Here is a 144179-nt window from a genome sequence, read left to right as displayed (position 1 = left end):
AATTCGCTCTTGCAACTTGCTCTCTGCTGTGACAGCAAAAAATAAATAGTACAACCAGTCATCGCTTCGTCTCATCGCTAGCTGAGGACAAAGTATCGGCGCTCTCTTGTCGTTATTTATTGAAATCGGTTGTTTTGACGCTGTTAGGCCTGAAACGTCACCGAGAGCCGAGAAAGTGTTTTATGTTTTACTCCCCAGATGGCGCCACTGCATTTTACGCGGGTGGAATGGGACGTATTCCCACTGGGGATGATAGCATATTTTAGCTAGATCTAGATAAAACGCTGACCTTTTGATAAGTTTGAGATTTCTTTACGCGCACACGATAACATTTATTCGCGCAACAATGTCAATCCATCGCTACTCTTTTTCGCGATGTAGCGTTCATGTGGTTGCTCCACGCCGCGACATGACAGCGTGACAGGGTGTGCCTGTCGCGTCGCTCGTCGCTGTCGCTTGAATATCGCGTGCGTGCGGTTGGGCCTTAACCACAGAAGCGCAGGCCGCGTGTACAATCGGCTCCATTCCTGTCCAATCGTATTGTCTACATTTCTGTCCACGATGCGGACGCAAGCAGCCCCGGATAACCCGCTGGTAGCGCATGCGGGGAATACATACGCGGGCTAGAGGTCAACAGCTTCGCTGTTATAACGAGTGTGGCCCAACAAGGGCACCCGGACCTCAACATGCGGCTTCAAAAAATTGAGCGACGATTAGGATATTCCCTAATGCGAAATTAGAGCATAGCTGTATGCGTATTTTCATTTCGCAGTATATTGACTGCGCGGACAATCCGTCTCATGCGGCACTTTGCAAATGGTGCGAAGTGTGGGGCGACGGCCTCGCTAATCGGGAGTTCGCGAGAGCCAGCGCGTGGGTGACGCTTGGACGCGATTCACAGCAGCCGCCGCCGTCAAATCTTCCCGACGACGCGCGCTACTCTGGCGCCATCTCGTAGCCATTGTCGCTGCACCCTCCTCTCCACTTTCCTCCTCACGTCTTTCATCCCCCGCTGCGATCGGCGTTCGCTTTCGTCTTTCGCTGTGCTCGTTCGCTCAGTTACGCCGCCGCCGCTTGCCGTAAGAGCTGCACTCTAAAAAGGGCGTAGTATTATTTAGAGCGCAGCTTTTAGGCGCCCGTTGCTGGGTTGAGCGTAGGCGACCCTCGGCGTAACTGCGCGAACGCGCTCGTGCGACTGCTAGCGCGTTCATTGTCGTCTTCTTCTACAGCTGACTTCGATGCAATTCATGCCAGCGTTCCCATACAGCCCTTCCCTCTGCGGAGGCACTGACGGCACTGGCCCACTGCCAGTGCCGTCAGTGCCAGTGCGGTGATTTTGGTCTCAAATTATTTGCCTCAACCTATCGCGAAATCAAAGCCACGTATACAGCTTCCCTTAAATTTCGCATTAGAAAGCATCGTAATCGTCGGATATTGGATCCCGTTCCTTCGGCGAGCGTCCGCGTTATCGCTCGTAACCGAGCGAACGAGCGCAACGAAAGATGAAAGCAAACGCGAAGCGCAGTGGATGATGAAAGACGGCGATAGCGAAGAGAGCGCGAGGCGGAAAGCGGAGGCGGAGGGTTTGTCGGAAGGCTGAGAAAAAAAGCGTAGTGTAGCACAAGATGGGCTCTCCCAGCCCCCTCTCGAATATCTACTCTGCGGCGACGATGGCTACGAGATGGCGCCAGAGTAGCGCGCGTCGTCTTGGGGGTCTGCCTGCTTCGGCTGCTGTGAATCGCGCCCACGTGTCATGGACGCGCTGGCTCTCGCGATCTCCTGATTAGCGAGGCAATCGCGTCACACTTTATTTATTTATTATACCTTCGAGGTACATTTGTACATTGCAGAGGGGAGGGGCAAGGTAAATACATGGTGAAATAAAGCGAACACTCGCCAGTGGAAATACGTGTATTGGAAAATAAAACGAAGTTTCGAGTCTCGTACAGGACCCTTGATCACAATGAAAGCAAACGTGGTGGCTCTTGTTTAAATATAGGATAGATGGCGTAGTGCGCGTGTGTAGATTTCTGGCAGATTCCCACATGTCCTGTTTATCGCATGCTGCGTCGTCTGAATGTGCAGCGACTCAAGCATTCGTCTTGCAGGCATGCAGTTTCTTCTCTGTGGCGATTATGGATGCCGATTCCCAGTCTATGCAGTGACCTGTGTTTTCGTGGTGTTCTGATAAAGCGTTTGAAGATGAGTTGCCCTTGGCGACTTCGTACTGATGCTGTTTTATGCATTTTTTGAAGTTACCGGTCTCGCAGACTGAGGTTGCGTCACAATCTCTGCACGGTTTTTTATACACAACACTGGGGTACCTAGATGGTTCCAAGGGGTCTTTTACGCGCACCATTTGATCACGTAATTTGCTTGACGGGACATGCGCAACCCAAACGTCGTACTCACTGAAAACTCTTGCCAAAGCTTCGCTTACCCCGCGCTTATACGGAATGGCTGCGCGTTTACACTTCTTTGTAACCGCTTGGCGGTTGGGCGCTGAGGCAGATGTTCCTGATCTCTGAGCATTTCAGGCGGATATCTGTTATTCGACAAGTCGCTGCGTACCGTGTCCAGTTCTGCTTTGCGTCTTTTAAGGGTCGAACAGAGATGGACGGCGCGATCGAACAAGGATGACACGACCGGCACTTATGGCCCTTTGGGTGTACGGAAAGGAAATCGAGGTATTTTCCCGTGTGCGTGGGTGCCGCAGCGCCCGACCGCCAAGCTGTTACAAAGAAGCGTAAACGCGCAGCCATTCCGTATGCGCCCGGAGTAAGCGAGGCTTTGGCAAGGGTTTTCAATGTGTACGACGTTTGGGTTACGCATGTCCCGTCAAGCAAGTTACGTGGTCAAATGATGCGCGTAAAAGACCCCTTGGAACGATCGAGGTACCCCGGTGTTGTTTATAAAATACCATGCAGAGATTGGCACGCAACCTCAGTCGGCGAGACCGGTAACTTCAAAAAAGGCTTAAAACAGCATCAGTAGGAAGTCGCCAAGGGCAACTCATCTTCAAACGCTTTATCAGAACACCACGAAAAAACACAGGTCACTGCATAGACTGGGAATCGGCCACCATAATCGCCACAGCGAAGAAACTGCATGCCTGCAAGACTAATGCTTAAGTCGCTGCACATGCAGACGACGCAATATGCGATAAACAGGACACGTGGGAATCTGCCAGAAATCTACACACGCGCACTAAGCCATCTATCCCATATTTAAACACGAGCCACCGCGTTTACTTTCATTGTGATCGAGTGTCCCGTACGGGACTCGAAACGTCAACTTTTATTTTCCAATGCATGTATTTCCATTGGCGAGTGTTCGTGCTATTTCCTCGCCAGACGTGTTTCCGTCGAACTCTTGATTAAGGCAAATACAGAGGTAAAACAGACATAGTTGATTATAGAAAAAAAAATACAAGTACAAATAAGCAGAAACTTTTGAAGAAAACGTCAAATCTAAACACTTGGAAGTCAATAATTAATAAAAATAACCAGGAAAACAGTGGTTGCTTAGTTGCTATGGTGTTGGGCTACTAAGCACAAGGTCGCGGGATGGAATCCCGGCTACGGCGGCCGAATTTCTATAGGGTCAAATGATAAAACACCCGTGTAGATTTTTGGTGCGCGTTAAAAAACCCCAGGTGGTCCAAATTATTCTGGAGTCCCCCACTACGGTGTGCCTCATAATCAGATCGTGGTTTTGGCACGTAAAACCTCATAATTTAACCAGAAAAATAAGAAGGAAGACACCAAAGAATAAGAAAAAACAAGTATTGACCTGGAAGTGCTAGATAATTACCTCATACAATAAATGGCAAAAAACATCGCAAAACATGGCATACAATTTGATAAGAATGGTAAATAGAAACTTGGAAAGCGTAGCAAAAATACATGGCGTAACATAAAAAAGAAAGGAAAAAAACATACCATATAAAAATACAAGGCATAACTTAAATTTATGGCATAAGAGCAGTTACTATGCCGAACAATATTTCAATCGCAACATTAATTTATAAACTGAAACTCTGAAGTGTGGTTTTAAAGTTTCCGGTGTCGGTTATGCTTGTAAGTCATGCGGGTAAGTTATTCCAATCTTTGCTCGCTTGGAGAACAAATGAACATGAAAAGCCGACGGTGTTGCAGCGCGGAATGTTTACCTTTTGGCGGTGGTTAATGCGAGATGAAATGTATGGTGGCGGTTGAGCACAAATAGAACCTAACTATGAGTTGTGATAGTAGATTTTATGGAAAAGACATAGGCGAGATATTTTTCTGCGGGTTGATGACAGCGGAAGGTGTAGGAGAGCTTTCATGTTAGTGACACCCGCAGTTCTTTGGTAGTTGGTGAGGATGAAACGGGCTGAGCAATCCTGTATTGCCTCTAGAGACTGTATGAGGGTCTCATGACCAGGGTCCCATACTGATGATGCGTACTCAAACTGTGGACGAATATAAGTTGTGTACAATAAGAGTTTTAGCGATGATTGTGCTAGGGAAAATGTCCAACGAAAGCATCCCAGTGTACGAGTGGCCTCAGAGGTTATGTGGTCAATATGAGTTTTCCAGGATAGGTTGTTGACAATTTGAACCCCCAAGTATCTGTATGACGCTACACATTCTAGTCGGATGTTATTTAGCGTATAAGTTGGGCAGATCACGTTACTAACAGAAATCCTCATAGTCTTACATTTTTAAGGCTTAATTCCATGCGCCACGTACGACACCACTCATTTATGTTATTTAGATCCTCCTGAATTGCTAGAATATCTGAGAAATTAATTATTTTACGATACAAGACACAGTCACCCGCACATAGACAAATGTTCGAGGAAACGTGAGTGGGCAAGTGATTAATGTAAATTAAGAATAATAAAGGACCGAGCACGGACCCTTGCGGGACACCGGAGTCAACTGGAGCTAAAGGCGAGTTAGCGTCATTAGTGGTTACAAATTGAACAAGTGATGTCATAAAGGCGTGAATCCAATTAATTACGGCAAGGCCTATGTTTAGAACGTTTTATTTATGAAGAAGCAATGCATGGCTCACTTTGTCAAACGCTTTAGGAAAGTCAAGAAATATGCAGTCTGTTAAAAAACCTGAATCTAAATTGGCATGTAGGCGATTAGTGAAGAGGATGAGCTGAGTGTCACAGGAGAAGTTTTTACGGAATCCGTGCTGCATAACTGTGAAGAAGTTGCTATTTTCAAAAAAAGTAACTAGATGCGTGTAACTTTACATGGTACTGATGTAAGTGAAATATGTCTGTAGTTCTGTGGATCATGGGTTGGCCCAGTTTTGTAAATGGGGATTACTTGCCAGTTTTACAGCGTAACCTGTTATGGGCTCATTCTAATAGCCGTTTCAGTTTGCGTTGTTGTCCGCCACCGCCGCCGCGTAATTGCTATCGCCCAAAATGCGAAAAAAGGTACCCGGTCTGCGCCGGTATCAAACCCAGGTCCGCTGCGTGGGAGTCGGATACTTTACCACTGAGCCACGCAAGCGCTTGCTATCAGCGTCAGAAAAAGGCGCAGACGACCCGAAATTCCGCCAGTGTGTTGGCGCCATCTAGTGAAGGCACCTGAAAAATCCGCATGCACAGGCGCAGACGACGAGATTCTATTCAGACGAGGCGTGCAATCAACGCGATCCCGATGTGAGATGTGGGCCACGTATTCTCGGTACCTCTTCGGTACACGTTATGTCGTCTCCTCGTAAGGTACGAACCGCTGCTGAAGAAGCGAATTGTAGAGCTACGTGCGCGGCTACAACCAAGCATCATCGGGCTCAGCAGACTGCTGTGCAGAGAGCATTACAAACTGCAGCTCGCCGTCGACGCCGGGCGCACAGTTGAGATCGCTCTCGTCAAAACAAGGCGAAGAGTTTTTGCCGCGAAGACCCGGTTGTGCGTAGTGCAGAAATTCCTACTCTAAAGCCGCTCCACCAGCTCACGCTGTGGGAGTCGCAGTAAGCTGCGTGTGCCGCGCAGGCCTGTGACTTTTTTCAATCATACGGTGAGGTGCCAGAGTTGTAAGATTGCGATTAAATACACTATAGTATGACTGAGCAGTATTCCACAGTGTTTTATAAGAATGTAGTATTGATTTCGTCTACCCCACATATGCTTTAGGTTTTAATTTCTGTATTGTGGATTTGATACCGGTTGAGTCGAAAACGATGGGATCCATGAAGTGATAGTTAGTCGAATTTATCATAGGCATCAGATAAGTGATCTGAATTGGTGCGAATGACTTGCAAATTTAAGGGTCGCAGGTAATTACCACAGTCATGATGATACTTGGCTCCGTTTGTAACGTGCCGTGCCAGACAGATTGTCAGCGCCAGCCAATATATCGCAAAATGAAAACACATATAGAGCTGCGCTCAAATTTCGCATTAGGGACTATCGTAATCACCGGTTAATTTTTTCCATCCATCAGCATCATCAAAAGCAAGTGCGCAAGGTTGGACTTGAACAATAGAAAGCTTTAGCAGAGCTTTGCTTACGCTCCGCTCCGTTCAAATTTCACGCACCATGGTGACTGCATAAACTGCATGGATTTCGTTTATCTAACAGCACGTCTTCCACAGACGGCAGCGACGTGCTTTCAGCTTGGCTGTAAAACAATAAACAAACTAAATGGACCCACCTTAAGCTCCACTTAATCGGTTTCATAGCGGAACGTTGGCAGTGCTCCACGTTCCGCTGCCGGTATGATCGTTGTGCGCACGCGCATTAGTGCTCCCGGTATAGCGTTCTGTCGAGCGGTTGTGTGCAAATTGTTAGGATACATTGATCTGAACGAAGCAACTCTTAATCGCTCTGCTAAAAATGCCGAGCACTTCTATGCGCTAATGCGTTACGGGAGAACTTGGAAACCCAGTTTGAGCGTCGTTATATTTACACTGTACGGTAGCAGTCGTCAAGTGTACAATTTAAGTCGTCCTCATGCGAGAGAGGCACCGAGACAAATTAGATGCGCACACAGTAAGGAAAACAACGATAACTTTTTGCAATCTTTAGTCATTGAACGAAGACCGTGTTCACAATGGCTAGATTCCAGTGACCGCAATGTCACCGCGTACAGACAGTATAGTGTAACTCTGAAAGGAACATTTTAGATCGTCCTTATGGACGTCGTAAAACATAAGATAAGAATTCGCAGAAGAAGGCCCTGAGAGAACAAAAAATAAAACCTGCAAGTTTCAAGGTCGCGGGTAATTACAACAGTCATGATGATACCTAAAAATTGATTAATTCAAGGCCAAGTCATACCCCAGTCACACGGGGCACTTTCGACAATTTGAGCCCAATGGGATGGTATTTCTTGATCCCGATTGGTTGCCTTTGACATGTTGCAATAAGGAGTCAATCACGACTGAGAATCTTCATCCCCATCGGGCTCGATTGGGATCGGAAGCGTCTTGTATGTCTGTGGTATAAAGCATGGTCATTTTTAACGCGCCTTTTAGCGCCGCACAAACACTTGGTGTTTCCCTGGCAAAGACAGCATCTTCTTGCCTATTGATTTCAGTCAAGGGAGTGCTGTCGTTGTGTCGTCAACATATCGCCCTCGTCCTCACTGTCATAGCTTCGTTGTCCTCGTGGTGTTTGCGCTATTCAAGGACGTCAATGGTGTCTAATCCTGTCGTTTGTTGTTGTTGTTGCATGTCCAGGTACAAGAGGGCGGGATTCGGACAGCAGCCGTACCCTCAGTTGAGCACCGGCCAGCTCCTTCTTGATCTGGACATGTTCTTCAAGAGATTTCTAGCCATTAAAGGGCGATATCCAAGACCCATTGAAAGCAACTTCCTTGTTCAGGCTATGTGGGTCCACGAGAAGTGCAAGGCTGCACATGTCACGGGTGACACTTTGTCGGCCTGGACAAAAATTCTAGACTCTCTCGAACTGAGCGGATGGCCGTACGTCAAATTCTCTGGTGACCTAGTGAAGCTTGTGTCCACCGGAGATCGATACTTGATGCTCGAGACGTTGTTCAGGGTCAACGTCCTTCGAACAGTTAGCGGTCAAAGCATGTCGCAGATTGTTCTCAAGGCGCCGGTGACGTACCTAAGGCGCTACATTTCCCTCTCGAAACCGAATGCAACGAAACTGTACCTAGAAACAATCGTACAAGCTTTGAGCCTGTACCGGAATGGAACTATGGGTGAAATGGCAGGCAAAGAAATATCGAGACTAGAAATCGCGCTGGAAAACCTGACATCTGTGGACACCATGCCAGCCGAATATGCAGTGAAGGACCTGTGGTCCATCGATATGCTGCCCAAGAACGACAATTGGGACTGGCTGAGGTACATGAGACTGCTATTCAAGACAGAGACGCGGGTCATAGGAACAACATTTATGTACGTGGAGGATCCCTCGTTTTTTTCTCGCGTGAACACCATCTTCGACATGGACGACTACAAGACCGCGATCGCCAACTACGTCGGATTTAAAGCCATGGTCACGTTTTCGCCGTTCATGCCATCTGATTACAGACTTCTGTATGAATTCAGCCACGGCTACGACACCAGGCGCATAGACGCACAGCTCGCGACTTGCAGCTTCCTTCTCGAGAAGATGTACCGCTATGGTGTCGGTGTGGCCGCTAAGCTCACTTCGAGCAAGGAATTCGCAAGCGTCTACAGGACGCACAATGACGACCAGTTCGCCGCGTTGTTCAACGATACGCGGACGGTCGTGCGCGATCTCCTGCAGTCGGGCCGCTCCTGGTTCTCGCGAGAGGACTTGAAGACGGCTCAGAGGAAGCTGGATGCGATGACGCTCGTCTTCGGCACGCAGGCCAACTTCGTCCAGTACGAGGGTTATCGCCAGACTCCTGCGTTGGCTCTGGAATCTAAGAACAGCGTTCTGGACACTGTGTTCGCCATCTTCTCATACGCATCTTCCATATACTGGGACGCGTTCGTCAGCGGTGGCGTCGTCCGGACGGCGGCAGCATACGACAACGTCTATGCGACGTCCATCTTCGACTGGGGCAGCGAGTACCAGGCTACCAATAACTTGGTCTTCGTCCCGAACGGTGTCGTTGGCTTCCTCGGCACCATATCGAACAAAATTCCTTTCCAGCTCTACCCAGTCGTCCTGGCGCACGTCGTCAGACCTGCGCTGCGAGCGCTTGTGCGCAGTAACTCGCTCTTCGACGACCGCATGGTGCCGCGGAAGTGGTGGAGCGCCGAGTCAGTCGGCGCGTACGAGAACGTCACCCAGTGCCTGCGGCGGCGGTACGAGATGGCAGCGCGCGCTGACGAAGGAACTGGCGTCTACTCAGGGGCTCCCGGCAGGTTCAGTACGGCGCGTCTCGAGAACGACTTCTTAGACAACGCCGTGCTGCGACCGTTGTACGAATTGTACGAGAAAGCCCTGGAGAGATACAACGCGACGCGGATGTACTACCAGTTGCCCGAGTTGCGTGTTACGTCCAGAGAGCTGTTCTTTTACAACTACGCGTCCGCTTTCTGCGACGGTGCCGACAAAGCGACCCGGAAGCTCCAGCGCAGCATGGCCATCACACCGGCCAAGCTGCGCGTTAATGTTCCTCTCAGTAACTTTGCGCCATTCCTCAGAACGTTTTCGTGCCCAAACAAGAACGGTCAGTTACCGCGATGCGAAGTGTGGCAGGGCTTCGACTGATGGTGCAGTGCTGAGCATGTGGATGGACTTGTTCTTCGCCACCTTACGTTTCCGCAGCGATGATTTTTGGCCTAAATTAGATGCTTGCCTGTCTCGTAAAACTGAAATTTATGAGCATGTCTGCATAAGGAAAGAAAATATTTCATTTCATTTCCCATAGTGGGTCTATTTTCTTAAACCCGCCGTACAAAAAAGAAAAATAATACTTTAGCGGACGTAATACAGCGGTAGCGTCCCTCATAAAACAGGCAGTCCTTCCATTATGACATATCGGGACGAAATACACGTAAACTGCAGCTTTGCCCCGTCGTACGTTACGCTGAGGTTTCCTCCGTTATTAGGTAAAAAGGAAGAAAATTGTGTTGCATTTCTAACACGGGCATACGCTGGAATAACTGAAACCAAAATCGATGCCCGTTTCGCGAAAACATGTATGGAATATGTATGGAATATCAGCGAATAACTAAAGGTGGAGTAATGTAGGTGCACGTAGATTTGTTATTGTCGAGGTAATAGAAGTCCTAGAATGTGAAGCATTGCCGGCAAACAGAAGTCAGAAACGGTAGTCCCAATGCTAACATGCAAAAGAGGTGTACCCGTAAAAAAAAGAAAAAAAAAGAAAATCCAGATTCCAATTTTTACTATAGAAATATTATTTAAACAGAAAGCATACAGACATTCTTGACTTTTGACTTTTTTTCTGTTTACGCTGAAATGCACCTTGTTTTAGCAGTCATCGATGCAAACGAAATTGGTTTTGTGTCTTTACAATCATCAGTAACAGATGGCCGCAGCCTGACTATGCACTTAAATGAAGGAATACAAGTCTCATATGCAGGGAATTAAACACGAAATAAACAGCAGTAATTTGATTTGTGCTGGAATCTCGGCATTGTTTTGGAAGGGCATTCCTCCCCCTCCCCCCATTTTTTTTTAAATTTATGACTGCGCAGCCTGAAAGAGTTTCGTGTGAGGAAGGGAAACAGCTCTTCAACTTCAATCGAGAAAAGTATGTCACAAGACAATTTTCCTCAAGGAATGCAATTACGTCACAGGGATGCTTACCAAGGAACGGGTCATCAAATACAGGGTGTCATCCAATACAGAGGTCCCACTCCGGCGGCGCGCGCTCCGCATTTGAGAAAATGTTCGCGTACGCCCTGGCCATTCTGCAAGCACTATGGAGATATGAGCTATGTTGCATTAGAAAGCATACTTAATCAGCGTTCGAATGGCACCTAATAGTATCGCCTAGCATGAAGGAACTCGCGTGGTTGTTTAGTGGTATGGGCGCTGTGCTGTTATCCTTGGACACAATCGTTTACTAACTGAATCCGCCTTTTCCATTGCGCTGTGGCGCCACCTTAGCGGGCTCCGCGAGAAACAGTATGTACGGCGTCGGGGCCCCGCGGTACGCACGAGACACGCTGCAAGAAGCGAGCTGAAATGGGTTTGTGCATTTGTCAGTCGTAATTTTCGTTTTGTATGTGTGGCCGCTTGTTGGACAGGATGCCTAGGCCGGCAATGACTCTGGTGCGACTTACAACCGCAAGTCGTCGAAATATTATGACGGGATTTCGTGCAGCTACGCCGACAATACCGGTCACCGTGCGATGTGCCTCTCAACGAAACGCGATTGACACAGCGCCTACGCTTGTATTCCTATTATTCATATTTATTCGTACCGAATATGAGTCCAAACATGCTTCGGAAGTTGAAATGCACGAAGGTGAGCACTCGCCAGCCGCCCACATCAAGTTTAAGCTGGGGTCGATTCCGCTCAGCGAAGGTTAGCCATATCGTATACAGCAGCCGAGTTCATGCATTTGCCACTGTTACACCTGCACTGAACGTACGCTAATAGGATAAAAACTGCTTTTATTGCTGAGTCTTGACCACAGTGACCATAGCTCTTTGAAGGGGCGACACTGCGCCCAGAGTATTTATGCAACGAAAAAACGGCGCATTTGTTTACATCGGCACGCGTACGGCCACCGCTCTCTGTTCGCTTCAAGCACAGCAGAAACCGTGCACCGCTCACACGAAATAATGCGGAAATGTTCAAAGCATATATGAATACTTATCTTGCACATATCAGAAGCGATCACACTGAGACGAGAAGGCATGAACGTCCCAGGGCACATCGAAAACGGCGACAACGACCACCTAGCCACACTGGCACGCAAAAATGCCGATGCCTGCCGTACTAGCGTCCATGGCAGCGAGCGGTGTTGTTGCTTACGATACAGTATCGAAAGGGCCATCACGTGTTGCCTCTTTAGCATAAGAGGCCAACTGTGTTTTCGGTAACTACTAAATCTGGCAGCATACAACTACACTCTCCGTAGTTGCACTTCGTTCATGGAAGCGCCGGCGACTGCGACCGACACCCAAGCAAAATTGGCCGAGGGCCGACCATCGGGTGGTGCTCGGCAGATCGCTGGGAGCCGATCATGCCGGCTTGAAGAGCTTGGACCGTAAAAAGGTCGACTTATGTTGCCGAACCCGTCGGCGCTACCTTGGCCCCGGATGCTGGCCCGGATGCGTAGGGCTGCATAATGCCGAGCACGAAAGTTTTGACTGGCCAGAGACGTCGGCTTCACGCTGGCCTGACGCTGCTGGCCGATCATATAGGATGCCCCCGGCCGCCGCCTAGTTGGCGCCCGAATAGAAGTCGCCGCCTCGTCGGCGGCGACTTCCGACTTGAGGGGACGGGATTGGGGAGCGAAAGAATAGGTAAGGAGGTCGCCTCAACCGTCTGTGGCAGTCGGTTCAGGCAGCATTCACGGGGAGGAACCGGCAAGAGGCAGGCGCGTAGACGGTGGCTGTTCGGGGGAGCTTTTCGGCGGGAAGAGACGTTCAGTGCATGGCTGCTTGGTCGGCGCAATTCGCATGGTTTCTATGGCGCTGCCCTTCTTGTTCGCGAAAAATGGACATTTCCCGCCTGCGGATTTTCATCTACTACGGACGTCCACATTTACTCGTAAGTTGCACGTATTATTTATGCTATTCGAGGCTATCTTTTGTAGCGTTAATTTGGAAGGAGAGAGCGTAAGGGGGCTGCGTTTCTTTGTTTCGAGAGCTCGTCTGCGCTTTTCGATCTGTTGAAAGCGACATTATAATAGCGCGGCCAAAATGTCATGTCTTGTGGTTTATGGAGCTGCACTCAATGTGCGAGAGCTTGTCGAAGCATGGCAAAGCTTGTCGTGTAAGCGAATTAAGAGAGTGGGTGCGTCATGATATGCATGAAGCACCGATGTGTGCATGCAGTGCCTGTAACGTATACGGTACGGGGAGTCCCAACTATCATGCACCAAGATTTTAAAATATGCAAATGCCATGTAGTTGGACAGAACCAAGGTAATGTTGTTTACCATCCCTTGGAGATGCTCAGATTATTTTTTTGCATTCTATCTTATTACCTAAGTAGTCCTAATTAAAAATTAAACTTATCAAATATTATAAAAGTGTCAATGAGAAAATTGTAGAGAAGCATGAAAATCCCGTTACAGCTTTCTGTTGCAATTAATACGTGGTGCATAAAAGTGTTTTCCGAGTGTGAAAGAAGCCTGCGAATACACTCAAAGTGCCTCGAGCGGCGAGTTGCGCTGCAATTTTGCGTGCATTCGCGGGCTTCTTTCACGCGCGGAAAAACGCTTTTATGTAACACGTATTAATTGCAACAGAAAGCTGTATCGGGAGTTTTTCATGTTGCTGTACAATTTTCTCGTTGGCACTTTTCGTCTAATTATAATATTTGAGAAGTTGATTAATTAGGACTAAATATGTAATCAGGTGGAATGCAAAAAATAATCTGAGTATCTACAAGCGATGACAAACAATATTACCTTGGTTCTGTCCAGCTACGTGGCATTTGCATATTTTTAAATCTTGGTGCACGATAGTTGGGGGACACCCTATACTAGCAATACTAGTATATATGCCGCGCTCACGATGTATGTACTGGGTTGCAGTCGCGGTGAAGCTAATTTGAAAAAAGGAAAATTTCGCCCCGCTACGTATCGTTGCGCTGCATGCGATGTAGAAACAGGCCGTCATGTGATGAGCGAAAAGGGACGCCTTTATTTGAGGCTCGATTATATAGGTAGGCCAACACGTGTGGCCAAGAAAAGAGAAAGGGCGTATCTTGCGCGGAGTAACTAAAATACAGAAGACTTCCGCGCATGTCTTATCACATGGCGATACAGCTAGCGTCAGATTTTCGCGACGCTTGTTTTGAGGCTAAATAATGTGAGACTGCGTTTCATGTGCGATGCGTATTTAGGGTTTGTCATGAAAAAACATGAATCTTTCAGAACCTGTTCATAATTAAGTACAATGCATAAAGAGTTATTGAGCTATGCTTATTATATAAGCATCTGGTCCAATATTCAGCACCCAAACAATAGTTATACATGTCCCATTTCTGAAACTTACGTAGCACATGCCTGCATTTCAGATACTGCAGAGCAGCACCATAGCAGAATCAGTCAAGTGGCCTGGCTGCATTTTTGACTTCAGTACACATGTTGCAATGGTGGAAATGAGCCCGTCAACATACAGGGCCTATTCAGTTGGAACCAATTTTGTAACTAGTACCAGTTTCAAGGTATATGTCGAAGTATGGGGCAAAAATGCCTTGGTGTCATCTGTATTTTCTTTCTGCTCCGTGAATATATGCAATGCTCTAGGGTAGTATTCAGGACACCAACTCATTTTGCTGACTTTGACTTCGTATATCTCGAAATTGGTGCTAGTTACAAAATTGGTTCTGATTGAATAGGCCCTACGCGCTTATGGCCTCTAATTCCGCCATTACGACATGTACCCTAAAGCGATTAATGAAAAATATAGTTAGCGCGACTCTTTCAATTAAATGCTGCTGCACTTGCAAGTTATCCAGAATGTAATGTATGCGGTTAAGGTAACTCTGCTGAACAAGCGAAATATTTGGTATCTGCAGCAGGGGCCTTATCCCACCACATAACCACATAACAAAAAAAAAAACACACAGTGCATGTGAGCAAGAAAAAAAGCCTACATATAAATACCGGCAATAGAATGCTACCGGCAATAGATAAGCCACGTTGTGACCGTCGTGCGGAAGTCGTTGGCCCGTACGGCGGCCAACTACGGCCACAATGAAGTAACCGCCGGCCATGACGTCGGCCCGATGCCGACTGCCGACCACCTGCCGGTGGTCGGCAAAGAGATTGGGCCATCGTCTCTTTAACTGGCCATGGACAGCCGCCCTATTTCCTGCCGAGCTCATTTTTTGCTTGGGCAGCCTTCGTTCAGGAATGGTGCCTGTACCGCGGTATTAGCACTGCGCCGTGTCGCTGCTTCCCACTCTGTGTGTGCATCGTACTATGCTAAGAGTGGTTCACTTCAAGTCGGTAAGGTCAGGACCGAACTATATAAGCAGTTTCCTTCGTCGTACTTGCTTATCCAATATTTCAGGTCCGCCGGTAGCGGACGAACTCGTAGGCTGTGTTAGCCCTAATGAAGCTGCCTGAACGAGATCGACACCGCCTCAAACTTGATGTGGGCTGGAAATCGTGCATATCAGCATCGGAAGCACGTTTCAACTCAATTTGAGCGTCAATAAATACATACACGAGCGCATTTGCGGCGATATTCACGTTGTCGGTGCGATGTTCTCACTCGGCGGCCGCTCGCACGGCAATCAGCACACTGGTTTTGTCGGCGTCGTCGGCACGAAAGCTTATCACCCTACGATCACTCGCTATCGCCGGTCGCGTCGTCGGTCGCTTCTTCGTCATATACTTGTATGACAATATAGGTCTGCCACTGGCACAGTATCACAACTACATCCGGCCGAGCATTGGCGCTGGCATGAGGTCGACTTCTGACCGACATCGGTGTCGTGTAGGCATATATTGTGGTGTACCGGACATTAACCGAATATCGCTGTGAACAGCTGAAGTTTCTGCCGAAACACAGCGCAAATACCGCGTCGTCGACCGGCACAGCGCCGACAATAAAGAGTTCGCGTGCTCTACGGCTATGCTGCATACGCGTGCGTCGTCAGCTGCGCGAGCCACCGACGCCGTACAAAACGTTTTCGGCGCTCGCCGCTAGGGTACAGCGCACGCGCACTCGGGACATGCAAAAGGCGGATTAACAAGCATGGTGTCAGCGCCCACAAGCAAACATGAATAGATCACACTCGATGACCGCAGACAACCACTGTCAAAACGCTGGCGTGAGAATGTGCGGCGGCAGCGAGCGAAGTTTCGTGCAGTCTATCGCTTCAACGGAAACTGAGCGGCGAAAGCACAGCGCATAAAAAGGTAAGAACCGTGTGGAGATCCCTTTCAAGATACGGTGCGCGCGACAGCCCGCAGCGGCGCAGTGTACAAGTACGCAGTCGCTGGCAGAGAAGCCGCACCACTTCCCTTCCGCGCTGCCTTCCCGCTTTCCTCCTTTCGCTTTTTTGAGTCGCCAGTTCGCCTTGCGCCCGGTCGCAATATACGCATTTGGTGCCGCAGCTAAACGTCGCCTCCCCTCCCTCCCTTCCTTCCAACCCCCCACGGCCTTTCGTACGACGGAATACGTCGGGTTTGCTCTCCGCCGTGCGTTCGCTCTCCGTGAACGCGCGCTTTCACTCGCACATAGAACATACGGCATTTTATCACCCTTGGACTTTATACGGAACCTCACGGCGACGCCCACGGCAGAAATCCGCTTGGAGTGTCCATATAGCTCCTATCGCAATAAAACTCGGGGGATATCGGTTCTTCGTCCTTCATAACACTCGATGAGGTCTGAACTTCAAGGTCGGCACGTTGCTTTATGGCAAAGCTTGAAGTGGTGACTACACCTAGGAAATTCTGGTCATCGTTTTCGTTCGACAAAGGTCGCACGGGTGCACGGGATAGAGGGCCCGCCTCGGAATACGTTCTACCATTTTCATGTATAACGGATATATCAGACTTCTGTAGGCGTAAACTACATGTAAGGAGGCGCCCGGCCGGGTCTCTGATATTTGTTAGCCAACACAGAGAGTGATGGTCAGTAGCAACTTTGAAAGGTCTACCATACACGTAGTAAGGTCCGGGCTAGTTGTAAGACCGGGCTAGTTGGTGTTATGTATTAGCTGTGCACATTACCATACACGTACGGCTGTGATTTACATATGACCAGCACTATCGCAACGCATTCCTTCTGCGCAGTAGAATAGTTTGCTTCCGCTTTCGATAAGAAAAGCCTGGCATATGCGATCACTCGTTTTCGGCCGTCCTGTTTTTGCGCAAGGACAGCGCCGGGACCGATACTGTTACCGTCAGTGTGGATCCCTGCGTCGGCGCTGTCGTCAAAGTGCGCCAGAATATGCTTTCATTGCAGACGGCTCTGCAGCTCTTCAAATTGTTTCTCTGGCGATTCTTCCCATTTAAACGGGATATCTTTCGTAAGGCGCGTCAGCGAGTCGGCGATCTGAGAAAATGTTTTTACGAAACGACTGTAATAAGCGCAAAGCCCCAAGAAACTGAGGACGCCTATACTGTGGCGGGGTTGCAGGAAGTTGCCAAAAGCCACCCTCTTGTCCGCGTCTAGAAGAACGACTGCACTACTGACGACGTGGCCGAGGAACTTCAGTTCTTAGGCGCATCGTCATTTTTCATTCTTCAGCGTAAACACAGAATATGTTATAGCATCGAGTACTGCCTCCAGTTGCCGAAGATGTTTGCAAAGTTGGGCGCTAACACAACGACATCGTCGAGGTTCACCAGACAAGTCTGCCATTTCAATCCCGTCTACGCCGTTCCATGGCTCGTTGGAACATGGCGGGCGCGGAGCAGAGGCCAAATGGCATCAGCTTGGACTGGTATAGTCCGTCAGGCGTAATTAATGCAGTATTCTCGCGATCTCGTTCACGCACCTCAATTTGCCAGTTTATGGTTTTTAAATCCATAGAAGGAAATTATTTTGAATGGCATAGGTGGTCCAGAGCATCGTCAATTCGAGGCAGCGCATAAATTTCTTTCTTTTTTACTCGGTTGAGTCAGCGATAGTCGATGCGGAATCTTTACCTTCCATCATGTTTCTGCACTAGTACGACAGGTGAAGGCCATGGGCTTTGAGACGGCTCGATGACGTCAGCTTCGAGCATTTCTTCGACTTGCTTGCTGATACGTCGCGTTCTTTCATGGACACAGGGTATGGAGACTGTCCGATCGACCGCACTGCTTCACCCGTTATAATCCGGTGCGTTGTGAGCGCTGTGTGATGGACCTTGAAAGACGAAGTGAAATTATTCTGGTAGGTGGATAATAATGACCGAAGGTATTCCTGTTGTTCTTGTGGTAGCTAGAGCTTGACATCGAAAGAAAAAGTGGCTGCTCGAGGTTGCAGCCCTTCTTCGAGCGTGATGACGTTGAAGATGTCAGGAATGGTCTGGAATGACGCGGTGGTAGTATCCATGTTAAGGGGACGATACTCGGCCCCGATGTTTATGACAACCACGTTGGCCTTTCCATAGGCGAGAAGAATGATGCCTATTGATGCCTCAACTAACTTTGGTTTTATTTATTTATTTATTTATTTATTTATTTATTTATTTATTTATTTATTTATTTAAGTACTGCCGGCCTGTAGTTCAGGCCTTAGGCAGGAGTGGGTATCAAATACATTTCAGAGTAGTGTAACAAAAGAAAGAAAAAGATTGCGTGACAGAACATACGTGAAAATCCAATACAAGCATAAGAACACAAGAATTTGCTGTCACATATACTTTGAGGAATATACACGTTAAATACAAGAAAGAAAGAGCAGCACAAGTTTTGAAACACAATCTTTGAAAAACACTAATGACACATTTGAGTATATGAGTTCTACAACACAAATCCTCACAAAAAAAAAGAAAGAAAAAACACGCCAATCGCGGTTTAAGATTGAATAAACCATGTAGGTAAAATAAAAATGCAGGTAGGAACAACACGAGTATTACATATAGGAATGATCAAATGGAGTGACGCAAGAACATGTGCAAGAACACGAGGCTATGCAGTAATAGATTTACTGAATACCCTGTGAAGCAGTATTAATAGAAAGTTTACATTTCAAAACCTCTAAGTACACTCAAAAATACATCAATTGTTGGACTCGTGACCACATCTGCAGGCAGTGCATTCCAGTCGGAGATAGTGCGAGGAAAGAATGAGTTTTTAAAGGTTTTTGTTTTGCATGAGTATTCAGCGATTTTTCTGGGGTGGTAAGAACCTGTAGTGCGAAAGGTTAGACGTTCGATGAGCGTGTTTTGGTCAACTTGTAAAATGTCATTGTATAATAGGTAGAGAAGTTTGAGCCTCTCGTGATACCGCCGCGTTTTGAGTTGCTCTAGCTGGGCATCCTGCAGAAGCGCGGATAGTGATATTTGCCAACTGTAGCGATTGAAAATAAACCTGGCTGACTTCCTTTGTACACTCTCCAACTGCACAATGTTAGTGTCTGTCCAAGGGTCCCATACAGATGCCGCATATTCTAATATTGGTCGGATAAATGCTTTGTATGCTATAAGTCGTATCTCAGGCGTAGAATTGCCCAATGATCGTCTAAGAAAACCCAACTGTTTCAGTGCCCTTTTTTCTACATACGCTACGTGCTCATTCCACAGCAGGTCAGACGTAATGATTACTCCTAAGTATTTATAGCTATGGACGATACTCAAGGGGTGCCCGGCTAGGTCGTGTGTGAAATTTAAGGGTTGTTTTTTGGGGGTTACTGTCATCGCCACAGTCTTTTGGTTATTCAGAGACATTTGCAACGTGGAGCACCACTCGTCTAGTTTTGTCAGTGTATCGTTCAATAAAGCCTGATCTTTTTCGCAAGAAATTTCTTGATACAGTACGCAGTCATCTGCGAAAAGTCGAATTGTAACAGGGATGTTCTCGGCAATGTCGTTTATGAAGAGCAAAAACAAGAGGGCCCAAAACAGACCCTTGAGGAATACCGGACTTCACCGGAGTGGAAGTGGAACTAGTGCCGCGGATATTTACACTCTGGCATCTGCACGAAAGGTACGATTCAATCCTTGCAAGCAAGAACTCATTTTGTAGTATTGGACGTAGCTTAATCAATAGTTTTTTGTGAGATACCCGGTCGAACGCTTTTTCGAAGTCAAGAAAAATAATATCAACTTGATTATTTCTATCTAAGGCTGCGGCGAGATCATGCATTGTTAGAAGGAGTTGCGTTACTGTAGATTTACCATGACGGAAACCGTGTTGCAGGTTGTTAATTAAACTGTGTTTTTCCACGAACTTTGTGATATGCTTGCGTACGATGTGCTCTAGCATTTTTACGGATCCGCTGAGAATTGATATCGGTCTGTAAGACGATGGAGCTGAACGGTTATCTGCTTTAGGTATTGGTGTAATTATTGCATATTTCCAATCGCTCGGGAGCTCGGCGTGAGACAGTGACTTAGTAAATAGTAAACTCAGATATTTTGCAAACCATAATGCGTACCGTACTAAAAAAGTATTTGGTATTTTATCAATTCCCGGTGACTTCTTTACATCAAGGTTTAGAAGAAGTGCTAGTACACCTTCTTCATGAACACGTATATCGTCAATGGGCGGCAATTCTTCGAAAGAGGCAAAACCAGGGGTGGTTCTTGTGTAAACACCGAGCTAAAATACTCGTTTAGCGCCTGCGCAACTTCGAAGTTGTCATCTATGAGTGAATCGTTTATGCAAAGACGAGGCCCTGATTTTTGCTGTGGTGTTAGATAACGCCAAGATTTGCCTGGTGATGACATCAAGAAGTTTTTCATGCGCACATTTTGAAAGTGGTCTTTTGCTTCTTTTATACGTTTTTTTAGTAAAACGCGCAACTCGTAAATCTTGCCTGCATTTGTCCGCGAAGGGTGCGGCTTCTGATTTGGCGAGCTTTCTTAAGTTTACGTCCAATACGCGCGATATCTTTTGTCATCCATGGCTTCAAGTTCCGCACTATCCTCCGTTTTTTCGGAACAAAGTTATTTATGCATCGCAACACCAAGTTTTTTAAAAAAACACCATAGCTGTTCAACGGAGGTATTGCCGGTGTCGCAGAGTTGTGAAAGTGGAAAATCAACTGTCTAGAGCATCTAATATTTCAATGTCGTTAGCGCTCGCAAACATAGGAATTATTGTTTCCTTTTTCACGAGTTTTGAATTGAAACACACTTCCATTGTTAAACTTACTATCTTATGATCTGATATACCTTCAAACACCTGCACAGAAGGATTTCGACAAAGCAAGTTGTTACTAACGGTAAAAAGATCCAAAATAGATTGACTATCATTATGAATACGGGTAGGTTCCTTAACGAGTTGCGTTAGATTGTGCAAGAGCAGCACATCAACAAACAATTGGGAATTGCTAGCCAGAGCCTCAGGAAAATCAGACCAATTTATTGATGGAAAGTTAAAGTCACCTGTTAGTAATAAATTACAAGAACGAAAATGTATTGAACACAAAAATTCATTGAGCTTTCTACAAATGCATTGTCGCAATTCGGGGGGCGGTAAAATCCCACGACAACTAAGTGAAATTTAGTTGGCCACGGCTATCCCTTCAGCGTCGGTACAATCACTGCTACCCACAAAAACGAAGTTGTCACAAGGTTGCCACAAGGTTGTCACCCTACCACCGAGAACGGTCGTAGGGTGACGTGGTCATCAAGCGCTGCCAGTGAAATGCTTGCGGGAGAAGTCTGACCTTGACCGATGGCGTTTTCGGTTTAGAGGCTAATGGTTTTTGTTTCCACTTCGACGACGGCTTTGTTCGCTAGTAGAAAATATACCCCAAGAATGACTTCACAGGAGTCCCGATCTAGTACGACAAAGGCAACAGGATAAACGTGGTCTTGAACTGTGACTCTGACTGTGTAGCTTCCCTTTGGTTTCACGAGGTTGGCAACCGCAATTCTGATTTGCAGGACCATCCCAGGCACAAGAAGTTTAATAAGCTTATCTGCGAACTCTGCACTTACGACGGACAAATTGGTGCCAGCGCCAACGAGTTCAGATACGTTATGGTTGTCAATCAACACTTGTAGATCCGAAGGATTTGACCTCGCATTACAGGTAGGATGTGGTCTGGGGTCGCGGCTTTGTCGTAGTTCGGTCTTTATACGTCTCGTGACGATATCGCGTCTCATCGGTACGTTATGGTGAAATCTGCTACAAAAAACCGGCCTGTCACTTGCAGGTGCGGTAGTTAGTTTCTTTTAACAGGTGAGGCTCTTCAGCAATCCGACGGGCAGCTACCCCACCTCCATCAGTTGCCGTTTTCAGTTTCCTGAGACCTGCTACGTGTCGCTCCTACATAACCAAGTCCAAGAGAATTATAACGACGAAATGAAGGTGACGGTGACCTGTGGCATACATTCGGCGTAATTTCGCTGTTATACAGGTATTCCCCAACATCACGAGGCCTTTGGCCATGCCGTGGTCGTAGAGCTTCGACAGGAAAACCAAGAAGGTTACGGTAGAAACAGCTAGGTACACGTGGCCTGCCTCGCCAACAAAGGGAACGGCTGTCAGAGGTCATCCAGACGTCACACTAACTCGTCAACGGTCGCTGAAATCCAGTTGTGCCGGTGGGCGGAGGTGAACGTGGTGGCATTGCGTGTGGTGGCCTAGGCGCTTGTGCTTGGTTATGCAGAGCCGAGCAGAGGCGGGGGACATCACTTGCGGCGCTTGCGATGTGCAACTGGGCTCAGGATGCATGGGCGAAGATGCGCCAAGTAGTTGCTGAACTTCTTACCTGGTGGCATTGTTGAGCGCTGAGACTTGGGGGTGCGACGTCGGGAAATTTGAAGCTCCTCTTGCACCATAGCACGGACGGTGTCCCGAAGGCTGTTGGTGTCTAGTGTGGTGAATTCGGTGACCGAAGTTGTGCAGACTTGTGCAGGACGTCTGTACTGTCTTATCCGAAGCTCGGGCGTCTTATCGATGTTAGTGGCCTCGGTGACGAAGTCTCGAGCGTTTCCAGGCGGGTTTTGCGTCAGCCTTACGAAACTTTCTTCCTTAACGCGTCTGAGCAGGTAGTACAGCTTTTTTCCTCCGTCATTGTGCCATCGGCCGGACTAAAGATACGTTCCATCTATTCTGCACATGTTGCTACGATCTTGTTCGGATGTTGGAGCATTGTTTGCAGCAGCACATCGGCTCACTCTTTGCTGACAACGCTAGTGAACATCTGAAGGAGGCTGCTTTTGAAGGCGTCCCATGATGCGAGCATGGCCTCTTGGTTTGAAACCAAGGGCAAGCAGACCCTGCCAGGGTGAAGTATGCGTGTCGCAGCTTGGCTTCGTCATTCCTCTGGTTGTGTGCCGCTACACGTTCGAACAGTTCAAGTCAGCCCACCGGGTGGTCACGCGGTGCACCATCAAATGCTGTGGGCTCGCGAGGCTGCCGCAGTAAGACAGTTGCTGTCGAAGGCTGGTTCATTGTGGTCGTGTCAGCGTCTGGTGTCCGTCGGCTCTCCTCCTGCGACAGCCCGTACTCTGGCAGCATTCCCTTGTTTCGACGGCATCTCTGCTTTCCTTCTTCCTCACGGCTCGGACTTTAATGGCGGCTTCCCGAAGCAGACTTGGACATACCCAGCGCCTCCAACAGTTATGAAACGCACAGCACGTAAGCAGAAGTCAGCGTACGAAAAAAACCGAAAATACTTTTTTGTGAACTTGGGCCATACAAAAGAAACAAAACGCGTCTATTGCGGACAGCTGTCAGCGTGAGATAAATTACCTTCAAGAACAAGCAGCTAGCTTTTAAATGGTGCAATCGGACACGTTAACGCCACCTATAGACAACCGCAAAAGCTTGATGAGACGTAAGCGTAATTCTTTACCTGTCAGTCGCAGTTTACCGCTACGCAAGAAAAAATATGCGCTGCCATCCCACCCTGCCAACGTGAATGTCTAGCGAAGCTGTATCAAACACCACACATGATCGAGAATTGTATTCACGCTGTTCTTCTGGTGTCTAACTTTCGTGGTCTACCCATGGCAGTCTTAGAATGAACTGGATGAGTTCCTAGACGGGTCTGCCTTTTATATATGAAAGCGTGGTCACTTTAATAAATAAATAAATAATAATATATAATATATATATATATATATATATATGCTGTATGCCTGATTTTCAAGAAAGAGATGCCGTTTGCCTTCAATTGTTAACGTGGAGTTTTATGTTTACACCAAGAAACTTTCCGACCACCGAGAGGTATACAGCTTTGCTGTAAAATACAACAGTTTCAAACAATGCAGCATACGGCATGAAGGAATGCACGTGCCAATATTGCAATAAACCCGCGGTGACAATATCAAAGAGCTTGTTGGTGGCAGGATATGTACTACCAGCTTCTTGACTGATATACCGTTCTGCATGTGCACTAGTACCGAAATCATTATCACCATCATCCTAATGAAAATGCCGACACGCTTCCTTGCCGATCCTCAGTCGTGGATATCTGGTATAGCGTGGAAAACTCTCCATAATCCATACACAGACGAGCTTCTTGGCCAAGCGACCGTTGCGGGTATTTGCCGTAGTCTGCAAAATATATTCATGTTAGCATGATGTTATCTTCCCAAAGAGCTAGGTGGTAGGTCGACATGTACCACCCGCGTCTTGTTCCTTGGGGGTATGTGCCATATAGTGCGGAAATCATCAACACAATCATCACGTGGCGACCACCTGAAAGTAAGATTCTTAGCCCGAAAGAGAGTCTTGGCCCGAGAGGTCTCGGCTTAAATGAAGCATGTGTGCGTTTATTTATTTATTTATTTATTTATTTATTTATTTATTTATTTATTTATTTATTTATTTATTTATTTATTTATTTATTTATTTCGATCCAGGCGACGCCATGGGATGGTAGGCGAAGAAAGCTTCGCTGTGAGTGTCGCTAACTGTGTGCCCCAAAAAACACCTGCGCACAACTACTCGTCAAATACGACAATCAATGGCAGATGTTGCTGACCGTCGAATGCATGATTGGTCTATACAGCGATCTGTTGAATCGTTTGAAGCGCTTGGTTAAGTTTGATGATAGCGAACAAACTTCCAGAAGCCCGCATCGAGGAAAGAATTATTCTATCGATACTGCGAACAGTTGAACTCGCGAACATGACGACGCTTCCACACAAAGAAAGGAAACAAGTCTAACCAGTCAGCGCTTGCGACAAGATTTTGTTCATACAGTTCCTCGCCTAACGGTCTAACCAACATATGCATATGCGAATTGAGCCAACAGTCTGCCGAGCTTCAACTTCTAACGGAAGAACCATCGTCGTTCAACGATCACCCGTCATCTCTACAAGTGCTGTTTGATAGCTATGCTTAAGAATGTTAAACTGAAGCGCTTGTGGGTGCCTCCATTTGGCGTTGTTTCTCGTGAGGACGCCGTTCTGGTAGTTCCCCGACGTGACAGACGGACAGTGTCCGTGGCGTAGTCTATTTACTCTTCCCATATACGAGCACATGACGTCGTTTATTTTCTCTATACTTCATTTTTAAACTTTTTTATTCTGCGAGTCCCACATGCTCGATGTCATCAACAATGAATTTTCTTGTTGCTGTATAACATAGCCTAGGTGTCTATTGCTGCGTCTTGACTAGTACAGTTGCGCATTCAAACTTGAAAACTCTACGTACGTTACGCGCCACGCGCTTCGGGTACAGAAAATCAGTGACGTGGTGCAATATATAGGAAATACAAAATACACGCACACGATCATATCTGTAGCATCTGAAATTCAGCAGCACCCTTGGTTTGTCGTTGCCCGAGCCACAACACGTTGGACGCCATGAACCGCATCTTTGTTCAGGCTAAGCACGCAGAAATTCAGAACGGTCCCCGCACACAGTGCCCAGTTGTCACGAATACTATTCTGTCGAAGCGTTTTGACAAAAACTGACACAAATACAAACATCAGTTGAGAACTAACGAGCCAAACAGTGCACGACCGCTCCGGAACTACGTTATCCCACGCAGCCCCGAACGGCGGGGTGACGCTCGTAGCCTTGGCGGCGCTGCCGATCTATTAGGAGACAGAGTATAGAGAAAAATGTCAGAACCTCCAAAGTAGAGCCCATATATAGTAGGCATACTTGTCGAACGCTGTTTCTGGCATTCGTGACAGCAGCAAAAGACATAAAGCCAGCAGTACATACAACGGTTGTCACGCATTTTAAGAGAGAGAGAGAGAGAGAGAAACATTTATTTAGACCATCGAGATCGTTGATCTTGAGGACGAGTGCGTGGTGTCCTCATTCCAGGACTCCACTGGCCATGGCTGCTCGACGTACTTGCTGGACGAGAGCTTCTTGTCCCGCAAGGGTATCGCCGGTCAGCTGTACCTCCCACCGCTCAAATGACGTGTTAGGCGTCTTTAATTGTTCAGGTTTGCCCCCGCACCCCCACGAGATGTGAAAGAGTGTAGGGCGTGTGTCGCCGCACCAGGGGCAGATGCCGCGATATGTTTGTGGGTATATTTTGCTGTATCTGTGTAGGTTCGGGAATGTGTTTGTTTGGATAAGTCTGAGGGCTCTTCGGTGCTGAGCTTTCTGTGAGGGGGAGGATAAATCCTGCGGTTGAGTCGCTGTATCTCGAGTCGGTCGCAGTAATTTGATGACAGGGGCACAAAGGTAAAGGCATATCAAGAACATTACAGATGAACAAGCTATGTGTTTGGCCTAGAGCACTGCACGGGCCAATTTTTTAAGCCCGGGCCCGGCCCGGGCCCGTTTTTACGTTGGGCGGCCCGCCCGAGCCCGATCAAAACTTTTATGGCGAGACCCGGCCCGGGCCGGGAAATAATCCACGTTACCCGCCCGGCCCGGCCCGCCACCCCTTTACCTTAGGCCCGAGCCCGGCCCGAGCCCGACTCGAAATCGGCCCGAACCCGGCCCGAGACCGAAAAATGATGTTTTTCAGAGTTGAGAGGCCCGAGGATAACTCGCTGCCCGTTACATGCACACCACCAGAAAGCCCGAGCCCGGCCCGGGCCCGCGTCAAAAAAAAGTTGCAGTGGCTTAACTCGGCTATGCCAGGATATACGTAGCGTTAGCAAAGGTTCAGCTGATTATTCTTAGCTTATTCTTAAGATTATTCTTAAGATAAGATTATTCTTATGAGTCAAGCTTCTCCGTTCTTCTGCGCTGTTGAGCAGCATTTGCGCTCTCCTTCTCCATGGCTATACCACACTGGCAAACGCCAGTCAGAAGCGCGGCGGCTCCAGCGCAGTGTCAGACGGCGACTGCACAGCGAGCGCGCGCCGGCGCCAGTGCGTCTACCACGGCTACGACGTCACTCCTCTGGAATGCGCAGACCGGCGCCGGTGATCCGCGCGCGGCGGCGGCGGAGTGCGCGAGAGGTGCCGGCTCCGGTGGCTCCGGTGCGCATGCCGTGTGACATCACTGACCCTTGCGCATGCGCAGCACGGCTCTTGATGTGCCGCGCGAAACGGGCTTGGCTAGGCCAGTGTAGCTAACGCTACAAAACCCGAGCCCGGCCCGGTCCCGGGTCAAAAATCACACGCCGTGCCCGAGCCCGGCCCGAGCCCGTGAAAAAACTGTTCTACCCGGCCCGGCCCGTGGGCCGGGCCGGGCCCGAGCTTTCGGGTAAGCCCGAGCCCACGCAGTGCTCTAGTTTGGCCCTTGGCTTTAAAAATACCCTATTTGAATCTGCTCAAATATCCCGGTATCGTAGTACAACCGGTGAAGGAAGGAAAGTGTCAAGTTTGTATTTTAACGCGTGAACAAATTGACGTCATACAGTGAGAACGGCATCAGCAGTTTCGTGGGCATCACGTAGTGGCGTATCCTATGTCTCATCCTCTCGGCGTTGCGGTCACCACGTGCGTCTCAGGGCTGCGCTAGAAGGCTCGTCCTACAAGCCATCTCGAGCTGCGCCTTGCCCGGGGCCGCGGCGAACACAGCCACGGGTCTGTCGGAGCGCAAAACTTCGCGACGACGCACGCGCAGGTATGTAGCGGCTAGAACCAGGGTAGCGGCCACTGCGACCAGTGAGAACAGAAGCACCGGAAGCCAGGGCGGAAATGACGCGTGCTTTGACTTGACGCCAGCTGCTAAGCTGGCTGCGGCAATGTTGGAAAGTGCAGACCGGACGCCCGAGTGGCTCACTGCGACGACGGTGAAGTAGAGCTCGTGCACTTCGTCACTGGTAGGCCCCGCGGTCACAATAGACACCCTGTGCAGGTGGCCAGCTGGAGGAACTAGAGTCAGGCTACTGCCCGCTGCCAGTTCCGTATCCGTCACTCGATGTAGTGAGGTATTGTTTTTGTGGGAGCCCTCCGAGATATTCCGCAGTGCAGATGCCGTTTTCGCCGCAAACAGCTCTACCCTGGCACCTGCGACAGGGTACACCAACGAGGGTTCTTTAGTGGTTTGTAAGAGAGAACTATGAAAGGAACCGAGGATCTCAATCTTTAGCACCAACTCAATTGATCAACCCCGTTGGACAAATTTATATGTGGGACAAACTTTGACGCTCGTCTTTAGAGCATCTGCCCTGTGAATGCTAATGTGGGAAATGTATTTCCACAAGAACGTTTCGCGTCGACATGTTACTTACCGAGGACTGTCCACTATATAATAAATTCATGTCTCCTCAATACACACAATAAAATACACAGTTTTCGCAATGCAATGAGCGAAATTAGGTAACGCATACTATTTCCTCTTCTTTTTATTTTTACTTCGAACACGTTTTTAGGTAGTCCCCTCTTCCAGATAGCGTTGTTTAATTTTTCAAGTGGATTACAAGGAAGAGGCAAATATTACATGGAGAATAAATCGCAATATCCAGATAGCTGGGTGAGCTACTTCAGTAGTCAACTTGTCAAATTATTCACTATAGGGAACCTTTTCCAATTATAAGATTGAATCATCCTTATGGAGATGCCTTACCCACTCATATTCTGAGACTAGCTCGCCAGGAAGGGTGAAAAGCATCCTTCCTGTCTATTTCTTCCTCGTGATTTGATCTGGTTTTCTCCCCGTTTGCTGGCATTCCACCAGGCAAATATATCGATTTTCAAAACACGCTGAACGATGCATTGGCACTGGAGCTATTTTTCTTCCAGACTATGACATGGAGGTTTTCGGTGAACATTTGACGAAAGAAATGAGGTATTTTGAACAACATTTTTGGGACAAATATTTCAGAACTGTTGAGAGTCACAGTATTTCTGTTAAGAAGACGTTACTTCCTAATTGCTCGGCTTTAATTCCACAATTTCAGCGAGCAGCACAACAAGAATAATTATTAGCTTATGAAGTAAACTGTTGACTATATAACTTGCCACAGCGGACTGTCAAGAAGTATATAACTTCTTCTCTTAACGTATATTACGCAACGCCAAAGCGGCATGTATATACATCTACTGTGTACTTCGATTGGACGTGGCGAAATTCCTTTATAATAAAGCAGAATACCGCTCCCATGTGGGCAAAATTTCTAACTTCTTTGTATTTATTGCAATTCTGCCTTTTTATACTACGCACGAGTACTGTTACTACGTCTACAGCAACTACAAACATTTACCTGGCACGTCATGTGTCTCTAAATAAACTGTCGCTAGCAATGTTCTTGTTTCTATGTCGCACCTCCACAAATCGGCTATATCGTGTTACCGGTGTGACGCCCCCCGCTCACTGAAAGTGGATCATCTGTTTTCGCGGCTGCGTGAAGGTTAGGGACTTATTTGGATGAAGCTAGAAATTCTGTCGCCGGCTTTACCACAAACAATGAATTGTTCAGAGATCAAAGCATGGTAATATGAGATGATGCTAAAAACGTTCCGGCAATTACAGCATATTTCGTAAACACAAAATGTACAAATTTGTAAAATGTGCAACGACAAAAAAATAATAACAGCAACACAACAGGACATTCTATGCTTGGAGTAAAAAAACACAAGCGAATTATTCACTGAATTGAATATCACAAAATAAATGCACAAACGAAGGCACACAAAGGCCTGCAACACGTACTCGTGCCTTGATCCTGCTGGTCGCCTGATGCGGTCCATGCCAGGGTGACAAGCCATCCCTGTCCGGTGCGCCTGCTCCCTTCCACGCGCAGATCTCGCACGGTCGCAGGCGGATACGCCAGGTTGCTGTCGACGGCTCCCACCCACAGTGACCCGGCATCAGCAAATCGGGAGAAACTCCAGTTTCCATTTCTTGCTTCTGCAGGACGAAACGCAGGTATTATCTCGATAGAGTTGGATTGCCGGCAGTTCGGCAGTGTTTGCCTGCACGTTGTTATGGCTCAGAGGTGTGTGAAGATTAATTTTTGCCGCGTTCGCTGGCCTCAACTACTACTGTACTGAGACGCATGCATGATAGACTTTTTTTTTTCGGTGACCGTCTTTTACCGGTTTACAACTGTTACAACCTTATCGCTCAGCACAGGATGCACTTTCATGTATTGAAACTGTCCCGGAAATTGTCGCCTACTCTATCGTGAGAGAATATTTTATCATCAGACTGTATGCGCGACGCGATAGTGGTGTATGTACATTTTGATACGCAGGTGATCACCAGTGATTACGCTAGAAGGTACGAGGAGTAACGTGAAACAGCTGTGCACTTGACCCAAATGCCACATTTTGACGGCCATCGTCTGTGCTCGCAGCTATCGTTGTGGTTGAGTGTTTCTTGTTTGTCTTGGGCCGAGTTCTCCCAATAAAGGGTTAGTTTCGTGACTCGCAGTTGCGCTATTGTCGGGAAATTTACCGTCACTAAAACTTGACAATATACATCGTTGTCTTATATCGCGGTCACTGTAACTGCGACCTTTTCGGAATATATTGTAACGCCGCACCGGAAGAGAATAGAAGAAGAAGGAGAAGTGGCGCGAGGTTTTTCGGGCATCGACTGTTTCGGACCGTCCCATGTCTTCTCTGCCCCTTTCATTGTAAATAAATCCATTCTATATCCGTCACAATATTACACACCCGTCCAGCTGCATCCACACTTAAATACACCTTAGATGATACACTACGCAGCCACGTAGGGGGCACTCTAAAAGCGATTGAACCATTTTAGCCTGGTCTCTGTTTAACGGAGAGCTATGTGTGAAAGTCTGCTAAATTACATTCGTAAAAGCACGATTAGCGAATTACTTACGAGGAGTAGAGTGGAAACAGCGCTACACCTCTCTTTTCTCTGTAATGCAGTAAGGCAGCAGCGAAAATTCCACAGAAATTTTGCCCCGCTAAGCTCGAGTTGGTGGGTTCGACTGCGGCCGCGGTAACCGCATTTCGGTGAGGGCGAAATGAAAGAGCCCGTGCAGCGTCTTGAATTGGGCGCCCGTTAAAAAGCGCCAGGTGCGCGAAATTAATCTCGAGTCCCCCACTACGGCGTATCTCATAGTCAAATCGTGGATTTGGCACGTACAACTAAAATTATTTTAAATTATTTGAATGAAAGTTCTATTTGATTCTGTGCAACGGGATACGCTTGCGACTACTTTGTGTATGCCGAAATACCATCCTCTTTGAGACAACAATGACTTCAGTACAGCACACCTTCCGGCAAGTAATATTTTACAGAAGCTGTGTAACTTGCCCTCAGATTACCTTGTTCGTTGCGAGTGCTCTGGCTAGACTACAACCGGAGAGAAGCACCCCGTATGACGTACCTCGACGGCCCCTGGCACGCACTTGAACCGCATAGCGGCCGGCCACGTCGAAAGCGAAAAACGCTGCACTGTAGACGCCGTCCCCGGCGCCCACGTCAATGCCTGCATAAGAGACAGCAGATAACCGTGAAGAATACATTACTATCAGCGGCAAAGAACGATGCAACTCAGTAGTCTGCTCGGGAAACCCTACGGCCCTTTCACAAAGCGGAAGCTTTGCAAAACAGCGTGACACTGATGCGTAATTTTTCGGTCAGTACTATTGTTTGGCTATCAACATGGCCTAAGAGTATCAGTGTGCTAGCGTGTGCGAGCGACGGCCGTGACTGAGTCGCAGTCATGGAAGGCACATGAAGCATGGGGTCCGAGATGGGCCGGCGCGTGGCCGGATATCGGAGGCCATAAGTGCGTTATTTTGCGGCGAAAGAGCAGCACTTGATGTCCCTACAGGTATAGATGTTGAATGTCCGGAAATTTTCGAAACTTGAAAATAACAGCTTTTTTTAAAAAGAAATAACGGAAACACTACAATCATATCTTAACATTTCTTAGCATGTGGAAGTAAAAAGAAACACTCTCTTGGGTGCAAGCAAATTCATGTTTTCGAAACTTATGGCAGGCTGTTGGCATCCTACAACAAATAACCCACCTTATTTGCACTGAGATTGCCGGTAGCTTTCGGAATTCTCACCTACCATCGATGAAAGCTACTCTTTTGCTCTCTTAGAAGGGGAGGCGGACGCGTACACTGTGTTGCGCACTCTGGAACATTACATTTTCGGATTCCTTCTTCTTTCTTCTTTCTGGGGTTTTACATGCCAAAACCAGTTCTGATTATGAGGCACGCCGTAGTGGAGGGCTCCGGATTAATTTTGACCACATGGGGTTCTTTAACGTGCAATACAACGCCAGCTTACGGGTGTTTTTATTTTCGGATTGCGGATGAAGTATATTTGCTAGGCGGTCAGTTACATGTTGCGGTTACCACGTGCATGTATTCTTAATAGCAACACACATGTGTTATTTCGGTGTTAAGATAATGTCAACATTACATTGAAATAATTCCCAAACACCACACTTTAACCTTGAGAACAAAGCACGCGTGCCACATATTCTTTAGTGAAAAGGCAGTTAAAAAAAACGCAGAGCCCTTCTACTACTGTGAAGATGGAAGCCACCGAAGCAATGACTGTGGTGGGTCTGCTATAGTGAATATTGCTGTAGCGAATTTATATATTATCATTATTGACTATATTGAGCGTCTTCGATCGTCACGTTCGTCAAATATCAAGGACACCAGTGTCTTGTTTTCGCGCGGCGCGCTGGCTAAGTAGTGCGTTTGCTGCGCCACGTCCGCCTCATCGTCATAGACTGGCGTATGAGCCACAGCCTTCCTAGCCGCCGCACACTGCACGGCATCGTCCGGATCCTGGAAGATGCGGTTAAACGAACGTCTGTCCAATAGCGAGTCCAAAGGGCAACTGCTGATAACAGCGCGATTTCTACGTCACGAGACCAAGGGGCACAACGATTGGTGGGGCGTGCCGCCGCCGAGTATCGCGACACTTGTGAAAGAGGCATAGGCGGTGGCGACGGTATAACAATGGGCCATCCATCATCCGTTTGACACCTGTACTAATAAGGCACAGCTGGCGGCAAACCCATGGCGCCGAAATTGTTGCACACGCCGGTCAGTCTCGTTCTCATGGTACCTAGCCCTTAACAGCTTCGCTATAAAAATAAAGTTACTGACGAAATATTATAAGGCTATATACTAAATATATTGCCATTACTTTTTATGTTTGTGCACAAGAGAGTTTTGACACAACAGTGTTAAATACGGCAATACAATCTCGGCTTATCTCAGCATTCATCGCCATGAGTAAAGTTCAGAAAGTCAGCACAGTTTCATACTCATAATTATTCATGGATGAAAACAAATGGCCTGTGACATCATAGTTTCCTATTCTAATGACATTGTATGCGCGTTTTCAAATGTTTCAATCGGTGACTTACTTATTCGATGCATAATTTTCATCAACTGGAGTTTTGCCCCGCGAGATGTAGTCGCGCTTCAATCGCACGGAACCACATTTGAGCCTCGCCTTCAGGGCCATGTGAATTGACGTTGTCCAATCTGCCGCAGCTGCATTTTAACGCCGGAGGCACGCCGCGCGCGTTTTAACGCTAGTGTGTATGCGGCTTTCTGCGGCGACGATCGCTCCGAGACAGCGCCAGACAAGCGCGTGTCGTCTGTTCACCGATGACGCCATCGATAAGGCATGCGGCGAGCGCGTCAAAACAAAGCGCTGCATGAGCGGAGGTCTGTCTGAGGCCTCTGAATTATGCCCACCCGTCACACGCGCGCTGCCTCTCGTGATCTCCCGATTAGCGAGTCAGTCGCGCCACACTTCACTCCGTTTGCACCGTGCTGCACGAGACAGATTGTCCACGTCAGCCAATATATCGCGAATAAGGAAAACACGTATAGAGCTGCACTCAAATTCCGCATTAGGGATTTATCGTAATCGTCGGTGAATTTGATACTGCGACACCCGCCAAACAACGGCGCCGCCGCCGACACGAGCGCACCCGCCCGCAGATTTCGCTGCCTCGTCGCTCTTCAATACCAGCTTCGTACTACTCCAGAGTCACGCGTTGACTCCACTCCACCTCCTTCGCTGCCTTACAACGACAAGCAGTGCAACGACATACAAGGAGATTCCCACGTCTTCCTCTCAGAAATGTAGACCATCACGTGGCCACGGAGGCCCACGCTAACTGGACCGAATGAGAGGGCTGACCAGAGACACGGTACGAGATAGGCGATATTTTTCATATAATGTCCACGGGCTATAAAATTGTCGCCGCAAGCCGTATGCACTGTGTGCGAGTGCAAGGGTGCGAGGGTGAGCCTGCGATCGCGGCTCGATCTCGCACACGCAGGGGCGGGTAGGAAGCGCTCCGTCTGCCAGTCGCGCGCTACGCTCCGGAAGGAGGGTAGGGGCAGACAAAATGCACCAAGCGTGCATTGATTTCCAGCGCATTAACACTACTAATCTCGAATGACGAGTCAATACCCAGGACAGACCTGATGCTGACGGAAGTGGGAAACAAGACCTATTTTTCAAAACTAGATCTGACAGAAGTCTAGGTGCAAATGCCACTCGGAGTGCAGAGTCAAGAGTGCATTCTTCACACAATCCGGATAGTACCACTTTTACAGCGTAAGCTGTTATGGGCTCATTCCAATAGCCGTTTCTGGTCGCGATGATGCTGCCGCCGCCACCCCGTAGCCGCTATCGCCGGAAATGCGAAAAAAAGTACCCGCTCTCCACTGAAATCGAGCCTAGGCCCGCTGCGTGGAAGTCGGATACTTTACCACTGAGCCACGCAAGCGCTTGCTATTAGGCAGAAGAAATATGCCCTTTATACGCGCCCTGCTCTGCGCCGGGCCGAGCCTCCGACAGCATGGTGGCGCCATCTAGTTAACGTGCCTGCAACTGCCGCGTGCGACCAGATGCGATTCAGAAGCGATGCGATTCAGACGAGGCGAGCAATCAACGCTATCCCGATGTTAGATGTGAGCCACATATTCTGGGTACCTCTTCGGTACACGTTATGGCGTCTCCTCGTAAGGTACGAACCGCTGCTCAAGAGGCGAATCGTAGAGCTACGTGCGGGGCTACAACCAGGCATCATCGGGCTTAGCAGACTGCTGTGCAGAGAGCATTACAACCGCAGCTCACCGTCGCAGGGCGGACAGTTCAGATCGTTCTCGTCAAAATCGAGGCGAAGACACTTTGCCGCGAAGACCTTGTTGTGCGTGGTGCCGAAATTAGAGCTACTCTTGCGCCGCTCAACCAGCTTACGCTGTGACTGTGCTGCCTGTGCCGCGCAGGCCTGTAACTTTTTTTGTTTATGCCCTTCGGCAATAATACAGCTTCAGCAATTTTCCCTCGCCTTATGCGTAATTTTTAGCTGGTTATATACATAACGTGCTAGTAGTTCCCTTTACCTTGAAAGAACATATCAACACTCTGCGGCAGCTCGACAGCGCCGATGAAGCTGCTCGCTCGGCTCATCAAAAACATCAGCGAGTGCCTATACCACTCTCAAGGACGGACGCTGCGCGGCAACTTCAATCTCTTGCTCGCCACATTACACTTCTAAGATGGAATTCACCAGGCTTCAGCAACTCACGCCTGCATTCTCTCGACCCTAAATTGCGACTTCGCCTGCCACCTGGACTATCCCGTAGCGAAGCAACTTTACTGTGTCGCATGTGGTTGGGCGTCGCGTTTACAAATTCCTATCCATTCCTAATAGGAATGGCTAACAGTGCGGCATGCAATTCGTGCGGGTGCGATGAGACGCTAGAGCACCTTCTATGTCATTGCCCAGCTTTTGACGCCCAACGGCGGATTCTTCAAGCTCAACTCAGCATGTTAGATAGCAGAGTGCTGTCAGAGGAAAAAAATTCTGGGACCATGGCCTACGCATTCTTGCATGCGAAAGGCCACAAAAGCTCTTCACTTCTTGAAGGAGACTGGACTATATGAGCGCGTGTGAGAGTGGACCTTCCTCTGGGACTCACTGTGTGAATGACTGACTCTTTATGATTATTTATATTCACGCTCCTTATCTATTCTTCCCCCTTCCTTCTCCCCAAGCGTAGGGTAGCCAACCGGGACCGTCCTTGGTTAACCTCCCTACCTTTCCCTTCTCGTTTCTCTCTCTTTCTCTCTGCGGCAGCTGTTCGTAAGAATTCGGAGCTCGGGCTTTACAGGTAAACCTCAGAAGCGTGAAATAGGAACCACATCAATACTAATGTTTAGTCATCAGTTAAAATGCAATAATATATAACCTGTCGACAGCACGATAGAGAACATGCGCTAAATTCTCCGAAACCGGAAACCAAGAAATAAGTACGCTCATTTCTTGGACTTGCTGGTTATAACCGATACCTAATTCCCCATTATGCTGAGAAGGCCCGACCTCTTGTTGAGCTAACGCGAAAAGAGAAAGTTGCCGGCTGATTTGGGCCCGTGAAAGAGAAAACGCATTTCAGAATCTGAAGAAGCTGAAATGCTCTAAACACATTATAAGGGTGCCTAACGTCCCGAAGGAATTCTTTCTCCACATAGATGCCTCTGACACTCTTACAGGTGCAGTCCTAATGCAAGAACATGAGGGGCTTCCTCATCTCGTTCCATATGCGAGCCGGCCGCTTCTCTCACGTGAAATACGACATTCCGCCATTGAAAGGGAATGCCTAGCATTAGTATGGGCGATAGAAACGATCCACCTTTTTCTGGACGGACCTACATTCACAATCCCAACAAGCCAGCAACCTCTACTGTATATTTCGTGGGCCAACCAAAGCATCCTAATAGCAGAACTCTACGATGCAGTTTAGCTCTTCAAGAATATTCTTTGGAGTTCGAGCACATAAGAGGCTCACAAACTGTTGGAGCTGATTATTTGAGTAAGTCATGATCATCTATTGGATCTAGCGTTTAGGTGGTTCATGATTCTGTAAGCTTTCATATGATTTTTTTCCTTGGTTGAACTCTGTGTGTCGCTCGATCTGTTTAGAACACCTGCAGTTTCAAATCTCACGAGTCCACGCACATCGCCGCAGTTTTAAATGCGTAAGCATTTCTATGCTTATTCAACGAGAACTGTGCGCCTGTCATTCCCGTGAGACAATCGCTTTCAAGATATGGGCCCGCGCGTCTCTCTTCAACGCGGAGCGGCGAAAACACAGCGCGCGGAGCCATCAGCAGTCGGCACTGCTACGATTCACTTCGATCGCAGCCATGTCCAGAACACATGCAAATGCTTGGGAAACGGCCTGCCTAATGATCTCGCTCGTCAACATGAACAGACGTGTCCGTCGCGTGGATCCGAGGAATGCGCGAAACCTACCGTGCCGCCTTGCGACCAGCTCACCGCCACTTGGGGCAACTCACCCCCACTGGAGAATTTCACCCCGCTACGACCACCAACCCTCACTACTTCGTCTGGTTTGCCCTGACGTCTCCTAACAAGGAGACGCCACCACCTGCAGTATTTTGCTCGCGTTATCATTGCACCTTTCGCCGTCGTCCGCACCAGTTCGTGTCGCCGCAGAGTAGAGCACTGCACGGGCTCGGGCTTACCCGAAAGCCCGGGCCCGGCCCAGCCCGGCCCGTGGGCCAGGCCGGGTAGAGCAGTTTTTTCACGGGCTCGGGCCGGGCTCGGGCACGGCGTGTGCTTTTTGACCCGGGCCTGGGCCGGGCTCAGATTTTTTTACGCGGGCCCGGGCCGGGCTCGGGATTTCTGGTGGTGTGCATGTAACGTGCAGCGAGTTATTCTCGGGCGTCTCAACTCTGAAAAACATGTAATTTTCGGTCTCGGGTCGGGTTCGGGCCAGTTTCGAGCCGGGCTCGGGGCTAAGGTAAAGGGGTGGCGGGCCGGGCCGGGCGGGTAACGTAGATTATTTCCGGGCCAGCGCCGGGCCCGGGTCTCACCATAAAGTTTTGATCGGGCTCGGGCGGGCAGCCCAACGTAAAAATGGGCCCGGGCTGAAAAAATCGGCCCGTGCAGCGCTCTACCGCAGAGCTGTCGTTTGTACTGGCCGGTTCAAGCGTCGTAACACGGATAATGACACCGGGTTGAGTGGAGATGAGCGTCGCACAATGCTTACGCATACTTAGCCAACTGCCAGAGGAGTTTCTACGGGAATAGTTTTTTTTTTTGCCTCCTCAGAAAAAACAACACACGCAGAAACTCCACGGGGCTTTTCCAAACACGCCAAAGCATTGTGCCACTTGCTCATCTCCACGCAGCCCGTGTCATTTTCAATCTTATCAAACTTGATCCGACCATTATAGACACTTATGAACCCTTACCGGTCGTTATCAGCCTTATCAGACTACATCCGACCCTTGCCAACCGTTCTACTCCGACGGCTGCTGCTTACCTCGCGGCCGTGCGGGCGCCTATATTTAAAAGCGATCTACGGCGTGGGCACAGTGCGCGCCCAAGTGGGTCTCCGCTTCACAGCGATCTGCGATGTTGGCAAGGTGTGCCGAATTCCGGTGGCTTCGTATGCGCGTTGCTTTCGACGCTTAGTTCGCGTTGAAGCGAAAGTCAGCACGAAGGTCCATTCGCTCGCTGCTGCTGCCACGATTCCTCACTCTAGCGTTTTGACTGCGACTTTCCCCGGTCATCGAGCGAGATGTCTTCATGTTAACCTGTGCGCGTGTGACACCGTGCTTGTTAATTTAGTTATGGTAACCGCTTGTTTACACGTTAATACGGTCGATAAAACTACTATCGATCGTTACTCCGTATAGCCATTTAATAATTTGCTATCGCAATCGATGCTTCGCCTTGTCGCAGAAACTGAGACTTTTTTTTTCCTTTCGAATGTATTATTTTACAGATTCGTCTAACGTGACGGACAGGTTTCCTCGTTTAGACATAGAAATGCGTACGCATTTAAACATTTTTCAAGAGGGGGAATTTTGTCATGTAGAAAGACTAACGTGCACGAGAATGGCGTGGCAGACGGCTAGTGACTCTAAAAGTAGAAAAATAATAGTGAGATTCAGCGCGAGTTCGTAGGACGTGGCACCTCGGCCAACAGCCAACCAAGAAAACTTGCGGGTTCTTCAAAAGGGAGGAGTAGAATAGAAGAAAGGAAAGAAAGGTTGTTTTTGTTTGTTTGTTTTTGAAGACTGCCGCTGTGTGGTGTTGAAGAAGCGAGGCTGCCGGGCTGCGGGTCCGAGTTTGACGACTTCAGTGGCCATCCGGCCTCCGTCCTACGTCCAGCATGTGGCCTTCACTGGTCCCGGAAACATGGGGCGGAACTCCCGTCCTGCGAAGCCTGGGCCGAGCTGCGGATAATCCCCACGAAGCACGCAGCGACTTATTCTCATACGGCCGACGCTTTGCAGCTGCAACAACGCATCTCAAGTAGTGGTGACTGGTCACGGACATCATTGTTTTGTACTTGTGTGGGAACATCTAGAGCCGCATAAACGTTTCTATTAGTCTTGGCATCCTGCTTAGTTGTTTTATGTGTGTGACGGTTTGTTTTAATTATGTGTTCATGTTTAGTTAGCAATTGGCTTCGTCGTTTCCTTCTCCCTCTGTGGATTCGCCACAGTGGTGGCCAGTATAATACGAACCATGCAAGTGTAAATACTCTTTTCGGCGAACAACCCTGCGGTTACCTAAGAAAACCAAATCATAACAGATACCCACTCGTTAGCGCGCTTACTTCGATACACCGATCCCCGACCCCTTAGGGATAAAATCTTTAGAAACCAAGACACTTGAAAAAATGAAAGATTTCATTTACTGAAATATTTTATGAAATATTCACATTTAATTAAACATCGAAACCATTCAATGCGGAATTCTGCCAATGCATTGCATTGGTAGAACACATGGGCTATACCATTTGATTTTTTGTTGATGCCAAGGCTCCAAAAACTGCATTTTTAGGCGGAATTTGCGCTCTATAAACTTCTGCTCCTCTTAAGGGAATGGAAGCGTAGTGGAGGATTGCAGAAAATTGGTTAGGGTGTTGAAATTTGGAAATTCGGCGGCGGCTGCTGCGGCTGCTGTTGCCGCTGCTAATGGTGATGAGATTCTACTCGCGACGTTGGTAATTTAAGCTGGGCACCACTGAAGTATTAGGTGAAAATAAATTGTTTTCCAAGTTTACAGGTTCCTGTGGTGCACAGTTTTCTGAAGCCTGAAACGGGGGCGTTCTCAAGCATAGAGCAGGCATGCCGCAACCGCGATGCGAGGCAAGTCGCCCAATTAAGACCATCGTTCAATCGCTGTCAGTGGTCAGCGGTAACTTAAGCTGACCAAGCATTATATGAAGGGCCGTACCTCTTCTACAGCTCATCGCAAGTATTACGCATCGTGAATTCGTTCAGCTGGGGACTTCGCTAAACGGGTGAAAACCACCCAAACCCAGCGGCTACGCACCTGCGCCGTCGTCCCTCAGCGGCAGTTGCACTTCCCGTCCTCCTGGTGTCCGCACCGAAGCCGTGACGTAGGCGCCCAGCAGAGGCCTCGCACCGCGCACCAGTTCAGCGTGCAACACGGCGGGTGGTAGGTGGGCTGCAGCCCGCTTCAGTACGCTGTCGCCGAAGAAAGCCCGCAGGTGGGTGACTGGGCCCGAACGCGATGGCCAGGATGTTATGGACACCCGCGCCGGATCTGACAGGTGCACGGTCCACCGCCCTGTCTATCATCACACATGGGGATAAAAGTAGAATTACGTGATGACTACACCGAAGTCATTGAATGCGCCAAGCAAGCCACTGGTATATGAAAATTCAAGGAGAGGAATTGTTCTAATTAAAATGAATACTCGCCTTTCGTAACAAGAGGCCCTATGTAACGTCTTACACATCGGTCCGGGTAAGAGTTACTATCAAGTGCTTTTTTTTTTCTCTCTCGCAATCTCTCCACTAACATTGTAATTGAAGACATGCCATATTTACCAAGGAGTTTATGTCCAAAAATGTGCCGTCATGATTTTTACTTGACCTTAAATGTACGTCCTTGATTGCCATGTCTGCTATTGATTCTATTTTATTTTTAGGTCACTTTTCGAACCTCGCCTTGAGTTTATTAGCATACTACCTATGTATTGTACTATTCCCTGTGTTTGCTAACACTTTCTTTCAGTCATCCCTACCAAAATACAGTAGGTTTGTGCGACTTTGCAGAATCAAAACCCAATTTCTTGCGAAGCTGTTTATTTCGAGCAGTTGAAATAACATTTCAGTTGCCTGTAATCAAGTCACATACTTTAAATGTATAGTCGCTTTGTGACTGGTCCGTTTGACTATGTGCCCGCATATGACGCTTTCCAATCCTTTAAGCGCAGTTTTATGGCGATAATAACTATGTGGACATTCCAGGCGCATTTTTACCGTCGCCGAGATGTTCCGTCTAAAGTCCTAGGACGATAATACCGTCACCGCGCGCCGTATGCTGTATGTGCGAGTGAAAGCGTGCGAGGGAAGCCGACGATCATGGCTCAATCTCGCGCGCGCAAGGGAAGAAAGCGGGGAGGAAGCGCGCCATTTACCGTCGCGCGCGAGGTTCCGGGGAGTGAGCAGGAGGGGGGCGGGGGGGCGGCATTGTACTCCGGCATCAACTGCGTATTGCGCGGCCGCGCGCGGTCGCGCGGGTGGTATCTTGAAAGCGATCTGCGTCGGGGGCAGTGTCTAGGTGCCCCGACGGCTCAAACCTTTGTGCTTGCTGTGTTCTCGCCGCTCAGCTTTCGTTGAAGCGTGCTTCAACGCCGCGCTTAATCACGCCAGCGTTTCGACAGCAAGTGTCAGCGATCATTGAGTGTGATATTTTCATGTTTGCCTGTGCGCGCTGACACTATGCTTGTTAATTTAAGTAATGAGCGAGTGTTTACAAGTTTATACGGACGATAAAAGTACTATCTTTACTTTGTATAGCTGTCTAATAATTTGCTATCGCAATCGATGTTTCACCTTTCGGGTAAAAGTGTGACTTTTAACGCGATAGCGTTAGGGGTCCCGTGTCGCGGGAAATCCGATGTCGGTGTCGGCGTGGATGTCGGCGTCCGTAGCGGAGAAAATCATCCCCAACCACCCTGATCGCGCAGGCCATCCGCGTGGCGCAAGGTGTTAGCGAACGAAAATTGAATTTCTCACAGTGAAATCCGTCAGAAAAATGGTAAAGTACCACTTAACCACAACCTATGGACAAGGTGGCGTCAGATTGTAATTTGAATGTACGAGAAAATATATTTCTGCTGCGAGGAAATTCAAACACAAGCCCCTTTTTCCGGCATTTCTACCATACCAACAGCGGCACGCTCGGGTAGATCACTTGCGAAAATCTTATCCAGATGGCGCTCGCATCCTCGGCAGGTCATATTGAGACTTCGCCTGCCTAATGAGTTTTGCACACGTGCGTGCGTCGGGGCAATAGCAAACAATTAATAAAATAATGAAAAAAGTCCTAGGGCCCTCACATTTTAATATAAGACGACATATATTGTATCGGGAAAAACGTCTTCCCAGCAATGCATTTCTGTTTAAAAATGAAGCCGACTTAAAGGGGATCGGTGTAAGTTTGATCTTTGTAAGCTGGCTTTCCCACGTTGTGTATTGCAGTGAAGCCTAGTCATAAAGAAAAATGCGATGCGAACGGGGCCCGATAACGCTATCGCGTTCCACTCTTAAAGGCGAAGCTTAAGCGTCCTCCAATTTTTTTTTTTTGACAAAGGCACTATTCATCAACACAAATTTTATTTCCAGAGAACGTTGGCCAATGTGTTCCTTCAATTTTCACCAAGATGTGATCTTGTTGGCATTTAGAGTTCTCCCAGGGCATCAGCGTAACTTCTGCGTTGTTCGTGGGACGCACTCATAACGCTCCATTAGCTTGGATACGTAATTTACGGCTAAGGGCATAATTTGTCCGCACATTCTGAACTTCGTCAACACATTACCCATGAGCTCACCTTCTTTGCAAATATAAACAAGGTGTCCTTTTTTCAGTTCGCCCAGGATACCGGGGAAACGTTCTACGAGCCTCGTATTACACCTGAGAAACAAGAAGAACGGCGAACTCGATAATTGCACTTTTAATCAAGCCAGGAAAGTTAAAGTTTCATTTCGTATTACACTTCACATGTCCCTCATTTCCACCACACGTAGGCTTGGTGTAACGCAAAGCTATCTCAGTACATTCGTAAGCATCGCTGATAACAGCCATGTGCCACCTAGAATTGAATTCTGGGTTTTCAGTTGCCAAAGCCACGATTTGATTATGAGGCAGGGCACGCCGTAGTGGGGGACGCCGCGATTATGAGACACGTCGTAATTTTGACCATCAGGGGAATTTTTAACGTGCCCCTAATTCACGGGACACGGGCGTTTTCTTTCTTTTTTTTTGCATTTCGCCCCCATCGAAATATCACGCACGTGTGCCACCTTGAAACACTAGCGTAAGAATCTTTTGGAAAAGCAGTAAAATTTCACAGGTATTCGCACAGAGATAGGTAATAGTCTCTTTAGTTTTTGCAAAAAAAATTACCACTGTGGCATTTGTAGTTCAGCGTGGTAAATGGGCTCAATTCACCACGCTCGCAAAGCACTCCTAGCCATCCGCAGCGCTGGCATGCGCAATTGGTTGAAAAGGCCGCAATTATACCCACGCACATTGAGCTTTGCCTAAACTCATCTAATTATCTCGTCCTTACATTCACCAATCGAAAACAAATTGCTTATTTTAGTTCACAGAGCTCACCGCGCAAACATCTTTCACGCATGGAAATACCGCAGTAACGAGCCTTCTATACATATTTGTAACCTTCATAACTAGACCACAAATATTACACTGACATGACTCATTCTACTTAGCATGCCCTCAATTTCTAATATATATATATAAAAGCGTCGCCAACTATGACAGCGTGACACTCACCATAACGTATTCTTCTAATTACACAATTACGAAGTTTTCTGCAGAAGCCGCATTGAATGCACACGCGTTTACTTTTGCACATGTATTTGCCAAACTGGTCTGCTCACTTTCGCCAAGTCATCTTGGTGGCATTTGTAGTTATGCCAGGGCTGCGTGGTAAATTTTGCTCCGCTCGTAAAAGGTAAGTTAGCACGCAAGTTTGGCAGAGTGTTGCACCCATGTTTGGTAAATGCAATGTTCCCGGCATTTGTACGCAGGCTAAGTTTAGCGCCGCCCGTTGAACAAACTCATAACGCTTCGCAGCAATTTTCCACATAATTTATTCCAAATTCCACAATTATTCCAAATACTTCGAACTTTGCCTATTTATTAACCATATTAGTCTCCTTAATTTAGTCAAATATAAATAAAGGTGCCATGTGTGGTTCAACGAGGACACGTGAGAAATAAATTAACTACGAACCTCGTAAGGCGCAAGAAAATAGGGTAAAAACGAGGGTTCAGCAATTTTAACGCGATAGCGTTTAGGACTCCGTGTCGCAGAAAATCCGGCGTCAGCGTCGGCGTCGTCATTGGCGCCCGCGGCCGAGAAAATCATCTCCAACCACGTTTAGGTATACCACACCATTATATCATTAATATTGTTCATATTGTCTTGCATTCTTGGCAAAGCATTCCTCGAAACTTTGAGAATGACAATCCAGAAACAAATGTCCTGAAACAAAGCACCCACAGCGCATGCCTTTTATGTTAAACCTTCTCAGACTGAAATATTAAAAGTGCGAAACAAATACAGAACCTGGAAATGGTGGAATTTCTTTGGCGCGGTTGTGCACTATCTCCGGGATTGGCCCACGCAAGAGGCCGCGTTTCCGCCAGAAAGCTCGCCTACGTGCATAGCGTTCGCCGCCAGTGTTTGCGAGTAACCATTATGGTTACATAAGCTGCAGTCGTCGGGAAGCAGTCAGGGATATTTGAATGCTATCGCGTTCCACTCTTAAAAACGAAGCTTAAGCGTCCTCCCAATTTTTAATAACGCTCCTATGAATAGAGAAATGTTAATAGAAACTTTATTGGAATGGAAGAGATTTTAAGGAGCAGTGGTCGGAGCCTCTCAGTCCAGGGCCCCACTGACCTCTGCCGCCTGCCTGACCTGGCTAATTAAGGACTTTTGTCTTGCCAGGTCGGAGTGGGCGAGATGTGCCTCCCACTGCTCCATTGTGTTACTGGTATTTGGCCTATGAGGGTGCTTAGCGCACTCCCAAGTTACGTGAATTAGGGTAGGTATGCCACCGCACCAAGGACAGTTGGCCCTATAACGAGTGGGATACATGGCGTTTAGCAATTTTAAATGGGGGAATACCGCGGTCTGTATTTTACGTCAATCGGCGGCCTCTTCCCCGCTAAGTTCTGGGTGGGGCGGCGGGTATTTTCTGCGGACTCCAAGCTGATGAGCAAGGATGTCTTTGGCATTTAAATTGGTGGAATTTTGTGAGGGATAGTGCGAGTGGTTGGGCTTAGAAGAGGACGCCGTCGCTCGGTTAGTAAACCCTCGAGCGTTAGCCATCTCGTTCCCCTGTACCCCCGCGTGGCCCGGGCACCAGAGTAGGCGATTACGGTGGTTGAAGGATTTGGGGATTATCTCGAGGCTAGCCTCCGTCACGTGCCCCTTAAGAAACATGCGACATGTCTCCTGGGAGTCCGTGAGAACGACCGACTCTGACCGACTAAATGACCGAGTAAAGTTTCGCAACACATTGGTAATTACAATGTTCCCTATTCGCGCTAAATATAAGTTTTGTGTAAACCCGAGTTTTTTCAGGACCCTCGAAAACGTAACTAATAACTGCAGCGTGACAGTTTGCAGTACTTGCTTAAGACATTCATTTTTTCAAGAAGTGTAGGTGATTCACACGCATTTCACTGGCACACACATTTGCCACAGTAGTTAGCCAAAATTTGTTAAGCTCGATCTGGTTGGCCTTTCTATGTAGTTATGGCAGGGCCGCGTGCTAAATTTTGCGCTACTCAATCACATGCTGAGTGGCCGTCCTAGCGATAGATTTCTTTTTTTTTTTTTTGAGCGAAGCTTTATAGGCTCACAAATGTCGGCGGCGGTGGTGCTGGTGGTGGCGCCGTCACGCTCAAAAGTGTGCTGATCCTGGCGATAGTTTCAGAAAGGGTCCAAGCTCAATGGTGCATACCAGGGACAAAAAAAGAGAGAGAGAAAGGTAGAAAGAGAAAAAGAGAGTGGGAAAGGAAGAGAGAAAGAAAGACAGAAAGAGAGAGTGAGAAAGAGAGAGAGAAATAAATAAATAAAGAGAGAGGGAATTGGAAAGGCAGGGAGAAACAGAGTTAAAAAGAGAGAAATAATGAAAGAGAGAAAGAGATAAAGAGAGAGAAGGACAGAGTTACAAAAAAGAGAGAAAGTAAGAAAGAGGGAAAGTGAGAAAGACAGAAACAAAGAGAGAGAGAGAAAAAAGCAATAAAGAAAACTGCCAGCCCTTCCTTTATGTGTAAAACGTTTGTTTTATTGCCGTGACATAACTTTACGTTAACATCCTGGCGATAGTGCAGAAAGGGTCCAAGCTCAAGGGCACATACCAGGGACAAAAATAGAAGAGAGAAAGAGAGAGAGAATAAATTGTGAAAACGAGGGTACAGTAATTATGTGCAACACGTCTACGTGAAAGTTTTGCCACCCAATAAACTATGCACTTCCCCTATATTCACTTATTTTGAAGTTCGCGTCTAGTACAGTGATTTAAGGGCTCTGGGAAATACTGCGTTTAATGCCAGTATGGCACTCTTGTATGCTTGAATAAGTAACTTTCTACCAAGCCTATAATGAACCTGCACATACTAAACACATACCGTCTGTCAATCACAACATGATTCCTATTTCAGCGAAATAAAAACACCGTGACACGTATTTTTCACCGAGAAGACCAGTAAGAAACTACATCTCTCGTATTAAGCATAAACATTGACACAAGACGGTATATTGCGTATTTATTTTCAACAAACACAATTACCATACAGACATCCAGCTATCAGTACACGTCACCTAAAACAGTGGCCCCTATCTCCCGTAAATATAAGATTCGCGCTGTTTTTGTCCTCCATAAAAAGCGGGAAACGTTTTAATCTTTTCACAAAACCCGCCTCAACGGGCCAAAAACGATGGTTTAGTAATTTTGTTTTAGCGGTACTCAACACGCACACTTCAGTATTTCCCTACATATCGCCCCTAATATTCCTCATATATCCTTAAAATATAGGCTTCGTGAGTCAGCGTAAAAAATTTCATACGACATTTTTAAGCGCTTGTCGTCACATTTACTGCGTTGCTATAAAACTTATATCGCCCACATACCACATATCCAATGTTCTCTTGCAATTATATTAGAACACATATGTTTCAGATTCGTTCTTATATGACAATAAAAGATCATTGAATACGGTGCATATGCATCACATGAGATTTTTTTGATAGGCTTATTATTCCCTAAAGCTTGCCGCACTTGCACTTCAAGTGCAAGACCAGCAGCGGCTCTCAGTCGGTATCCCTGTAATCCACTTATAAAGAAGAAAGATGAAAAAAAAAGTTGGCAGCTTCACCGTCAAACTTGGCGAAGCATTGACAGCGATAGCAAGAGACGGTGTCGTAAGTACAACCGTGTGCGATATGGTTCGGAGCAGCACGTACGGCAACTTCCGCTGGGCAGAAGGAACAGCGCCCTGGCTGATATAGTACTAGGCGCCTCACCGCACTGGCGGGATGAGGAGCATCGCCAATGGCGTCGGAGGCGTCGCATGTCGACGCTGCACGAGGAGAGACCAACGGAATTAGTCAGCGCCTACTGAAACATTAGATCCGTAAAGAGCACGGGCGGCCAAATGTGTGAGCCCAAATATTGTTCTGCATACATTTACCGTGTTTTACAAAAATAAACTGAGTTGCAAGTCGGCTCTTGATAGTTAACTTCCTAGGTGCTTAGTTTTTTGTGCGCGCTGCAGTTAACCATGGATTGGTCCCGCATTCTATCTCATACGTTGCACAGTCTTTATGACATCACAGAATCGCAACAGCAAACAATCGTTCAGCGCTCACCCAAGCCCTGTCCAACAGAAGCTTGCTTCTTTGAAGGCTTGCGTCGTAGGAGCCCAGCATGCGCTCGCCTAAGGGGCTGACCACTTCCAGGTGCCGTGAGGAGCTCACGAACTGCGTAGCGCGACCGAGCTCTTCATCCACAGGCACATCAAATCTCGTAACGTTGACAGACTCGCTGAATAGCTGTGCGTGCAAAAAAAAATACAGCATGCGAATGTGCATGTGTCACAAACAACATACTGTGTTGTTTCATCTAAATTGCGCCAAGTGTACATCAAGCACGTCTTCTGTACGTGAAATGCACCCGATTAATTTGACAGACAGACAGACAGACAGACAGACAGACAGACAGACAGACAGACAGACAGACAGACAGACAGACAGACAGACAGACAGACAGACAGACAGACAGACAGACAGACAGACAGACAGACAGACAGACAGACAGACAGACAGACAGACAGACAGACAGACAGACAGACAGACAGACAGACAGACAGGACAGACAGACAGACAGACAGACAGACAGACAGACAGACAGACAGACAGACAGACAGACAGACAGACAGACAGACAGACAGACAGACAGACAGACAGACAGACAGACAGACAGACAGACAGACAGACAGGACAGACAGACAGACAGACAGACAGACAGACAGACAGACAGACAGACAGAAGACAGACAGACAGACAGGACAGACAGACAGACAGACAGACAGACAGACAGACAGACAGACAGACAGACAGACAGACAGACAGACAGACAGACAGACAGACAGACAGACAGACAGACAGACAGACAGGACAGACAGACAGACAGACAGACAGACAGACAGACAGACAGACAGACAGACAGACAGACAGACAGACGACAGACAGACAGACAGACAGACAGACAGACAGACAGACAGACAGACAGACAGACAGGACAGACAGACAGACAGACAGACAGACAGACAGACAGACAGACAGACAGACAGACAGACAGACAGACAGACAGACAGACAGACAGACAGACAGACAGACAGACAGACAGACAGACAGACAGACAGACAGACAGACAGACAGACAGACAGACAGACAGACAGACAGACAGACAGACAGACAGACAGACAGACAGACAGACAGACAGACAGACGACAGACAGACAGACAGACAGACAGACAGACAGACAGACAGACAGACAGACAGACAGACAGACAGACAGACAGACAGACAGACAGACAGACAGACAGACAGACAGACAGACAGACAGACAGACAGACAGACAGACAGACAGACAGACAGACAGACAGACAGACAGACAGACAGACAGACAGACAGACAGACAGACAGACAGACAGACAGACAGACAGACAGACAGACAGACAGGACAGACAGACAGACAGACAGACAGACAGACAGACAGACAGACAGACAGACAGACAGACAGACAGACAGACAGACAGACAGACAGACAGACAGACAGACAGACAGACAGACAGACAGACAGAAACTTTATTTACATCATTAAGATGATGATGGGGACGTAGACAAAAAGCCTTTCACAGGCTTGACGAGGGTCTACGCCCCCTACAAAAACTTGGCTTATACGAGCATAGATAGATAATAACTGTAAAGTGGCCAATAATGCAGCAACAACAAAACTAAAAAAAAGAAAAAAAAGCATCTTACAACTTGCTCTCAAAGGTTGATTTACACGCGAAAGCAAACCAAAACAAAAATCACTCTTCTATAGGGCATTGCATGAATTTAGTAGAGAGGGTAGTCGATAAGAAATCATTTGTCGACCATAATTCGTACGTGTTTTGGTATAAACCAATCACCAGCGGCTCGGGAATCGTATGTGTACGTTTTATGTTTTAAATTGGATAGCTTAACAAGAAAGGCATTTTGCCTAATGCTAAATTTATATCTTTTAAGCAGCACATTATTGTACAATTCTGTTATGGGTATTATGTTAAGTGCTTCAAAAATAGGTTTGGAGGGGGAATCGAACGCAGCATTGGCAATGTTGCGTACAGCCCGTTTTTGGATTGTGTGTAGTTTGTTAGTGTTGGAAAAAGAAGTCGTGCCCCATACCAGATAACAATAGTTAAGGACAGAGTAAAACAATCAGTAATATAATAGTTTTTCGATACACTGAGGAAATAAATTTCTGAATTTCGAAAGGATCCCTACCGTTCTTGAAAGTTTTACGGCAACAGAATCAACGTGATCATTCCACTGTAGGTGTTCCTCAAAGACAACTCCTAAGCTCTTTTCACGAGGTACAGTTTCTATAACGTCAGATCCTATTTTAAGAACAGTAGCATGAGATTCAATAACCTTGTTCCGGGGTCTAAACAACACAGCTTTTGTTTTATTAGTATTGATGGGGAGCGAATTACATAGGGACCATTGGTATAATGAGCGTAAACAATCATCAGCCTGGTTTCGAATGTCCGACAAGCATGATCCTCTAAAAAATAGGCTCGTATCCTCTGCATATATAACGAAAGTAGGTTTATCACTAATGTTAACAATGTCATTAATATATAAGTTAAATAGCAGTGGGCCTAATATGCTACCCTGAGGAACACCTGCAGGAATAGCTTTATTATCTGAATGTTGATCATTGACTACTACCTGTTGATGACGGTATGTTAAATAGGATTTTATGAGGTTAAGGAACACACCTCGGAAACCATATACACGAAGTTTGGCGAGTAATGTATAGTGGTTAATCCTATCGAATGCTTTAGAAAAGTCCACATATATACCCAATGCTAATTCCTTTTGTTCAAAACAATTTAGAATAAGTTCTTTTTGAGTTAAAATCGCCGTTTCAGTAGAATGGAATTTTCGAAAACCATGCTGGCTGAGTGTTATCAAGTGATGCTTTTCGCAAAAATTTGACATTCGTACATGTATAATCTTTTCTAGACACTTTGAAAATATTGGAAGTATAGATATTGGGCGGTAATTTGCTAAATTACTTCTATCTCCACCTTTATAGATTACAGCCACTCTAGCATTTTGCATACTCTTGGGAAATATACCATCTTTGAAACAGCAATTAAATATGTGAGCTAAGATAGGGCTGAGAATGTTAATAGCACGCTTAAAAGGGAGAATCTGAAAATCACATACATCTCGTGATCTGCTGTTTCGAATACCCAGAAAAAGGCTTTGGATTTCATTGGAATTTGTAGGGAATAAAAATGCACTTTGAGGGTTTTGTGGGTTTAAGTAGTTGAGACAAGCAGGATCATGTGTGCTATGCACCAAGGACACAAAATAATCATTGAGACAATTGGCAAGCCTTCTGCCAGAAAGCCTTTCATCATTAATATCAATTTCCATATTAGCGCTGTCTTTATTGGGATTTCAAATATGATTTAGTCGATTCCATGTTAAATTGCTTCTTTTTAGGACATCGTTGTTAAATAGCTCATGCAAGTAGTCGTTCTTCACTCGTCTCAGATGTGAAGTAACTTTATTGCGATACACCCTAAATAGCGCAAGATCGTCTAAATTTCTGCTTTGAAGGAAACGCTTATAAAGATGGTCTTTTCTCTGTGTGAGTTCCAAACATTCTTTATTTATCCATGGTTTACGTGCCTTTCTGGGCTTTTTAAAACATTTGTAGGGAAAACATTCCTCATATACCGCTCTAATAGTGGTAATAAAATAATCATAAGCAGTTTCTGCATCAGTGATTTCATATATGAAATTCCAGTTCGTATTGGCTAATCTGGCACAAAATTTACTCTGTGTCGCCTCGGTTATTGATTGGTATTTCTTCAGAGGAGAAGTTTGTTGATGCCTTTTACCTGACTGCTTAACAAAAAGAAAAATAGGTAGATGATCACTGATTTGCGCCTATATGACTCCTGACACGCAATTTTGGTCGTATACGTTGGTAATAAAGGCATCAAGGGATGTAGATGTGAGCGGTCGCGTAGGCTCTCGTATCAAGTTACAAAAACTATTGCATTCCAACAATCTTTGCATTTCACGTTGTTCAGGTGACGATGACAAAAAATCAATGTTTATATCACCACCCAAGACTAACAAGAGCTTGTTTTCTGTAATGTAAGATAAGAAGGCATCGAAAAACTGGAAAAAGGATGTAACATTACAACTTGGAGGACGATACAGGACAAAAGAATACATAGTTACCACACTTTAAAGACAAGATTTCGTAGTCGTCATGCATTTGTGAAAACTCTGGCATTAAGTAGCATTTTAAAGATTCTTTTGCGGCTATCAGAATACCACCTCCTCTTCTGTTTTGCCTGTTCTGTGTGTATGTATTGTAACGCGGGATGTTCAGATGTACAGAATTATCTCGGTACCAGGTTTCAGTTATCATCAAAATATCGCAATGAAAATTTAAAGTGTAAAGAAAGGTCATCACCTCATCTTTGTTGCAGAGCGATTGAGCATTGAGATGTAAAAATGACGAAATATTTTGATTACCAGAGTAGAGAGAGTTAACATCAGTAGTTGTAAGAAATTGCGGAGCCATTTCGAAAACTAATTTCCTTTTTGCGCCTGCGCAGAATATACACTTAAGTCAATTTTGTCTAAGTCACTGTCACAAGCAATCCTGACGACCCGCGTGTTCTCGTCTTTTCTGACGAGAATTTGCCCATCCTTAGTCCAGACAAACCTCCACGCCTTGTCCTTTTTTTTTTTTTTTTTTTTGTCTTGGGCAACGCAGCTTAGAGCACTTGGACATTCTGTGCGCTTTGCGCTTGCTCGATTCTTCTTTTATTTATATTTTATTAGCTTTTACTAGTTTGTTTTTACTATACATATATGCCAGTTTGTTCACGTGATCCAGCCTCGATATGTGCTACGACTATAAGAGTGAAGGAGCAATCATGACCGGTGGCGTTCCTCTGTTTCCCGGCACCCTTGGTGGCTGCTAGGCGCGTCACTACCTCCTCGCGTCGCTTTCTCCTGCCACTCTCTCCTATTCTTAATGAATATTTTGTAGAGTGAATGCGGAATAATTTAAAAGGGCAGTCTTGTCATTTGCTTGTAATTCAGTATTTATTTCTATCTTTTATGCGCTACAAACAATTTCATCTGCCGTGTTATGTTTGACTTTATTGCTGAATTTAGCGTTTGCTGCTGTTCCTGTCATTGAATTCAGCACTGATTAGCACTGCTTATTGCTCCTTTGGGGCCTGTAGAGTAATGGGAATAAATGAATAGACACCTTGCTTCGTATATTTCGATAGGAACTAGTCAAATAAAGGGGAGCCAGTGCTTCAATACGTGTCCCATAATTTCCCAGATTTATCGTGCTTATTATATGAAACAAACGACAAATTATATTCAGCTGTGGATCACGCAGATGTTTGTTTGTCAATTTGAACATAATGGCATCATTTTGCTTAATACGTTAGCATAGCTTAAATGGCCTGTCGTCCATACCTTTGGGAATGAAATAGTCATTTCCTAGAGTTTTAGTAACGAGCACAACTTTCCAGCTTGCTGGCCTTCAAGCCATCTTTGCAAGCGGATGCGCAACGTTGATCATGTGCGTGCAATTTTTAGCGACAGAGTGAGAAAATAGAAAGAGAATATACATTTGATAGTCAACTTCGGTTTATTCCGAATGTGAGACGAGCGAGCGTTGGATTTGTAATATCTGTTCTCCTCCGATGATGTGGTTTATCATAACCAGCCCAGCGAAGTGGTTTTATAACAAAGGCATAAAGAACAGCAAGTCTAACGCATGCGCGCCGGATCTCATATGACACTGCTGGCGTCAACACGTCTTGCGCCACGTAAATAAGTGCGTGAAAGCTTGCACCACGCACACTGTTCCGAAAGCACTTCTCGGCTTCCTCCTCCATTCAACTGTCCCGGGCGCGGACGTTTACCGCATGCGGCTACAAGCCGCACGAAATACAAAGGCTCGAGTGGCGACCGTAGCACAGCTGCCGCTCAGCCCCCTCCCGCCCTAGTGACGCCACCGACCACGATACTAAACATGCCTACCACTCACACATATATTTGTTTTATAACAGACAATTCGCGATTATTGTATGTGATTCATAAACAATTATCACTTAAGTTCACCGTTAAAATATCGCTTTACTCGCCAAGCCTTCAATTGCGTGGCTGCGCACCGACCCATTTCTGCCCTCAAACAAATTTCTTGTGAACATTGTGAGTGGCACGCAGACTGAAGTATCAGCAACAAATATGGTTCCTGGCTTACGACTGTGATGGTCTCTTCGCTGTACAGGGTTGTCATCACCGCAACAGTGCCCTCGTTCTTTTAACATTCAATCAACAGCACAAACACTAACAGCTGCAATACTTATATTGGGCAACTTTTCGCTATGTCTCGTGAGCGCCCGACATAGAAGTGATGTTTTTGGCGCAGTTGACTAGCATCGTATAGTAAAATAAACAGTAAAATAAAACGAGAAACACAAAGTTATTATATAATGTATGGCGTTGAAGAACAGTGCCATTTAATTAGCTAAGTTTTTCTTCCTAATTTTCTCATAGGCTCATCACAATCTTTTTAATGATTCGAGGAGGGCTGCCCGAAAGCCAAAAAAAATTATCTACGATTGTACCGCAGTGCCGAAATCAAAATAAATGTGACGGAATGAGTATGTGGATTTACAATCGAATACAAATCGAACAGCCTGTGTTTCGAGGGTATTCGATTCGTTATCAACATTTCGAACATTCGCACACCCAAAGCCATTATATGTCGAGGTCGTATCATTATAAACTGATCGTTCCTGCAAGACGTGATGAGGAGGCTATCGAATTATCACTACTATAAGCGGGGTGGCAGTCCTAACAAATAAGGGCAACCTGTTTTTCGTCTCCTGTCCGAACTGTTTCGAACTTATTGAACAATCTTTAAAACGTATGGAGGGGTCATCACGCAGATAACATTGTTATTTGGAAGCAGCCACACTTTCCAAATGTAAGTATCAACAGGCATTCAACTTGCCATGAATTACATTTTGACAAGTATCGCAGTCTCTTAAGCCTCTTATTTTTGGAAGAAAGAAGACGTAACCTCCCTCCTACGACACTTGGACATCCTCGTAAAGCACTAGGCTTGAGCCCTATCCTGTCATAAATGATCAGAACCGCCAGAGCACGGAATTGCAGAGAAGCGCAAACTTCGTGCAGTCTGCAACATTATACGGAAAGTGTAGTCACCACCAAGCAAGAAAAAAAAAGGGGGTGCCTTAAAGCACTACACTCATCTTTACGATTCGAAGCACAACCTAACCGCATAATCAGTGGGACGTTCCTTTTCCTTACCGTAACCGGGCGAGTCTCTCCGTCGAGTTGCTCGACAGCGGCTGAGGAGAAGGCGTCCGCAATGCCGGTGACAACATCATCGGAGCCGACTGTTGAGAACGCTCGTCCGCCCGTGTCTCGCGCCGCTTTCTCGAGCGAAGCTTGCGCGTCCATCGTAACGGCTAACGTGTGCAGCGTCACCTTTTTCTGCAACAGCCGCGGCAGCACTTGGCTCAGGAAGGGTGGCTCGTTCTCCTCGCCATCAGTGATGAGTAGCACAGCACTGCCCTCGGCACCGCCGGTCTCCAGCACCTGCTCACAGCACCAGGTCAAGATTTAGTGCTCATCAAACAGCACAATTCATTAAAGTGCAGAACAATAAACAATGTATTTAGTTCGTACACTGTTTTCACAATGCTGTCGTTTACCAGAGAACACGTGTCAAGTGTATCGGCATAATTTAGCAGATGGGATTCGTAACCTGTCTGTGAGGTGAATCAGTCCGTCCATTTAGGACAACACTAGGAAGTCAAATCAATATTGGTGACTCCGAACACTTGACCCGCAAAGATTATACCACCTTTTGATGCGGGTATGTGCGCACTACGTGCAGTTTTATTACACGCTTCGTTATCTTTCTTTTCCTACCTTAAGAGCAGCGATGATCCCAGCTCCCATGGAGGTTCTCCCACCGACAGAAACAGGCAGCGCGGTCTCCTTCAACCTCCTCCGCACGGTCTCGTTAAGCTTCGTCAGGGGCTCAAGAATCCGCGCCCTCTGGCTGAAGACTACCATCGACAGTTCCAGAGAGTGATCGGGAGCACCGTCCTCCAGGAATCGGCATACGGATCGCCTCAGTTGTGCCAAGCGGTCACCCTGCTGTGATGTCAGAAGCAGTAGGCAGCGCAGTGCATGCTGCGTGGCAACTTCAACTGGAAATTATGCAGTGCACGGTAATGATATCGTAGATTCAATTGATGTGAGATTGGCCGACATCTAAGGCACTATTTCACGGATCAAATGCATTTCCTTTGAAGGTCAACAATATCAGCCATCATACATTAACGTCAGCGTCTTCTGTTTGTAGAATAATTAATATCTACACCTGATTTAGTACGATACCACTAAACACTGTTGGTACTCGGCATTTTCGTGTCGGACAGCGTGTCTACTCAGTTTGGACATGCCGCGTGAAATTCGTGGAGAGCGACAACAAAACATTTGACAGACAGATCAGCCGCCAGAGTGCACGGCCTGCTGCCTTCCGTAAAGCAATGGCGAACGCATCGATGCGAGCACCGGGAACGGAGCTGGTTCCAATGCGAGAACAGTTAAGGAAGCGCAAACCACCACGCCGGAAAGCTGTGGCGGAAACGTCAGTGGTTAATTCAAAAATGAGACATCCACCCACTCGTAGCAACTACCACAAAGAAAACCCATACGGGTTCCTCTAAAGAAAACCCGCGCAGTTGAAGAAAAATCCACGCATCTCCACGAAGCGAATCATGACGAGTGGGCGAAGCACTGGGTATCGTTCTTACCGTAAATCACCCGCGACATTGGCCACTCGCGCATGTAAATGAGTGACAACGCGTGTGTACAGTATATACAATGTTTTATTTGACATAACTCGTATGTCGTGTTGAGTTCTGGAATCCGTTTTCCCTTCATTATCATTGTGTTGTGGTCCATGAAATGTAGAGCCAATGGTTCTTCGATAGGATCTAGCCTGAAGTTGGCGAAGACAAGGTCTATGCACGTCCCCCTGGTGGTTGTTGGTTGTTTCCAGTCATACGAAATGCATCGTAGAGCGTATCGAGGCGTCATATACTGCACAAGCGAGTCGCTGTCCGTGATGTCTACGTTGAAATGTCCGACAAGTATGGAGGGGTTCTTGTACTTTGTTTCGTATTCGCGCATGGCTAGATCGATGTACTTTTCTACGTTGCCTCGGGAGAGATTAGGGGCCAAGTACACTGTCATGACGATGGTTCCGTCGGATAGTTTATTGCAGCGTGTTCGTCGCTGCGAGATTGGCTCGTTATTGGTGGGTCGAGATCTACTGTGGTCTCTGGCAATTTCGCGTACATCCCAACACCACCCGCCGAACGCTCCGCTTCTTCTGTGCAGACGACGGGGAAGAATGCATTGATATGCGTTCTCTCGTTAAACGTTTCGATAAAGCAAAAGACGTCTGCTTTCGTTAGTATAGACGTCAGACTCTGCAGTTTTGCTAGACGCGCAGCGCCACCTGCCGGTACGAAGAGGTAATAATTGAGTAGAGCAAAGTCCCACTCCTTTGCTAAGTTGGCTAAGCAGCTAGCGAGTGCGAAACAACGATTTAACCTAATTTTGCTTCGTATTGCGAATGTTTTGCGCATTTAACACTCAGAAAGAGAGCTATGAATTTATCCGCTAGTCGGACGCGTCGCCGAACTGTCATAGAGCCATAAAGTTGTGGTTGGCTCACTTGTCAGAACGATGGCGAGCACGACGGCAACCGCGAGTCCGCGACAGCGCCGCGGGCTACGAAGAAACCCCGCAATATACGCTACAGTTGCGTTGTAAATTACCGTGATCGTGAAGGACTGAATAACAACGTTCAGTTTACCGATTTCCATCGCGCTCGTATGAAGGAGAAAGGCGAGAGCGCTGGATACGGGCCGTTCAACGTGTTGGGTAAGCGAACTACTCGCATCCTCCACAACATAGCTGCTCACATGAGAAAGTGTGATAATGTTGTTCTGCTGTAATTTGGTTGCGTAGCCCTGACGGAGGACTATGGCAACTCAGACTGTCCGGAGTAAAAGTGGTTTGTTTATTGCACGATGCGCACTCTGTGTGTTCGGAGATACGACGCTCTCAGACCGACCCCTGAAATTCTCTTTCAAGACCCCCGCTTCACGAGGTCTCCTTTAGGTCTTTTACGGCTGTCTCGAGCTAGAGTCGCGTTCCCACGCACTAAGAAGCTCAGCAGTCTATGACCGTGGCGCGCTCCGTGTAACATGGAGTGAGCAAGCAGCTAGAGGAAGGCTCTGGGCACGCACGATAAACATCATAACTCACGCAGCATCGCGAACGTACTTTCTGAAGGCTCAACGTTCCAGTTTTAACTAGGAAATGCTAACACGTGTTCAAACGAATATATCTCCAAACATAGCTCGCGACTAACTTTTAGGTTTGTTTGGCCTTCGGTTGTACCCCGCGAAAGCGGAGACGCACGTATCTCCATTTGCAGTAAATACAAACTGAAGACAATCGTGAAGAGAACAGTCGAAGATGCGCGATGACACGCTCGAACGCACAGGAAGCGAGTGCTGAAGCGAGAACGCAACTGAAAAGGCGAAGGTCGCCAGGGCCATTCGCCCCTGATAAAGCGAGCATTGTACCACTGACCCTAAGCTACAAAGCTAACTGAATTAATCATGTATGTACTTCATCGCTTTCACATTATGTACGTACCCAAATTTGACACATTTAGGCGCTAGAGAACAGACGTCGGAGTGCTAACCTCGAACTCGATGTCGTACGATGCTCGCTGTATTTGCGAGTTGCAGCGCGCCGAAATAACACCTGCAACTTCTTTGACATTGTACACGTACTTCGCTCTGCTGAGCTTCCTCCCTTTCCGAAGCGTGGATAGGCGAAAGAAGCTTTGGAGGTCCTTGATTTTTAGGAAACCTTTTCTATACAGAATCGAAAGAAGGGGGTCCATTGTGGCCTATGCACGTTCGCTTGCGGACAGCTCTCTGTGCACCACTGAGTTTGCGCCAAGGCTGCGATGGGGGCGCTGGTGGCAGGTTTTTCCGCAGCGTCGCCTGGTCAGACTGAAGTCTATGGGATCTCGTTCGACGTCTTTTGCGTGGGCATTGACGGAGCGTGCCGCGGAGAGAAGAGAAGCGGGGGTCGGGAAGTGAGCTAGGAGATGGCGAGGAGGAGACCGCATGCGCATGCGTCGCCCTCCTCCGCCCTCCTGGTTGCTATTTCTACGGCGCGACCAACGTTGGCCGTGAGCACGGACAACGTGGACGGACGGACAAGCTTAGGACAAGCTTAGTCCAGGACGAATTTTAGGTGCTTCGCCCCTAAAATTCGTCCTGGACCGGGACTCGAACCCGGGAGCACCGCCTTTCCGAGAGTCCCGGACCAGGACGAATCAGGAGGAACCGCAGCCGTAGCCTAGTGGTAGAGCGCCCGCCTCGGCTGCGGGAGGTTGTGGGTTCGATTCCCACCGCGGCAGGGCACCCACTGGTTCAAATCGGCACAAGCGTATCTCGGCTTGGTGTTCGGCTTCCTTCAGGGTTGATACGCTTGGGAAGGGAGTCTGCGCCCTGAATTCCCGTCGAAACCCTCGTGACTCAAACCTGGGACCACCGCCTTTCCGGGAGTCCCGGACCAGGACGAATTTTTCTTCAACTGTGCGACTTTTCTTTCGAGGAACCCGTATGAGTTTTCTTTTCGGCAGTTGCTAGGAATGCGTGGATTTTTCATTTAATTACTTCTCTCCACCTAGCGGGTTTCCGCTGAACTATTACGTCCAACGTCAGTGGTGGTCACGACGGGGCTGCCTCTGACGTACCGGCCACGGAAGAAAACAAAGCGAAGGGTGACGATAATACAGGAGGGGAGGGCGTAGCGGCCCCATGTGTAGCTGTCTGCGACGAGGACCAGGTAAAGCGTCGCGTTGTCTTTGTTAGGGATTCTATCATGCGTAAAGTAGAACCGGCGATAACAGGGAGGGTAGGTGCAGGCGAACGAGTCCAGGTTAGAGCGCTTCCGAGAAAACCAATTAGAGAGGTGATAGCTTTCATTACAGAAGGGAGACGTTAAAGAATGAATTATAGACCCATTAGCTTGCTTTCAGTATTGTAGAAAATATCCACCAAGATAATTTCCAATTGAATCAGGGCAACTCTTCAGTCAACCAAGAGAACAGGCTAGCTTCAGGAAGAGATATTCTACGATGGATCATATCCATGTCATCACTCAGGTAATCGAAAAATCTGCGGAGTACAATCAACCTCTCCATATGGCTTTCGTATATAACTTAATTATTTTTGATCAAATTTGATTCAGGCATTTGATTCACTAGAGATACCAGCACTCACAGAGGCATTGCGTAATCAAGGAGTACAGGAGGCATACGGGAATAGCTTGGCAAACATCTACAAGAACTCCACAGCTACCTTGGTTCTCCACAAGAAACGTCGAAGGTTCTGACCCCTATCAAGAAAGGGGTCAGGCAAGCAGACACAATCTATCCAATGCTATTCACTGCATGCTTAGAAGAAGTATTCAAGCTCTTAGACTGGGAAGGCTTAGGAGCGAGGATCAATGGCGAATATCTTAGCAATCTTTGGTTTGCTGATGGCATTGTCCTATTCAGCAACAATCTGGACGAATTACAACAAATGATTGAGGACCTTAACCGAGAAATGGTAAGAGTGGCGTTGAAGATTAACATGCAGAAGACTAAGATAATGTTATTGATGATGTGGATAGTGGCGTGTGGCGCTGACTACAAGAAGAAAAGTTCTGATGGTGATTGCGAAGGAAGAAAGACGCCACGGACAAGGAAGCGGCATGAGAGGACAAGAGCGCGCAGAGCGTGAGAGCGAGCGGCGGCCTCGAAGGTCAGCTCGCTGAACAGCGGTTCAGACTCGGGTATCGGCGACCGGGTGCCCTGCAACCGTGCGGACTTGGTCGGAGATCCCGCTCGTGGCTAGGCTCTCCTGCGCACCAGCGGCCTGCTGTTATAGCGGACAGGTGCAGCGCTTCATGCTAGGGACTGCCTGAGCTACCTGCCTGCTGAGCGAGCCCGATGACTGGTGACCGGGTGTCCTGCTACTGTGCGGACCTGGTCGCAGATCCCGCTCGTGGCTCTGATCTCCTGTGTACCAGCGGCCTGCTGTCATAGCGGCCTGGTGCAGTGCTTCCTGCTGGCCACCGGAGTGCCTGAGCTACCTGTCCGCCAACCGAGCCCGCCGTTCTAGTGGCCGAGGCGTTAAAGGCCAGGCGTTACTGGCCAGCTACAGCAGTGGCCTGGTGTTCTACCGGCCTGTTGTTCCCCTGCTTCCATGTCGCGACAAGGTGCGACGTGGTGGTGACGGCGTAGGACGTGGCCGTCGCAACATCACACCAGCTGAGCTGGTGCCCGACAGCAGCTACGTAGCCACAACGACTACCGTCACGGGCACCGCAACGACGATGCACACGGGCGAGTGGTGACGCATGAGTGCTAGGCACATCCTTATATAAGGACAAACGACTTCGCGAACTCTAGTCCGTGTGTATGTAAAGCGTCTGTATCGTGTTAGCGTGTCTGTATGACGTCTCTGTTTCGTGTAACAAGCTTCTGCCTGCCGTTTCATTATTAAAGGATCCTGCGCCCAAAGGAAACAGCGAGTTTGTTTTCCATCACAATCTGGCAAGCCTGCCAGGATCCTGGCAGGCTCGCCAGATGTCATCTGAAACCCCGATGTCATCGGCAACCTTCGGTGTGCAGATGACATTGTCCTATTCAGCAACAATGGGGACGAATTACAACAAATGACTGAGGACCTACAAATGACTGAGGACTGAGGTAATAGTGGGGTTGACGATTAATATGCAGAAGAAAAAGATAATGTTCAATAGCCTGGCCAGGGAACAAGAATTGAGGATCGCCAGTCAGCCTCTAGAGTCTGTAAAGAAGTACGTTTATCTAGGTTAATTACTCACAGGGTGCCCTATTTATGAGAAGCAAATTTACAGAAGAATAAAATTGGGTTGGAAACCATACGCCAGGCATCGCCAAATCCTCACAGGGAGCTTACCACTGTCACTGAATAGAAAAGTGTCCAATTATTGCATTGTGCGGTGCTAACATAGCGGGCAGAAACTTGGAGGTTAACAAAGAATCTCGAGGAGAAGTTGAGGACCACACAAACAGCGATGGAACGAAAAATGTTAGGCCTAACGTTAAGAGACAGGAAGAGAGAGGCGTGTATCAGAAAGCAAATGGGGATAGTCGATATTCTAGTTCACATTAGGAGGAAAAAATGGAGCTGGGCCGGCGTTGTAATGCGTAGGATGGATAACCGATGGACCATTAGATTTACAGAATGGATACCACGAGAATCGAAGCGCAGTCGAGGACGGCAGAAAACTAGTTGGGGTTATCAAGTTATGAAATTTGCAGGCGCAATTTGGAGTCAGCTAGCGCAATACAGAGGGGTAATTGGAGATAGCGGGAAGAGGCCTTCGGCCTGCAGTGGACATAAATATAGGCTGATGATGATGATGATTATGAAGCCCTACCAAGACATCCCCAGCATTTCCGGAATTTATTGATTATTGTTCAATTATCGATGAGCTATTGCTTGGCTATCGATAGGCTATCGATAGCTGACTACGCTTAAGTAGTCGCAACTAGAGCACTGCACGGGCTCGGGCTTACCCGAAAGCCCGGGCCCGGCCCGGCCCGGCCCGTGGGCCGGGCCGGGTCAGGTAGAACCGTTTTTTCACGGGCTCGGGCCGGGCTCGGGCACGGCGTGTGCTTTTTGACCCGGGCCCGGGCCGGGCTCGGACTTTCTGGTGGTGTGCATGTAACGTGCAGCGAGTTATTCTCGGGCGTCTTAACTCTGAAAAACATTATTTTCGGTCTCGGGCCGGGTTTGGGCCGGTATCGAGTCGGGCTCGGGCCGGGCTCGGGCCTAAGGTAAAGGGGTGGGGGGCCTGGCCGGGCGGGTAACGTAGATTATTTCCGGGCCCGGGCCGGGCCCGGGTCTCGCCATAAAGGTTTGATCGGGCTCGGGCGGGCCGCCCAACGTAAAAACGGGCCCGGGCCGGGCCCGGGCTGAAAAAAAACGGCCCGTGCAGTACTCTAGTCGCAACCATGCTTAGCTAGACTTAGCCAGGCTCAGCTTCGCTAGTTCACAGGGGTATGTGCGATTGCGCTTGGACCCATTCTGCACAACCACCAGGATCGGTCCACATTTTCTGTTCACATGTTACGGACTAACGCTCGCCTTAAACAGCTCCGCTGTAAAAAGCACCATGACAGTTTACTAGAATGAGAAGAAAGAAATTATACGGGAAAATCTGTACGATAACACAAAGGGCAGTGCCTTGCTATTTGAGGCTCGAGCCAGATGGCTAAGGACCAAAACATACCGGAGCAAATATTCGGAACTAGATGAGGCATAAGTATGCTGCAGCAACAATCCGGAGACGGCTCAGCACATCCTAATGGAATGTGAAGGGATTCACCCAGCGAAAACAGTAGGTAACGTGCACGTTCCAGAAGTGCTTGGGTTTATAGTGGACGGAAGCATCAACCGGTCAGCAGTCGAGATAAGCAAGAGATGTTTAGAGTATTGGTGGAAAAAAAGCAGGGAAGAAATTGATATGAGCTGATTTGATCTCTTACATTTCTAGGTTGTGGTACAAGGTAGACATTGAGAAAAGAATGATTAATGAAATGTATACAGAAATGCGAGATAAAACATGTATAGCATATCTGAATAAATCATGCAGGCTAGGTGGCTATTTTTCAGCGCCCCGCTCCCCGCTTTAAAGGGAATGCCATTAAGACATCATCATTATAATATTATTGCTTTTATTATTACTGCTGCACGGAGTAGTCATTTTTAGGCCTTGGAGAAGCAGCCGCAAGCGCGAGTCAACAGCCAGTGGTAGCCATTTGGCTACCACTGTAAATTCACTGGCACAGCCGAATTATTGCAAGTCAGGTGGACCATTCATATTGTTAAGCCATTCCCGTATATTGTAGAAGGCGCCAGCAAGGGGATGAAGACCACGATCGGAGAAGGGCTCGTGTGGTTGTTGTCCCGCCATCTCGGCTTCTCTCTGTATATATTACGTTTTGTTTTGCCAACTATAATCCCCGTCACAATATGATCACTAGCAAACACAGCTGACAATCCGATAATTTGGCCATATTCTGTTCGGACTCATTGGAACAAAATGTGGCAACACGTGTTCACATAAGCCTACATGATAGCCTGTCGATAATCTCCATCACTTGTGTGCATGAAATACGTGGCGGAAATTTTTTGCGAAGTTCATTTTGCACCAGCAGGAATGGATGACGTTACTGCCGTTCTTGCTGTTACTCCCTCCTGCAGCTCTAATTTGGCGACACTGTGTTCGCAGAGAGGAGGAGGAGGAGGAGCAGGGGTGTTGCTTGCTGCAGGCGGACCTAGACTTGCAAAAGTTGCCGGCAATTGCTCCGCCTGATTGTCCCCTGTCAAATGCGGTACGGTCTGAAACATTTCGCCTTCCAGCTAACAATAAGTGTCAGATATTCCCAGACCATAACGATACTCCCTAATGCCAAATTTGAGCGCAGCTCTATACGTGTTTTCATTTCGCGATATATTGGCTGGCGAGGACAATGTGTATCGTGCGCCACGTTGCAAACGAAGCGGCGCGACTGTCTCGCTAATCTGGAATCGCGAAAGCCAGCCCGTGGGTGACGCGTGGGCGCCATTCACAGCAGCCGCCGCCGACAGACCTACCAGACGCAGCAGGTTACTCGGGCGCCATCTCGTAGCCATCGCCGCTGCACAATGCTTTTCTTCTAACGCCTTTGCCATACTCGATCTACTCTGCTTTGCACCTCATGGTTCCGCTGTACCCTCCTCTCCGCTTTCTTCCTTGCGTCTTTCATGCCCCGCTGTGCTTCGCATTCGCTTTCATCTTTCGCTGCGCTCATTCTCTCGGTTACGCCGCCGACGCTCACTGCAGGAACGGCCGCTGAATGCACTGTTAACATGGAGCCCAATACGTCGCGCGTTTTCCAAACCTCGACGATTCACACGGCTCACCAATGACTTTCAAACCTTGTATCACGCACGAACTTCAGGAGGAGCCGAAGCACCTCTTTCCTAAATATCCAATATTCTCGCGGGAACAAACTATCACTTGCATTTTAGTGTGGTGCTGTCTTGCGCTTCAGTTCATCTATTACGTTCTGCTTCCAGTTCAGGACACTTTAGTAAGTAATGTTTAATTTCACCAAGAGTTTGACAATGCACACAGGTCGGTGATGGTCCCAGTCTTGTCTTGCTCTACCAAGCTGGAATTTGCGCTGACCCTGTACGGATGCGATATACCATGTATGCGTAAACCACGTACGGACGCTGACCCTGTATGGACGCATCAGTTTGGTGCCTTTATCACATAAGGCTGATGTGGTGGAGACCCCAACCAGCGGAAGTGGCTTAAGATCGCTTTCTTTGTGTCCCTTTTTGCATCCCGGGTAGCCGGCTTCATTGGCTTGAAATAAAACGCTTTGCGCGCTAACTGTCATCGGCCTCGTTGCCTTCGACGCCGATATGGGAAAGTACCCACTGGTACACCATGGTAAAGCCGACGTCTTCTAAGTCTTTAACAGCGTGTTATACACGCTGAACGCACTTGTCAAGGGTAACGCGATTTATCAGGAGAAATCCAATATTGAACCCATTAGCATTCTTAGGGTACTTAATGCAATTTAAGGAGTCTACCAGTTATCTATGTATCTAACCATTTTCTCGCCAACTCGTGTCACTGGTAGTTCGCGGTCTAATGGTTAGAGCGTCGGGCGGCATTGCTGAAAGACCCGCGTGAAAAATCAATCGTCGGCCTGCCTAGGTGTGCGACATTGAGTATGTGCCGGTCATCAGTTAACGCGTTTACGCAAAATTGTTTTACTGCGCAAGGGTCGCACTTCAATGAACCCCATTAACCCCAACTTGAGCCACTAGGTACGTGAAAGTAGGTATGTGCAAAAGTTCAGTTAATTTCTTTGATGTCAATTTGGGTCAATGAGCATGGCCAATTGGGCATGTTCCACTCTACAATAAACGTGTTTCCCGCGAACTTGGTTCACTGGATATGTGCCACTCTTTATTGACAAAAAAAATCAGAGCCCTTCCAACAGGGAAGCCAGCAGAGCTGTGACTATAGTGGGTCTGCTGTAGTGAATATTGCCCCCACAATAAGAATGGGCGTATCGGCGTTGGGCATCACCCTGTCGAACATGTCTATCATACACGTTCCGGTTGAGAAACTCGCGCTGAAACCTGGCCGTCGCGCCTGGGAAGTAGCCAGCATCAGGCTACTTGTCTGCGGGAACAGGGTTCTAACCATCGGACCAACTTGGGTTACTGTGTACGTGGTACTCTTCAATGACAAAAACATCGTTTAAATTTCATGTGGTGCTGGGCGAACTCCAACCCGCGACATATACAGGTTGTTGTTTTAAGACCATATGGAACTTTTAGAATTGCCTGAGGCAGATAGACACATTGTAGTTATTGCACTTGATTACTCGAAGCATCAGATCATTACTCGCACGAAAAATCGAGATGAATAATCGAATACTTAACCTAAAGATCACCGAACGTTTTAATTATTTACTTTAAGGCACGTATTGCAATTGACTAATTACCACAAATGAGATTGAAGCCCATACCTTCTTGGAACGAATTATAGCGATGGCATGTGTTTTGCGATATACGCCATGAAACTTGGGGTGAAAATGCAATGTGTTGCCACTAACTTTTTTTTAGCGAACTGCATTGAAGCATAAAAGTGAACGGAAAGCCCATATATTTCGCCGGACACTTTAGGAATGAATACCTCGGCACTGGTGTCGTCAGTAATAAAACGCAAATGAATAACCGCATTCGCGATTACACTACAACGAATTCCCATGGCCGCCACTGCTATAGTGCTTGGTCAGAAAAAAGAAAACAAATTCGAAACGATTTTTTTGCTGTTTTTACTTTTGTTTTTGTTACAATCACAGAAACTAATAGTGGAAACACGCAGTATGGCGAAAATTTTAAACTAAAAGAAATCCAACACCTAGGTTACACCTTCGCACCGAACACCGTCTCGCGATTCCGCCAAATTTGTTTTAATGTCATGAACAGCAGGCAAGATTTTAAGTTTTTTTGATAGCCTTATGCGAACTTTTTCTAGTGAGCTTTAGGCAACAAAATAGAAGTGTCTTATAGATTATCAGAAATGCAAAAAGCAAAGCCGGGCATTAGGTTAGTACCAACGCCTGTCATATGCGTTGTGTTCGTGGTTATTGTCTTATTGTGAGCGTACTTACTTCTTGGTACTTACTGCCATGCTTGCAGAAACGTCCATAACTAGGACCAGACGTCCGGGTCGGGAACCCGAGCGCACCACTTTAAAGTTTGTTGGCTGCAAAGGTGAAGGTCCGCTCAACCTGTGCACGAAGAAGACACGGAGGTTGCGATCTGTACAGACGCCGCATATTCTAGCTGACAACTTTCGCCTGGCAAAAAGAAACACCTTGGCAAGAGGTCCTCAAGCGTGTGTCACCTTTATCCTGAATCAGCAGTAGTAGAGGATAGCAATGCACGATAATTGGCCAAACATCTATCTGCGTTGTACGTATTCTAGTGGAAAAGGGCACTAGAGGACTACAAGGGTGCCCTGTGCACAAATACATTGGGAGAAACGGTCAAAAAAAAAACTTTATGCAGATCTAACGGACATGCTGGAATCTATATGAAGCGAAACTTTCGTGAATCGGTAAATAAAATGCCATAAATTTTCCCAGTTGTTCCTTCGACTTTGGCGCAAAGGAAACTGGAACGCGCAAGTGGTGATCCTATCCTATCTTTAATTGTGGGTATGTGTCAGCGCATTAAAGTTATAATCCTTAAGACATGGTGGTGATCTCAAAGAGTTAATTTGCATTGTCACAATATGTGCCGCCCACTTCATGACCAATATCCCGTCGGGGTCACGTGCCATTATACGGCCTGCTTGTTGGGCATGTGCAATTGTATGATTAAAATTAAATAATCGGTTTTTACGAGCCAAAACCACGATCTGATTATGAGGCACACCGTAGTGGGGGACTCCAGAATAATTTGGACCACCTGGGATTCTTTAACGTGCACCTAAATGTAAGCACAGGGGCATTGTTGCATTTCGCCCCCATCCAAATGCGGCCACCGTAGCCGGGATTCGATCCCGCGACCTCGTGCTTAGCAGCCCAACACCAAAGCCACTAAGCAATCACGGCGGGTTATAGAAATCATGATCATCATTGCACATTCATGACATCATCAACATGCGCCAATCATCTCAAACAGCTAGCTGGTGACAGGTTATATGAATGAGGGCCCAAAGTATACGGGCTGTCGCTCTGACGAGAGACCTCTCTACCGCTGCTCGGGTTGGCTTATAGGTACGATGTATTGGCTCTAAACATTATACTGGACCTGCTTTACGAGAACCGGCAGACGTACGTCTTTAAAGAGGAGAACCATTTCTTTCGGCTTGTCGAGCGGTTGGCCATGCTATTGGCCTCAGGTTAGCCCGAGGCTAATAGCAAGGCCAACCGCTCCGCCACCTGCTGGTGGTGGAACACTCGGCCTCCAAGCGCAGGACAATTTGCCCGCATCTTGCTGCTGCTGCCTCCGCTACCATGGCAGATTGCGGCACTGTCAGCAGTCCTCCTCCGTTGGCAGTCCTAATTTTTTTCGCCAATCCCCCGCTGTGGGTATTTAGTATGGAAATGGTCATCCTAATTTCATGAAAGCGTGGCGACCATCTGAGGAGTGACAGGTGGTGGCGGCAGGAGAGAAGTAGACAAAAAAATGATACGCACTCTCCAAGCAAATATAACAAATTGAATCAGGTGGTTCTATATATTGACGTGAAGTAAGCTGCCCACTACAGGCACCGATCGTCATAAGTCAGCTGCCCACTACAGGCACAAGATTGCCAGAGAGAAGACGCCGAAGGGCGCAGGTGTGCGCGCGTTTTCTTGAGTGTCGGCCATCATTATAGAAGGCTGTTCTCTTTCGGCAAGTTCGTATTAATTATCTTCGTGACATTTTACTGGTGGAGGTGCTGGGTATATGATACCATTGCCGGAGACGCAGCGTACGCCTGACTCATCCCCAGTGAGTAAGTAGTCCGGGAGAGATTACTCCTGTGCACGTACGCACCAGCCGCCGTCTTTAAGGGCTGCAACCTGAGCACGGTCTGTTGCCCGATCGTATCCGGACGATGAACCTGAGCCCACAGCCTCCTCCTGCTGCGGCTGTTTCGCCGGCGCAGATAATCTTCAATCAGCCACAGACGCCGATTGCATTCCACGGAGATGCTACTGAAGACGTGGAAGATTGGCTAGACCATTTCGAGCGGGTCGCTGAATGCAACGGATGGAACGAAGACCGCAAGATGCGCAACGTGTACTTCGCGCTCCAAGACTCCGCGAGGACGTGGTTCCATAACCATGAAACGACATTGACTTCGTGGCACGAATTTCGACAGCAGCTGGTCGCCACATACTCCAACATGGACAGGAAGGATCGAGCGGAGCTGGCAATACAGGCAAGATTCCAAGCCTCGAACGAGAGCGTCACCACGTATACTGAAGACATGGCTCGGCTGTTCAGACATGCGGATGCCTCAATGGCCGAAGACAAGAAGGTGCGACATTTGATGCGAGGTGTGAAGCAAGAGGTCTTTGCTGGACTTATTGGGAATCCGCCCACAACACTTGCAAACTTCCTTGCTGAAGCGACAGCAATGGAAAGGGCCCTTCGACAGCGTGCCAGACAATACAACCGCAACGTGATGGAACTTTCACACAGCCCCTCTAGCATGACCTCGGAAAACCACCTCGAGGACTTACGCGAATTGATCAGGGCTGTGGTAAGACAAGAGCTCCACAAAATGCAGGTAACCGACGCGCCGACAGCCCGAATTAATGTGGCGGAGATAGTGCGCGACGAGATTAGGCAAGCCGTCCAAGCTCCTGAACGCTACGAGGTACCACAACAGCGGGAGCCAGTCCGAATGACTTATGCGGACGACGTACGACGACCGTCGCTGTACGGCCCCTCAAACGTCATGCGCCCCTCCGAACAGACTGAAGTAGTGTTCAGGCGTCGCAGTTCACCGTCCATCGAGGAGTCGAGGCCCAGAAAAAGCGACGTTTGGCGGGCTCCTGACCTCAGGCCCCTATGTTTTCATTGCGGAGAGGCTGGCCACGTCTACAGGATGTGCCCCTATCGACGAGTGGGCCTCCGCGGGTTCCCTCCAGGTGCACCTCGTCCACGACCTGGTCAGCGCCCGATGGAGATAGAGAACTTCATCGCGAGTCGCGACAGTTCATTCGAGCAGCGAAGGCACGAGCCCTGTTCTGCATCGCCTGCTCGATACCGATCGCCAAGTCCCTCATTTCATCGAGACGCTCGTAGGCGTCGTTCACCCAGCCCTGCAAACCCGGAAAACTGAGTCCAGCGACCTCCGGAGGTGAGGCCGCTGACGCCGAGCGCTTCGAATATCCTCTATCACGACGACAACGACGACAAAGCACCGACGTTCAGTCACACTCCAGTGCCCAAAGGCAAGCAGTAACGTCAGACATACTGGCTACCATAGACGACGAAGAAGTTACCGCTTTAATTGACACTGGTGCGGACAGCTCGATTATGAGCAGAGAGCTTGCGTCAAAGTTAAAGATTTTACGCAGTGGACTGGGTCGCATGTCCGTATACTGCTGGAGGGCATCTATTAATTCCCGTGGGCAGATGCACCGCTCGGGTAAATATTCGTGGATTTACGTACGTCGGGGTCTTCATTATTCTGCCCAGCTGCTCGAGGGACTTGATACTCGGCATGGACTTTCTACAGGTGAATGGAGCCATAATTAACCTGGAAAAATCGAGCGTGACGTTCTCTACGGCAAACGCCATAGCAAGCGACGCTGGCAACGAGAATCCCACCGAAAACGCTTTGCGCATCGTCGAAGACAGCATAACGGTACCGCCAAGAAGCAGCCTACTGACCCTGGTAACGTGCGGCGCATTCGACGGCTATGAGGGCATCGCCGAGGAAAACATTCCGTTAATGCTTGAGCGGAACATGTGCATTGCACGGGGCCTCGTTCAGCTTCAGCACAGACGCTCATTAGTCCTGCTGACAAACTTCAGCAACGAATAACAGCACTTACCGCAAGGCACAGCCGTCGCCTTCCTCCATGAAATTACTGCCTTCACTGATGTCGCCTCGCTAGAAACTGCTTCCCCTAATTCATCGATAGAGGCTAACCTAAGCGATCGCATTCACCCGGGCTTATCGGAACGACAGAAACAGCAGCTACTGGACCTTGTCAACGACTTCTCTGGCTGTTTCTCTACCGAGTCTAAAGTACGGCGCACCTCCGTTACGAAGCATCGCATTCCTACGGACGAGTCAGCACGCCCCGTTCGTCAGCATCCTTACCGCGTTGCGCCTACGGAAAGGAAGGTGACAAAGCGCCAGGTTCAAGAAATGTTAGATGATGACGTGATTCAGCCGTCCATAAGTCCATGGGCGTCACCCGTCGTTTTAGTTAAAAAGAAGGACAACACACTACGCTGCTGCGTTGACTACAGACGACTTAATAGTGTCACTAAACGCGACGTTTATCCTCTGCTACGCATCGATGACGCTCTGGACCGTCTACGCCACGCCCAATTTTTCACCTCATTGGATCTTAAGTCTGGGTACTGGCAGATCGAAGTAGATGAGCGTGACCGCGAAAAAACGGCATTTGTGACTCCTGATGGATTATATGAATTTAAAGTCCTCCCATTCGGCCTGTGTTCCGCACCTGCCACATTTCAGTGGATGATGGACACTGCGCTCTCTGGACTGAAATGGCAGACGTGCTTAGTCTACTTAGCCGACGTTGTGGTGTTTTCCAGAACGTTTGATGAACATCTCGAATGACTCAAGAATGTACTCCTCGCAATCAGCAAAACAAATCTGACTATCAAGCCTGAGAAATGTCATTTTGGCTTTCAGGAGCTAAAGTTTCTCGGACAGGTAGTCAGCCCCCGCGGTGTTCGGCCAGACCCCGAGAAGCTAGCTGCCGTCGCTGAGTTGCCGCGTCCAACAGACAAGAAGGCAGTTCAGCGATTCTTAGGTCTCTGCGCCTACTACCGTCGTTTTGTGGAGAGGTTTTCAAGAATCGCCGAACCATTAACGAGACTCACACGCCAAGATGTACCCTTCAAGTGGACGGAAGATCAACAGGAAGCCTTTACAGAATTGCGGAAGCGACTGCAAACAGCCCCCGTACTCGCGCATTTCGACGACAAGGCTGACACAGAAATCCACACAGACGCCAGCAACGTGGGGCGGAGGTCAACTCACAAAGGCGGAGGTCAACTATTCCACGACTGAAAAGGAGTGTCTAGCTGTCGTTTGGGCCATCGGCAAGTTCCGACCCTCCCTTTACGGCCGTCCTTTTCGCGTAGTAAGTGACCACCACTCACTGTGTTGGCTTGCGAGTCTTAGGAACCCTTCAGGCCGCCTCGCCCGTTGGAGCCTCCGCCTTCAGGAGTACGACGTCACAGTGGTATATCGATCCGGACAGAAGCACGGCGACGCTGACTGCCTCACGTGCACCTACACCTTGGAAGCCCTGTGACGTAGAGCAAGATTTCCCGTTTCTTTGTGTAGTGGACACTGTCGAGATGGCTGACCTCCAACGTGCAGACAGTACATTGCTTCCCCTTATTAGATACCTTCAGGGAGCCGACGTTGTTGTCCCACGACCGATTTCACGAGGTCTGACTTCTTACTGCCTCCGGAACGACATGCTCTACAAAAATAACTCCGAAAACAGCCAAGAAACGTTCCTTCTTGTCGTCCCAGTTTCGCTGCGCGAAGAAGTACTGCAGGCGTGTCATGACGACCCGTGTGCCGGACACTTAGGCTTCGCCAGGACGTTAGCGCTCATACGCCAGAAGAGTTACTGGCCACAACTATTCTCGTCCGTTCAGCGCTACGTGAGAAGCTGCCGTGATTGTCAACGGCGCAAGGTTCCACCTTTGAAACCTGCTGGTCTTCTGCAACCCCTGGACCCTCCTCCAGCACCGTTTCAACAGGTGGGAATGGACCTCCTCGGTCCATTCCCTACGTCGTCCACAGGAAACAAATGGATAGTCGTCGCAACGGACTACCTAACGAGGTACGCAGAAACCAAAGCTGTGCCCCGCGCAACCGCTGCAGAAGTCGCGATGTTTTTTGTCCATGAAATCGTACTACGTCATGGGGCCCCTTCCATCTTAATAACCGATCGAGGAACTGCGTTTACTGCTGACTTAATGCAAGAGATCGTCACGCTGACCCACACCAATCATCGGAAAATCACGGCCTATCACCCACAAACTAATGGACTAACCGAGCGCCTCAACAGAACTATGGCCGTAGAGCTCTACGTGCTCTACGTTGACGTAGAGCACAAGTCATGGGACCAAATTTTACCATACCTGACATTCGCATACAATACGGCTGTGCAGGAAACCACCCGATTCACACCATTTGAACTGGTTTATGGGCGCTGCGTAACAACACCTTTAGACGCCATGCTCTCGGTTGACAACAGAACAACAAGAAGTGACAACGCTGACGACATCATCCAGAAAGCCGAAGAAGTTCGACAGCTTTCTCGCAACCGCATCCGCAACCAGCAGAGTACCGACGCCCGCCGTTACAACAGTGGCCGAAGGCACATCCAGTACAAACCCGGTGGCTATGTTTGGGTGTGGACACCCGTCCGTCATCAGGGGCTGTCAGAAAAATTACTGCGCAGATACTTTGGCCCGTACAAGATCATCAGGCGACTCAGAGACGTGCGACTCAGCGACGTGAACTACGAGGTCGTCCCTCAGAATACTAATATGAGCTCGAGCCGATGGCGAGCACGAGCCGAGATTGTGCACGTAGTACGTATGAAGCCGTACTACGCCCGCGAAGAAGTGCCCCTCTGATCCACTCTGATCCCACGCCCTCTGTCGCCCTTTACCCTCTCCAACCGGCGACCGGGACGGTCGCTTTTCACGTGGGGAGCAATGACGCGAAGTCAGCTGCCCACTACAGGCACAAGATCGCCAGAGAGAAGACGACGAAGGGCGCAGGTGTGCGCGCGTTCTCTTGAGTGTCGGCCATCATTAAAGAAGGCTGTTCTCTTTCGGCAAGTTCGTATTAATTCGTATTAAACAAGCCTATAAAAATGGTGAGCTTCCTCCGTCTTTCGATCAGGGCCATACCACCTTAATCCCAAAGAGCACAGAATAAAGATGATGCGAGACGCAGTACGAAGGTCAATTCGCTCGCTGCTGCTGCCGCACTTGCTCATTCCAGCGTGTTGACAACCAGTTCCCGCGGTCATCTTTGCTTGTGCGCGCTTGACACGATGCTTGTTCATTTAGTTAATATGCCTATGTTTACAAGTTTATACGGCATCGTCATATACCGCCATCGTCATACTGGTTATGGACAAGGGAGTGGGCACGGGAGAGCGGCTAAAATGTTGTCGCTCACGAATGCCCTTTGCTTTCATGTGCAGATTGTTGCCCTAGTTGGCGTGTGGCTTTCACTGCTTTTCGCTGGAACAAGTGTTCCTGTATCGTCACCTACGCTGATCTCAAGACCACCCCTCACAGCCACGGCTACAATCAGCGAGGATGACTGGTTCGTCCTGCATGACCTGCGCGCAATGCCTTTGCATTGCACCCAGGCGGCAGGTTGGAAATGCCAGCGCCATCATTCCACTGTGAGCCCTTAAAGGACTGGCGTCGGCTGTCCTCCTTCAGTGGGCACGGGAGAGCGGTGAAAATGCTGTCGCTCACGAATCCCTTTTGCTTTGATGTGCAGGTAGGTGGCACTTCATCTCTTTATTCTAAACGCTCGAACAATCCTTGCCCACTGCTGCTCTCGTGCCCCAGTTTGCTTTACGATACCGTGTGTGAATGCCTTTTTGTTGGTCAAACTCTTGCTGCTTTGCGGGGTATAGAAGAAAATCCCGTTCCGATAAACGCCAACCGTAGCGAATCACACAAAGAATTGCTTGACGCTATAGGCGCCCTTTCAGCGAAGTTCCATAGGCGCCACTCGGAGGTAATGCATGCGTTCGCTGAGCTAAAAGACAACCAAGAAGTACTTTCACAGACAGTCTCAGATGTTACATGCAGATTGGCAAATCTTGAATCTACTGTCGAATGTCTTCAAACAGCGCTACCTGCAGCAGATGTCAGTAGTTCTGTTACACAGGGAGTTAAAGCTGAAAGCTACATGACCTATCTTGAGGATAGGTCATGGCGAGATAATTTACTGTTTTTTGCCATTCCGGACGGCGCTTCCGATACTTGGATAACATCAGAAGACCACATCCGTGAGCTTCTCCTACGTCCTTTAAATCTGAGTATTGCAGATGGCATGGTGGAGAGGGTGCTTATGTTGGAAATAAGGCACGCCCAATCATCGTGATGTTTTCTTCCTTAAAAATCAAAGAAGGTATTCTGTCGCAGAAATCTAAATTGAAAAGTGCAGGTGTTTCCATCAGTGAAGATTTGTGCAGTGCAACGCGTTTGACACGTAAAAAACTTGTCAAATTTGGCAAAGCTAGCGGCCAGCCTTTTTCACTTCGTTTTAATAAACTAGACATCAACAACAAAGCCTACACATACAGCGCAGCGACTGACACTGTTTGTAAACTGGAATCCCCTAGAGAGGCGCGCGCAGCTTTCTCTCGCAAAGCACTTGCTAAGGCAGCACATGACAGATCGGCATAGCTATCTCCACGATTTGCAAATGGTGCTTCAATCTTTTTCACCAATGCACGCAGTGTCCTTAATAAGCGAACAACTTTATCATATCGCATTGATGCATGCTCAGCTGACATAGTTGTCCTTTCGGAAACCTGGCTTTCGGCAAAAATGAAAAAAAAACTAATTTTAATGTGAAAAAAGCTACAAGGTCTACCTGCACGACCATCACGCGATGTTCGTGCTGGTAGGGGTGTTCTAATCGCCGTGAATGATCAACTTTCTTCGTCCATTGTGCCAGTAGTGTCTGTTTTAGAATTTGTGTGCGTACGTGTTGCTATTGATAATCGTGATTGCATTTTTTGCGCATGTTACAGACCCCCAACAGCACCAAAATCTTTCTGCGATGATTTACATGATGTTCTAAACAACCTAACTGTTCGGTATCCTACGTCACCTTTGATTCTTCTGGGGGACTAATTTTCCCAATATATTGTGGAGAAGGGATTTTCTTTTTCCTACCCTGGCCAAAAGCTTATTAGAGGATGCGCAATTTCTGAATCTCTGTTCGGACTTCAACTTGTCACAGTTAATTGTTACATGAACCCACCCGTCTCTACCGTCTTAGACCTTGTTTTCCCCACTGTGCCTGACTTTGTTTCGAAACTGATTTACCTCCAGGCCTTAAGTGATCCCTTGATTATTAATGTCACGTTGAAAATGCACAAATCTTTCAAGAAAAGATCTACAGTTATCGTTGACTACAACCGCGCTGACATACCCTCAATTACTTGTGAATTGCAAACGTTTACCAGCGACTACATTACTAAATTTGATGAACGCTCTGTCGAATGAAACTGGCAACTCTACAAAAATGAATTGCTATATTTAATTAACCGCTATATACCCCGAAGGCAGATTCCTTATAACTCACGCTCGCCCTGGTTTTATAATACCTTAAGCGACTATACGCAACAAAAAGAAACGTATTTTCCGTCATGCCAAACAAACCAATCTTGCCGATCGCTGGGATGCTGACCATCGCGTAGAAGTCGAGTACATTTATTCTACTAGCAATGCTAAAAAAACTTATTTTAATGTTACACTGCCTTCCCTCTTACTAACTAATCCACGCAAATTCTGGAGCATTGTTATCGACAAGCTGACTTTATTCGGTTAGTTCATGATGATGGCAGCGATGTTGAAGAAAACATAGGTTGCACTGCGTTAAATGAAGTGTTTGCCTTCGTTTTTTGTGATAATAATCTTGCCGATTGACCGAATATTCCTTATTCCTTGTTTTGTGCTATGGATTCCATATTAGTTGTCTGGGTTGGTATCAACCGTTTGATTGATAATCAAGAGAGAAGATGCATAGAAAGGCAGGGACGTTAACCAGAGGTAGTTCTGGTTGGCTACCCTGCACGGGGGGAAGGAGTAGGGGGATAAAAAGAGAGAATAGAAGGGGGTAGAGAGAGAAAGAGAGACGAGCACAAACAAACCGCGTACACTATGGAGCGGTAGAGGGCGGCGTTCTTAAAGTCTGTCGTGAAAGCCCCTAGACCACAGGAACCTCTGTAGAGCGAGTAAGGCCTTCAGCGCCGATGCTCTTTCGGAGCACTGACCTAACGCTTTTAGTTCCGTTAGTGGACGATTGTCCAATTGGTGCAGCACTCTGCACAGCACTTGTCTCTCCGCACGATAGTGCGGGCAGACGCAGATAATGTGTTCGAGCGTCTCATCGCTACAGCGCATGTCGCACGTGGGGCTGTTGGCCATTGCAATAAGAAAGGCAAATGAGTTCGAGTGCGGCAAGTTCTCGAAGCCATCCGATCGGCTAACCTCATGCTTAAGCCTTCGAAGTGTAATTTCGGCTACAAGGAGCTCATGTTTCTGGGACACGTGGTCAGCGCGGAAGGCGTGAGCCCCGATCCCGCGAAAACTGCCGCTGTAGCCACGTTTACAACACTGATCGACAAGAAGGGTGTCCGACGCTTCCTCGGCCTTTGCGCATACTACCGGCGTTTCATCGAAAATTTTCGAAGATGGCGGAGCCGCTGACTCGCCTCACGAGGGACGATGTACCGTTCGTCTGGGCCGCAAAGCAAGAGACTGCTTTCACCGAGCTTCGACAGCGCCTGGTGTCAGCACCAGTTTTGGCCCACTTTGACGAGGAGGCGGACACGGAAGTTCATACAGACGCCAGTAACGTTGGTCTTGGTGGGGTGCTTTTACAACGGCAGGAAGGTATTGAAAGAGTGATCGCATACGCAAGTCGCACGCTATCGCGTGCAGAGACCAACTACACCACCACGGAGAAAGAGTGTCTTGCCGTCGTATGGGCGCTGGCCAAATTTCGACCTTATCTGTACGGCCGCCCGTTCAAAGTTGTAACCGATCATCACTCGTTATGCTGGCTTGCAAATCTGCGGGACCCTTCTGGACGATGTGCACGGTGGAGTCTACGTTTGCAGGAGTACGACGTGACCATCGTGTACAAGTCGGGCCGCATACACGAAGACGCTGACGCACTCTCGCGCGCACCCATCGACACTACCAACCAAGACATTGAGGACGACGGCGCTTTCCTTGTGGCTGTAAGCGTTACTTATTTGTCCACACGGCAGCGCGCAGATGACGCACTACGGCCTATATTCGAACAGCTGGAAGGACGAAACCCATCAATACCGCGGCATATCGCTCGAGGATTGTCGTCTTTTTGTTTACGAGATGGCGTCTTGTATAAGAAGAACTCCGCTGCCACCAACAAGACCTACCTTTTCGTCGTTCCAGCAGACCTCCGTGCCGAAGTTTTGTTCGCCTGTCATGACGAGCCTCCATCTGGCCATTTGGGTTTTACGCGAACGCTTGATAGAGTGCGCAAATCCCACTACTGGCCCAGACTTGCCGAGTGTGTTAAGCGGTACGTCCAAGCCTGCCGTGAATGCCAGCGCCGAAAGTCGCCAGCTGTGAAGCCTGCGGGATTGCTGAATCCGATTGACCCACCTGGCAAACCTTTCGACAAGGTCAGCATAGATCTTCTGGGCCCGTTCCCACTGTCATCTTCTGGTAACAGGTGGATATATGTCGCCACAGATTATTTAACGCGGTATGCTGAGACCAAGGCCCTGCCTCGAGGCACAACTTCCGAGGTTGCCCAGTTTTTCATACAGAGCATCGTCCTACGGCATGGCGCCCCATCGCACGTCATCACAGACCGAGGAAAAGCCTTTGCAGCACAGCTCATTGAAGACGTTTTTAAACTCCGCTGCACGACCCACAGAAGGACAACTGCCTATCATCCGCAGACAAACGGCTTGACCGAACGACTGAACAAAACGATGACTGACATGCTGTCTCTGTACGTAGACGTACAGCAAAAAACGTGGGACGAGATACTCCCATACGTAACGTTTGCCTATAAAACTGCTACGCAAGAAACGAAAAGCTTCATGCCGTTTTACCTCGTTTACGGCCGTGAAGTGCAGACTATGTCAGAAGCAATGCTGCCGTGCGACAACATCGATCATCTTAATCTCGCCCAAGATTCCGAACTTTTCGTGCAACGCGCTGAAGAAGCCTGTCAGCTTTCCCGAGTGCACATAAAGAAACAACAGAGCATCGATGCGCACCGTTACAATCTCCGCCATCGACAAGTCGAGTTCCAACCTGGTGACCAAGTTTTGGTCTGGACTCCCGTGCGCCGAAAAGGACTATCTGAGAAGCTTTTGAGTCGCTACTTCGGACCTTACAGAGTGTTGCAGCGAATTAGTGACGTGAATTACGAAGTCCTTCCTGATGGAAGCCAGCCTCTCCGACGTCGACAACCGCAATCTGAGATTGTGCACGCTGTGCGGTTGAAACCGTACTATAGCCCCTAATATCCGACGTTTTCAGCCACTTAGGTTAGATTTGGTTGTTTGTCGTCCCTCAGTGCCTTGTGACTATATCGTACACCAAAGTGATTGTGCCTACAGCCTATGTGTTCGTGCTAGGTCATCTCGGCGCTCTCACGTCAAGCCTGTGTATGTTTTCCTTCTTTTTTCTTTTTTTGAAGAGGTGGTAATGCCACATGGTGTGGCACAGCAAGGGGACTGCTGGAGAAGAAGAGAACGAGGTTCGTCTCTGCATCGCGCGTCGACGCTTACGCTTGCCTGGATCCTCATTCAGCGTGTATTCGACCACAGGGTATACGCGAAAATATATCTCTCGTATTTCTGAGGCCAGTTGGTCATTTGGTCCGTGGCGCACTGGGCTTTGTATGCACTGAAGGGCTGCCTTGGAATTAGTAAAAACTGTCAATTGTTGCGGTGGTCCCTGATTAATGAAATCAAGTGCAGCACGGAGTGCCGCAAGTTCTGCACCCGTCGAGGCAGTGACAAATGAAGTTTTTAGGTTTATTTCTTCAGATTTTGCCGGGATGATGACTGCAGCATCAGAGCTGTTAGTTTTACCGAACCATCTGTGTAGACATGATGCCGGAATCTGAGGACGTGGTAAATTAGTTCCAAAGTCGCTTGCTTCAAAGCTTACAATGGCGCTCCAGCGTTCACGCAAGTAGGACTGATGTCTTACAATAATTTTGGTAAATGTTGAATGTGGCCTATTTTGTGGCAAGCAAGCAAGATGGTGTGAGGGAATCCGAGCCAGATGCCGGATGCGTGCCCTCAGGACATCTGTAGCAATGTAGATGGTCAAAGGGGAATCTCTGGCAATGTCCACTGTCGCAATCGATGACGTAGTTTTGGGAGACCAAGACAAGTTCTAAGTGCTTGGGCTTGCACACTCTGGAGTCTGCGGATATTTGTCGTGAAAGAATTTCTTAGTACAGGTAAGCTGTACCGAAGGAAGCCCAAAAATAGCGCTTTATATAGTTGCAGCATCGATGGTACTATTGCACCCCAGGACTTCCCGCCAAGAAACGCGAGAAGGTCAACAATGAGAGCCAAATGCTTCGTCGTGTACGAGACGTGAGGGCTTCAAGACTCTATGAATGACGAAAAGAAATCGGTGCGTTCGTCTGTATGGTACATTTTGGTCATTAATCCGCAAAGCATGTGGGGCCATCGCCTTGCAAGCAGATGCAACGAGTGCGCACTTCTCAGGTGAAAGCGCCAGGCCTTGCCTCCTTAGATACGTTGACACGGCCGTTGAAGCCTTCTGAAGTCGTGCGCAGACTTGTACACGTGTAACTGCCAAAGTCCATATGCAAATTCCGTCGGCATATACGGAGAGCTGTACGGTTTGCGGTAACGAATCGGCGAGACTAACGAGCACCAGGTTGAACAGGGTAGGGCTAAGCACTCCGCCTTGCGGTACACCACGACTGTTATAGCTAGACGGCGTTGGTCCAACTTCAGTGAAAATAAAGAAAGATCTTCCAATCAAATAATGCGTATCTAGTGAAAGACGTGTCCACCAATTCCTACAGCTTCTAAGGCGTGCAGAATTGCATGATGATGTAGATTGTCGTAGGCACCTTTAGCATCTAGGAATAAGGCCGCAGTGATTCGTTTCAGGTGTTTCTGAAAAGTCAATAACGTTATCTATTGACGAGCGTCCGCGTCGAAAGCCAGCCATTACCTCGGATAGACGTAAAATTCAAGTTCCATTCTAACCATGTAAGGATCATTCTCTCCATTACCTTGCCGACGCAGCTGGCCAATGCTATTGGACGGTAAGATGACAATTCCAATGGAGATTTGCCCGGCTTGAGCAGCGGAACAAGGCGACTGGATATCTACGTGGTAGTGCCCAAGCCGTCACGCCATGATGCGTTGTATAGGCCAAGAAGTGCATCTCTGGCCTCTTGACCAAGGTTTGCAAGCGCAGAGTATGTGATGCCATCGGGTCCTGGTGCCGAAGATCGCCTGCACCCAGCGAGTGCGGCCTCCAGTTCTTCGATGAAGAAAGGAGCGTCCATACAAGGATCTCGGGAGCCAGGGGATACAATAGGAAGAGGTGTGCAAAGCTGGTTGCCTTCTCGGCGTTCTTGATGGAGAGCCAGAGATTTAAATGGACGGCGCTGTTGAGGAGCTGTTCGAAGTCTATGAACTTTCCTCCGGACAACCGACAGAGGTTTACGCGGATCTAGAGACTCATAAAACGATTTACAGCGTTGATTTTGCAGTACAGCAATGCGACGATGAATTTTCTTCTGAATGCGTCTCGCCTCTCTAAGGTCGTAAACCGATTTAGTCCGTCTGTACCATCGCTCCACTCGCCGGCGGATTGCACGGAGGTTCTGTATGTCCGCCTCAAAATCCGTGTATTTCTCCAAAGGCCGACATGGATGCATATTATCCTGCATGGCCTTGGCTATCTGAATTTCCAGTGTGGACGAAAAGCCTTCATGGCATGCGTCTATCATAAGTGATTTAAACACGGACCAATCTATTGTTTGTTGAAGATTTGAAGAAGCCGATTTGGCTAGGCCCTTTATCTTCAGGAAGGTAGGGATGTGGTTGCTTCCATGGGTTTCTATATCTGCGAACCAATGGACGCTGCTAGTACGACATTGCGAGACAAAAGCTAAGTTTAAACAACTGCTGTACGTCTGGCCACGCAGAAACGTGGGACTGCCATCGTTTATACAGCAAAGTTTATGGTCACAGGCAAAGCAAACAACGTTTCTTCCTTTGGAATTTAACTTCATCTTTATCCTGATCTTAATTCAAAAATGTTAAAATGTACGGCATCATTTTCATTTGTTATTCTTTCTAAACTGTTTACCCAGTCATTACAGTGCTCATCGCTTATTACAGACTGGTAAATGACGAGGCTGCTTCCAGTGCTTAAACGTGGATTGTCCCAAAAATTACCGTCCCTTCTCATTAACTAGCATTCTATGCAAACTATTAGAACACGTAATATATTCTCATCTAGTCGATTTCCTGAAATGTAACTCGTTCTTCCATCCATCTCAACACGGTTTTAGAAAAACGTTTTCATGTGACACTCAACTTTTTTGTTTCACTAACGATTTGTTCGCTGCCTTAGATAAAAAATTTGATATTGACTGTATTTTATTTAGATTTTGCAAAAGCTTTCGTCACCGTATGTCATGACCTACTTATCCATAAACTTAATCAGCTTAATACAGACCAAAATGTGTTGTCTATGATTAAGGAGTTTCTTTCTAATCGAACTCAATATACCACAACCAATAACTATTGTTACCAAGCAATGCTCGAGACAACCCTGAGGACAACACAGAAGACGACGGCGCTCTCTGACGTGACGCGGACTGGGTTTGCATCTTGTATGCCTTGTATGCCAGTTGTAAATATTCTGTAAATATAAGTTAAGCCTCTCTTTCCCCGTAACATTTTGGTGGAAGGTGCGGGGTATCCCAGACGCACAACGAATTTACGCAGCGGGCGCTTCTTAGCTGCATCGGCCATGCCAGCTCAAGGCGAGAATGCTTCGGGCTCGTCGCCACCCGTGCCCGCCGTTGTCCTGGCACAACCGCGCGACCCTGGCATCTTTTCCGGAACGGATAACACAGACGTCGAAGATTGGCTTCAGCTCTACGAACGGGTTAGCGCGAGCAATCACTGGGACCAGACCATCATTCTCGCTAACCTGCTCTTTTACCTTGCGGGAACGGCACGCCTCTGGTTTAATACCCACGAACAGGAGCTCACCAGCTGGGACTTTTGCAAAAAGAAAGCTCACTGATTTCTTTGGCAAGCCTGTTGGCCGCCGGCGTGCAGCGCAGAAAGACCTTGCTTGCCGAGTTTAGATTTCCACGGAGTCCTATGTGACTTATATTGACGACGTGCTTGCGCTTTGTCGCCTGGTTGACGAGAAGATGCCGGAAGCGGAGAAGGTCGGACACATACTCAAAGGCATCGCGGACGGCGCGTTCAGTCTCCTCGTTTTCAAGAATTCTTCGACAGTGCAGGACATCATAGCTGAATGACGCCGCTTAGAAGAAGCCAAAAGCCGTCGTATTGCTCAGAACTAATACGGCTGCAACATCCACCTGCGAGGACCTCCGCCTCCCACCCGCGCCGGCTGCATCCGACAGTATTGTGCGCATCGTCCGCCGGGAGATTGAAGTTGCATCTCCAGTTTCTTCCCAGATTCGCATCCCAGACGATTCCCAAGCAACAGTATCTCTTATTCATACCGTTGTACGGCAAGAGTTGGCCAATGTGGGACTCAATCACTTAGCGCAGTCCACAGACCCGACTATCGTTAACCCGGCGTACCCGCTCTATCACGAAGTTCGTGCGCTCGTCCTCCTTATCGAAACCCGGAGGAATGGCGCACCTCTGATGACAGGCCTATCCGCTTCTGTTATGGACGCGTCGGACATATTTCTCGCCACAGTCGCAGTTCTTGGAACTCGCAGCCTTGGCCGAGCTATCGAAATACCCGGCGCCCGCCTGGCAGTCCCCGCCCGTCGACACACATTGAAGAAGACAACGCGCCAACATCTTTGCCCGCACGTCCAAACCATTCCCCTTCACCACGCCCACGTCTTTTCCGCTCCCTTCTGCCTCGTCGCTCTCCATCGACTTCTTACTCCCGCCGCTCCTCAGAAAACTAACGGGCGCAGCTCCGAGAGGTGAGCCTGCCATGACGACCCGACCCGAAATTCCTCTGCTTTCACTGCTTGGTCATCACACCCTCATCAACGTGGACGTGGACGGTATACCTGTAACAGCATTTATTGCCACAGGAGCACACACATCAGTTTTGCACTCGAACCTCAGTACGCGCCTGCCCCGCTCGCCGTTGTCCCCGTAGCCGACGGTGGAAGTCCAGCTGTCACTGGGATGTGCGCCGCCCGGATCACTGTAGCCGGACACCATACGTCAGTTTTGTTTTATGTCTTGGAGCAGCGCCCACACGAAATCATCTTAGGCCTTGATTTTCTGTCGGCACATTCGGCCATTATTGACTGCTCTGCGGGTGTTGTCAAACTCTCCCTACCGTCTGCCGTTGACCCTCCTGATCCTACGCCCAGTCGACTATGTTCCGCCGATTACGTTAGCCTACCTCACCATGCCGTGACCTATATTGCCGTTTCACCCGATCCACCTGTCACCGACGGCGATTACGTCAGGTCGCCCAAAGTCACCATCCTCCTGTCGCTGGACGTCGCATTTCCCCATACGGTTGTCCGCATAAAAGACTGCCACCTGTCTTCATTTAGGGAATTTTGGCCAATGTCCTCAAGTGCTACCTCAGGGCATATCTCTTGCAACATTGACCCCGGCTTCCGACTATCATATTTCTGCCTTATGTGGTGAAAGTACGTGGTCTATTCCGAGGAAAGCATGGTTGCGCGAGCAGGAAAAGAAAGACATGGAAAGAAAAGTAGGAAACGATAGGTTCAGCGCCTGACCTATCGTTTCCTACTTTTCTTTCCATGTCTTTCTTTTCCTGTTCGCGCAACCATGCTTTCCTGAGATGTCAACCAACTCGCCCAGCAACAAGTTCTAGTCGTCCATTCCTTTCCTGCTGGCTCGTGCCATACAACCCTAGATTTAGAACCTCTCGCGACAATGATTGCTCCTGACCTTCCAGCCCACCATGCGGACGCACTTCGATGTTTTATCGCCTCATAGCGCGACATTTTCGATCTTGATGACCGGCCACTGGGTCAAACGTCCGTTGTGAAACATCGGATACACGCCTGCGACGCTAGCGCGATACACCTACGGCCCTACCGCGTCTCCCCTACTGAGCGCCATGTCATACAGAAGGAAGTCCACAAGATGCTTGCCCGCGATATCATTGAGCCTTCTAGCAGCCCTTGGGCTTCTCCGGTCGTGCTCGTGCGAAAGAAAGATTACAGCTGGCGCTTCTGCGTCGACTATCGCCATCTCAACAAAGTAACAAAACAAGACGTGTATCTCCTGCCGCGGATAGATGACGCCCTCGATTGTTTACATGGTGCCAAATATTTTTCTTCGATAGACCTTTGCTCCGGGTACTGGAAGATTGCAGTTGACGACGTGGACCGTGAAAGGACCGCTTTTATTACACCTGATTGCCCGTAGACATGACCCGCGTCGGCGAAGGCGCCGTCCCGTGCTTGCTAGATGGCCCCAGTGGTATCGCTTAAGGCGTGTAATGTGAACGACATCGGTGGAAGATCGAGACGGTGGAATCGAGGGGCGTGATTTCATATGTGACGTCGGTCACTTGGCGGAAGACCCGGTACGGGCCTGAGTAAGGCGAATTCAACTTTTCGCAAAGGCCAACTCGCCGTGACGGTGTCCAAAGAAGGAGCATATCACCAGGGTTGAAATGGGCATCGCGGTGGCGTGCATCATAGAAGCGTCATTGCTTTTCCTGCGAAGCGGTATGGCGCAGGTGTGCAATCTGGCGGGCCTTGACAGCTCGGAAGATCGCTTCACAGGCGTACTCTGACGACGAGTCAAGAACGACGGAAAGCAATGTGTCAAATGGCAGCGTGGGATTTCTTCCGTACAGGAGATAAAACGGAGGAAAACCCGCAGAGTCACGTCGGGAGGAATTATAGGCAAATGTTACGAAGGGCGGAGCGGAGACCCAGTCATGATGGTTGGCGGAAACATACATGGCAAGCATGTCTATGATAGTTCTGTTACGACGCTCTGTGAGACCGTTGGTCTGAGGGTGGTACGCCGTTGTCAACTTGTGTTTTGTAGCGCAGGAGTGCAGGAGGTCCTGGACAACCTTCGATACGAAATAGCAGCCCCGGTCTGTGAGGAGCTGTCGAGGAGCGCCGGGGTGAAGGATAACGTCTTCGAGCAGGAAGTCGGCAACGTCGGTTGCACAGCTGGTTGGAAGCGCCCGAGTTATCGCGTATCGGGTCGTGTAGTCGGTAGCGACTGCTATCCACTTATTTCCGCTGACAGAGAGCGGGAAAGGGCCAAGAAGGTCAAGACCAACCCTAAAGAATGGGTCCGATGGTACGTCAAGGGGTTGAAGGCGGCCAGCTGGGACTACTGCTGGTTTCTTGCGGCGCTGGCATTTTTCACAGGAAGCGACGTAACGGCAGACGGAACGGTAAATTCCGGGCCAAAAGAAGCGATGTCGAACATGATCATACGTCCTAGAGACTCCGAGGTGACCGGCGGTAGGAGTGTCATGTAGCTGTGTGAGGACAGTTTGACGCATGCGTGCACGAATAACCAAGAGCAGTTCAGGACCGTCAGGGTGCATGTTGTAGCGGTACAAGACGCCATCCTGCAGCATAAACGTAAGCAGAGAGGGGGCAGGTGTTTCAGAAGTCAGCCGGAGAATGACGTCTCGCAAGTAGGGGTCACGGCGTTGCTCATCTCCGACGTTCTGAAACGTCGTAACCAACAGCACGCAGGTATACTCGCAACTGTCGGGAAGCTCTGGTGGGTCTACTGGATGGCGCGACAAGGAATCAGCATCTTCATGCAATCAGCCACTCTTATGCACAGCTGTGTATGAGTAATCTGGGAGTCGTAGAGCCCACCGACCGAGACGGCCAGTAGGATCCTTTAGGGATGAAAGCCAGCATAAGGCATGATGATCTGTGATGACTGCGAACGGCCGGCCGTACAAGTAGGGGCGAAATTTACCCACTGCCCAAACGAGGGCCAGGCACTCGCGTTCAGTAATGGAATAATTACGCTCCGCTTGGGACAGAAGACGACTAGCGTACGCAATAACACGGTCGCAACCTTGCTGGCTCGGAGCCAAAACAGCGCCGATTCATGATCCTAATCAAGACATCCAACCGAGAAGCAATGGCATTCCGTGCACTGATTCTGATCTGGCTCAACAGCGAATTGTCGCGCGCAGCGTACTTTCGCGCGTCGCTACTGGATGTCGAGAGGAGGCGATCGCGGAAGTTTACGGCGAATTTTATACTCGTAGTCGGAAAAATGAGGTCAAATGGCCCGGTTCCATGAAAGGTTCTAGACTTCTATTTATTCTGATTTAGAGTGAATCCGGCTTGGCATCATTTCGGTTAATGAGTGAATTCCATATACCAGGTGTTTCAGCGAACACTTTCAAAAAGTTTTAAAGGTTGCCAGTGGCCGATAGCACAATTCTAGTTCATGAGCTCGTCGGCTCAAAGAGGCTGACATTACTTGCACAAAAAAATGAAATGCTTAATCTACTAATTAACAAAATTAACCAATTACGTTTTCAACTAATTACCTTGTGGCCCATGTTGCAATTTACGAATTCTAGCCATGAAGTTCGGATCCACTTAGAACTAATTCTCAGGCTGACACCAGTGTCGAGATATTAATTGTCTAACTTTGCAGAGGAATGCATTGGCATGCCAGTCACTTCCTTAACAAAGCGTCGTTTTATGCATTGAAACACAAAAGTATGAATAGATATAGAAATTATGGGGTTTTACGTGCCAAAACTACGATCCCATTATGAGGCACACCGTAGTGGAGGACTCTGGAATAATTTAGACCACCTGAGGTTCTTTAACGTGCACCTAACTTCCGTTGGAGCGGTCACGTCAAAATGGACTAGAACTGGCGGTGAAGTGAGCCGCACGATAAGCTCAGCGAACGCAGTAGCTTGCTCCGTGCCCCAGACAAAAACCGCGGCTTTCTGAAGAAGTTCTGTGAGAGGACGTGCAACGTTAGCGAAATTGCGTACGAACCGGCCGAAGTATGAGCAGAGGCCCACAAAGCTTCGAACGTTGGTGGCACAACCCGGCACGGGGAAATCTTGACTGCACGAACTTTTTCTGCATCGGGGCGGACGCCGGAAGAATCGACTAGGTGCCCTAGCACAATTGGTTGCCGGCGACCGAAGAGGCATTTTGATGAATTAGGCTGAAGCTCAGCCTTGCGGAAAACAAAGAATTGTTGAAAGACGTTCGAGGTGCATGGCAAAAGTTGGTGAAAAGACAATAACGTCATCGAGGTAGCACAGGCAGATTTACCACTTAAAACCGTGAAGGAGAGCGTCAATCATGCGTTGAAATGTATCCAGGGTATTACATAACCCGAATGGCATCACTTTACTGATCCTTGCCGTCCTGTCTTTTCGCGCCCCTAGTGTTGCAGAGTTAAGAGACAAAGGTCATTGCAGATCACTGACAGAGGCCGTCTGTAGTGTACATAAAATAGGCAGATAATGATGATGAATCTAATTTTCGGAGTTGCGGTGAATCGCGCGGCTGTACGAACCATTCGCCTCCGCTGCCGGCGTTCTTCATAGTGCTTGCGTTGTGAAAGCGAGTGCTCGAGGTCATGCAGTGGGGTATTTACAGGTTTACATGGCCCACGCATTACACTATAGTTGCTATTTTAATTTTAAGTGAATGTTTACTGCAATTTAAATGGCCACTATAAATAATGTGCAGACTCGTTTAAGGGCCGCACTTTTCTGTTGCGAGTTTGACGGGCCTTTCATGGAACCGGGCCATTTGGCCTCATTTTTCCAACTACGAGTATAAAATTCGCCGTAAACCTCCGCGATAACCTCCTCTCGACATCCAGTAGCGACGCGCGACAATTCGCTGTTGATCCCGATCAGAATCAGCGCACGGAATGCCATTGCTTCTCGGTTGGATGTCTTCATTAGGGGCGAATCACCTTAGAGTAGAGGCTTGTCTGTCCGTCCACGTTGTCCGCGCTCACGGCCAACGTTGGCCGCGCCGAAACCATAGCAACCAGGAGGGCGGTGGCAGCGCCGAAACCATAGCAACCAGGAGGGCGGAGGAGGGCGGCACGGCGCATGCGCACGCGGTCCCGAAGGGGGGGGGGGGGGAGGGAGGCGAAAACCCTCGTGTACTTAGATTTAGGTGCACGTTAAAGAACCCCAGGTGATCGAAATTTCCGGAGTCCCCCACTACGGCGTGCCTCATAATCAGATCGTGATTTTGGCAAGTAAAACCCCATAATTTAATTTTTGAATTTTAACTTCCCGACCCCCGCTTCTCTTCTCTCCGTGGCACGCTCCCTCAATGCCCACGCAAAAGACGTCGAACGAGATCCCATACTAACGAAAGCAGACGTCCTTTGCTTTACCGAAACGTGGAACGCGAGACCGCACATCAATGGATTCTTCCCCGTCGTCTGCACAGAAGCAGAGCGTTCGGCGGGTAGTGTTGGGATCGATGTGCGTGAAATTGCCAGAGACCACGGTGGATTTCAACCTACCAATAAAGAGCCAATCTCACAACGGCGAACACGCTGCAATAAAACTATCCAACGGAACCATCGTCATGACATTGTACTTGGCCACCAATCTCTCCCGAGGCAACATAGAAAAGTACATCGATCTAGCCATGCGCGAATATGAAACAAAGTACAAGAACAACCCCTTCGTACTTGTTCGTCATTTCAACGTAGACATCACGGACAGCGACTCGCTTGTGCAGTATATGACGCCTCGATACGCGCTACGATGCATTTCGTATGACTGGAAACAACCAACAACCACCATGGGGGCGTGCATAGACCTTGTCTTTCCCATCTTCAGGCTAAATCCGAACGAAGAACCATTGGGTCTACATTTCACGGACCATAAAGCAGTGATAATGAAGGGAAAACGGAATCCAGAACTCAACACGACATACGAGTTATGACAAATAAAACATTGTACACAACACGGCATTGTACTGTACACACAAACAACAAACATTGTACTGTACACAGGCGTTGTCCCTCATTTACATGCGCGAGTGGGCAATGTCACCGGTGGTTTACGGTAAGAATGATCCCCAGTGCTTCGCCCATTCGTCATGATTCACTTCGTGGAGATTCGTGGATCTTTTTTTTTTTAATATTGGCTGCCAAGTTGGGGTTCGACCGTTACACGGGCGCGATCCTTACACGGATATACACGGTAAGAATCTTCATTCGTGTAATTGTCTTCTACTTCGCTATCACTAATACCCCTGACACATGGGCACTCTAATGTCCTTTAGGTGAGGGGACATCTACTGAATAGGCACTCAGGCGCAGTGACACACGACAAAAGATTATCTCCCTCCCGGCAAAGTTCCTTTGCGGGAAAGAAGATCGCGCATTAACTTTTCGAGCGGAAAGGTGTACTCTCGCATAAAGCGTGCACAACTCATCATTAGAAGAGAACCTGTTACATAACTAAGGTGCCCCGTAAGTATTTTTTTTACCCTGGGAAATGTTTTAAAATTTAGCGATAATGCTATCTGTCGAACAGCGAAGATTTACTCTAGCTATACTCACAAACGCCCGCACCACGTCGCTAGGGCCGCCATGTTGAATTCCAAATATGCGATTATAAGCCATCAAAAATGGGGAAAAATGTTTTTAGGTTCTACAATCACTAATTGTAATCTACATGCGCAGATTCTTGTAAATGTTGTCTCTCTCGCTGCTTCAATAAGCAGCGCTTTTTTTTGCGGCGTTCATTTGAGGAACCCCCTAAAGAAGTTAGTGCGATGCCATGTGTCATCTGCGCAACTCCTTTCTGCAAAGGTTCCTTCGGAGTAACAAAAGGGGTTTCCTGCAAAGGACCTTACTTCTGCCCGTGTGTCAGGGCTATAATACTGCTTCGCCTTCCCGGCCAAACTCCACTCTTTTAAGAGCGAAGCTGTTTAAGCCAGCCGTAATTTGTGGTCCGTAGCTGTGGTAGCCATGGCAACCCGAGGGAGGAGGAGTAGGAGGAGGAGACGGCGTGAATGCGCACGCGCTCTCCTCCTCGCCAGCTCCTTGCATTCCCGACCCCTGCCTGTCTTCTCTCCGCGGCGTGCTGAGCCAGGAGAAAAAAAAAGGCGAAAGCTTGCACTAGGCCACGCAAAGCTCAAGACACAGCGAAGCTGGCCGATTGATATCGAGCGGCTAGCCCCCACCGCGTTCGGCGTCAGCAAGCAGCAGCGTTCTTGGCACTGTGCCAACTTTGGTTAGCCTGCCTACATTTGTGGCATGCCAGGGACGCTGTCGCTCGTAGGCGCCGACGCGTCCTGCGCTAGTCACGCGAAATGTCGCCGAAAGGGAAGGTACCTCCGAAAATGATCGCTCGAGAACCCCTTCCTACATGCGTAGTTAAGTTAAACCAAGTTCATACCTAGCAGTAACAGCCAGTAAGCTTCGCTGTGCCTAAGCTTTGCGCGACCGAGTGCAAGCTTGCCTGATTTTTTTAGTACTTTGAGTCCAAGTACAACCGCTGCTGCGCATGACTTCTAGACTTCTATTTATTCTGATTTAGAGTGAATCCGGCTTGGCATCATTTCGTGTAATGAGTGAAACACTGAAACACCTATATACTAGGTGTTTCAGCGAACACTTTCAAAAAGTTTTAAAGGTTGCCTGTGGCCGATATCACAATTCTAGTTCATGTGCTCCTCGACTCAAAGAGGCCGAGATTACTTGCACAAAAATTGAAATGCTTAATAGACTAATTAACAAAATTAACCAATTACGTTTTCAACTAATTACCTTATGGCCCATGTTGCAATTTACGAATTCTAGTGATGGAGTTCGGATCCACTTAGAACTAATTCTCAGGGTGACACCAGTGTCGACATATTAATTGTCTAACTTTGCAGAGGAATGCATTGGTATGCCAGTCACTTCCTTAACAAAGCGTCGTTTTATGCATCTAAACACAAAAGTATGAATAGATATAGAAATTGCTGGGTTTTACGTGCCAAAACTACGATCCGATTATGAGGCACACCGTAGTGCAGGACTCTGGAATAATTTAGACCACCTGAGGTTCTTTAAGGTGCACCTAAATCTAAGTATACGGGTGTTCTAGCATTTCGCCCCCATCGAAATGCAGCCGCCGTGGCCGTGATTTGAGCCCGCGACCTCATGCTTAGCAGTGCAACACCATAGCCGCTACTAAGCAACCACGGCGGGTAAGCACAAAAGTAACTGGAACGCCAATTCATTTCTCAGCAATGTTCGGGAATTAATATCTCGAAACTGGTGTCATCCTGAGAATTAATTCCTAGTGCATCCGCCCTGCGAACTCCATGGATAGAATTTGTAAATTGCAACATGGGCCATAAGTAAATATGTTAAAAATGTGATTGGTGAATTTTAAATGCGAACGCATTTCTTAGTCGGGGCATGTCAGGCGTCTGTCGGTGTCCGCGCGGCGGCAGGTGTTATCTCTCCGCTCTCACTCCCTCTCCCATAGCAACAGCTGAGGGCGCGCGCGCTTATCCTCGCCCCTAGCAACCGGAGCAAGTGATGCGGGCAGAGTAGCGGAGAGTGAGTGGAGAGGAGGAGCGCGCTCTGGCGTGTGAGGGCGCTCGCATCGCGGGAACTCGATGTGTGGTTCGTGTGGAAAGGGAAATGTTGACGCTATCTTCTGCAGCCCTTGAGGGAGCACGGCTCAGCGCCAGCGGGGAGGGGAAAGTGGGAGAGAAAGGGGGGTAGTGTGGAGTCGTCACCATGGCTGGACGGGGCAAACCGGCAGGCTGAGGCGGCACGTATCGGCCGAGGTGGTAGGCCGTAGAGTGCTGCAGAGTCTGCAGGGGTGTTGTTCTGAGCCTGTCAGGCCCGGGATGGGTTGGGAGGCCGCGAGGCCTTCCCGCTTGCAGAAATCATGTCTTAGAGGCGTTCAGAGAGCCCTGACGAGTCAAGGTACTCCACGACGCCTCGAAGTGCAGAAAGGTGGTGTCGGCCGGGGAAGAGAAGATCTTCCTCCTTGCCAGAGGGGTGTTACGTTTGGCCGAGTTGGGTTCCAAGCCGGGAGAAGAAGACGCCGGGAGAAGGAAGAACGTACATTTAATGCGGCATGCTTGCCGAAAGTAGGTGTACAAAAGAAGCCGCCAACGGCGTGATCCGCAATCCTTTATGAAGGAACGCCGTGATCAAAGGGCGAGTGAAAACATATCAGCGCACATGCGCGAAACAGATTATCGTCCGGAACAGATGAGCCAGACTTGGGCGCCTGCTGATAAGCGGTGCGCAACGCAACAGGGGAGGCCCAGGCGGCGGAACTCCTGCAGGAGTGGGCCCCGCTGCTGGAGGTACGCCGGGCAGGCCAGCAGTAGATGTTCGATGGTCTCCGGCTCCCCGCAGGAAGTGCAGGCCGGGGACGTCTCTCGTCCAAGTCGGTGGCTGCGTGCTGCCGTCCAGCTGCAGCCGATGCGAAGCCGCAGCAGGAGCGAGGTCTCCCTGCGAGCCAGGCCTCGCTGGGGGAGTGGGCGTGGGGGGCGTCCCAGTGACACCCGTTTGTCTGGGTGGTAGGTTGCCAGGTGTCGCCGCAGTCTCAGACCTGTGAAGTCGCCCTCCGTCACGGCCCGGCTGAGGGGCACAGTGGTGTGGTGGGCATCCTTCGCCAGGGTGTCGGCTGCCTCGTTGCCCGGGATCCCTACGTGGGCGGGGATCCAGTGCAGGGACACCGGGTGGCCTGCGTCCTGCAGCGCTGTCAGCCGGGTAGACAGCAGCGCGACTCCAAGACTGGCGCTTTCTGGCCTCTGCAGGCCGAGGAGGGCTGCCTTGGAGTCGCAGAGGATGGTTGCCGGTACCTCAGGGAGTTCCTCGGAGAGTAAGTCGACGGCCAGGTGGAGGCCTGCCACCTCCGCTGCAGTCGAGCTGGCGTGTCTGGGCAGTTGACACTGCCTGCTCTTCTGCAGGGCTGGTGCCGTGCAGGCCGCCGTGGCGGAGCCGGTGTCCGGTACCACCGATCCGTCAACGAACACCAGGAGGTGGTCTCCGAGGGTCTCATCCAGGAGGCAGGCGGCTGTCTGCTGCAGGGCGCAGGTGGGCGAGCGCCTCTTGGAAGTCCCGGGAAGCTCCGTGGCGATGGGCACAGGAGGCCTCTGTGGTGGGGGCAGCTGTACCGCGTTCGCCGGTGGGTTGCCAACCACGTCCTCGTAAAGGCGGCACACCTTGACACCCCGGCCTTCCTTGAGGAAGGCCGGGACTGGAGGCGACGCAGCAGGCCTCTGCCGTCAGGAGCATGGTGGAGGCGGTCGACATGCGGGAACTAGGTGGAGCTCCCGCGTGTGTGGAGAGAGTGTAGGAGAGGGTAGGTGCAGTGCTTCGCCGCTCCTTCTCTCGCCGTTCGCTCTCTCTCCTCCCAGCACCCCACTCTCCCGTTCTCTCGCTCGCACGTATATATAAATGGAGTGAAGCGCGCGCCTCACTCTCGACCGTTCGCTGGCTGGGCGCCTCTCAAGGCGATGGCAGAAGTCGGTGAAGGCGAATGTCTGACGGCAACGCTACCCCTAGCAAGAAGTGTAATACAATCCAACCCGAGCATTACACCTCTCGCTGGAGGTGACGTCACTGCAGTAGCTTCAACGTCATCATCAACCGGAGAAGAAGCGGAAGACAAGGCTGCGAAGCCGAGTCCGACAAGTGTCCGACTACCATTCACGGAACTTGCATTGATCTCGTCTTTACCCGAAACTGTGACGTGCGCATGCTTCTCAAAGACCCTTTGACTGTACACTTTAGCGACCACAAGGCTGTGATTATGGCCGTCAGGTACAATGACAACACAAACAGGTGCTGATGAATGTGTAAATAAATGGTTACGGTACAAATCCTCGTCTCGTCATTAATTTACGCCATTAAAATTACTACGCCGTGCACTCTCGGCGCAAGAAATGCATTCGCATTTCCTCACGATTCCCTTCGGGGAGTTGGGGGCAATTTTTTTTGTAATTAGTTGATTATGCATTTCAATTTTTTTGTGCAAGTAATGCCGCCTCTTCGAGTAGACCATGCTCATGAACTGGGATTTTGGTACCTGCCGCACGCAACCTTTAAAGGTTTCTTGGCAGTGTTTGCTGAAACACCCCATATTTATGGCCTCTGCATGCAAGAGACGACGTTTCCATCCCTAATGCGTAAATGTTGTAAATAATTAGAAGAGTTTTTTTTTCTTTTATTTTTTGTCGCCAGTCGTTAGCATTGCCTACTGGAAAGAGATTCAATATTGAGACACATATCACTCACGTGCTTTTCACATGCCGTTCATAGAAGACTCTGCCGGAGGTGTCACTGAAGTCTGGAGGTTTTTTTCATGGTCAAGAAACTAGCACGCAAAGTAATTTGAAGTCAGGTGAAAATACATCAACATATTCTTATCTAGGCATAGGCTATCCATTTAGTTGGCTACCTCTTTTTCTTTAAGAAGTATACTAAACTTTGTCCTGTGTATATATTTAAATATATCGTGTCTGTGCATGGTGTTCTCAGCGGAAACTTAAAAAAAGATGTTGAAGTGAAGAAAGCCGGATGAGGTAGCGGCCGCTTGTCCCCCTATTGTCCTCCTATAACTTAAAAGCTGTCCACATCCGCGCCAACAATGATGCCGTAAGCTTTTAACCACAACAAAAGTGAAAAGGCAACGAAAAAAATCTGTCAGCCCTTCCCCTGGGGTGGAGATAGAAGACCAGCGAAGCTGTACTATGGAGGGAATTATGTATTTCGAATTATGAGTATGAAGATGTGATGGTGTAATTGGTTATTTGAACCATTACAGAATGATAAATATATATGATCCGGTGGTTTTCATTTATTTAGTGACCACAGGGACCATGGCCTTATGGTCGCTACGGTACACCGCCATAGGGTGTACGGAAAAGGCTGGCACGTTCTTCATAAACACGTCGCCAACGCCGCGCGCGTTCAGTACGAACGCGGGCAAAGCGCCGCCGCCGTCGACAACAGTTGTGCGCGTTGTTTTGTGACCGCACACAACAGCTGTCAAAACGCTGGCTACGTGACGAACGGCTAAACGCCATTATCGACACTGTTACGGGAGAGGCGGGCGAGAGCCCAGAGAGAGTCGGCGGCAGAAGCCGGCAGGGCTGCACGCATGCACCGCCGTGGGAGAGCGGGCACGGAAACGCACAGTCTAGAGTAGAGCACTGCACGGGCCTGATTTTTGGCCCAAGCCCGGCCCGGGCCCGCTTTACGAAGTCCGAGCCCAGCCCGGGACCGCAATACCATGCCCGAGCCCAGCTCGGCCCTGGGCTTACATGATGGAGACGAGCTCGGGGCCCGTGCATTCATTACTAAGCTTAGCTAGGGCCCGCATGTGCATGACGAGGCTCGGCCTGTAAGAAAATATTCTTTTTTTTTACTTACAGATTGTACCGTATCTGTCAGCCTCACCTTCTCGAGGTTTAATCAGCTGCAGTATATATACGCAATAAAAGACCGAAATCTTTGTTTCTTCCACGGGAACATCAGTGATCCGGCCCATTGCCGGTGCTGCTATTTTTCTACTGGTGCGTATGCACTTACCTTGATTTGTACGATATGGTTCTATGACGTCATTTAGCATGCAAATATACAGGGTGTTACATTTTAGCTGCACCAAATTTTTTAAATTTCCTGTTACACATATATCAGTCATCATCAGCCTATATTTATGGCCACTGCAGGATGAAGGCCTCTCCCTGTGATCTTAAATTACCCCTCTCTCTCTTGCGCTATAGCTGATTCCAAGTTGCGCCTGGAAATTTCCTAACTTCATCACTCCACCTAGTTTTCTGCCGTCCTCGACTGCACTTCCCTTCCCTTGGTATCCATTCTATAACTCTAATGGTCCACCGGTTATCCATCCTACGCATTACCATCTTTAAGTCTGGCGATAAAAGCAAGATAAGTAATTACCGACCCATATCATTAACAAGCATTCCATGTAAATTACTAGAGCACGTCATATCATCTAATATTGTGCAGCACTTAGAGGCTAACAATTTCTTCTATCCAAAGCAACACGGTTTTAGGAAAGGACTTTCCTGTGAAACTCAACTAATCGAATTCACTAATGAGCTATTCACATACATAGACAATGGTTTCCAGATTGATAGTATCTTTATTGACTTTGCCAAAGCCTTTGATCGCGTTCCCCACTCTAGATTGATAGCCAAACTATCATCATTACATTTAGACAGTCTTACAATATCATGGATAAGGAACTTCCTCACATCCCGCAAACAGTTTACGTTTACTGACAATCATTCGTCTTCCTTGGCCTGATGTGTCATCTGGTGTACCTCAAGGCAGCGTGCTGGGTCCGCTATTGTTTCTCATCTACATAAATGATTTGCCGTCCAACATAAAATCAACAATCAGATTATTTGCTGATGATTGCGTAGTTTATCGCCAAATTAAGACACCCGACGACCACATCGCTCTTCAAAAAGATCTAGATGAAATTACAAACTGGTGCACGCTATGGCAAATGTCACTAAATACAGAAAAATGCAAATTAATGACCATCAGCCGAAAGAAAACAAACTCTCTTTACACTTACTCGCTTAATAACATTGTTGTCACTGTCACGCTCTTGTACAAATATCTCGGTATCCATATTACAACAAACCTATCATGGAAAGCACATATAAAACATGTTACAGCAAAAGCATCTAGCACACTTGGTTACCTAAAACGAAACCTACGTGAAACCCCTTCAGCAACTCGTGAAATAGCGTACAGAACCTTTGTTCGTCCTCAGCTCGAATTTGCTTCCGCCATCTGGTCGCCACATCAGGTATATTTAATAAATTCTCTCGAATCTGTTCAAAACCGTGCCGCACGTTTCATCGCGAAAGATTACAGTAGGCATTCTAGCGTTACTGCTATAAAGAAATCACTATCACTCCCATCTCTTGAATCTAGAAGGAAGATAGCTCTGCTTTGCTTACTGCACAAAATCGCTCACAGTCAACACGCAACTACATTACCCCTTTCCCGCCCACTTCGCACATCTCGCCGCTTATATAACGCACACAGTTTCACACGTGTGTTTGGCCACACAAATGCATTTAACAAATCTGCATTACCTCTGGCCATAGCAGCTTGGAACGAACTTCCAAGCCACATTGTTGAAATTAATAATCTGGAATCATTTAGAGAAACATTAAAAAAATGATTCCTTAGTCATGCGCACACGTTTGTTTCATTTGTACCATATGACCTAACTGTCCTCATTTCTCGCTTCTTGCAAGCAGTTTATACGTTACATGCGTTTGCAGTTCTTTGCCATGAGTTTGATGAGCCGTGCGCGCTTCTGATCGTCCAGAGTGCTGTTGTTTTTCGTTTGCTTGATGTTAAACGGCGTCCTTTCTTCAGTTGTTTTATTTGCTGTTAGCTATGTTCTCCTGTTTTCGCTACATGTTGCTTCTCTTACCCCCCTCACGCAATACTCCAGTCGGAGCCTGTGAGGTATGTGTATAAATAAATTACATGACCACACTGCTTTCTGTCTCTTAACGTTAGGCCTACCATTTTTCGTTCCACGGCTGTTGGTGCGGTCCTTAATTTGTTGTCGAGCTTCTTTGGAACAAATTCTTGGAACGAATCGACTTGGAACGAATTCTCAGGACTGAACCAGTTTCGAGATATTAATTTTCAAAGTGTCCGACGAAATGCATGGGCGTTCCAGTTAACTTTTTGAGAAAAACGCTGTTTTATGCATTGAAGCCCAAAAGTAACTGGAACGCCCACGCATTTCGTCGGACACTTTGAACATTAATATCTCGAAACTGGCTCAATCCTGAGAATTCCTTCCAGGTGGGTACGCTTTGCGTACTCAGCGGCCATAATTAGTAGATTGAAAGGTGTGCCGTAAAATAATTAATTAAAAGGTTAATTAGCGTAATTATGTTAATTATTCAATTAGCCGTTTTGATTTTTCGTGGAAGTAATGGTCGCCTCATCGAGTACTTTAGATCAAGGATTATAATTGTGCTATCTGGCCCAGGCAATTAAAAAAATTTGGGTGCAGCTAAAATGAAACACCCTGTTTATATGTTAGGTATTACATGGATTTGTCTGATCTTCGTGCTTGGGGCTTCAGACGTGTTTTTGTGGCTTTGTTTCTATGTATATATAAGCAGGCGAATTCACAAGTATACAACATCAAATAAACGCACAAGACACCCCTTGCCTTAACGCTAAAATAATATTACAATAGTATCGACACTGGTAATAGTGCAGTCGCAAAAGCGGTAACATGGAAATGGTTTGAGGAGCGGTTCTTTGTGTATTTTTCCTTACGCGGAAAACAATGTTCGTTTTGTGGAAAAGAAAAAAAATAGCGTAGCTTGCATTTGCGGCGCAATGCTAAAGAGACAGCGGAGCTGATGGGCACCTAGCTAGTCCTGGCTTGTGTGCCAGGCTAAGCACTACCAAGTCATCCCCAGCATTTCCCGGGATTTATTGATTATTAATCGATTATTGATTAGCTATTGATTGGCTATCGATTGTCGATCGCAAGGTATTGGCCACGTATTTAGGCGGGGCTAAGCACTACCAAGTCATCCCCAGAATTTTCCGGAATTGATTGATTATTGATCGATTACTGATTAGCTATTGATTGGCTATCGATTGGCTATCGCAAGGTATTGGCCACGCGTTTGGGCTAGGCTAAGCACTACCAAGTCATCCCCAGCATTTTCAGGAATTTATTGATTATTGATCGACTATCGACTAGCTATTGATTGGTTCCAATTACCCGTGTAGCCAATCAATAGCTAGTCGATAATAGATCAATATTGAATAAATTCCGGAAAATGCTGGGGATCACAGGGACAGACAGGTTCGTCCTGCAGTGTAGATAAATATAGGCTGCTGCTGATGATGATGATTGGCTATGAATTGCCTATCGATGACTGACTAAGCTTAAGTAGTCCCAACCATGCTTACGCGGGCCTATTTTCAAAGCTATCTGCGATGAGTACAAAGTGTAGAGGTCCTACTCTCTACAATCATGGCGGCTGCACGGCCGCCATTATCCGCCATGTTAGATTTCCTATTGGCTGTCGAGAGGTCACGTGCCTTTAAATTTGTGCCAGAAAGCGGAAGCTTTTTCCTGTTGATGTCCTAGGGTGTTTGCGCCGATCTTTTTTTTTTTCAGATTAAAATACTGTGTAGCAACTAGCCCCAACCGAAGTTTTATTCAAGATGTTCTCACGGCGATAGTTATGAGTTAGGGAAGACACGTGGAAATAACGGGAAAAGTCGCAATTCTGCGCGATACGCGAAACATCGATTGCGATAGCAAATTAGGGGACAGTTATACGAAGTAAGGATAGCAGTTTTATCCGCCGTATGAACTTGTGCACATAGGCATACTAACTAAATTACCAACCATGGTGGCCCGCGCGCACATGCAAACATGAACACATCTCAATCGGGGACCGCGGGAACTCGCTGTCAAAACGCTGGCGTGAGGAAGCGTTGCGGCTGCAGCGAACGAATTGACCTTCGTGGTGCCGCACGCATCAACGCGAACTAAGCCGCGAAAACATCGAGCTGCGGACACTGTCCTCGTCGCACATGGCAAGCCCGGTCAGAACCAACACCACCTAGATAGCACAAGGCCTGTTAACTTCGATCCATGACGTCATGCCACCTGGGCCGAAATTTCCATTGCCAAGCGTGGCGTGACGAAAGCGATGACGTCGAAATCACCGCTGCTTACTCGGGAGCATCCCCATTGGATTCTATGGCAGTCGGGCCAGGCAGCATGACGTCATGGATCGGAGTGAGCAGGCCTTGTGCTATCTAGGTGGTGTTAGCAGAACTCGCCCCCCTTCCTACCCTCACCCCGGAGCCTTGCGGCCCGGGCGGGCGGGCATGCCCCCCGGGCCGTTCGCAATAGAACGCCTCCCCCCCTCCCTGCCCTCCTCCCGGGGCCGTGCGCGCTGCGGAAAATGGCGCGCTTCCTCCCCGCTTTCGTCCCTTGCGTGCGCGAGATTGAGCCGCGATCGTCTGCAGCACATACAGCGTACGGCGCGCAGCGACGACTGTATCGCCGTTCGACTTTATACGGAACCCACGGCGACACCAGCGGCAACGGCAAAAATGCGCCTGGAGTGTCCATATAATTGCTATCGTAATAAAACGTATCAATGAAAGGGCGTCATGAAGGAAAACCTAGATTTGCACGGACCCTGTACAGGCTGTCCGAAATGTCAGAGTGGCCGGTTGTGGCAGGTTGTGCAGCCAGTAACCATGCTAGATAAGTCTGTCAGAAACCGTGGTCAAGTTTAACTTAATTTAGCTTTTCGGTAAACCCACGCCTCGTGACCCTCTTACGCCGAGAATTACATCCCGAACAGTATCTGCGAGAAACTGCCCCACTAAAAAACGGCTGCCACCACGTCCTCGTCACAAATGCCTCCCAGTCTTCATCATAACGAAAGTGTCCCTCCAATTGAAGGAGCCAACAAACACTACTATAAGATGTACATCACCGATTTCGCCCGATTGGCACTACGAGTCTAAAACCCTACGAACAATGTGACCATCATAACCCTATTATGTCTACTGCGGAACGACTGCTTCTCCGAAAAGATACTCACCGGCGAAAGTCGTCCGTAGCAGAAATGACGCTCCATGTGCTTCGACCATCGCACAGTGCGTTTTGCGGTGACGGGGCGCCCGCGTTGTGAGCGAACTCCGCACTGTCGTTGCAGAAAGAGTCCACCTGCATGTTGTGCACCGTCAGTACTTACAGGGAACTACGAATAAACGAAACTAGTTTAAGCGTAAATTTAGGCTGAAGGGCACGAGAATACCGAGTCAGATTTGCCTTTTAACCTATTACAGCAGGGGAAGCAGGATTACCGACACGGGAAAACACAGAAGCAAACAAGTCCTAACTTCTAACGACGCTTTATCCAGACAAATGCCTAACGCGTTCTGCTTGCTACGCTGAGTTTTGAGCCCCCAAAATTGTGGTTTAGACTAGGGACAATTAACGCAAAGCACATAGTTAAAGGGAAACTGAGACATCCACCCAAATGTAGCAATTTGCTACAATGTAAACCCAACCGGGTTCCTCGAAAGAAAGCCTCGAAAGAAAGCCTCACTTATCTCCACCTAGCGGATTTCCGCTGAACTATTACATCAAAGCACATAGTAGTGTTATGGATATTCTTGAGCGATTCAGCAAACTACGAATTTAATATTTATTTACTACACTCTTTTTTTTCATTCAAATGACATTTCAATTATTTTGTACGAAGGTACACTTGATAGCCAAAATAAAAGGTAAGCAAGTTAATATATAGTTTTCCTTGATTTGAAATTGTGTTTTGGCTCTGTGTGGTTTATACCTCGGGTTCGGGCCAGCTGCACATAACATCGGCTAAATGCGTCCCGAGTACCCCCTAAATCCTATGCAATCTTCCCAGAAAAGCTGGGGTTCAATCTATAAGTTATCGACATTGAAGCATTAAACGGATCCAAAAAGTTGAACTCTCTCCTTTGCATGCATATACAAGAAACGGTTTGCTGATGTAGACTACACCAAAGGTCGCATTGTGATCTGCCTCAATTATAGCAGGGTAGGTTAGCTCACACTTATTTTCTCCCGCAATCACAGGTTTAGTAAACATGCGATAACAATTGCCTTCCTGGCAGTGTTGGCAATGCTTCGGTGCTTACTCCGTTGTTACCTTAGCCGGTTATTTGGACGTCTGCCTGAACTACGTAGCATTTGCCACAGGATAAAGCAATGCCACGGAAATCACGCAATAAACGAAAACATGTTTCTGCACTTCATCCTACAAATTACTGTGTCGTCTTCTTTCAGTCTTGTCTTTCGGCACGATGACATCAATGTTTCTTGAATATAATTTGAAGCAGCGCGAAGAAGGCAAGAACAAAAATCTAAAACAAACAACAGGACGAGCGCTGTACTGCCAACTGGAAACATTTTATTCAAGGAACAGCCAGCTTTATAACACATCAAAAAACACCAACAATAACCAAAAGCTTGAAAGGCATGCGTACTGCCTACAAGTAGAGGTGCTTATCTAGAAATTTTATGTCAAGTTTTGTTAGGCTGAGTGATGCTGCGCTCACACATTTATCTCCTGCTTTGGTAATGCAGTAAGCTACCACCTCTCTTTTTTTCGTGACTGCTTTTTCTCTCCCCTATTCTTTCCGCCTTTCACTTCCCCTTCCCCCAGTGCAGGGTAGCAAACCAGAATATTTTCGGGTTAACCTCTCTGCCTATCGCACCTCGTTTCTCTCTCTTTTAAATGCGAAGCATGTCTTGCCGGCGGCTCTGTCTGTTGTCCCGCGTCCCACACCCCCACAGCGCATGCGCGTCTCCTCCTCCTCTCTCTCCTCTAGGAATTCTGTACGGAGCGGCGCCCACGTGCCACACCCCCACAAGCGCATGCGCGTCCCCTCCCTCTCTCTCCCCTCTCTTACGCTCCTCCCCTTTCTCTCCTCTAGGAATCCGGAACGGCGCGCTCGACAGGTGGTGCGACAGCTGCATACTGCGCTGGCGGTGCCACGGTAGTTCCGCGGTATGAAAATGATGGAGCGCGCGCGCCTCATTCTCTCTCCTGTGCAGCGCCATGATTAGAGTGAACTAGAATATGGTCGACTGGGACGAGCGGCTGGGGAGGCGCATGCTTGGCAGTGAGGCGACCGACGTGGAAAAATACTGGGGCGGCGCTGCGGTCGAAGTGGATTGGGCCGCATCAAGGTCGCGCCGTTGGAAACTGCTGGCGATACGGCTCAGCAGGGTCATTCGTACTACTTCGCACGCTAGTATTTGCGTTCAGACCGATCAAATGGGCTTCATAATTGCATATGACATGTATTTATGCCTTAAGAATAAATTCCTTTTCTTTCTCTTATTTATTTATGTTCTATTGTTTTCTAATGCCGCTCGATGATTGCGCGTGCATTGCGGCCGCAGTGTCGGCTTTCATTCTACTATGTTATTGTACTGTTCCCTTTGGAGAAAAATATGTTTCTCGTTCTTCAAGCAGCATGTATCTCTCGTGTGTATTGTTGCGCATATAGTTTTCTATCAGTAGGTCTTGCGAAACGCAGACGAAGCAACATATATGTAACCTTCCTGCTTGCCGCTTCAAACAAGTAAAGCATATCTGCCCCATCCGGCGCCTTGTACTCAGATTTACGGGAAGCATTGGTATAGATTTAAAAAAAAGAAGAGTAAACTGCAGTGCAACATTCCATTCAAGTTTCCGCCTTTCTCGCGTAACAGAATGCGGAGTAATTGGTACGGGTTTTTTTTATTGCAGTCAGACCTCGTGCGCCGAAAACGGTTTTAGTTAGCCATTCTATATGCTAATGTTTGGCCGTATGCGGTACGTGGAATTTTTTTTCCAGTCGATACTTCAAAAAAGAAAAAAAAAGAGCAAGAAAGCCTGCGCGGTAGCCTAATTAGTGCCTATATCGTGAATACGGCGTTGCGCTGCTAAAGTGGAGCTCGCGGGTTCAATCCAGGTCGCGGACTTCGATGGGAACGAAATGGAAAAAGACTCGTGTACTTCTATTTAGGTGCGCGTTAAAGAATACCAGGTGGCAGAAACTAAACCGGGTGCCTCATAATCATATCGTGGTTTTGCCACGTAAAACCGAAAAATTTGCTTGTATTAAAGAAAGAAAAAGAAAAAAGCAGGTGGCTGCGTTCTTCGGCTTATTTCTGGGGGTGTAAACAACGTAAATTATTCTCGAGTATGATTTCCGAGAAAAACATGTTACGCTTATCCTATATTTCGTACATAAATGTAATGCCGTTCTCAAATGTATGACCGCTCAACTCTGCAGCTTGTATATCATAAACGGCTGCGTTCAGTTATCCGGTGCACTATCATAACGACCCTAATGAAACAATGAAAGGAACGACATGTCTCACATACACACAGAGATATGTGCATATCTGTTGCGTTCGTTGAAGAAGATAAGTGTACGTACCACATGGGGCACCCAGTTTTAATGGGTTGCAACTGGTGAGACTGTCAAACTAAGTTTTCCTTGTCTGAATCAAGTTAGCAGATTTACAGGCTGCCCCAAAACGGGGCGTTTATATTGAATGCCAGCTAGGAACTTGTTAAGTAGGACTTAAAACCCGGCCATGCGTTAATTTTCTCAGGAACTGCGCCTCGGCAAAACAGCCGAGACTCTCCGGCAGCACAATCATTCGGAACAGTGCTCAGTTGCATGCAGTCACTCACCTTTAAGACTTCCATAGTGCTGTTATATGCGTTACATTCGAACGGAAATGACTATTCGGCGTCGTACAGTATATTATCAATATATATATATATATATATATATATATATATATATATATATATATATATATAAGATGATTTTCCTGCTATGAATATTATTGCTGTGCATGAGAGTTTTATTTGCAGTATTCACTAATAAGTGTGTTTGTTACTGCAAACACGTGCGCTTATTCCCCCGGTCGGGAGTTCTCACTTTTTCAATTATTGAACTTAGAATATTTGTTACTTTTTCCTTTACCTATATATATCGTAAATATATATGTCTATGTACCCTTTGATTTAATTACCTAGAAATACATTGGTCATTCTTCACTCCACGCAGTTAATAAACCTGGTTTATTTCACTCTAATATTGTTTTCTTCGATCATCGTCCCTCATCAATATCCACCAACAAGAAGCGCGTGTAAAATGACACGATATCAATAATAAAATTTTCTTACGTAGCCTTCATGGTGCGGAGATACCATTTACTTTTAGAAGACAGTGGTAAAAACAGCAGTTCACCTGGCTAAAACTACATTTGGCACCGGCCGTCAAGAGTCACGGGCGCACCCAAGCAACTAAACCATTAAAAAATGTACTGCACAGAGGTTCTGCGAGAAAAAATGGGCGTCCGCCAGCGTACACGTAGCGAACGCGCGCTCGCTAGCAAACGAGGCGCTTGACAACGACATCAAAATTGAATATGTCGCGTTGTAAAGTCTACGCCTCAAATATATATGTTTGGCAAAATGGTGTAAACATAAATTTGCAGTTGAAATAAAGCACTATTTTAAGAGCGTACTACGCGCAATCGGCCTGGGCGCCCGCAGCGAAAGTACGTTGAATATGCCGCGCAGCGCGTCTCCGCCCCAATCCAGTTCGCTCGCAGCGCCCTCGCACTATTTTTCCACACGCGGCGCCTCAGCGGCAGAGCGCCGTTCGGCCCACTCGACCATTGTCTAGTACACTCTAGCCACGATGAGCGCTCGGGCCGCTGCCGCGAAACCATCTCCCGTTCAAGCTAACCACCTCCCCGCTGCTTCGCATCCATACATGGTTCCCTTTAGCAGGCGATGGAGTATTTTTTTCTACAATTTCTCTTTCTTTCTTGCTCTTTGCATGCTTCAGAAATCAAGCATCACCGAACATTGGGGTACATGTGCATTTATTGCAATTCGCAGATACATGGCTACCGTACCTGATTTTTACATTCTTTTGTGCTGCCTGGCCCTGTCATTAAAGCATTGCCCAGTTTGTTCTATGTACACTCGTTCGCAATCTAACGACCTCTCGTAAACGATGTGATAGGTGCACTTGGTGAATTTTTTCTCTTGATTCGTGGTGCATTGCTCGCCCTTCCAATTTTTATAGCATTGCATAGCTTCGAGAGGGAGCGGAAAACACTAGGTTGATTTGGTGCCTGTTGCCCACTTCCTTAAGATTATGGGATAGCTTGTGAACAGATGGTATTACGTGAAAAGGTATCTTTTCTATTTTCTGCTTTTCGATTTCTCTTTCTGAGCACTTTATTTTTTTTTTTTGCAGAGGTGTTTCACACACAGCTGTGATCACAGAAATTTTGATATGCTAAAGAAAAGTTTCTCTTTTGTGCTTAAAAATAAAGAAATGATAGCTGCCAGACGCCACAATAAACTTATCACTGCCATTCGTCGAGTTCTAATGAAAACATTTGCTTCAAGGAGGCTGATGCAATAGGCCCCTCAACAGTCTTGTGGGTTAACAGTGCGAAGCTAATGTAAATCTGTGCAGCAAGTCATTACCATGCTTGTTAAATCTCCTTGTCGATGACTGCGGTTCTAGGGAAATATTATCTCTATATAAAATGTCGCAGTTTCGCACGGAAGGCGAAGCATTGCTACCAATAGCAAAGCATTGCACAACTTCACGAAGTTCGTAGTTCTATCTGCCATATAATTGCAGATAACATTCACTTACTAAATAAATTAATAAACACGGTTAGCTTAACACGTTTAGATTAACAAACACACACAAGCAAACATGAACCGATCTTGATCTATGACCGCGAACACACGCTCCCGCAACGTTGGCCTGATGAAGAGCGCAAACCGAGGCGAGCGAACGCTTCTGCTGCCTCTCTCCTCAGCACGTTTCCGAAACTTGGCTTTATGCGACCTGTGCGTGAATGTCGCGCGACCTTCTCTATCGCGCGCGCGACAATACAGCGCACGTCAAGCCACTATTCTCTTTTGCTCACCCTTGACACGCTTCTCCTCGCACCCACAGCAATATGGCATGCGGGGTGCGACCGGATCTTACCGCACTTGGACATTATACAGAACATCACGGTGACCCCGATGACGATGGGAAAAATTCGCCTGGATTGTCCGTATAATTGCTATGGCACTAAAAAGCCGGCAGATCCCACGCCATGTGGGAATTGATGTTATGCGAAGCAGTGTGCGGGAAGCCTACCAATTTAACGAAACGACCATCAGAGCACCAAGACGTAGGCGGCTCTTTCATGAACTACATGACACGCATGTCATGACATCAACGTCATGAATCCTCAGAAGTCGCTTTAGATACACCTAAGAGATCTTAAGGCGAAAGCCTTAGTCGTGCTCCTGACGTATGACTTCTACCATCAGCCTCTAGTTTTACTTCACTTCCCGTCCACCTCCGAACCCATTCCAGTGGTTTTTGAGTGTTAATACTTTTTCGCTGAGTCATTGACGTTTTTTCAGAGTCATGCTCATGACTATGACTCCGACCACCATCCTTTAGTGTTTCCTTCACTTAGTAACCCCCGTGCGAACCCATTTCAGTGGTTTGTGAGTGTAAATTTTTTTTCGCTGAGGTATTGTCATTTTTGCTCCGTCATGGTCATGAGTATGACTTCTACCATTATCCTTTAGTGTTTCCTTCACTTAGTACCCACGTCAGAGCCCATTTTAGTGGTTCTTGAGTGTTAATGTTTCTTTCGCTGAGTCATTGACGTTTTTGCTGAGTCGTGCTCATGACTATGACTTCTACCACCATCCTTCAGTGCTCAATTCAGTTAGTACCCACGTTCGAACCCATTTCAGTGGTTTCTAGTGTTAATCTGTTTTCGCTGAGATATTCTTATTTTTGCTCAGTCATGGTCATGACTATGACTTCTACCATCATCCTTTAGTGTTTCCTTCACTTAGTACCCACGTCAGAACCCATTTCAGTGGCTTTTGAGAGTTAATCTTTTTCGCTGGGTTATTTTCATGACCTACATGACACGCATGTCATGACCTATCCCTTATGTTCGTCATACACTCCTGTCATACTATGTCGATTTTGGTACCTACAAAGTTAACGAAACGACCATGAGAGCACCTAGACGTAGGCGGCTACTTCATAACCTACATGACACGCATGTCATAACATTCATGTCATGACATATCATTTATGTTCGTCATATACTCTTGTCATAGTATGCCAGTGTTGGTACTTACCAAGTTAACGAAACGACCATGAGAGCACTAAGACGTAGGCGGCTAGATAGATAGATAGATAGATAGATAGATAGATAGATAGATAGATAGATAGATAGATAGATAGATAGATAGATAGATAGATAGATAGATAGATAGATAGATAGATAGATACTGTCAAAGTAGCAAATGTTCGCCAAGAAGTGCTTCGCAATTAAAATAGTCGCTGAAGAGTGACTTGCTGCAATCACGCACGAACTTCAGCTCACCGGCGTATACGCACCGTTGGAAGCGGAGGCAGGAACATGATGGAGGAGCGCGCATCGGTCAGTTCCGGCACGGGCTCGAAGTCTACGCAGCCGGCCTCCAGGGCACCCTCAATGATGCCGCAAGGGGTGCCATCTTCCTTCTGCGGTGACGTCACGATGCGTGCACTGCACGTGTTTGACAGCGTCTGCGTATACAGAAGACAGGTCATTGGGTGGAACGAGTCAACAGTATAAACTTACTTGATAGGCCGCTACCTCCCAATATTGTTATCACCATCATCATCAGCCTATTTTTATGTCCACAGCAGGACGAAGGCCTCTTTCAGCGATCACCAATTATCTTGTCTCGCGCTAAATGATCCCAATTTGCACCTGCAAATTCTGCAATTTCATCGCCCCACCTAATTTTCTATCGTCCTCGACCATGCGTCCCTTCCCTTGGGACCCATTTTGTAACGTTAATGGCCCAGCGATTATCTCCCCTACGTATTACATGCCTGCCCAGCTCCATTTTCCCAACTCCAAGTTCTCGCACCAGCCCACCGTGAGGTCACTGATATTGACTGCGCTTGCTCGGGCCTAAACTAAATTATTATCGGTATCAAGACAGATTAAATTTAATTTCAAGGGGCGACAAATTAACACATTTCGAAAATACGAAATCCAATGCCCTGAAATTCATGATTTCACACTAACGAGCCGGCGATAGTGAAAAACAGTTAAAGCTTGGTGTTTGTTTTTTCACCGCGAAATTAACGAAAATAGTTTCGGTAGGGTTCTTTACAAGTTAAGGCAGATGTAGAAGAGCTATGAATTGGGCTAGTTGGTGTGCATTCATTTTTTTCTGGCGCTAAGTACAGTAGGACACCATAGGGATGAAACGGACACTGGATATGAAGCGCGACACGAAGTTACACAGTTGGGAGTTTGCGCTCCCGTGTGTCATTTCGTGTCCGCTTCATATCCAGTGTCCGTTTCATCCCTGTGGTGTCCTACTGTACTTAGCGCAATAAAAAAATGAAATTAAGGCAGATGTGTTTCTGTTTACCGTTCCTTGAAAGCTAGCATCCGATAAATGCTCACTGTGCTCAAAACATGGTGCTGTAGCCTGATAGTTTGATAGACCAGTAGACAAGGTTTAACGTTCCAAAGTAGGGGTAGCGAGAAGCTCCAAGGTGGAAAATCCGGAATAACTTTGCCCACGGGACTTCCGTTGCAGTACGCCTTTATCGAGGTACCTAAGCGCTCTTCCTCTCCGCCTTCGCCTCGCCTTCAATAGCAGAGCGCAAGTGGCACCTCGGCGATAAGTGAGGGCCCGGTATCTTAAAAGAGGTCCTGTGACGTAGCTTAAGCTTAGATTTTTTATTCGCTCTTAGTAAAGTGTAGCAGCACGACAATCAGCCCCAGCATCACCGAGAAAGATCAGCCCGTGCGCGCATGCTCGCGCAGAGAACACGCTAGCGCGCACATGCCGTGCGGTTGCGTCCACCTGCCGTTCCCCAGGACCATTGGCATCATGGCTGGTCGGTTATCCCAGCAAGACATCAGCTTCAGGACTGACCACCCAACGACATCGACATGTACGGAACTCTGCTGTTCGTTCTGCACTTTATTTCGTCAATCAGGAACCACCTCGACAATGGTCAATCTTCAGTGACTCAAAGGCAGCCCTACAATAAGTGCTATCAGCTCTGCCTCGTGGGCCATACGAACAGCTCGTATTCGATATTAGATGCCTACTCCATGCATCACATGAGAAAGGACACCACGTGACGTTTCAGTGAATGCCAAGTCACTGCGGCGTCAAAAGGAACGAAGACGCCGATAATGCCGCTCAGGCAGCTCTTGGCGACACAGGGAAAGAGGCCATACCATTCTCACGGTCCGACGCAGCCAGCAGACTTCGAGTGCTTGCACAGGAGGTCGCGCTCTCTCTGTGGTGCACACCAAGCAGCCAGACCAACCGCAGGAATCGTCAATACCACCTGCCCTCTTTGATGCATCTCTGTATGCCAACTGGACTCCGCCAAAGAGAGGCCACTATGCTTTATCGCTTACGGCTAGGGGTGGCATTCACGAAATCTTATTAATTTCTCATTGGAATGGCCGACAATGCTTTTTGCAATGCCTGTGTTTGCGAGGAGACGCTAGAACACATTCTATGCGACTGTCCTGAATATAATGTTCCGAGACAGTCCCTGGCGTCCATTCTAGCGCACCTTGACAATAGACCAATGTAGCTGAAACGATTCTCACATGTCGTCGACAGACGACATCGCACCTGCAGCCGACGGAGGGACTACTTAGGTTTTTAAAAGAAACGGGCTTGGATAAGCGGCTGTGATAGTGATGTCACGTACCCCGGAAGAGTGACGGACAGTGACTGACGATATGTGTGCTGTGCTATGTGCTCTCTCTCTCTCTGCCTCCTCCCCATCTTTCATTCCCCCCATCCCGCTCCCATGTGTAGGGTAGCAAACCGGTTGTGCTAAACTGGTTAACGTCCCTGCCTTTTCTTCTCCACTCTTTCCTTGCTTCCGTCCTGGTAGGCTCCAATTCATACAGTGGCCGCGGCGCCTTCGTCTATTCAACCGCCTCCACATAAATGCTGACTCCGAAAGCCCGAACCAGCCATGCCAGCGCAACACGTCGACTCAGACACGGCGAACGCGTGATGGCAGCATTACTGTGCCCACAGACGTCCCGCGTCTCCACGGCCTCCAGGATTTTTATATCGCCTATCCAGCCTTGTGGTTTATGCAGTTGGGCGGCCAATTCTTTATCAACAACGTGCCCGATCCACTAATACGCTACCACCAGGCAAAGATTGAGCTTCCAGAGGGCCTGATGGCGCAACTCCGATTACCACGTCATCGGGTACTGCTCTTCCTCAGGCTCATGACATCGTCCTCTAGGCACTCGGGCACGGAGATCTTCGACACGTGACTTGTCGCCTCATCCCGCTTATTCACGTCGCACGCCTTCAGCGTCCACCCGTGCTGCTCGTCATCACGCGCCAGACGCAGACCTGCAACACCCATTCGGCACCTGGGTTGGCACCCCAGCTAACACGCACCTGCACGCCTGGTATTCACTAATAGGAAGTTGGGCTAACGACAAACACTCTTCACTTCTTCATGGCCCCCGACTCTCCTTCCTTGAGCACTGCCGCAGGCTCCTAGCCTCTCGTATCAGGTGACCGCTCTCGCAATTGCCTCGAATGCTGTGTTGCGGTCTGCGCCAGGCGCGATTTTTCTACTCGACGGCCCGGAGACCCGATGAGCTCCAGCACTACGGCTCTTCAAGCGACCACCGCAACCACCCCAACCACAATATTGTTGGGGTGGTCAAATTTTTTGTTTTTTAGCTTTTAACTACCCCAACCACATCGTTCGAAAACGCGCAAAAACTAACTGTAGTTGGTGACGCAGCCTTCAAGTTATTGCACCGACTCACCGTGACGTCATGGATTTTGATGGCGTCTGTTGGGTCCTCGTATTTATTTTATTGGTTAAGATGGACTACATGGAATTATGAAGGAGGCTGAACTTAGCAAGTTTTTACACGTAGAACTCCTGCATAACAGCCCAAGTACAAAAAAGGAAAGAAAGAAAAGGAAAGCTTTGAAATCCTGTGACATCACGCCGACGTACAGGCAATAATGTTCCGGCGCAAGATTAACGAAAATAGAATTCTGAAAGACTGCTTTATTAGAGTAAACTAATTTAATGTTTCTCTTTAGAGTCCTTTTAATAATCTTCTTGCCTACAAGGACGCCGCTTGAGGACACTAAATCAAAGACAGACACGAACAGAGTAAAACGTTTCTAACAATTCATGCAAGCGCATTCGTCTATTGTGTCCTTAGCCTTCAAGTTTCACGTTCCACATTCAAGTTCCACATTCAGCGGGATATCAGAATTTTTGTCTAACATTCACGTTATGGTGGGTCTATAATTCGCGAAATTGACGCGTTCGGCGCGCTTCGAAATGACGTCGCACAAGTATGCCTTCTCGCCTGTCCTTCCCGTATGTAGACAGCAGGGTAGAGTGGGTCCTTGGGGGAGCCGAACTCGTCGAAGACTCCGTACCGCAGGTGCGCCCACTCGTGCACCACCAGGTAGTCTGCGCAGAGCGATCGAGCACCAAAGGCGGTTACGCAGCGTCACTTTGCCGATGCCCGACACTACATGAACGTATAGCGCGTTGCATTTGTCAGTGCAGCACGGTAACTCTGCGCGACAGCGTCTCCATGTGGCGCATCCACCTTTCGCTCGTAACCTGCTTCCGCGAGGGCGTTACCGATACGCCAGCGTTGAGACGCACCGCGATAGACTTACCCCGTCTGCAAATGTTGTTGTTCTTGTTCACAAAAGAAAGGGCCTTGCTCAAGCTTTATATTTAGATGGAATATAAGTTGGAGATGTAAGGCGTAATATGAATGTGCTAGCTGGGCCCCGGATTACATTGTACTTGATGGCATGAAGGGAGCAAGTGTTATTCCGATATTTAAAATTGGAGATGCATCAAAACCAGAATCCGCTCTCCATTTCTTAGCACAACTGCTGCAAATGTACTTTCTCGATGCTATGGACAGGTTTTCTCCTAGAAGAGCACCACATTTCATCACCTTCCCAGTACGACTTTGTTCCACGCAGTAGTACCGAGAAACTTTTTGAAACTTTGTGGGATTTTTTACACGAAACATTTGAACAACACCGAGTGGCCTGTGGTCTCTTTTTGTATCTACCATAAGGTATTTGGCTGAGATAACAGACGTATTCTATGCAGTAAACTTTACAAATATGGCCTTCGGGGACAGTTTCTAGATTTGTTTAATGGGTGTTTTTTTGTTTATGTACACAGCATACTGCGGTATCTCACAGCCGGAGTGCTGCAGGGTTGAGAGGTGTCACCGTTTTTATTTATACGTGGTGACCTAGACGTGTGTGACAACTACACACTTAAAGACCACCTGTTCAATCATCCATCCAACGTGTCCTCCTGCACTGATAATCGATACAACGTTGCTATCCCATTGAGCCGCACCAATGTCTACTTGAGCTATTTCCTACCAAGAACTGCGAACGACTGGAACCACTTTCCCGTAACCATCATTCCCATCTCTGACGCCACTAATTTCAAGGAAGCTGTTATCAATTACCTCCATTAATCTTTGTAATTCCTCTGTGTAATAAATAGATAAATAAAGGTAATTGGCACAAGCACTGTTTTTCAATATGTGGACGACACGTTGTTTGTTTGGAATCCCAGGAAAAGGGCTGTTGCTCTGCTTGAAAGCGACGCACTTAACGTTATAGACTGGTGCAAAAATAATCAAATAAGAGTCAGTCCGCGAAAAACACAGTTATTCTGTTTTATAAATCCCTCAAAAGTTCTTGATACTAATATCCCTTTCCTTTAAATGGCCCCAACTATTTCAATTGTGACTGTATACTGTTGGAATATGTAGAAAGTGTTAAGTATCTAAGAGATCAATTTGACAATGTTTTGTCATTCAAGTCTCTCAAAACGCCAAGCTTTGAATCAATGTTCCTTTCTCTTGTTGTGCCGCGATATTTCTAAAACGGAAATTTTCGCGTACCCGCTGTAAAGCACATGAATATACGCAATATTCCTAGATAACAAGCATTTTTCTCACTCTATTTCGTGTTTCTATTCGTATTGGATGCATTTGTATGTGCTATTGAAAATGGTGAAGAGGTTTAGTTTATTTATATTTTGGAGCATAGCTTATGGTGGACAACCTGACAAAGTACCACAGTGCTGCGCGCCCCTGCGAACACAGCCGATATTTGAAATACCGCATTCCCTCCCTCTAAAGGAAGCTTCGTCCCATCCAGAGAGTCAAGATCACTCGCACAAATGCTTTGAGGTAAAGCGCACTGCTAGCTGTGTCACTCACAGTTACACGTGCATTCGGCTAATCATCGAATGCAGAAGGCGCAACACCGGCGCTGTAAATCTGCAACGCAGCAAAAAAAAAAAAAAGAAAGAAAGAAAGAAAGAAGAAGAAGAAAAAGAGAAAGAAATAGAAAAAGGAAAAGAAGAAAGAAATGTAAGCAGCAACTACTATGGAAGTTGTCTAAGTATGCGTAAGCAGTGACCTTCTTCCTCATCTCCACGCAGTCCGGTCATTATCAATGTTAGGAAACATGATCCCACCAGTACAGACGACAGCGCTGCGGCGACATGAACTGCTGCCGACGGCGGCACAACCTGAATTTATGACGCAAGCAAACTACTGCAGGGCCGGTATTTTGTAGACTGATCTCGTTGATAACGCGAGCGGACCGTCGCTCTGACCACTGACAAAGCGCGATAAGCGCGAAAAGGCATTATCACCGGAAAGGCATCGCTAAAAAATACCGGCCCAGGTGGCTGCGCCTCGTGCGCTGATGACGTTTCGATCATTATAAGCCGTTATCGCTCTTTAGCACCTTATCCATCCGCGTCGCGCAATTATGAACCGCGATCAACAGCACTCCGGCGGCGGTTGCGTCTGGCACGGCCGCGAGGGCCGTATCATATGGCTGTATCTTGAAAGCGATCTGCGATTGCGACAGAGAACGCCGATTGCTGACAGCCTCGTGGGCTCTGTGTTCTCGCCACTGAGTTCGCCTCTAAGGGAGACGCACGGGCCCCAATCTTGAACGCGATCGGCGATAGGGGCTCAGTGCTGCTATCGCTGACAGCTTCGGGTGCTCTGTGTTCTCGCCGCGTAGCTCGCGCTGAAGCGAGAAGCAGCAGGAAGGTGCATTCGCTCGCTGCGGCGGGCGCTATCTTGAAAACGATCGTCTTGCGGGACGGACGGACTGTTTTTGGGTAAACAAAGAAATTCTTAAGCGTTTAAAAAGGAGGCAGCGCTCGACGCGTTAAGATGACGTGATCCAACAGCTGCGGTATGAGAGAAGGCAGGGGAGGAATACCGCTTGCGGACGCTAGTCGAGGCAGTGTCTGTGTTGGTTTATGTGTTGGCAGTGATGTTCGCCTCCTGGCGGCATGGTAACAGGACAGTTCATTTCTTTTTCCTCCAATAATGAATTCATGAGAAAAATAATTTCATTAAAACGCCCCTTAGACGGCATTTTACAACTTCCAGCGTATAACCAAAATTTGCAATGGGGCTTGCGAAGGCACCCTTTAAAGGGACCTTGCAACATGTATTCAAATCTGAGAGCACACTGGAGCAAATGCGATGCCTTCCGATGAATATCTGTTGAACATAAATTTTTGAAAGAGACTTAATCATAACGGAGACCTGAGGGGTGGAATGTTTACTGTGGCCATTCCTCAACACACTGTTTCCTTTGATCAGGGGAGGCGCTGATAGCAATGCTTCGTTTGTGGCTGCTTTTTCATTTTTATTGCGATAGCAATTATATGGACAATCTGAGCGAATCTTTGCCGTCGTCGTCGCCATAAAGTTCTGTAGAAATTTAGGCATGTGTGCCATTCTATATGATATGCAGTACATGCAGATGACATTGCCCTACCATTCTATCAATAATGTGTCTGATACCATGTCTTGCGTCCTTAAGAAATTTATTCCTCAGAGTTTGGAGAATCGCTGACCACAAACAAATGTTAGGACACAAAACACAGACAGCGCATGCCTTTTGTCTTAAATCTTCTCAGACATAAATACTAAAAGTGCGAAACAATAACAGAGCTCAAACCTGAAAATGACGTAATTTTTTTGGCGCGGATGTGCACTACCTGCGGGATCGACCCAAGAAAGAGGATTGAAATATACCCGACACAGAAAAGTGGTGGTAAAGTCGCCAAGAAAGACGTTGGATTTAATTCGTTGACATAAATGAAATTGGCTGATCACAGGATTCAAACAGAGGACCTCTAGTACAACAGCTCGTTTTACTTAGTCACCTTACGCTTACTTCAATTCATACTGCCACTATACCTACGAGTCTTACACTTCGTGTAGTATTCTAACATGTTGGTATCGCATTGAATGTTTTGCCCTTATGGCGAAACTGTGAAAAAATTTTTTTCTTCGTTTCGCGGTGTGCTTATGGTGACCCTTCAAGGGTGTTGTCAGACAAAGCTGACCCCAAGAAAACCAAGGAGCTCTAACAGTAATTGTGGGAATCGGATCGGTTCGAACACGAATCGAATACTGCCTGAAGGGAATCGGATCGAATTGAATACGGAATACTTTACGAATAGTTTTCGAATTATAAACTGCACTTATCAGCACTATTAAATAATTATCTTCACGACCTAGTATTTTCGGCGACCAGGTGTGGGTTTGGACTCCTATTCATCGGCGGAGGCTATCTGAGAAGCTCCTGCGAAGATACTTCGGGCCGTACACAGTTCTACGCCGCATCAGTGACGTGAATTATGAAGTTGTGCCCGACAGTCCTTACTGCTCCAAACGCCGGCAGCATCTGCCCGAGGTTGTGCACGTGCTTCGTATGAAGCCATACTTTTCATCATGACCTCACTTTTGCACCATAACTGCACTTTCTTGGGCGCTTGGCGCATCGGGACGGTGCTTTTTTCAAAGAAGGGGCAAATGCCACACGCTATATCGTCGCCGCGGGTATGTGCCCGGCCATGGAAATGACGCTGAAGTAGCGCGCGGATAGAAAAACAGAGACGACAACGACGTTGCGTTGGCTGTTCATATAAAAGTGCTTATATACGTGCTGTACGCCGGCTTCCACGTCTCCTACGAGGTCGTGACAATATTGCATGGTTGGCAGGGTTTTTGTCGTTACAATGGAAGTTATGCAGCAAATCAGCAGTTTACTCCCATTCTCAAGAATAATTAGTGACGTTTAGACGAACGAGTCGGGATCCTTAACGACGTACAATGCTTTACTAAAAATTGTTACTAAAATTGTGTTTACTATGGTTGCATGGGTAAAATTCATCGCACTTTTGTTCAAATGTCATGCTTCATCGCGCACAGTTCGCGATTTCAAAAGGCCGACAACTATTCGAAAAGTATGCATATTTACGCATAGTAGCTATTCTACCCTAAGACCTAACCTAATAAAGCAAAATGCGATTCATTATTTGAAAGTTCCGAATTTGCGCACACCACCGCATAACAGGACGGGCGGTACGCGTTAATGCTCGCAGCTTCCCCGTGTGCAAAATGACTGAAGAGGTGTGCGTGCGTGCGAGGGTTTTCGTTCGACAGTAACTGGTGAACAAGAACACTCGCCCAATAATACATGCCCATGGACTGTCAGGCAGGTTAATGGCATCATAGGCCGGACCTTAATAGCTGCAAGAGAGAGCTAGTGATCATCACACGAGAGAGAAATCCAACCCCCCCCCCCCCGCCCCCCGCCGCCCATGCACGGGAAGATGGCACGTGACGACCACGTCGCGCCTTTATAAGTTGGCGCGGCCCCGTGGATCTTCCCACGAGGACGGGGGAGCGTTTCTTCGTGAGCTACAAACACTCCTGTTCTCTAAATCAGTGCAAATGTAGAAGGAATGCACGGCCTCAGAAGGATAGCATGTCTCAGTTGTGTGAAAAGGCTGAAACATGGGTCGATTGCTTTCTGCTTCTCTGGCTATATAGGCTTTCTTTAGGGCATCTTCCTTTTCCTGCTTCTTTTTCTTCATACATGAACCACAGATATGCGGTTGTTCTGCAATATCAATCAAACAAAACGTTCGCATACGCCAGACTAGTATCAAGCTACAAAAAATATGTATGGTTCCAAGAGCTGTGCGGTTCGATACCCAGACAAGGACGCCCTTTGTTTTTAAATGAGCTTTTCCTTTTGGGTTTCCTTAATTATAAACTTGCCATAGATCTTCCCTCTCCAGTCTGATGAATGGTAACTATCAGCCGTGTAATGAATCTAGCAAGTCCATCTTATGATATCTTGGGATGGGGGAACCCTTACACGTTTTGTGACTTGAGCTAGACACCCTGTAAACTGCCCGAGCTGTTCTGCTCTGATGTGTGCAGCGGACTCACCCAATGTTGTGGCTCGGCCCAAAAAGGAGGACTAAACGAAGGGGCATTTTAGGAACTACGTACCCACAAAAACCATTTACATGCATTGGGTCAGTGGGAATACATTCTCGAAGCCACTAACTACAATTACCGCATGAGGAGGGCTTGCCGGTTATCGTTTCGATGCCCGTGTACGCCGTAGGTCAAGGTGTTCAAGTAAGGGAAAAAAATTGTCCTGGCTTTTGGGCTAGGCTAAGCACTACCAAGTCAACCACAGCATTTTCTGTAATTTGTTGATTATTGATCGATTATTGATTAGCTATTGATTGGCTATCGATTGGCTATCGCAAGGTATTGGCCACGTATTTGGGCTAGGCTAAGCACTACCAAGTCATCGCCACCATTTCCCAGAATTTTCTGGATTAGCTATTGATTATCTATCGATTGGTTATCAATGACTGACTAAATTTAAGTGGTCCCACCAATTCTTAGCTAGGCAGCCAGGCTAAGCTTCGCTAATTCACAGGAGTATGAGCCATGGCGCTTGGACCCTTTCTACACTACCGCCAGGATCGGCCCACATTTTTGGATTCAGCAGAGCACTTCATGGTGCATGTTGTTGCCAAATTCATTTCCACAATCAATGTCCTCAAAGGCTAAAGAAAGCCTAGTTGTGAACAGCTATTTCTCCTTTCTCGTACAATTATGACATTTGCGCTTCTGTAGTGTGACGTTCGCAACGCGATTGTCGCCGACTGTGGTAGCCCAACACGTGGTGATAACGGAGGATACGTCAGAGCGAGCGATAGGTTTTATTACTCCCGGTAGATTTTTTTTCAATACCCATTCGAAACCGTTTGAAACTCTTGAAATAAGCAAAAACAAAACCACGGAAAAACAAACAAAACAAGAAAAAATCTTTTTCCTTCCGGCTTTGAGCAGCTGCCGGCCGAGCATGCACCAAATAAATACTACCGGTAACCAAACGTCTCGGGAAATCTCGATTCTCCGTGATCTCGACGCAAGAGGTCACGTGTTGGGCCACGACCACTGGCTACACGAAGCGTTCGCTTGACAAGGCTGGCTGCGTGACGTAATGCTCTATCCTATATTTTTCCTTCCTCCATGGTAGGAAGCTCCGCGATGAGGCTGATCGGTGAGCACTCGCCTGCTTGGGGATCCCTGAGGGCAGCAACGGGCAGCAGAGTGTATTCGCCCGCTTCGCCACATGGACGCGGCTGCACGGTGCGCGGCCATTGCGCTTGCTCGCTGGTCACGATACGGATCGGTGCATTCGCATGGAGGGAGGCCAGTGCATCCCCATGCTCAGCTGGTGGCCAATGGGGAGGCAGGGCGATGGTCACCTCACGGAAGTACACCAGGCCTCGAGTGGCGCGGTGGAGAAAAGCCGAGGAGCGTGACAGGACAGACTGCAAACGGACGCGCACATATCAGACTACTGGACTGACTTACGCATATACGAACCTTACGTGCGTCAAAGGGATAGCGCTACAACAGTCCTAGAGTATTCAAATGGCTTGTGCAAAATAATGCGAGCATGGGGTACACAAAGAAGACGTTCTCTACGCGATGGCACCGCCTACAAGCAAAACCGAAAAACCTCATTCTTGGTGAGGGAGCACATCCCGGCGCCTTAATAGAACTCTGACTCTATTAGCGCTCTCTTCTACGAAAGAACAATAATGCCTACAAACCTTTTGACTGATGTACCTGAAACGTCCTATTAAAGGAAAGAAAATAGGACCCATGTGCGTAAAGAATTCCTGCAACAATTTAGGTATCGAAATCAGGTCGTTTAAAGACGCGTATCCCTCGCGGAAAACTTCCTAAGAAAACGCTTCACACGTGATATTACAAAGCTAAGCATGGTTAGAGGTTACTCTGATCAGAATCAGTTATGCTTCCCCTCAACTCTCATTTTCTCGCGCCGTGGTCCCGCTTGACGTCACGCGTCCTTAAAGCCAACCGCAACAGTCATCTAGCCTGCTTGATTTAATCAGGTATGCTATCACGTTTTTTTTTTTATTTTAGCATTTTTGTATACATCTCGGTAATTCTTTCGCTTCATCAAACCTTAAATAGAGTGTTTTAGCTGAGCGCTTGCTGTCCGCTCCGCTCAGACCGGCATACGCTAGCAAATGCCACACTACCACTTAGCGGGAACGCTAATGCGCTTGCGCACAACGCTCCTACCGGCCGCGGAACGAATACCGCATCCCTCGCTCCGCTACAAAGCCGACTGAGCGGAGCGTGACAGCGTGTCTACTTGGCTTCTTCGTCGTTTTGCAGCCGAGTTGATAGCGCGATGCTTGCGTCTTGGCAAGACGCGCTTATCAAATGCGAAATCTACGCAGTTCCCTGCAGTATCTCAGAGCGTGAGATCTGAGCGGAGCGGAGCGTAAGCGGCGGTCTGCTAAAACTCTTTAATGCGCAAAGCACGCGTGCCCGCTTTTCGGCGCAACAACACATGGCGCGACAATTACTAAACTTGAAATGCGGCAGACAATTAGGATTACTTAAGTCTGGGAATGCGAAGGCATCATGCCGTTCGTAGACCTCGGAATGTCATCAACGTGCTCATTTTATAGACTCATGACTTGGCGCCACCTCCTCCGCACCATCATGTGCGCGGCCCAATGACGCACGCACTAGTCAGCGAGATGGCTGCGACGTGACGTCTGCAATCACGCAGGCGATAGGCACACCCTTAGTAAGCCAGAACCGTGGAGCAGCCATGGCTTCAGAGAAGCGTGCGCGTCTCGCCTCCCAGAGACCCGGGTTCGATTCCCACCCAAACCGAAATGTACACATTTTACTTTCAAAGCCACTAACTTACCTTGTTACAGGAATCTCTCTGAGAAACGGGATGTCAGACAAGCTGAGCATTTTTTTTTTCACTCTTTTGCGGAGTCGGCCATTTTTTGTTCCCGCCGAGGTCGTCCCAGGGCACCCTGCAGGGGATTCAGCTACTCTACCTCTGAGCCACGCCAGCGCTTGCCAGCTTGCAGCGAAAACATTGCGTACACACGTGTCCTAGCGTGCGAGGAGACAAGCGATGTGAGGCGCGCGCCGCGTAGCGTCGATGCGTGCACACTTTGTATTGCAGTTGCATATTATTACACCAGGTGGCATGCCATGTAGCAGATGCATAGGTAGCGGTACAAGGTAAAACTCTGCTAAGACAGTTTTATCAGAGTGCCGCTTACCCTTCGCTCCGCTCCGCTCCGCTCAGATTTCACGCTCTGAGATACTGCAGGGAACTGCGAAGATTTCGCATTTGATAAGCGCGTCTTGCCGACACACGAGCGACGCGCTATCAACACGGCTGCAAAACGATGAAGAGGCCAAGTAAAAATGCTGTCATGCTCCGCTCAGTCGGCTTTGTAGCGGAGCGAGGGATGCGGTCTTCGTTCCGCTGCCGGTAGGAGCGTTGTGCGCAAGCGCATTAGCGATCCCGCTAAGCGGTTGTGTGGAATTTGCTAGCGTATGCCGGTCTGAGTGGAGCGGACAGCAAGCGCTCAGCTAAAACACTCTACTGACGTCACAGTCGGAGCGGAGGCGGTGGTTGGCGGTGGCGAGCGATGGAGGAGCGTGCAAGATCTTGCGGCTCGTGAGGACGGCAGCGCGAGTACGCCACTGCGGAAGAAGCGCGTGCCGCTGCAGCCTTAGTAATTCCAGCCCAATGACTTCCCATTGAGGCTCACTATTTCTTGCAAGAAGTCTAGCCCCGGTTGTATAACCTAATGCATTACCAATATGTCTTGCAAAGAACTCTAACCCCGATCGTATAACTTCATGTATTACCAAATGTGGAACAGGCTTTCGCCTTCTTGTGTTACCTGCCTAACTTTATCTCAGTCCCCTGTGTCAAAGACTGCGTGTCAATTGGCAGAAGCGATGAAGAAGAACGGCACTATCAAAATGGCCGGATTGAAAGGGCATCAGAAAATGAGACGAAAGAAAGAAAAGAAGGAAAAGGTATGAACATTTCTTGAAAACTAACGTAAAAAAGTCAGTAGCCCCTCCCCTGTCGAGGAAATGTGGGTAAGCAAAGCTTGTGGTGTGTTTCTTCGGTGTTCCTACGAACGAATTGCACTGACGACTACCACGTTCTGCTTGAACCACAACCGGTCACACGCACTGCAGCTGGCCCTGAAGTTCCGGTTGAGAACATCGCGTTGAAACCGGGTCGTCGCACCGGGGAAATTGGCGCTAGCACTGCCGAGGCGTGCGCCACCGTTGTCGGATTCCTGGAGGGCCGAACAACGCTGACGTCTGGCCTCAACATCGTGCTCCCGCATCTCGGGGTCGGCAGCTCTTCGCTGACGTTTCGCCTTGGCTTTGTAAACCCTCACGCTAGAATCGGCACATCGACTGCGAGCCCTTTTCCGAGCGCGTTCATTCTGGATAGGTTTCCATAAAATTGCTTCAAAATTAAATCTGTCCCTTACGTAAGAGAATGAATGGCTCATACCCCCGTAAACGTGGCCTCCCCATTAGGACGACAGAAGAGAACTGAAATTATATGCTGGCGACCACCAGGGCCGGCAGACGCATCCTAGAAGAAGCAGGCATAAATGCAGAGGCAGAGCGCAACGCACGCAAGGTCGCACTCAGTGCGTCGGTCAGGGGCACTTTCAAGGTTGAACCGCTTCCGAGAAACGTCCACCCGCAATTCAACGAGGGGCGCCGAAAGGCGAGGGCCCGAGCACTACTGAAATCGACCGCCAACTGCCCGGGACTGGCGGCATTTGTAGACGCGGCCCAGTATGGGCGCAGCGACCGGTACGCGGCCGTGTCGATACGCTGGGATGGTACGATCATTAACGCGGCATCGGTCAAGGGGGTAACGTCCGAAATGGCCGAACAGGTGGCAATATCCATGGCAATGAGGGACCCCGAACGTCCTTACGTGTACACAGATTCGCGATCAGCGGCCAGAGCATTCGCCTCGGGCTCCATATCGCGGGAAGCGGCGGCCGTCCTCGGCAACGAGGGAGCCGCGGGTCATCACATCGTCAAATGATTTCCGGCCCACATGGGGGCCGACGTGCACCCCGACTTTCCCAACGCCAACGAGCTGGCGCACGACCGCGCGCGAGGACTCACGCACCGCGGCGATCGTGGCGAGCGAAGTGGCGGGGAGGGAGGGGAGCACCGAGACCCGCTGCTCACCTTCAACGAAATAACAACGCACTATCAGCTGTCGAGGACGGCCTTCCCGCTCCCCCACGCTAAACTCAATAGACCACAGTCATCGATATTCAGAATGCTTCAGACAGGGTCGTTCCCCTCGAGAGGCAGACTGAGCCTTTATTCACCAGAGGTAGAGCCGCAATGTCCGGATTGTGGCGAAACATACTGCTCGCTAGCGCAAATGCTATGGCAATGCTCCGCGTTAAGCGGCACCATGTTCCGTAAAGAAGAAGACTGGGAGGACGCCCTGCGAAGCGACGACCACCAGACCCAGCTCCTGGCTGTCCAGAGGGCTCACGAAAGGGCGGAGGCTCACGGGCTTCCCGTCCCAACGTGGGTGCGGCCCGCGACCCCTGCCGACCACTAAACAAAGAGTGGGTGGGGAGGGGTTCCTCAGGACTCATTAAAGTTATTTCCTCCTCCTATGCTGGAATGATTAGCGGCAACGCAGCCAGCTGTGGAAGCAGACGACGGTGACGACGAACGCGGGAGCAGTGGCACGAGCGCGCGCCGAGCACGAGCGCAAACCGAGGGGCTCCAATGAGCCAGCTGCGGAAGAAGACGACGACGCTCGAGCCAATACTGATGATGATAATTTCGTGCGTACATGGACACCATCGAAATCTGTGAGTTATAACAAGCTGCGCTTGAAAAACAATAAACATCTACATATTGTCGCGGCGTTAAGAAACTCGATGGACAAACGAACTTATAAGCAGGAACAGTAACAAATACGGACTGCTTTAATACCGCGAGCTAGTCACTGCTTCTTTTGCTTGCTCTCGACGATTTTCAGAAGTGGCCACATGTCTTATCGTCATCTTTTGCCGCACTACAGACGTGGCATTTGCCTCCCTTCCAAGGGAAGCATCGTACCGATGCGTAACTTTTGTGTATGCATGTACGAGACACTAAAACGTGAGTGACTTCGAGACGTACGGCTTCATCCGCACCACATGCACTACTTCGGTTGGGTGCTTGTGCCGCCGCGAACAAGTTTCACCATGCTTCGCCTAAGAACAATGTTTTCAACGAAAAATTGAACTGCTTCAGCTGCTGTGCCTGGCTGGGTATCTGTTGTCTCCGCACAACGGTTAAGGTAGTCGCTGGCGACAATAATCCCCATGTTCCCTGTAGTAGTAGTTGGAATTGGTCCAAGAAAATCCATGCCAATTTTGGCGACTGGCGCTCCCGTCACCTCTACAGAATGTAGGAGCCACCCGCTTAGCGGGTGGCGCTTTGCGTCTTTGGCAGTCAGGACAAGTGCATACATGATATTTAAAATCGGCTGGGAGCTTCAGCCAATAATACCTGCAGCGCAGTCAGGACCATGTTTTCGTGCGTAGCCCAGATGACATGAGATGGCCTCATCATGACATGCTGCGAGATTTTCATTGCGAAGCGAAGCAGGCACGACCAGTAAGTAGATGCTGCCCGTCGGAGAAAAGTTCTTATAGAGAACATTGTCCTTGAAATAAAAAGACGCCAGACTTCTTTCAAGCAGTCGGGCACGTCTTTGCCTCGACCTTCCAAGAAATAAATAAGCGGAAGCAGTTCTGAGTCGTCGTCGCACTGCTGCCGGGAAATTGTAAATGTGTTGACGACTCCCATGAACACAGCGTCCGTGTCTTTATCCTCGGTGACCGAAGGCTGTATAGGTGACTGAGAGAAGCAGTCGGCGTAGGGATGCTTCTTCCCTAACGGTCATGACGAACTCCTGAAGCCTGAGGGTCCAGCACGCCAATGGACCAGACGGGTCTTTTAAATAAGCGACCGTACAAACAAAGGTGTAATTTCATAACAGCCCACACTACGGCGATGCATTCCTTCTCAGTAGTGGAATTGTTTTTTTTTTCTGCGTGTGAGAGAGTTCTGCTAGCGTAGATTTTTTCGGAGCCGTCTTGCCACTGCACCAGCACGTCACCCATACATACATTGCTCGCGTCGGTATGAAGAGCTGTGGGGGCGTCCTGGCAAAAATGTGCACGAACTGGCTGGGGGCGTTTGCAGACGTTCACCTAATTCGTTAAATGCCATTTTCCCGCTTTCGCCCCACACAAAAGGAATATCCTCTCGTGTTAGTCGCGTCAACGGTAAGGCAATACGTTATAAGTCGGCAATAAACTTTTGGTAATCGGCGCACAGGCCCAAGAAGCGTCTCACTGCCTTCTTGTCAGATGGTGTTGGGAACTTTGTAACAGCGTCTATTTTGTCTGGGTCGGGCCGAACACCTTCGTTACTAACGACGTGGCCAAGGAATTGGAGTGTGTTAAAGCCAAAATGACATTTTTCTGGCTTTAACGTGAGGCTAGCCGAGCGTACGGCTTGGAGAACAGCCAGTAGCCGGGTTAGATGCTCTTGAAGTGTAGCCGAAAATACGATCACATCGTCAAGGTATACCAAGCACGTTTTCCCCTTTAGACGTGAAAGTACGGTGTCCATTAGACGCTGAAAAGTGACTGGCGCTGTGCACGAACCGAAAAGGAGCACGGAGCACCTTAATTTCGTAAAGACCATCGGGCGTCACAAAGGCAGCTTTCTCCCGATCTCTCTCATCGACCTCTATCTGCAAATACCTGCTGCGTAGGTCCATGGAGGAAAAATAACGTGCGTGGCGCAGCCTGTCTAGTCAATCGACGATGCTTGGTAACGGATAGACGTCTTTCTTTGTTACCTGATTTAACGTGCGGTAGCCAATGCAGAAGCGTAAGCTACCTTTTTTTTTCTCCACCAACACCACAGGGGATGCCCAAGGACTCTTCGAAGGCTGTATCACATCATCCTCGAGCATCTTCTTCACGTGCTCTTGTATTTCTTACGTTCCTTCGGGGCCACACGGTAGGGGTTCTGTCGAATTGGTCTCGTGGAATCGTCCGTAATTATCCGATGCTTGGTCAGTGCTGTTTGCTTGACTTTGGACGTAGAGCAAAAGCAATCCTCAAACTGCCGTATCAGGTCCAGTAGGCGCTGCCTCTAAGCAGGCAAAAGGGTCGAGCTACCGTCGACAGACAATGTTGCCGGGGATGAATGGTCTTTTCATTAATACCATGGTCGTGCACAGCGAAGCAGGCCTTACTTGTACTATGTCATCAGAGTACGCAATTGCAGTGCCCTTCGGGACATGGCGGCGTTCGTAAGGAGCACTGCTGCATGCCCACTATTCAATGCCAAAACGCCCCTTGAAATCAAAACACCTTGTGTGAGCAATAGTACTCTGATGTGTTCCGCTATCACATCACCATGATAAGGCCTCTCGCTAGACCCAGACACAAGGCAGCAGGTTCGCGGCGGTATCATAACGTCCTCGTCTAGTCGTAAACGCTCGTGCTGTCTATCATATTTTTCTGCATCTGGGCTCGCGGTAAATGTGACCAAACGCTCCGGGATGCTTATAACAGCGCCGTAATGCCGCAGAAAATCAATCCCCAAGATGAGTTCCTTGCAGCACTCGGTGAGGATAACGAACGCGGTAACAAAGCTGGAATCACCGAGGCGGAGTCTGGTGGTACATTTACCCGTTGGCCTCATTAGCTGACCCCCGGCACTTCTGATGTGTGGCCTTGTCCATGGTGTTTTCACCTTTTTAAGGCGGTAAGCCAGCTCTTGACGCAGCTCTTGAGGAATCAGCGCCGGTGTCCACAAGGGCTGTCAGGTGATGTCATTCAATAAAAACAGTTGCTGTTTCGCCCAAAAGGCGAAGTATCGAATGCTATAGCAAACAGTGGACAGCTATACGAAGTAAGGATATTAATTAGCTTTATCGGCCGTATAAACTCGTAAACATATACATACTAATTAAATGAACAAGCATGGTGTCACGCGCACACAAGAAACATTAACGCATCTGACTCGATGACCGCGGAAACTCGCTATCAAAACGCTGTAGTAAGCGGGGCAGCATCAGCTAGTGAGTGACCTTCGTCCTGCCGCTCGGATCAACGCGAACTAAGCCGCAAAAACACAGTGCAGGCAGGACGGACTCTACCTCCGACGTCACAGATGCCTTTGCAGATACAGTCGCATGAGCGGGAGCTCGCGGCGTAGTACGTGGTCCCCCACCCCCTCCCTACTCTCTCCTTGAAGCGCTGCAGCCCAGCGGGCGCGCGCGGTCGCTCGGGCGGCGCAGAGTCCCCTTCCCCTTCGCTACCCTCCCTCCGAAGCTTTACGCGCGATTGTAAGACGGCGCGTTTCCTTCCTGCTTAGTTCGCTTGAGTGCCGGAGATTCAGCCGAGATCGCCGGCTCACCCTCGCACGCTTTCACTCGCACATAGAGCATACGGCGCGCGGCGACGATTTTATGACCCATGGACTTTATACGGAACCTCGCGGCGACGGCGATGGCGGCGACGACGACGGCGCGTCCATATTATTGCTCTCGCAATAAAAGGTGTAGGTCGACGCGAACACATTTGTCGGCATTGCTCGTCGTCGTCATGTCGTCTTTTTGCGGTGGTTGTGGAGTCTTTTCGGCGTCTCGACAGTTGGCAACCTTCCTCCGGAGGTCGTGTCCGTTAGTTTCCCGGCGAGGACTGGAGGAACGGCTCCTGATGACGTAAGCGAACCTTTGATGCCTGGCGGAAGAGGAAGGTTGAGGTGACAGAGACTGCCGGAGACGACGTGGCGAAGCGGCTTGACTGGCCGGCAAGTGATCCTCGTCCAGGGCACGGCGGTATTGAGGGCGCGGGGAAAGTGAACGTGAAAAGCCTCCAACGCGACGTCTCAATAAGGGCAGTAACGAGCAATGTTTCCCGGTTACCCACAGTAGAAGCAGTGTGGACGACGGTGGGCAGTGCGCCACATTTCAGTTCGACGAGCTGGTGGTCGTCTCCCAGGCTCCCGCTTTCACGATGGAGTGGTAACAGGTCGCGGATGGAACGGCGTGGTCGGCGGTGGAGGTTGCAGAATTCTGCTTTCTAATTATCAGCAGAATTCTGCTTTCTACTTATGTTACCACACCAACTCGCCCAGCTGTTCCTACTTTTGCTCCAGCTTAGCAGTTCAACGCAATAGCGGTGGCTCAGCCCCTCAGGACGACGAACTACATCGGCATAGCTCGACAGGTGTGTTTCCGGGCACGGCGTGGGCGATGAAAAGGCTTGCCGCATCTTCTGGCGGCGACTTTGGCAATAGAAGCGACTGGTGTGGCTCGCAAGAAGGAGCAACTAGGGTTTTCATTTCCTCACGCAGAATTCTGCGATTCAGCTCTCGCAGAGAGCTTTCGCTAGTGGTGGCATCTTGAGCGGCGGCGTTCATCGGCGTGTTGTTGGGCAGGTGGTCAATGTGCCGGCATCGTTGCTGAAGTGTCCGCTCGATTATAGTGACCTCCTTGATGAATTCATCTACCGTGGTTGGTGGGTTTCGTACCAGGCCTGCCAACGATTGTTCCTTAATTCCTTGCATGAGATGGCGCACCTTCTCGGTCTTGGGCATATCAGGATCAGCTCTGCGAAATAAATGGGCCACATCCTCAGCATAGATGGCGACGCTTTCGTTGGGTTTCTGAAAACTCGCTTCGATAAGCTGTTGCGCGTAATCCCGCTGGTCGGAACTGGAGAACGTATCCAGGAGCTGGCGCCGAAAGTCGTTCCACGCTTGGAAGCACTCTTCCCTGTTCTGGAAGCACGTGCCAGCGCTGTCTTCTAGTTCGAAATAACCGCGCACAAGTTTTTCTTCTTCGCTCCACTCGTTGACCTTGGGAACCCTTTCATACTGATCAACTCAGTCCTCAACGTCTTCAAATGCATCTCCACAAAAGATGTCCGGACCGCGAGGTGGCTGAGAAGTCATCTGGAAATAGCTTGGCGCCATCTGTGAAAGAGGGAGATTCGCCGATGTAGGAATTTCCATGCTGGTCGAAGCTGGAATGGTGGTGAATTTGGGGCTCAGGCCTAACAGGTGGCGGCTGAATCGGTCCATTGGAGCAATGACGAAAGGTTGATTCTCTGGACTGCGTGAAGGGGTCCGAGTAGGAGTCCCGAACATCAGGTATCCAGCTCCTCTACCAGTGTCGCAGCCTCACGAAACTTGACGGGATTTGATTTGACTTGACAAACGAACTTGTAAGCAGGAACAGTAACTAGAACGGACTGCTTTAATACCGCGCGCTAGTCACGGCTTCTTCTTCTGCTTTCTGTCTATGTTTTTCACAAGTGCCGATATGTCTTGTTACTCTCGTCGTCTTTGCCGGACTATAGACGTGGCAATGTGTAACTCTGTAATACAAAAATATGCATATATCTATATTTTTGCGTTGCTGCATACCAGGGAATGTTATCAAGCTATCGCTTACCCATGGTTCGTTCTACGGGGATTTTTTTTTTCTCAGTCATGCTGATAGCTGCGACGAACACTGACGGCGGCGGACAACGTCGCCTACGGAAACGACTATTGGAATGAGCCTATAACAGCTTACGCTGTAAAATTTTGGGGTTTTATCTGCTAAAACCACGATATGATTATGAGGCACGCCGCAGTGGGGGACGCCGGATTAACTTTGACCACCTGGAATTCTTTAACGTGCACGCAATGAACGGTACAGGGGCGTTTTCGCTTTTTGCATCCCATCGAAATGCTGCCGCCACGGCCGGGATTTTATTCCGCGCCCTCCCGCTTTCTAATTATGTTACCACACCAACTCGCCCAGCTGTTCCTAGTTTTGCTCCAGCTTAGCAATGCAACGCAATAGTGGTGGCTCAGCCCCCACGGCGGCTGAAGCACGATGGAGGAAGAGATAAGGAATGCTTAGAAAGGCAGGGAGATTAAGTAGTTCTGGTTGGCTACCGCCTCCACGGGGTGAATGAGGCACCGGGATAAAAAGAAGAAAAGCACGTAAACGACGAGCAAAGGCGCAGAAGAGGGGGGAGCACCCCTAGACAAAGTAAACCGCGTACACTATACAGTGCGGCAAGCAGGCGGCTTTCTTTAAAATATATCACGTAGGCCGAATGAAGATGACGAAGTGTTTCTCCTGTGGAACCCTATTATTATTTAGTTTTTTTTTTCTTCTTCTCGTCTCACAAAATCTTCCTTTATAAATTCCAGTATTCCATTCGTTAATTACCTTGTATTTATGCACCCAATATAACCACCCGATTCATGGCCAATTCCCCACTGTGGGTATGCGCCACAACCTCTCAGGTCAACAACAACAACAACAACAACAACAACGCTGCTAGGAGGAGGACACCGGTATGGACGAACATGGATCGTTCGAACGCGCCACCGTTCGCGTGACCGTACACGTGAACGACTAGGCGATGGTGTCATAGCATGGGGCGAACATAATCTCTCGCTCTCCGGTCGCGGTGAGTCGGACTTCCTTGATTTGTCGCGCGCCTATGTGAATGTTCTATGCGTAGTCATTCGGCTAGCATGCATTAGTGTATGAAAGGTGCAATAAATGCCCTTTTGACTGCTTGCGCTACTGTGCTGTCGTTCCTTTGTCCCAAGAGCGCGTGTGAGACCCCATAGTCATTACTGAATATGGCCCGACAAATAGATATATCTCCAGTCGTGGTTTCCCACAAAGCGGAGTGTTGAGCCCGACTCTTTTCAATCTTGTTCTTACAGTAACGGACGTGCGAATCTGCTTCACGAGTAGCGTGCTGCTGACGCTATTACATGCAGATATGAATCGAACACGCAATCATACAGCGAGCTAGTGACCCTGAGACCGGGTGAGCTGTAAAAAACGTCAGGCAGGTGTTACACACTTGTAACACAAGAAGGCGAAAGCCTTCTGCACATTTGGTAACACATGAAGCTATACAATCGGGGCTAGACTTCTTTGAAAGACATAGCGAGCCTAAATGGGAAGTCATTGGGCTACAATCACTAAGGCTGCAGCGGCACGCGCGTATTCCGCAGTGGCGTGTTTGCGCTGCCGTCCTCGCGAGCCGCAAGAGCTTGCACGCTCCTCCATCGCTCGCCACCGACAACCGCCGCCTCCGCTCCGACTGTGACATCAATGTGCAAAGCACAAAGCTTTTCGGCGCAACAACATATGGCGCGATAGCAATTACTAAACTTAAAATTTGCCAGACAATTAAGAATCTTTAAGTCTGAGAATTCCAAAGCATCATGCCGTTCGTAGACTTCGGAACGTCATCAACGCGTGCTCATTTTATACACTCATGACTTGGCGCCACCTCCTCCTCACCGTCATGTGCACTACCCAATGACGTACGCACTAGTCAGCGAGATGGCTGTGACGTGACGTGTGCAATCACACGCGCGCTAGGCACACCTTTAGTAAACCAGAACCGAGGACAAGCCCTGGGTTCAGGGAAGCGTGCGCGTCTCGCATCCCAGAGACCCGGGTTTGATTCCCAACCAAACCGAAATGTACCACATTTCACTTTCAAAGCCACTAACTTACTTTGTTACAGGAACCTCCCTGAGAAACCGGATGTCATTCCGAGCATTTTTTTTTTGTTTTACTCTTTGTGGCGTCGGCCATTTTTCGTCACGGCGCAATTTCGCCAAGGTCACCGCCAACATAGGCACATAACGCTTTCGCCTTAATAAATGCCATAACCGCAATATGATTATGAGGCACGCTTTCGTAGGGGACACCGGTATAATTTTGGCTATCTAGGGTTCTTTAACGTGCGCCCAATGCACGCTACACGGGCATTTTTGGATTTCACGCCCTTCGATATGCGTCCGACTCGGCTGAGATTTGATTTTGATCCCGAGCCTTCGGGCTTAGAAGCGCAATGCCAAAGCCATCACTCCACCACGGCGGGTGACCGAGTGAGTTCTGAGCCTGCAAATTCGGGTAACGTTATTCTGCGAGTCGCTAGGTTTCTGTCAAGTCTTTCTTAGTCTAAATACATGAGTATCATTCAGCCTGTCTGCGTCTAATGTTAGTAAGCCCGAGACCTAGTGAGTTTTGCAGGGCCTGATTTCGATGAACGTCAGACCGAGCGAGCCATAGTGGGCCTCATTGTTATGGTCTGGGTCTCAACCAATATGCATATTTCTTCAGTCAGTCACGGTTCTGTTCATTTCGCCGTTCTATGGTAGCGTCTCACTTTTTTTAACAAAATGCAACACACAGCAGACACAATAAAAACAAAACGACACACAACACAAAGCGTTGCCACTTTCGAGAGACATTATAAAGAACCGACGCACCACTCATGTAATCTAGAAATCGTAATACTGCGGCGATAGCACAGTGGTGATGGCGTAGCGCAAGGTGAAGCTTCAACACCTAACTGATTAATTTCCGTAACGGCATCCGCCTTATTTACCGAGTTCAAAAGACAAAAAATAGCAAACAGGCAAGCCACAGATAAGAAATATAAAACAGAGACACAGATTAAAACTACACAGGACACTTCCCCCTCGTCAATATGTGTGCTGAAGATGCTTACGTTACTTTCTTTTTCATTTAACATGCGCTGCGCTAAAAATTGTTTCGTTTATGAGCTAGATCTATTGATCCTTCGCTTACAGATACATTAGTAGCGGTGCACTTGAAACGCCTCAATAATACCTTTTCCCGTTCGATTAAAGGAGCGCGTGATAACATTATATCTAAAAAACGCCGGTTCAAATCTGCACGGCGCACAATGCGCAGATAGATTTCCGGGGTGTGTAATGTGTTTGCATGATTATTTGTTTTCTAAGCCTCTGGTTAATACAACCTTCCCATTTGGAGCACGTAACTGCCACCAAATGACATCGGGATACTCCAAACGATATCAGGGCTACATTCTAAAAGTTCGTTTTCGTGTGTGACGTCACAGCGCTTGCACAAACAACAAAATTGTAAAATGTAGCACGAACATCACGTACCGCATACCGCTGTTTTATATATTATGTAGTTGTAGTGAACGCTAGCGAACTTGCCTGCCTTTTCATGCTTATTTAGCAGCTCACCTTGAGCTGCTCGACAAGCTGGGACTCCACAGGCAGCGCTTCATGAACAGCGACGACAATGTCCACGTAACCGCCATCATCCTGCAGCTGGATCGCAGCATTGACCCGGCCATCGGAGCCCCAACACTGCAGCAGCAACCACGCCAGCAGCAGCGAGCGAATAGAACGGTAGTGATCACACGCCATGCACGATCGGTTGTCTCGAACAAGGACTAGCTGAGCTTCGAGACCAAGGCATCCACCAGGAGGATACAAGTTCCCACCAGGGTTGGTGGTATATTTAAAGCCACCTTCGAAGAAGCATCGCATATGCGCCAAGAAAATACACGGCAAAAGCAGCCGACGAAGCGTAATGGTTGCTCACACTCGTCCACGTACGGCTGCTGTCACGCGCTAGAATCATACTTGTGCCCAACGTCTTTCGTCGACCACACCCTGCGGTGACAAGCGATGACGGGAGGACGGTGTGTGTACGCGCCCCCGTCGCGTCTCCGGGGCGACAGTTCGCAGCTGCTGATACGGCGTCGGCAAACACGGCGCTGCATCTGATGCTGCAAGAACGGCGTCGTTCGCGCAGCAGAACAGACCTGCTTCGACGATAATAATGGCTTCACGCCGCAGCCTAGCTCCCATCTTTTCGTGGTATGGAAGCAGCCGACTGCTGCTTTGTTTCATTTCGCGCTGCCAAGCTGTCTCAACACATGGAGGCAAATCATGAGTGGTTGTAAAAGCAACGAACCACTGGCAAGGAATTTCTCAAAGAAAAGCGAAAATAAAAAAATTCGGAACCATTCCACTCTGTGAAGGTCGATGACCAGCGGAGCTGTATGTAAGGTGTATACACGACCCATAACTCGCCGAGGGCACAGTGATGTTGGTGTAACATTGAATGCTGAACCTTTCCAAGAGAAACACCACGAACCACTTTCCGTCTGGCCGAGACTCGTCTGTGTTGAAATCACCCGCAATTACGATGGGAGTGGAGTCGGTAGGGGCGATCCAACAAGATTAAGGTGCATACGCTTGGCGTTTGCGGCATGATCTTCGTCTCTATTACGTGCCGCCCGCCGTCGCCGCGCACATCCCAGCTTCTGTTCAGGACTGTGTTCTTTGTGGGCGCGCCGATCATCCGCAGTCCTCACCGCACGCGGCCTACCCTTTGCACGGGTGGAAACAACTGAAATAAGGTTACCTGGTTTGCCCATAGAGCCCGTGACGTCAAACCACAATCCATACTAAACGGTTTATTCCAGTTTTACTTTCTTTACTACGATATTTTTATGACAATCTCTTTTCAGACTTCTGGTGATTAAACGCAGCTGGGTCATATCCGGCGAACACCTTTATCACCATTTTTATCACCGGGATCGGCTGGTCGTGAGCTCAGTGGCCGCCATCTTTTTTGCTTATACGCACACAAACCGCCAGAACCTAGATTTTAACACCTCCGCTGTAAAAAGAGATCAGCGGCTATATAAATAAGGCGGAGCCAAGAGTTAGGCGAGCTATGTCGCAACTGATCATCAAAAGTAGTTGGTGGAAGCGATCGCCGTTTGTCGACTAACTTTGTCCTGAAGACAACGGGCAAGAACGACATCACAAAACGTTTTGCGCAGAAGCCGCTGTCACGGATAGTCTACAAGTTTCAGCTACAAATGACGGCAATAAACATGTTAGTGTTGGGCTCTGAAATCACACTGAATGACCGCAGACAACGACTGTCAAAACGCTAGCAGCAAGGGCAGCCGCCGCAGCGGGCGAAGGTTCGTGCGGTCTATCGCTTCAACGGAAACTGAGCGGCGAATGCACAGCGCATACAAAGGTGAGAGCCGTGTGAAGATAAGAGACGGTGCGGGTGACGGCCACAGCCAGGCAAAGTGCGAGCGCAGTTGTTGGCAGAGTAGAAGCTGCACACCCCCCCCCCCCTCCCTTCCGCGCTGCCTTCCCGCTTTCTTGCTTTATTTGCGGCAGACTGCTGCTGCCAGTGTAGGTGTGAGTAGTGCTTAGATTTACACAGCACTATAATATGCGCAGAAAAAAAAGAACAGCTACTACGCACGCCGTGCTATATCATGTTCTGTTCTGAGTATGATTTATTGACACCTCTTTGAAACGGGATGGTGAGAAATAGTCACCTAGCCTGCTAAGCTAATCAGGTATGCTACACATGCTCACCAGCCCAGCATTTTGCCTACATCTCCTGAATGTTTTTTCTTATAACTTTTATATCTTTAACTTGTACAGTTACCTATTCCTGCAAAAGGTCCAGTCCTATCAATCTATTCGCTGCTTTTTTTTATACCAGTACTCTAAACGTCTCTTCATAATTTCGACTGCTGACGGGTAATGCTTCCACCCGATTTAAATCATCGCGCTTCTTGAAGGTGGACATTTCTTGCGGGTCTGGCTGGGTCATTCGCATGTCATTACAACGTGCTGAGTTTTCTCGAGCTTTTTGCTGCAGCTCAGACATCCTTCATCCTGGTGCGAAAATTCGCTCTGGTATTTGGTTGTCCTTATAAAACTAGCTCTGGCCTCAAAGAGCAAGGCACTGCCCTTTGTGTTATCGTACATATTGTACATATTTCTGTCTATTCCGTTAGGACCTGGTCTGTCACCGCCGACTGACGGCGAGCGCCAAAACTAGGCTTGACGGCCGGCACCCTACGTCCTTGACGCCGATGGGCAGACATGAAAACGTATAGGAAGCTATAAATAATTATACTGGATGTGAAAAAAGAAAACATCCTCGAAATACTTGAAGTGTTAAGGTATCTAAATATTGGAAGAAGCTTCCAGCACTAATTGGGTCGGTGATGACATCCTCCGTTCGTGACCTCCATTCAGTTTCATATGCGTGCTCAGACAAGGGCCAGTTTTGTGACATCTGTCCAGAAAATTATCCACGGTGCACACAGGCACGTATCATTTGTCATACAGTGCCTAAAAATTCATGAAACACCAACGCGTTCTGGCGCACCTTGGTGATGGACATATCGCTTTCTGCTAAGTGCATGTCACTTAAACAATCCTGCACGTAACAAATTACACGTAATTTATTAAATGTGTTGGTAGTTTGAAAATTTACCAAATATTTTGTTTATTCGGTAATGCTCGCCAAAATTCAATTACTCTTTTCAGTAACCAATTACATATATCTAACCCATTATTTTATTGACGAGACAAGCTGTGACAAACAACACAGCTCAGAAAACCTGCATATGACGAATACTATAGTAGAACGCCCGAGATTGTCCGATGTAGCAGCCTTGCAAATGCGCATGTTCAGACAGCCAAACACAAGGGCCCAGTAATTGTTCACTCATCTTCGCCAAGGTCGATCAAGGTCGCGAAGCTTTGGGTGAAAAGTGGTTGAGAATAAATGGTCGCCTACATCAGCAAAGGTAGTCAAGGAAGCAGTGATTGAAGTGCTAATATATGTGAGGAGGCAACAAACATTGCGAAAAAAGAAAAAGCGTTTCATATATTAAACGAGGCACAGTTAGATTCATTAAAAGAAAATAAAATTTGTGATCAATTTCCTACATGCGGGACGAGAAAAGAAAATACATGTGTACTTTATTTATCATTATCAATAAATTCCTTTTTTCTGCGCTCACCATAAGAGCCGAAATCACTTGCAATGCAATGCAGCTCCTGAAGTGCGCAGAAAGGCGTGCTCGCAAATTTCACCTGTTATAATAAGCCTTCCTCAGGCGTTGCAATGTGTTGTTTTGCTTCTCAACATTATTATTATTTCTTAACATTATTTCTTAACCAGTTCAGTCAAAAGTGAGAAACGACCGCCAGATAATTGTTTTGTTTAGCTGTTCTCGTGTGGCTACGCTGGCCGACGGGCTTGGCGTCCGACGATGGGACCAGCACTTTACACCCAAAGCTTTCGTCGGCTTCCAAAGAAAGGATGTTCTGTGCAGGGGTGCGATTCGCCACCAGTATGGCTGACATTTTACTGCACCGCTTTCTGCGCTGAAAGCTCGAAACGACCATCAAGTCCAATCATCATCATCATCATTATCATCATCATCAGCCTATTCTTGTCCACTGCAGGACAAAGGCCTCTCCCTGTGATCTCCACTTACCCCTGTCTTGCGCTAGCTGATTCCAACCGGCCAGCAAAACAAATTTCGCGCCTTTAAGTACAAAGTGACGTCTCTTCTATTTTTCACTGACATGGCGTCACAACATTTTTTTTCCACCGGAATCACACAGATGGTACTAAGCCCCATGAACTGCCGATGATCCGCCATGTTTTGAACGTATGGGCTTCTATGGAAGCTTCGCTACCAGGTATGTTTAACTTGTCTTAACGCCAATCTGATGTTGGCTAACGTATTGACCAGGTGCAGGTATGTTTCAACAGCGAAGGCCACTTATGACGTTATAGCCTGGAAATGACATATCGACGATATTTTCATCTTTTCATTGGCCAAGCCGGAAGCGTCTTCTCCAAATCCAAGCAACAATGAAGCTTTGCGCGGCAAAGAGGACCGAGATGCTGGGCAATCACAATCTTAATCGTAAGATCCATTCTGTATCCATTCGGTTATTTCGTACACCCACAGCATATCGCTTCGGCTGAAAAGGATTGGCCAGCGGGCCAATGTAAAAGTGGTTCTTCACGCTTCCGATAAACTTCAATCTTTGTGCAGATTCACCAGGATTTGTGCGCCAAAGAGCTTGTCTGCAAAAAGAGACATCAGTCAAAGTTCGTTCACTGTGTGGAAGGTATCGTTTACAATCTGCCTTTGAACTGTAGGCCAATTATGTTGGTCAGAGTGGTCGGTGTCTTAGACAGACTTCGGGAGCACCGCTACAATGTGGAAGAAATGAGAGAGGGGTGTCTGGATGCGCACTGTAGAAATTGAACGCGTAATCAGGCAGATGCCCCAAATAAGGCCAGGTTCAGTCCAGTATACAGGGTGTCCCAGCTATCACACAGCACGATTTAAAAAAAAGGAATGGCATTACGCGAAGCAAAACTAGTGCGTATTGTTTCCACTATAGTGGAGTAGCCGCCGGTAATTTTTTTCGTTACTGAGATTTAATTAGGTAATTGTAATTAATTATTTAACTCGAGCAGTACTGTCATAATTATCAAAGTGTGAATGAGAAAATTGTAGAACATGATAAACTCCCGATACAGCTTTCTGTTGCTCAATACGTGCTACATAAATGTGTTTTTCCGAGCGTGAAAGGAGCCCGCGAATACACGCAAAGTGGATCGAGGGACCAGTCGCGCGGCTATTCTGCGTGCATTCGCGGGCTCCTTTCACGCTCGGAAAAAACACATTTATGTAGCACGTATTGAGCAATATTAAACTGTATCGAGACTTTTTCATGTTGCTCTACAACTTTCTCATTGACACTTTGATAATTAGGATAGTGCTTCTCGAGTTAGATAATGAATTACACTTACCTAATTAAAGCTCAGTAACGAAAAAATTACTGGTGGCTACTCCACTGCACTGGAAGCAAAACGCACTAGGTTGGCTTCGCGTAACGCCGTTCCTCTTTTTTTAAATCGTGCTGCGTGATAGCAGGGACACCCTGTATAGTGCCTGCTCAATTGTCCGCCAAACCCGCGAGATCATCAAAGCAGAATTGGTTGACAGGTTTGGTGACATCTGTGTGTCAAAACCGTCTATAGCCCTTTCTAGCACGGATCTATCTTCCTTGCGCAAACATGGACATTTTCTGAGGTCGGCACACACGCACGTGACGTGTCACAGATATGTGGTCGAATGCGTCAAATAAAACAGTGTCGTAAGCAGGCGCGGATCCAGGGGGGATGTCCGGATGTCCTGACCCCCCCCCCCCCCTCATATTTCTGCATCGCCCCCTCGCTGACAGGGGGATGGCCCTGTCGCAAAAAAAAATATGGCCACTAGCATTCTTCAAAAGTATTTTTCGCGAGTACCAGTGGTATAAGCCATGCATAGAAGCAAAGCTAGCTCGCTCACAAGCTTAGTTGTATTCCGTAGGAGTGTGGTGTCGCGAAGTTGCCGTAGTTATTTTTTCTCATGAACACCTTGGACCTCCTGGCACCGGCGGTGCCTCACTCGTCCCGTCGGTGGCGTCGAATGAACGAGGGGACGTCCCTTTTTGCCAAGCATGCCGATGTCCGCGCGAGCGCCTTCGCGCCTGATCAACTTAGTTGCCCCTTGGGGTGTCATCAGTTGCCTCATTGGCTGTCATCGGTTCCTCGACCAACCTGCTTAATAAAAGAGATCACTTGCTGAAGTGTTCATATACAGGGTGTGACCGAAAAGTAATGTCAGTGATTATATTGTGAAGCGACTATACGTCGCAGCGCGCTAAGACCATTTGGGGTTGGTGGAGGGGGAAGTTAGCTTATAAGCACGCGCTGTCGCTCAGTCGTCTGCGACCATCTGGAGAGTAGAACAAGGTTTTTCGTCAACTCATTTTCATTTACCGTGCAAGCCGTAATGCAGCGCTTGTTGGAACAAAGGATTGCCATCGAGTTTTGTGTGAAACTCGGCAAGTCTGCAGTGGAAGCTTTTCCTATGATAAAGACAGCTTTTGGTCATAATTGTTTGTCAGAACGTCAAGTTTACCGGGGGCACAAGGTCTTTTTAGAAGGTTGTGAAGAGGTCAGCGATGAAGCCCGCGCTGTACCGCCATCAAAGACCATCACCGACGAAAATGTGACGCGCGCGAGAGATCTTTTGTACTCAGACCCTCGTTTGAGTGTCCCTTTAGTGGCACAGACCGTAAACATTCGAAAAAGTACCGTTCACGACATATTGACGAATAATTTTCAGATGCGAAAAGTGTGCGCGAAAATCTTCCGCAAAATGTTAACGGACGACCAACAATCGAGCCGAGTTGAAACGTGCCAGGAGGTTTATGACTTGTGCAAAAGTGACCCCCACGTTTTGGACAATGTCATCACAGATACAGGGGACAAGACTTGGGTGTTTGAATACGACCCCGAAACAAAAAAACAAAGGGCCAAGTGGTACAGCTCGGCGTCCCCTCACCCCAAGAAGGCCAGAATTACCAAGTCAAAGGTCAAGACCATGCTGATTGTGTTCTTTGACATCAGTTGCTTCGTCCACCAGGAGTTTGTACCCCATGGCATAACCGTGAACGCCAAATTCTACGTGAAAGTGCTCAAGCGACTCAAACAAGGGATTCATCTCACCCGGCCTGATATTGGGGTGATTGGAAACTTCGCATGACAACGCACCATGCAGCCTGCACCCCCTTCCTCGTGACCCGCTTCCTGGCCGATTGAAAGATGCCAACGGTTCTCCAGCCGCCCTACAGTCCTGAAGTGGTTCTCCCAGGCTGCGCTTTAAAATTCCCATGAACGGACCAACGCCATTTCGCGACAGTTGGCAAAGTCGAAGAGGCTTGCACCAAGGCTCTAAAGAACATTCCTAAGGAGACCTACCGTGACGCCTCCGATGGTTGGAAATCTCGCTACAAGCAATGTAACGACGCAGGAGGAGCCTATTTTTAAACATTTTATTGTGTTGTACTGATCTGATCAATAATTTCTTTTTAATTGACTCACTGACATTTCTGTTCGGACAAACCCTGTATAAATAATAACAACTAACAGCTAAACTAAGAACTACGCATGGGCCACTTTTTTTAACTGTAGCACTCATTCTGATCACAGTTGCACGTTGACAATATCCAGTACGAGCACAGTACCGTTCGTACGCTACAAGTTTTTCATTGTAACTTCGCAGTTTTATTGCCGTACATTAAGCATAGTAGGGTCAAAGCCGCTGGATCCGTTTATCTGAGTGGGCGTTCTCGCGGAGCGGGGCGAAGTCTCGAGCAGCGGCTGTGAAGTGGGGGAGCGTGACGTCAGCGGCCAACGCCAGCGCGCGGGCCAAAGATGGCGTCGCGTGGATAGAGAAACGGGAGCAGATGCGCGCCTTGTGTAAAAGGATGGCGTCGCGTGGGAAACATAACATGAAGACGCTGGCTCGCGCTCTCGGCTACTGCACCACATCGTTCTTCTTGTAGGTGGCTTCGTGAGTCTTCATACGCGGTGATTCGCATATCATAAACAACCAGCGTAGTGGTTGCCGCGTTGGAGCTCCAAAGCAAACGAAGGTGTCTCAGCCGAACAGAAAGAATCTCCTTAAGGAAAACAAGGTGTCCCAACAGACTCCAAAGACGGACCCGTGCTTACGCATTTATAACGAACCTGCAACAGATCATCCCAACTTTTATTTTAAGAAACAATACAGGCTAGATATACCAGGTGTTCAAAATCAAGCTTTATAGTTTTCTTAAAATTAGGTACTGGGAGGAACGTGAAGACAACTTGCGCAAATATGTTATGTGGCCAGGGGGACACAAAGTGAGATGATAATTATCGCTGTCAGCAGCCGAATTGACTAAAATTGAATAATTAACTTTTTATTGACTGCAGTAAGAAACACGACTGCCTCTAAGTTTTCAATAGAAACATACCCACTTGCTGCAATCGACAAAAAATAATTGTTCAATTTTAGTCAATTGGGCTGTTAACAGCGGTTATTATCATCTCACTTTGTGCCCCCCTGGCTACTTAACTTATTTGCACAGGTGGTCTTCGCGTGCCTCCCAGTGCCTAATTTTAAGAAAAGCGTAAAGCTTAGTTTTGAACACCCTGTATTATCAGGCACAGCCGCCAAGCACATGGCTGTATTGGGTAACGTCCTTTTCATATAAGTTTGGAGAAAACGATATCGGGCTTCGCTACAGGTCTTCTTCCTCTTTCTGGGGTTTTACGTGCCAAAACCAGTTCTGATTACGAGGCACGCCGTAGTGGAAGGCTTCGGATTTATTTTGACCACCTGGGGTTCTTAAACGTGCACTACAACGCAAGCACACGGGAGTTTTTGCCTTTCGCCTCCATCGAAATGCGGCCGCCGTGGCCGGGACTCGATCCCGCAATCTCGTGCTCAACGCCTGAGCTGACTGAGCCACCACGGCGGGCTAAAGGTGTTGCTCTCGCCGTATAAAAAGCGGGTGTATCGTGAGAAGAAATGGTGAATTTCGGTAAATAAGAAAGGCTACTATCATCATCATCATCATCATTGACAGAAGCTAACCCCCCCCCCCCCCCTCAGAAAAAACCTGGATCCGCCCCTGGTCGTAAGTTTGCACTCGTGTGTCTTAGCCTCTTTTCGGTCCTGGTCTTGTGCACATTAAGGTATTTCATGCAAGATCCATATACGTTCGAACACCGTCCACCCCCCCCCCCTCCCCCCCGCACGCACACCGAGTGAAATGGCTAAGTTCCCTGTCTTTCCATATATTTCCTCCTCGGGCAAGATTTCGGTGTTGCTGCTAATGTGTTCACCACGAATGAGAGGAACGATAGCTGACAAATTCTTTAAAAGCCGTTAGTGCAGGTAAGCGATGTATGACATGGAAAGTAACGCAGAATAAATAGATTACTATTGTGTTGTTCTTCAATCACGTTCGGAGGGCAGCAATTGGTAACAGTGATCCATTGCATTTTTAAAGAAATAATTGTAATCGGTCAGATTTTTATGTAACATGCACACGTGTGCTTAAACACTACTTCCTCAGCACAATTCATCAAATAAATTTGGTTCCTGAAATTCTGAATTAGAAAGGAATTTACCAATTC

General features: G+C 48.2%; 3 protein-coding genes across 3 annotated transcripts in view; 1 reads left to right on the top strand and 2 right to left on the bottom strand.

Annotated features, from left to right (window-relative positions):
- The window catches only part of LOC119443738 (neprilysin-2), a 49444-nt gene extending 39774 nt beyond the window's left edge, over nt 1–9670 (top strand). The window contains exons 6-7 of the mRNA XM_037708443.2: nt 6278–6285; nt 7690–9670. Coding sequence (XP_037564371.2) covers nt 6278–6285; nt 7690–9670 — 1989 coding nt within the window. The remainder of the gene's footprint in view (nt 1–6277; nt 6286–7689) is intronic.
- Nucleotides 9671–27020: 17350 nt separating this feature from the next.
- LOC119445325 (calcium-activated chloride channel regulator 2-like) lies at nt 27021–109989 on the bottom strand. Its single transcript, XM_037709637.2, has 10 exons — nt 109477–109989; nt 102063–102187; nt 67368–67473; nt 55893–56123; nt 55266–55556; nt 47964–48146; nt 40355–40616; nt 31361–31462; nt 29707–29904; nt 27021–28061 (listed from the first exon to the last, which is right to left on the bottom strand). The coding sequence occupies exons 1-10, from the start codon at nt 109669–109671 to the stop codon at nt 27556–27558; spliced, it is 2199 nt and encodes a 732-aa protein (XP_037565565.2). The 5' UTR covers nt 109672–109989; the 3' UTR covers nt 27021–27555.
- Nucleotides 109990–112332: 2343 nt separating this feature from the next.
- LOC119443736 (calcium-activated chloride channel regulator 4A) lies at nt 112333–134901 on the bottom strand. The gene is made up of 4 exons (XM_049664494.1): nt 134534–134901; nt 120597–120858; nt 113464–113586; nt 112333–112490 (listed from the first exon to the last, which is right to left on the bottom strand). The coding sequence occupies exons 1-4, from the start codon at nt 134840–134842 to the stop codon at nt 112333–112335; spliced, it is 852 nt and encodes a 283-aa protein (XP_049520451.1). The 5' UTR covers nt 134843–134901.
- Between the last annotated feature and the right edge of the window lie 9278 nt (nt 134902–144179).

Source organism: Dermacentor silvarum, chromosome 3 (assembly GCF_013339745.2).
Source record: "Dermacentor silvarum isolate Dsil-2018 chromosome 3, BIME_Dsil_1.4, whole genome shotgun sequence".
NCBI lineage: Eukaryota > Metazoa > Arthropoda > Arachnida > Ixodida > Ixodidae > Dermacentor > Dermacentor silvarum.
Note: the sequence above shows the minus strand (reverse complement) of the source record. Positions and strands in the feature narration are given on the sequence as shown.

Coding starts and splice junctions, on each gene's coding strand:
- LOC119445325 (XM_037709637.2), bottom strand. CDS start 109,671: ATGACCTGTCTTCTGTATACGCAGACGCTGTCAAACACGTGCAGTGCA. Junction 67,474..102,062: donor GCTACGGACGACTTTCGCCG/GTGAGTATCTTT, acceptor CTTCGTGCACAG/GTTGAGCGGACCTTCACCTT. Junction 55,557..55,892: donor GGATCATCGCTGCTCTTAAG/GTAGGAAAAGAA, acceptor TGCTGTGAGCAG/GTGCTGGAGACCGGCGGTGC.
- LOC119443736 (XM_049664494.1), bottom strand. CDS start 134,842: ATGCGATGCTTCTTCGAAGGTGGCTTTAAATATACCACCAACCCTGGT. Junction 120,859..134,533: donor AGCTTGTCGAGCAGCTCAAG/GTGAGCTGCTAA, acceptor GTCCGTTTGCAG/TCTGTCCTGTCACGCTCCTC. Junction 112,491..113,463: donor ACAGGCGAGAAGGCATACTT/GTGCGACGTCAT, acceptor TGGGTGTTGCAG/GTCTGCGTCTGGCGCGTGAT.